This window comes from Platalea leucorodia, assembly GCF_965183815.1.
Source record: "Platalea leucorodia genome assembly, chromosome: 4".
NCBI lineage: Eukaryota > Metazoa > Chordata > Aves > Pelecaniformes > Threskiornithidae > Platalea > Platalea leucorodia.
In genome coordinates this window covers 79631701-79753596 of record NC_138826.1, presented here as the reverse complement: position 1 = coordinate 79753596, position 121896 = coordinate 79631701, and the positions used below count along the sequence as shown (strand labels likewise).

The 121896-nt window shown below is 38.6% G+C and overlaps 1 protein-coding gene across 2 annotated transcripts; it reads right to left on the bottom strand.

Annotated features, from left to right (window-relative positions):
* Nucleotides 1-21930: 21930 nt before the first annotated feature.
* Nucleotides 21931-78119, bottom strand: KITLG (KIT ligand). 2 transcript variants are annotated; one of them, XM_082311044.1, is made up of 10 exons: nt 77912-78119; nt 52492-52605; nt 44142-44204; nt 39290-39469; nt 37202-37364; nt 36214-36309; nt 29464-29573; nt 28887-28963; nt 27173-27256; nt 21931-25945 (listed from the first exon to the last, which is right to left on the bottom strand). In XM_082311044.1, the coding sequence occupies exons 1-9, from the start codon at nt 77924-77926 to the stop codon at nt 27217-27219; spliced, it is 858 nt and encodes a 285-aa protein (XP_082167170.1). In that variant the 5' UTR covers nt 77927-78119; the 3' UTR covers nt 21931-25945; nt 27173-27216. The 2 variants fall into 2 exon arrangements, with proteins under 2 accessions (XP_082167170.1, XP_082167171.1); XM_082311045.1 differs by lacking the exon at nt 36214-36309.
* Between the last annotated feature and the right edge of the window lie 43777 nt (nt 78120-121896).

The following is a 121896-nucleotide window of genomic DNA, read 5'->3' as shown; positions in this document are numbered from 1 at the left end:
TTCTTCAGCCATGTATAATGGAAGTAAAATGTATGGGGCTTTTTATTAATTCTATTTATAGTAATAAAAATATGGCGTAGTAAAGTATGCAAGTGGTAAAAGGAAATTGAAATTAAATATAATGCAAGTACCATTGATGACACTTGTATTATATTGCATTGATGGACTAACTTGCATTGATAGATTAACATTGCACTCAATAAAATTTGCCTTCATTACAATAAAGTTGAAGTGTAATTCATGAAAGATATTATCGTTCGGTAGAAATCAAATTATATTAGCACCTCACCAGAAAAGTTTCTTTTTTTCTCAGACATCTGCATTAATGTCTTTAAAATCAACTTGTTCAGCTTAAAAGGAAGCATGGTCTTACTACTCTTGGATCTTTTAATGAGATGCACTGAGGAACTGAACATTGTCAGCCTGGACCAGGACCTGCTTTTAAGCACTCTGTGTCAGTAAGCATGGAATGCTGCGAGGTCAGGCAACACACTTAAATCAGCTTTTATCTCAAACCAGGCTACATAAGAACAAACAAAAGAAGTATTTATTTACCAAATATAAATATATGACACTGTTCACAAACATTCAGAAATAAAAAGAAGTAACATATATCTACCTAGCATTTTAGCGTTCAAGGTCCATTCCACCCTGCAGAGGTCAGCTAGGAAGCTGACAGATGCTTCACAGCCTTCCTGTCTGAAGCCTGTCTTGTAAGCAACCCGACTTTGTCCAACTGCATTCATGGAAGTAGATCCTGGATTTGCAGTTACTACTTAACAAATATCATAATTCTCCTGCTGAGGTTTAACAGAATAAAAGTTCCCTCTGCAAGACTCAGGATTTTGGGCGAAGTTTCAACTTTCCTGCAACTAGAAAAGTGTCTGCTTTACCTAACCTGGAAAAGTTAATGTCTCTCGGGTATGATCCAGGGTTAACCTTATTTTTCCATACAGCGAATGAAGGATTATTTTCAAGGTGAGCTGAGTGAGTAGCTAAGTCATTCACTGTAGGGCAAAATAATTTCCTACTTCCTAAGTCAAGTAATGGTATTTCTTCACATTGACCCTGACATTTTCTAGAAGCATATAACTGGACAACCACACATTATACTGACATATACATTGTATTAATACTACAGCTTTTTTTCTGACTTTTGATTGAAAGGCAGTTTCAATGGACATGACATCAATGGATCACTTTGAATGGTTATGGATTTCAAATGTGTTTCTTTGAGCAATAGTGTAACACCAGAATAAACTACACACGGTGACAAGTTATGTTAATAAAGTGAGTTTCTGCTGAGAAATAATTTGTGCCTCATTCTTCGTTTCTGGTTATCTATACGGAACTTTTAAAAGTTATGGCTCAATTTTCCTTGCAGCCTATGGGAGACACTTTCTGTAACATTGTCAGTGAATTTTTGAAAGAGGTGCCAATAAAGTATGAGGATTACAGCCCTGGATTTCTGTAGCAAACAACATTAGCCTAATTTAGACTATGCCTCTGTGAAAAAGAAAGGACCATAACATATGAGCAGGTAATATTTGTAAACATTTTGGTTATGCAAAAAGAGGTGACATAATTTATTTAACTTAAAAGTATCAGCTTGGGTTAAAACCCTTTCTGCCTTCACAAACAATTGATCTCCACATCCATCACAGTGTGCCTGAATACTTGGCTACAACCCTGGGCTTAGCAGCTTATGCATAAATATGTTGCATAGAAATGAGAAATGGCAACCTATGCAAAACTTGCATCTACTTTTCCATCTGCTTTTCTTCTATTTTGTGTCTTTTTCCTTCCTTACAAGGTCCTAGCAGATTCTGAAGAACTTCAGGCAGAAAGTAATTTGCATACGCAAGTGCAAACAGAATGACATTGGAGAGAGAGAGCTGCAATTCGATTATCTCTCTTAGTTAAATGCTGAGAAAATCTGTGATCTGTGGGGATTACTCAGAATGTCTTAGGAGGCTGTAAAAACCTTACCCTGATAAAAGTCACTTTGAAAATATCATCTAACCTTCCTGTGTGAAAAGATGTTTTTCTGTCCCATCCCCCTGCTAAATTCTGGCAAGCTCTTTATATTATCTAAAGCCACTAGCATTTCTGCAGCTTCAGGAGACGATCTACAGAATCCCAAGGAATCTACATTAGTATCTCTAGGGCCTGGCTAGGTTTTGTGTTCCTTGCAGACTGCTCTGAGGATTGTATACACTTTGTGCCAGTGTGTTGATGGATGTTTTGTGACGCTATATAAATATTTTCTTGCTTTTTGCATTATATTAAACATTACAGGTGGGGAATAGGTATTCCATGTCTCAGCTAGGGTGATTGTGACAGACCATATCAGAAAGGCCAAGTCAAAATGACTGCTTACATTTTAAAATTCACTTCCATTTGGGAGACTAAAAAAATGCTGAGAATGCCACATCTACTTATTCTTTGTTTATACACTTTGAGGCTGCGCCGCTTTCCCTAAATATTCCATTATGAAAGCGTATGGATGTATTCAGAGAAATTAGTATCACACTACAGGACACAGCTTTGTTCTAGCTCATTTGCAGTAGGGTTCCTGGTGTAATAATTTTCAAGTTAAAAAAGGCACTATGTTCTATTTCTGTAGGGCCACAAGAACGGGATTTTATAGAGAGCTATTCCCAAGGGCAGGCCTGTGGGAAAAGTTGTAATAAACTGGCTCCCACCATTGTATTGTCCAGCAGACCAAAAAAAGCAAACAAATAAGTCCCTTCCTTTCTTTTTAAAGAAACATGTATCATTGTAGTTCTGTTGTTTAATCTCTATGTATTACTAGTAATGTACATGAATAAAAAAAATCCAAATCTTATCACAGGCTGTTGCAGCATGGCCAAAAATGAGATTGCTTTCTCCAAAGAGAAATGATACAACACTGTCCCAATTCATTGTGAAGAGACCAAAAACCGTTAAAAATCTTTCTGAGTGGCATTCTAGTATTTCTTTTAGTATCAGCGTTCTTTAATAAAGCAGTTCTATCTCAAGGTGCCCACTTAATAACACATTGTTCAAAGCTAATGATATTTTGTATTACAGTAGAATTTTTCACGTCAGGATTTTGAATAAGCTTACAAGTACTTGCTAAAGCAGACTAAGAGATTGCGTATTAAATAGGTGTGGATGGAAGAAAAAGGAACATTGAAAGAGATCCTCCACCTCATGTCTTTCCCTAACTTCTGGTTGTGATTTTCAGGGCTGGTGAGAAGAAATTTTTTTTCTAAAGGTTTTAGATTATTTCAGGATACATACACAAGGTCTTTCAAAATGCAAATTGTCTCATTTACTAGAAAATTATGCAGAAGAAGAAAGACAAAGAAAAAAATATTGCATTTTCTTCACAGATCACATTCTTTATATCTTTTTCTTTATTCACCCTCAAAAATAAATGCATAAAACTATCAATACCAGAGCCCATACGGCTATCAGACCAAGAAAGACTTAAAGCTGCTTCTTGAGAAGGATTTCCTGCACTAGGAGAAATGCCCACTTATTAAAAAGGCATCAAACCCACAGTCTATGCTGGGGAAAACAATGACAGAAAACATGGCTCAAAGAGAGGCAAGGCTGATCCTCTAAGCACAAATGTCAGTTCATTCCTGTGGAGCAGGCACAGACCTCGGCAGAGGTGGGGTGTGAGTCAGAGGGACATGATTTACCCAGCCAAGAGCTCTGGAGACTGAGCAGGAGCTGGTGTTGTATGCCTTTTACCGCATAGTCTAAGGCCTTGTGCAAATAGGAAAGATTCTGCCTAGCCTCAAATGTTGACAATCTAAGCATTTACAAGAAGGACTAAGATGAGAATCAAAGAGGATTTCAAGGGCCTGGGTGCAGCACCACCCCTGCTTTATGCAAGAACTGAGATAAGAAGTCTAGGTCCAGGAATATGAGTTAGGGACACAAGCTATAAACAACGCCAGTGCTCTCCTGAAAGCCAGTTGGCTTGGGAGCCCTTGGATCACCCACAGAAGCCTTCTGAAGGTATGGAGCCAGGCTGTGGTACGGATGATGGTGGCTTTTTTCATTCCCTTTTTGCCCAGATGCTCTTGGATAGTTTTTACTCCCTTGCTAGGGAGTAAAAACCATAGCTAAATAAGACTAAACTGAGTTGAAAAAAACACCTTTTTCATTATCCAAGCCTGCCCAATAAATATTCATTAAAAACAGTTTTCCTATTTAAAGGGAAAAATGTTTTTTGTATTGTCTTTGGGCAATCTCAGAAGACTACTCTTTGTTGAAAGTTCCCTCAAGCAAAGCAAAACAGTAGACAACAGAAGCCGTTCTGCAAAATTTGCTTATTATCTATTAATATAATGTTGAAAGTGAAAACATAAACAGGAATTGTGACAGATGATGCAGACTGGCTTACACAATGACAGTTTTTGGCAAGGTGAGAGACAGGTTCACAAATCCTCTTTGGAATTTAGACACGTTGCCTCCAGCTCAGAATAAGCAGACGGACATCAGGGAAGTCAAGCTCACAGTAATTTCACACTCTGGTTTCTTCTCAGGTCCCATCTTCTTTAGCACATAATAAATATGTTTGTTCTCTCCTAAGCTCTTGTTTGGAACAAATACATCAGTTCTCCCTCTGTGATGTAGCTCAGGAAGTGTTTTGCTTCAGTAATGATTTCTTAAAGTCACTCTGGACAGGATCTGATTCTCCCTGCTCTGCACTGCCTTCAACACTGCCGCAGCATGTTTGGAGTCCTCAGCTAAGTCTCCTCCCCTTTACTCCATACCTTAATGTATGCAATATCTACCATCAACATCCTACTGTAGAAACACCACCCTGCTGGGGTCTGCAGCATTCTCTGAGTTATTTTAGGTACTTTCAACTGAAAAATCATACAAAATGATCTTTCGTGGTTCAAACAGGTACCACATGAGATTCAGAGGACATTCAGAGGAGGGCTTTGGGCCAAGTGTTATTCGATGTGCACACAGCTTGTGTGCTTCAAAGAGCATCTCCATCTGCAGTGAGAACGTGACCCATGCTGCGCAACTTGGCCTGGACTTCAGGGAATGCTCCCAGGGGACAATGTCACTGGCTGTGCAGATGTAGTTACAATCTAGTAGAGTAATACATGCTCTCAGTGAAAACTATTCCTTAAAAAGTTGGATGCTGTTTCATGTGCAGTTTCAGAGTTTGGGTTGATATGGGTTGGGGCTACAGGCACACTGTAGCACAGCTCAAAATGTCAAAGTCACAGGTTACAGAAGCCAGTTGCTGCAATGGAGAACAACCCCTATGCCTCAAACACAAACACAGATCTTTGAAGACTGAGCCTAGGATAGCTAATTTTTATGATCACCTAACCCTGTATTAAGTGTGGCTGGATTAATTGAGGCAAACCAGAAAATCCTCCAAAAAAGCCCATGCTTTTCTACAAATTTGATTAATCTCTTGCTCCCACACAAAGAAGAGAGAGACAGAGAGACAGAGGAAATGTTAAATCTGATTGAACTAAATAAAGGCATCAGAGAGAAAATTTTGTTCTGTGAAACACATCCCATAGGCTAAGGTGAAAAATTATATTTAATACTCCCTTCCCCAGGCATTTATGAAATTAATTTGGGCCAGCCTATTCTTTTTCTCTTTCTCTCTCATTTTTTGTACCACTGATATGAAATTTAATCTTATAAAACTTCTAAGGATGTCTATTTCTTAGATTTAACTCAATGTGCATGTGAATACCTGATGGGAGTTCTGAATTTTCCTAAGATTATGAGGGAATTATTTCCATCTGGCATCCTCAAAATAATAGCCAGCATACTTTAACAGGAAGCACATTTCACATTTCAAATGCAGAATTACTTAAGCAATGACTGAAATGCTGCTAACTTCATATGCTGAGTTGATATCAAATGGTACTTGTGTATGTTTCAATGCTAAGTTTCATTTAGTGAAAGAGGGTGTCATCTTTGATTAGTATGATGTGGAGAATTTTTTTTAATCAGATAAGACACTTTGAAAATTAAGAGCTTCAACACAACTCTTGTAATCCTTCTGATGAAAATGATCTGATCTAGCTTGTTAGCAAGTAATGCTTGAATAAAAAAAGTTACTTCTATTTGAGAACTATCTAGTTATTTTTAGTCTGCCTGCACTCTAGTCTAAGTTTATACAGCTTCATTCACTCAAGAAAAATTCTTAAAGTTTTTTCTGAGGGGGATGGGAATGGGAGGGTGGGAACAGTGTAGTAGTAATTCCTTAGTCATTTGCAGGCTTCCTTTCTTACTGAGTAAGATATTTATACACTCTATCTGAAGTTGTCAGTTTAACACATTATGGATTCATAGAACAATTTTGTTCATTTAAAAAAGGATCTGATTATGAAAACTGGCAAAAATGCAGTTTTATAAATAAAAATACTTTTATTGTGTTGACGTACCTAATCCTTGACTTGAGCAAGGGAAAAAAGAGTTAACAAGCTAAATATGTCTGAAGTGGCTACTGTTGGCTGTTCCTCACAGTATTACAGAAATGTTCCATATGGAAGGAAGCAGATTTGATATGTTTTTTCAAGAGGGAACCAAAAAATAAGAGGATGAAAATAGACAGAGAATCTTCTGTCATAATTAGAAGCATTTGGTTCTTCAGGTCTGGGAACTAAGTTTTGCCAAGAGAAAAAGAGTAAGTTTCCTACAGAGGGACAGTAGGGAGGAAATACAGATGACAGTAATACTATCAGTCTCAGATATGAGAAAAGATTGTCAGTCAGAATAATAAAAAATGTGAAATCAGTCTTTGACACTAAGTTTTGTGAAGAATAAATAGGATTTTTTTTTATTTGCCTTCATCATGTTTTTGGGTTTTTTTTAATTTATTTTGTAGTATTTCTCCACTGGGAGCATAGAGATTTAGCATTTATATACAGAGTTTATAAATAACTGAGTAATTCCATACATGAATAGTGTCCTACAAATAATTGTCATCATTTGCATTAATACCATATCTTAATCCAATTTCAATTCCATCGCAAAAAATTTTGGTTTAGATTTTGAACAGAAGGTTGTGTGTCATGGTTTCGGTTAATGGACCTGGGTATTCCTCTTCCACCTAGCCTATCATGGCTCTTTTTTTCTATTTTTTTCCCTGCTGACCTGTTGATGTCACACACCTCTTGCAGTCTATAGGAAGTCTTGTAAAAGCCTACACTCAGACCTTATACCTGCATCCCCCTAGGCTGAAGCTGTATGTCTGCAAGCAGCTGAGTGGATCTGGCAGCCTCCCAGGGCAGATGGAGGTTGGCTCCTACCTCACCCAGCCTCCTCCTTCCCAGCTCCTCACACCCAGTCCTGCCTGGGAAGGGCCCTTGTGCTGGTGCCTCTGGGGCTTGCTGGGTCCTCCTGGTACTCTTCTGCTTACTGACCTGGCTGCTCCTCCACTGTGGAGAGGAGAAGCTTTCTGGGGGCTAGAAAGAGGTAAGTGGAAGGACATAATGGAGGTATTGAATGTTGAACAGCTTGGTGTGGATGAGCAAAGCAGAGGAGGGCAAGGGAACGAGTGGAGACATGCAGGACTGTGTGGTTAGGGGCAGTAGGAGATAGGGTTGAGGGCTGGGCATACCATCATCGAGGATGGGGCAGAGGATAGTCACTGAAAGCCTGCCAGAAACTTTCTGAGACTCTTCAGTATTGCTTGTGGAAGGAGTAATGATGGGAGCCTGGGGCACACAGTGACGTTGCCAGGTGTCCCCACCAGCTGAGAGCTGTGCCAGCTCTCTTCTATCCACTCCTATGACCTGGTTGCTATGGAAAGGTTTCGTTTTCTCCCAGCTTTCACTGAGATCCATGAGAGCCTGAGCATCAACTGAGTGGATGTTTCTCTCTTTCTGTTTGAAGTCTGCTGTTAGCTGCCCTGAAATGTACTTTTGATCCTGTAAGCTTAGTAAAGGCAGGAGATAGGCCAGGATTACAGAAAGGCCTTGATTTTCTCTTGATACTCGGGTGTTACCTCACTAAGTATATTGCCAATTTTCAGATTCCCTGGTCTACAACCTGTCTCACCTATAAATGTACTGCCATTTCAGAGTTTGCCCTACTTCAGTGCTTGTTGTGGCTTCTAGCATTAGGCAATCTGTACATATTTTTTATTTCAATCAACATACACTTCTTGCCTGAACAGTTTCAAACTTTAAGTGACAGATGACTTATACGCTTACAAATACATTGAAATGTGAATAGAAGGAGTTAAGGTACACAACTCAAAATCTTAACCTATGCTTTGTTTCAGGGTCTGCTTTTCAGAAGTGATGGAGAAGAACATTATCTATGGTGGTCAATGGGTGTTTTTGATGGTCAGTAGCTAAGTAAGGTTTTAAGTATCTAAAGGATGGGTCCTGCGATGAAGTTGGGCAGTTATGATGTGGCAAGTTTATCACCTTTTAACCCAGATATTGTAATTTTCTATGTCTGTATCTATAGATAAACTCTATCTACAAATGTGCTTCTAGTTCCCTTCAGTACAAAATAAAACAGGTTAATTAAATCTTTTGTCAAGTAACGTTGTACCTGAAATTTTGCCGAAATTCTTATACTAATAACAAGTTAATGTTTTTTAAAATATGTTTACATTATTAAAGCCCAGCAAAATAGGGCCCTGCTATTTTGTTTCAATTAGGATGAAAATTTTATTACATGAAACAACTATGTTTTTAGTAAAATCTTTATTCACAATATAAACACAGTGTCTTGCTCGCCTAATCAGAGAAATAAAAAAGCAAGCAAGTATTTTTCTTGCTCAGAAATACTCAGGTATGCCACCTGAGTAAGCTTCTTGCTGAAAAATCTTTGGCTTCTTTCCTTCTTCCTAGAGTCATGCTTCAACTCCATCTGCCACTTTGCCCTCTCAGAAACCCACAGCTGGTGCTGATATCATCACCCCTACACTGGCTCCTAGATTAGATTTGGAGAAAGCTCATGATTAGTTGCTTGAACAGTAGCCCTTTTTATCTGTGGCTTATTTTATTCTGGGCTTGTTGTGCAGTCATGATAGAACACCAGTCTAAATGGAGACTTACGAAAATCCTTATCTGAATGTTGGTGTCTAACATCTCAGCACTCTGGCATTTCCTTCCAAATTAGTTGTTGTTTTAATACCCAAAAGAGCTTAGTTGGTCTTTTGTTGAGCCTGATGATGTGTGGCTGGGAAGCTCACGGTCTGTATGAGGTCTTCCTTTTGGTTCAAGATTCGTATCATACTGCAGCTGTTTGCTCCCTTCTGCAGAACAAGACGTTGTAAGTAAACATATACTTAGAAATACTACTCTGAATCTTGTGTAACATAGGAAAATTGATCAGAATATAAACTTTGGTACAAGCTCTTCCATGGTAGCTGTCCTAAAGTGGCTTTCTATAGAGATAGATACTCTCTTCAAACTCTGATAGTTTCCACTGAGGAGGCAGGATATTCACTTTTATGTAGAATATATAGAATTGCTGGTAGAGAAAAGATAAGTTTTCAGTGATTATTCTAGGAAAATTCCACATCACATAAGCTATACATTTTCTCATTTTTTTCTTCATTAGGGATCACTCAGCCCAGGCAATTTTAGTCTTTCTTGCTACTTGGAAACCAGTAAATGATTTCATTTAGCTCCTCCTTTTCCTTCCACATCACCTATCATAGTATTTGTTTTCAATTTTCATGTGGTTTTGTGTTAGGTTTTTTTCATTGTCCAGTAACTAATAAAGAATGGAAAACAAGTTCTACAGAGATTAAACTGAAACATTGAAAGCATAGTATATGAGTAGTTTTGGAGTAAGGCAGAACATATATTTTTGTTGTAAAGATACAGAGTTAAACTTTTCTATTCTTTCTACACTATGATGGGTCAGAAAGGAATGTTTGTTCCTTGGGACATTTAAGACAACGTCTGGAAAAAAAAGCAGGCTCTCCAGGCTCCGGTTTCTGATTCATTGCATGTCCACTCACTGGTCATACACACAGCATAACGCTTTGTCACAATGCCACATTAACTCACTCTCTTAAAAGACTGAGAGCCATTCCTTTTCTCAGTCTCTTTAGTAAATTACAGAAAATTATTTTATGTCTCGGTGCCTATGCAAAAGCAAAAACCCAAACCCAACAGAAAACTGACTTCAGGGTAAAACAGATTGTGCATTGGCTCTGAGCCTCCCAGACATTCTTCTGAAGGGTGACGCGAAGGTATTTATTTAGTGCATCATATTCCAACAAATTTCCTATTAAGCTGGAGGAATGTAATTACTGAGTGTATTTCATTACCCCATATTTAATGAAGGGCACAGGGTCACACAGTATGAGGCAGAGAGCAACAGGTCCTAAAGAAAAGTCATAGTGTGGGTATGGTACCCTTAAGAAAGTGTGACTATTGTTCTGTATTTTTTCCTATATCTCATTCTATTTCCAACTTCCTTTTTCCACTGTGTTTTTCATTTGTTCTTCTTCACATCGTTTAGGTGTGCCTTCTCCTGGTAGTTATCCTGTCTGTATGACTCAGATGCTACACTTAAAACTCCCACTTCCCACACCAAAAAGTACTCTTACCTTCTCTGAAAGGCTAGAATACCTTCTACCACTTTGGTGACAGAGCTGCTAAATGTTGGTGGGGGTTGGACCAGGCAATCTCCAGGTATCCCTTCCAACCTACATTCTTATCCTATGGTTTTGATTTTGTTCTGTGTTTTAAGCATGGACAAGGGAGCATATACCTGCCAATTCTCCCACTCTGGGGACTGAACTGCACCTTTTATGGGTCAGCTACTGGCTCTGGGTTTATTTCTGGTAACACATGGCTGAGAAAATAGATGTTCACTTGCTTCCCTGATAAGCTTTCAGCTTTCCTAATATGCTATAGGAAAAAAATCAAAAGCAAAATAATCCACCTCCCCCAAGCATTCTACAGTGTCTCTTCCAACAATGGAGAGCTTGTTCTTTCATCCTCCCCTAAAACCCTTTACATGAGACACTTAGCTCTGCTTTTTCTTGCCTTCAGTTGAGACCAGTCCGTTGTGCCCAGCCATTGCAAGCTGGCATCTGCACAAGAATGTGTTATGGGGCTGTGCATGTTCAGATGAAATATGCTCCAGTGCGCTCTGCTGTGCTTGTGTGTCTGGGTGAGTGGGTGCTGGGGCAGAAGGAGAGGAGCAGGCCACACACAAAGGGAAAGCTGGCACTTACCTAACGCTATCTGAATTTTGAACGCTGGGAGGTATGCACACGTGGCTGTGGATACAGCCTTAAGCTTGAGTTTGACTTTGCATAGACTGGCAACCTACAGACTAAAGATTAATAATGGATACCGAACACCTCCCTCCTTCCTGTGTTGTCATTCAGCCCTACATTTGCTTGCTCCATATCTCCTGGAGCTAACAACAGCTTCCCAAATAATCTCTGCTGCAATACGAGAAAGTGCTATGGTTTGGGGGATTATATTGCTGGAAAAAAAGTGAAAAATAAGGAAGTCAGAAAGACGTGTTCTGAATCAGACTACAATCCTAAGAGACAGTCTCATTAATGGTGCTTGCTGCCAAATGCTGTTTCACTTGCCTTCAGAACTGTCTGCATTAATGACTACCTCCACTTGGAAGTTATTTACATAAAGTATTGTTCTCATGTCACTGCTACAGATAGCAGCTCCTCGCTAGGTGAGATGAAAAAGAAACAGATAGAGCAGGTTGCAAATGAATTCAGAAAAAACTGTGTTTAACGCGGTGGTGGAGGATGAAGTATTCCTCCCGTAATGTCCCCACCATGCACAAGGGCAAATACATGACGTATCCCACCACTGGGGATGCCCTTACACGAGACCCTCACAGGTAGGTCTTCACAGTGAAGGTGCTGATCTGTGCTAAGGTAGTCTGTGCTTCACTAGTTCCCATCATTTGATGTGTTTACTTGTTTCCCAACCTTTCCTGACAAACATGAGTCTATGGAGAAAAAAAAGAGGAGATCCAGATTCTTGAGGAGAAGTCATAGGAAAGAGGAAATTGCAGACCTGCTCAGTGTCTGGGCTGCACAGCACTTTTCCATACTCTCTGAGGGAAAAGTGTGGTGTCTAGCCCTTGCGACTGGCAGTGAAGAACTTCATACATCTAAAGAGGTCACCTGCCTGTTTGCCAAGTCTCCTGTTGCCACACCACTCCCACCCCTGTCTTGAATCAGCTTCAGATGCCTGGTGGCAGATAAGTAAATAAAAAATAGTCAGTCTGGAACATTGCATGCCCCCTTTGAACTTCAGTGGCTTCCCAGAGAAAAGTAGACCATTCAAATATGTAATGATACTTAGGTGTGATTTAAATTCTGCTCAAAAGGAGCTTCTTTTGTGCTTTTGGCCTGTGACACAGAATGGGCTAGAGAGATTTTATCTGAAAAGAAAACCTCATTGTATGCAGGTCCATTGGTAATACAAGCCATGCTTTTACAGAGAGTTGTAATATACTTTGAATAGGCTAGTGCTCCAAAGGGTGCTAGACTCTGATGCTAGCATTTGATAGCAAGTGACTCTTCATCTAAGCAAGAGAGAAACCTAGTGTAAAGCCTATGTCTAAAAACATAGGTTTCACTGCAGTTATCTGCTGCTGAAATGCCAGCGCTTACTGATCTCATCCCAATATGACTCAGAGAGTTCTTTATTGTTTTGATTTTTTTCCCTAAAATATAAAACTTGATGACTTAGAATGGTTGTAATGACTGGAGCCCAAAAGTTAATAGCATTTTTACTTAAATGAACAGATATTTAGAGACATAATAGCTATATAACTTATATAATGTGCATTTATTGAAGGTAGTGGAGTAATATATACTAATATTTTGAGAAAGTCCTGTAATAATCATATATAGTCAAAAGCTGGATGAAGAATTGGTTCTCAGATAATGTACATTTTCAAGATTTTTACAACCCATTTTTCTAACAGATTTTGACACTTTTCCACTGCTGGCATTTATACTGTACCAGAAATATGGTTGGGCTGGTGACTTGTTTATCAGCAAAATTAATTTCTGTTAAAGCAAGTTTTAAATTAAAGCAAAACCCCCTTTTCCTCTTTATCTGCATTATGCAGTTAATTTGTACATGGTATTGGACATCCTGACTGAAAATGAGACTGTTTGTACCAAATGAGCTTAATCCTTTTTCAAAATGGGTTAACTTATTTGGAAGCAGAGAGTATTAGCTCAGATTTAGAAGGCTCATTCCTGTATTTAATCAGAAGTAGCTATTCTGGAACAACTCCCATGTAGGCAAACTTTTATCTTCCTTCAGCGATGGAGCTGGAATTTCTTTCTTTGGGGAAATGCTGTACTATCTGAAAAATGCTTGTGTTTTAAAGTCACATACAATTACCATTTTTCAGAAAGTCTAAGGAAAACATCTCGTGAACATTTCTATTCCATATGTATGATGGATTCTTAACAGAAAACTTCAGTAGCACATCAACTATTCAATGTTTGGAGAAGCTGCAGTATGGCTGCTGAGGCTCACAGTGACTTCCTAGCTAAAAAACAAATCTGAAATGGCTGTGTCTAATTTCATCATAACACACTCGAAAAAGAGAGCCTCTCAATATACAGCATAATTTTGTTGATCGAAGCCACTATATGGTTAAATTCACTTGTTGACTGTTGATTTAATTTTAGTATTTTCTCATTTGGAAAGATCCCAACTTGTTTTGTTCTGGACCACTGCTAGTTGTAAGACAAAAATGTTTCAATATTTTGGATAACAGTACTTTAAATAATAAAAATAAACAGGCACACCTACTGCTGTGTTCTTCAAAATGTGATAGAGTTCACAGAAAGTACTCTGACCCAGAAAATATATAAGCAACAGGAGCTAACTCATATCTATGTTGTACCAGAGAACAGTAAGATCTTTGAGGGCTTCTGTTCTAGTGTTTCAGCATTTACTGATCAAGTCCAGAGAAGTAAGTAAATAGTTTCATCTTATTTCAAATAGCAGCCACTTCAAGAATGTACTGCTAATTTATAGACAACACCTTCTGGATATATTTTAATAAGTTGGAGAGTCCAGAGGACAGCAACAAGTGGAGCTTGCTGGAAACATGCCCTGTGAAGAAGGACTGAAGTAAGCAGGGTTGTTTAATCTGGAAAAGGCTGAAAAGACACAAGTTTATAGACTTCAAAGGTACAGAAGGCTTCTGAAGAGAGAAAGGGAATAGTCTGTTCTCCATTCTGTAGGGAAGTAGGTAACACAGTACGGCAAGGGAGCTATAAGTGAGACACTAAAGGACATTATTTTAAGAGTAAAGATTGATGTTCAGTTGAGTAGACAGAGGGAAACCATGGGCTCTTTATTAATGGTGGGTAAAAATGACTTGCTTCAGGACTGACAAAGATACCACTGATTCTGTACTGGATAGAAGGATGGGCTATTATTCTAGCCTATTTTCCTAAAATAGCAAAGTAAGAAACTGATCAATTTTAAAGCTTTACAGCCTAGTGGGAACTTCTGATAAAATGTTTCAGATCATATTTCTAGACACGTGGGAGAGGAGAACTTACAGATAGTTGTAAGCAGGGGGAAGAAAACAGGTGATCTCTCACAAGCTGAAATGCCTGTCTTTTATTACTATGAAGCTTATTCATCTTTTGTATCTTTGTTATGCTACCTACTTAATATAATGAGGTTTATCTAGACCCACCTTAACATGCTAAACCTGAGTTACATCCACATAAGATTAAATACAAGGTCTTTCAAAAACAGCCTTTTTGCTGAAAATGCTTTAGTATTTTTGTAAAGTTTCCACTTGACAAAATGTTCTAGTTTGCTATTCCTAGAGGTAGGCAGAAAAGGTCAAACAAGGGTTGAAGAGAGAAACAACCAGAAGTGGCTTAAGTTTAAGAGAAAAAGATTGCAAAAGATTGTGAAGAAAAAAGAAAAAGGAAAAGTACAGTAGTTCTCGGAATAAACAATGCAGATACTATGCTTGGCTGAACTCTAAATGGAAAATTTTTGTAGACACTAATCAATTTTGTACACAATAAAGAAAATATTCCCAATAGATGGATAAAATGTAACTGGTGTTATTTTTCTACGGCAAAAACTTGAATCTTTGTTTTCAAGCTTACAGCGGGAAGTAAATTCTGCACATCAGTATTTGCAGCACACAAACCGGCTAACTCAAAAGATTTTTGAACTCGGAGAGATAATGTTTCAGAAAAAACACTTTAAAAATTCTTTCTCTTCCGTATCTGTTTCCAGCTGTAACAGCTGGTGGATTTGGTTGTTTTTGCCCTACTGGTGTTCTGAGGTCCTTGCTGTCATCGAGAAACATTGCCTGGAATGAAAAAAGTGTGCCTCGTATTACTGGAAATTAAGCAAGAAGGGAGTGTTTCATCTTCCTTATTATTGTAAATCTAGTTTCTAGGAAATAAATTCAAAACTGGAGCTTGTGCTTTGATGTTTCTGAAGATCATATGGTACGACCAAGTATAAGTTTTCATGTTGCTATGCCTAGTCAAAATGCTTGTTCTTTGGATGGGTGATTTGCCAGCTCCTTCTGTTGACATGGGTTTTTTTTTTGTTTATTCTTAGTAGCAGACTGTAATCAGATGATTGCCACAGGCTATGATGTGATTTTTCACATATTCAGGTGTCCATCAGCAGTCCTTTGCTGGATGTTGTCTCTCCCTCCAGAGCTGGCAGAATGTATGATGAGAGGGGTCCTCAATCCTTGCAGTGCTCTATCACCTACCTCAGCTTCATTTATTAAATATCAGTGGTTTTTAAAGCGTTTCAAGTTGGCCTGGTTGACTTTGTATCAAAACAGGCGAGAAATGCTTACCTGAGCTGTTCTGCCAGCTTTGCTCTGAAAGCAGTAATCTCAGGCAGAGGAGCTGTGATAAATAGTGGAAAACTGTAACACACACAGCCTCTGTAGACTTCTCTGCAAAAGTCTATAGAAGTTTTTACTGGAGCTGTAGCTTTGGTTGATTTCCAGAAGTCCTAAGCTTTAATACATGTGTTGAGACAGAAAGAAATTTGTGATGAGACTGGAAACAATTCATGAAGAATCAGTCACGAATTAAGCTCAGTTCAGAAACGTATTTGGTGGCTTTGAAGGTAAGTTAAATACGTTACTGAGACAGTAGAGAAGTATTTAAGGACAGAAAAATGGTTGTGAACAGAAAGGATATCTTACACTCTTCAAAGAAAAAAACGTGTTTTCTTGTTTTGCTGCTTCCTCCTTGAACAGATTTTTACATTTCCAAGAAGAGTAACATCTTACCAAGTAGCTGGCATGTTTTGATATTTCAAATGCTTTATTTATGGCTGCCTCTGTCTCCTGCAGTTGAACTCTTCCCTTATTAGAGCACTGTTACCACTTTATAGAACCACACAGAAAAGTTGGAAGTGGAAATGAAATTAATTTTTTACATAATGACAGTTAATAGTTTTCTGCATTGTAAATTTGCTTTCATATCTCTTTCAGTTCAGATTAAATGGATATTTGCAATGTACGAGGTCCATTATAAATTGGCAGATTAAATTCAGGAACCTGTGTGAAATTCTGTGGTTTATATGCAACAGTTTCATATAATTAACCAGTTAGTATGAATTAATGATTTTCTACTTTCTCCTCTTCTTTTATGCTTATTCTGTCCTTCCAAAGAAGTTACAGAATTCCAGAACCTGTAAATAAGTATTTCTTAATTACATAATTCACAAGACTGCATGCATCTAAAAAATAAATGACCTGCAAACCTCCAAAACCTGATCTCTTGAGTGCAGAGATGTTGTACAACTTGACTTGTTTCTTTGATGTTCCTTTCTTAATTTTTTGGGTTGCTTGCTGTCACTATATACACAGCTAGGCAGATTTAGTAGAATTTAAAACATTACCATTTTTGTGAAGGCTATTTAACTTTTTTTGCTACTGTACAGTTTCTCAGAGTTATTACATTTTTCTAACCTTAAAAATGTAGAAAAGTGAAATTTTGCAGTTTATTTTTAAGTCACTGTCATGATATTTAGACATGGTATTTACAAAACCACCAGGAAATTTGACAACAATCTTTGGCTGCATTCAGTTGGACTGACTTCCTGCATTGTTACTTATCCTTACGTTTTCTTTAGAAACGTTGAGGGGTTTTTTGCTTCTTTTTTTTTAATATCAGGCACCCAGCTCCCCATCACTGGACACAAGGAGAGTGATGTCCTGTTACTCAGTAGCTTAATAGTTAAAGTGCTTTCCCAGGAAGGAGGAAAAATTAAAGGGCTTCTTAACCTCCTGCTTGCCAGGCTGGGAGCAAGGCTGTGCTCCTCTCTCCCTTTGAATCAGGGTTGCTGTGCAAAATATAGTGCAAGCCTTCTGAGACCAGGGCAGAGGGAAGCAAAAGAGAGGCACAGCATGGCTTCCCACAGCCTGTGGACCTGCACTGCTGGTGCAGGGTAAAGAGGCAGCGGATGCTGTTTGCCCTCTGAGGCCATATGCTTCCCTCTTGGTGTCTGACTGGTCAGAACATGCAAGCCTGGCTACTGGATGGCTACAAGAAGGTGCAGGTGGTGGTGGGCCAGGTGTGTTGTGTGTCTCAGATCAGGAAAGACACACAACTCCTCAGCCTTGGTCAACACAGCAAGGTTTGGTAATGGACACGGAGTAAGGGGTGGGAAGAGCGCAGGGGTTGAGTCTACTCATGGTTGGAGAGGCGAGGGTTGCAGGAAGTGGCGGGGATGCAGCAAAAAGAAAACCAGCAAAATGAGCTCAGGCTATAAGCAGTCTGAGCAAGACCAAGAAGAAGAGGCTGGACTTCAGTCAGTCTGTTCAGGCAGCTTTATCAACAGGAACCCTATGAGAACTGATCACACAAACAAGCAGCTGATTAACTTCACCAGCTATTTCTATCTTAAATCTGATGGGCAGATATTTTTAGGGGAAAACAGCGTTAACATACCTATGCAGCATAACCTTTTCTTTTTTTCTCTGAGGAAATTCTTGCAAGCAGTTTCACTGCTTGCAGCCTGCATGTGTACAGATGTGCAGTACACTTTGCAGTCAGACTAGCAGTACCCCAGTTATAGCTGTATCATGTCCACATCTGGTGGTAATGGTGACCTCACGCTTCATTCAAGTTGCAAATATAGCAACTTTTGAGATTAAGCCATCCGGAACAACTTCAGAAGTCCAACCTTTTGCTAAACAATTTGAAGTGTTTTCTTCCTAAATACTAATTCAAATGTTTACTGCCTGTATAAAAACTGCTAACGGTAGGGCTGCTAATCACAACTGGGATACATGAGGCTTTAATTGCAGAGTATGACTCAACAGGAGAGCACAGGGAGTCAGGGTGGGGGTTGAAGGAGGGACTGGATAGTGATAGGACACAAAGGTTTATGTGTGCAAGAGAGAAAACCTGGGGCTTTGGGGAGTTTCCATTTATGGTCCAGGTTAAAATGCAGAAGACCTGTTTGAGTCATGCAACCCGGAGCCAGATTTTGACTCAGTAAAATAACCTTGGTGGCCTATATGGAAATATAGATGGACTTGTTATAGGTGCCCCCAGGGACGTGTTAGGTGTGTGTGGTTCCGGCACATGCAGCCACGTAGCAGGAAGGGTGACAGTGCTGAGCTGCCAATAGCTGGGGAGTGCAGCGTAGGGTAGAGTGCCCAGAGAGCCTTTTGACCAGCGTGTGGGACTTGGCAATCCTGAGGCTCACTCTTGCCAAAGGTTGGATGTGTGAAGAGATTCTGTAACGTGCAACCATTCTTTCAGGGTGTATGATTGAAGTTCACTGTAGTTACCTGTAAACTTTGCTAAATCGAAACACGACCTCCTCCTCCACACCCCCTCCTTCCCTCCCAGCACCCTCCATCCCCCACACGTGCACACACTACACTACAGGTACATTAGTATGCCTGCTTAAAACTTTGCTGTATATCAGTGATTCTATTTGAAACATAGTGAGTACTCAATCATAGCATGTAACAGCATTGTTCATTTGCACAACTCTTTGTTTGATACAAAGGTTAAAGCATTTAAAACAAAATCAAGAGAACAGAATGCTTACTGACTGAGGCAATTGGATTCCTCTGGAACAGTATGAAACAAGACTTAACAACAAACTGCCAAGTGGTACCACCATGTTGATGGGATACTTTCTTCTCAACTTCTGGCAAAGGAGTAATTGCCTCGAAGAACTCATTGCATTATTCTTGGGGATGCGATTCAAAAGATTTAGATGCTATGTCTCTGCCTTCACTGATGCTATTAATTGGTTTTGAGACACATCCCCATTTTGTCATTTCTAAAGGTGAAGGCTGTTCTGTGTTTTGTTAATGATGACAGCATTGCCGAGAAAAAGGAAGGTCTAAAATATTTAACTTTAAGAACATGACAGATTAAATAACCTGTGGGGTCCTAATAATCATCAATCACAATGTAGGAGATGACAAGGTGAAATTTCTAAGATGACATTTTGTCACTTGGGGTAGTCACTTAAACTGACAAAAGCTATATATTCTGCTCTGCAGCTTCTTTACTCTAATTGGGCCAATTTTACTATCATGCTATTATCCTGCACAGCAGAACTGGTGACAAACAAAGAGGCTTTTGTGATCTCAGTCGAATATTTTTCCATGAGCTCAAGAAAATATCTTCTTTGCCAAAAAAGAATGAAAATTGTCCCTGTATATTGTGACGGGCCAGAAGCCCAAGGCTCATGTCGGGAAAAAGTCTAATCTGTATTTTTAGTTCCTGCTTGCTTATCATGGGATCTTGCAGAAAGGGCCACAATTCAGGGGAACTGTAATCATGCTTGGGATTTTTCCTGTTACATGTTGAAATAACTTTCCTCAGGATACGGTGGAGGAAAAAGAGGGCTAAACTTCCATTCCCTCAGTCTTCACATTTTTGGCAGTCTGCTTTAATTTAGCCTTATTTTCTACTATGCACCAGCACATAATAATTCCCTTTAAGCATATAACAACATGAAACTTGATTGCCTTAGCACATACTTCAGTGTAGTTATTCTTAATCCCTTTTAGAAAAGTTTGCACTTTGGAAGAAAATTTATCATCAACGGCTACATGAAGAGTAGTAAGGAAATGGTTCTATAATTTGTTAATGTAGTGTGAAATCCTGAAACAACCCATCTCATTAAAACAACAACAACAACAAAACTTTACATATTACCATTCAGAAACTTTGGGCAAAAATACGTTTAGTAACACATATTTGTTAACATGGAATAAAGATTACACTAGAGTGTAATGTGGTGTGTATGTGGAGTGGGCACATATCCAGCTGATCTAAAATACTGTCATTTCACGGAAGTGTTAGGCTGTTCAAATGTATTGCTATCAAGAAAGAGTAAGTTATTACATGCCTTGGACAAAGACTGCTTTTGGTTTTGTCCACTGAACAAGATGTTCATATTCATTATTTTGGAGACACTGCTATTGGAAAACTGAAGGTAAATATTACTCTTAATCCTTTAGCACATTTAAATCTCCAGAGTTCAGATTAAGTGCTGGTGGTGGTGGGGAGTAGTTAGTCAGCATTGTGCAAGGCACCAAAAATTCTAAGTCAGACTACCAAAAACATTATGTTGGTGTCTCTTTGGCTGCAGAGTTACATCTGTTTTTCCACACTTTCACTCTTACTTACTCTTTAGTCCATCTATGTATGTTAAAATTACCAGCTCCTGACTTCAGCGAGAGCCGTTTTGTTAGCCGAGAGCTCTCACATCTCATTCTGAGGTACTCTGCTGTTAATTCTGCCTTTCTGAACTTCCAGGTCAAGTCTGCCTCCTTTTTGTTACATTAATGCTGGTTTCCACATGAAATATGTTCATCTCCAGCCTCTGCAGCTATGTGGTGCTCACCTAGCCCTAGCAGGCCATCGTACCTCAGACCCACCCGAGCCACCAGTGTTGCTCCTCAGGCCATGACTTCTGTTACACCATCAGTGCAGAGCCCTGCTGCTCCATGGCCTTCTTCAAGCCCATCAGCTCTGCACGTCTTGCTATATCCAGACCAATTGCCACAGCTCTCATTCTTGTCCATGTCCTAAATTCTGCTATCCCCAAATCCTGTTCCCCTGTCTCCCAGCCCATTAACCCTGCTCTCTGCTCCTTCTCATCAGTTCTGTCTGTACCTCACTCCCATTTGTAAACCCCCTATATCTGCCTACTGCAGCTTCACTTCTTGTCCAGGGCTCCTTACCTGTCTCTGAGGTAGGTTGAAAGCCTCAGCACATTTATCTCTTCCTCTTATGCTGGAGTCCTTTCACTGGCTCTCAGGAGGGGAGAGGTGCCAGAGCTCCCTGAGCAGCTCAGTTTTTCCTCCTGATCTCTTCCCAGTCCTGGGCTTCTTACTGAAAAGCCACAATAAACTGCTGAAATCTGAAAGGCAGGATGCCATCCTTACAGGATAAGCTCTGGTCTCAGCTGAAAAACTGTTATTTGTAATAAATTTTTGAATTGGTAAATGCCACTTAGTGCAAAAGAAGTGCATCAACAACATTCAGACTTTTTAGTGGTAAATTAAATTAAAATCACAATTTGTGGCTAATAGCAAGAATGGGATGTGAAAAACTGCCTAAAGCAGGGCACAAAAAAAAATCAAGCTCATTAAGGAGCCACAAGGAATTTTTAATTCTGAATTTGGAATAATTTTCATAATCACAGACACACTATGGATCAGCACCAGAGGCTGATAATGAGGACATATCAAAATGCATGATTAAGAAATGAACTATATTATGAAGGAGTATGCATCTAGTAGCATACATGCTGGCAGAAAATTCTTCCAGGAGTTGACAGGACTTAAAAAAAGGTCTTAAACGGGACTGACACAAAGCAATATATTAATTGTTTGGCAGTGCATAGTATCTTTATTTAGAACAATAAAGTATATGTATATAATGTAAATTCCAAATTTTAACTGGTATAAAAAAGGATCAGGGAAAAAACTATCTTTAAGAGGACACATATATACATACACATCACATTTTATAAACTTTGTTGATTACCTTCAGTCAGAATGTAACTATGCAAGACTGTGCTGACATTTACGTTGAAATAAATGAATTTGCCCATGATACAACCAGCAAACATCTGTGTCTCTATCACTAAAGAGTCTGAAGTTTCCGCGTTCCATCAATTTGATAACATAATAGCAACATGCCACCATTACTGTAGATCTGCATTTAACAGACAGTTGAATCAAATTCCTGAATTGAAGAATGTTGGATAACTCTTAAATGTAAATCTAACTCAAAATATCTGTGTTTTATATATACAGTTAGCTTTCCAATTTAATAGTTGTATTGTGGGTACTGAACAGTTTCAGTGTATTACAAAGAGAGAGCAGCAGAGGAAACAGCTGGTGAAGATCAGAATCTAAAAAATGTGCAGGTTGTACACATACTTCATAGTACAGCACATTTTATAAGCTTACTTATAAAATGACCCTCTGATGAAATAAGTACCATTAATTTATTCAAGTAAACACACATCTAAAGTAACACATTGAGTTACTCAGTATATCACTATCTGCTTTTTATTCTCACAAGGCCACTATTAATTGCATGCAAATTCGACTACTCCAAAGGAAACCTAAAAATGTTACTTTCTCACAAAACCACAGATATCTGAAAACCAAATTTGTTGACTTTTGTATAAAAAATACAACACTTGCTTTTCCCCAATTTCGTTTTAAGAGAAAGGGCGTTCATTTTCCAACTGCATTAATGCATGGGCTGTGTCTACTCCAAAAGAAGACTGGAAAACTGATCACTCCTCAGAAGTTAAATAGCTTACAACTGGATAAAGAAGCAATTAAAGGACTAGTTCTGCCATCACTACTCCCACTGAACAGTAAGTTATTCTGTTTCCATAGATTTCAAAGCTGTCTCACAAGCCAATAGTCTTTCAAAATTTCACTGCATCTGAAGTAAGGGCCTCCTCAATGGGTAGACAAACTGGGCACAGAAATTTTCAAATAATTTCACGATCGCATTTCTAAGTGCCATGCCATCCACTGTATCCATGAATGTCTAGAAGTGTCCTTCTGCTTTGAAAACTGATTGAGAATACCCAATGTTTTGTTCAGATTTCTCAAAAGGGGGCAGGAAGAACAGGAAAACCATGAGCTCCAACAACAGTTCTGCTACTCCATGCATCATACTACTTTAATGCATATTCAAAGAACACTGTGTGTGATGTGAACTTGGAAGGTTTATACATGTATTTTGTTTCTGTTCTCATGTAGCCTTAAATTTGCCTTGCTCCCCGGAAGAGACTAAAGTATCTGACATTACTTGAAAGTGACTTAGCTACTATTTTAAGATGTTACTCTTGGAAGGTGAACATTTTGCAGCAGTCTATCTGGGTTTAATGTATGTTTCAATTTACAACTGATATTTTCTTTAGTATTGAACAGTAGACTAAGGACCCTAAAACATTGTGCATTTTGAATATCAAAGTATAATTTGGGGCACACCAATGTGCAACACTATTGATTTTCTGGAAAAAACTCATTTAGGAAAACTAACATTCTTATGAACAAAGAACATTAATAAATACAAGATTTTTGTTTAACTGAATCTAAGAAAAATACTGTAAAACTTCAAATGCATAAGCTTGCTTTGAGAATGTATTGTATAGCAACATGAAGTATCTAAGGTTTTTGTAAAATGTGTAAGGATAATTGCTTCCATTTACTGTGGATACTTTTCTGCTCTGTCAAAATCAATATCCAGTTATTCTCTGCATTACCAATAAGATGCAAATTTCCCATCAATTAGGTCATGCTGACATTTTTTTCAGGGTAACTCTTAAATAAGTTTGAAACACAAAGTGTGAGGGCCTTGTGAGTAAAGAGCTACACAACAATGTCAAATGAGACTGAGCTGCGGATGGGGAATTCTGTTGTTTGATTTTTCCAGAGCTAAAATTTGCAATGCACTTGCTTTTTAGAAGTGATGAGCAACCTTGATTACTTATAAGTAGTGGTGAGTACTCCAGCATCTTCTGAATAAAAATAAAGGCCTAATTCTCACATTAAGCTTCTTTTGATCTAGTCGAAGAGAAGTTCCTCAGATGATGCAAACTCCAAAGCTCTGTTAATGTTAATGGACCTATGCTAATTTATACCAGCTGAGAAGGACCTGAGGACCCTTTTCTGACCCCCAGGAAGTGCAAAAAGGCCTCAGTACAAATAAAAAATAGTTCCCCATGATAAAATCCTTGTATCAGTAAATTCACAAGAAGCTTTTACATTGATTTCAGTAGGGTCAAAACTCCATGCAATGTAGCTACATGCACACATAAACTCTGTCATCAAACATAGTAAGGTTTTGAGGTTTTTTTTTCTTTTGGGAAGTATGAAAGATGAATCAGTTTTACCAATAATAAACACACACACACGTGCACGTATATCTTATATGTATGTCATAATCCTTTTATGCATGGTTCTCAGAGAATTCAGCAGATGATTAAAATTTCCATAAGAATTCTTAAAAAATTAAGTAACGATATACTTTAAAGGGAACTTCAACTTTATGCGAAACATAAAAAGGGTGCTGTTTTTTTTTTTTTTTTTTAAGTTTTCAAGTTACTTGAACTAAAACTCTTGCTGACCTGGTCAGTTTGATGACAGATGACAGCTTGTCATCTGAAGTGAGCCACCTTTACCTTCTTGAAGTACAAACCCCTAATACAGATAAATAATTCATACCCATTATCTGGAAAGAGCCAGGATGAAAAGATGCACAACTACACTTGTAACTTTTACCACGGTATTTTTAGGATTTACTTGAAAATGCATGTCTGTACATCAGTCCTGTACAGATTCCATGGATGCTGTAACAGCAATAGATGCAGAAGACAAGTGGGAAATAAAGCCTTTCTTTCTCTTTTGTTTTGAAAGAATTAACTTTAAGGGTGGAGAATGACAGGATATTAAAGCTTATTAATCATTTAAAACACAATGCAAACATTAATTACAGCTGATGTAAGTAAAAGCTAAATACACTCTCAGGATCTTTCATATTTTCTATGCTATACATTTAAAGACAAGGTATCAACGGCATGCATCTTCAGCATTTAAAATGCATTTCATGGGTTTGTCTTTATTTTGATGTTTGAACGCAATTCAGACTCTTTACTTGTCCTTCCCTTGGCATGGCTGGAAATTTCACCAGTGTTCACATACCCAGCATACTCTTAATGCTTTGAAACTCCATGAGGTACGTTCACCTCCTGTTTACTTTGTCTTCATCCAGTATTTGCTTCTCTTGAACAGAGACCACCAATGCTGATGAATTCTTGAGGCTTTCTGGGATGGGCAACCAGCCACCTGGCACCCGACTGAGACCACATGTTGCTGTACACACAACCTTTCCCAGGCATAAACACAGCTCCTTATAAGTAAAAGGCTAGAACACGGATCTGTAGCATGACTTTGCTTTCAAGCTTTATATACAATATTGAAGAGTATGTTATCTGTATCCATTTCTGCATTTTCTGTCAGTTCAGAGAACTCCATCTGAAGACACCAAGGTAAGGTAGAGGACACAGAACTTAAATTAAGGATGCAAAGGTATTTATGACTTTGAATGATTACACATAGTTGGAGGCATTTGAAAGATGCTTTTTGTTCAGGACATGTACTTTGTTTGCCAGAGTCAGCTGCAAGTATTAATGCAATTAAAAATCCCCAAATGCCAAACAAGGTAGATGTTCACATGAGATACAGTCCTGCTAAGTGCACACTCTTCTTGTCGTTGTTCAATTCAGTGTTGGTTTCACAGTAACAAACACAAATTGTCCTCATTTCTGTATCATGTCTATGGAGTCATGGGCAGCAACAACAGATGCAGACTCAGTCTGTCACTCCAGAAGGAATACGAATGTGCTTAAAGCTGCTTCATTTATGAAGCGAACATGGAACTGTTACCTGCCTGAAGAGAAAAATAGAAATTTTAGTTTTGCTGTTTAGTTTTCCTCTCTGTATTACTAAACATTAGAGCTTTTCACAGACATATAACATAGACATTTTTTCTTATAATTTTGGAAACAAGTAAATTCAATGACACTTGCATAGACATTCCTTTATTCTGAAACAACAATTACTGTTATAAGATTTACTTTCCTGGTCCAAGAACACACTTGCCTGCAAAAGCTCATTGATGTCATCAATAGTGATGAAACAACTCTCATGGTTTTACAGAACTGTTATGTTTGTGCATTTTGGTATCTGGTAATCTCTGGCAGCAAACTTCCCTTTGAAGTCATCTGGACAAGCCAATATCAAACTGAGTTTACATCTTTTGAAAAATCAAATGACTTGTCCAATGCAGTGATGATTTTGCTTCTCAGTAAGCAGATGTTAAAACAAAGCAGTTAAGGAGACTGAAAATCTCTCAAGTTGTAGCTAACTGGATCACAATGAATACTCTGGAATACACTTGAAAGTGACTGCTACAGGATAAATTGTAAAACCTGGATTGCCTGTTATACTCTTACGCTGCTTTTTCCGCCCACGCGATAAAATGAAGCACTTAGCGCTGCCTGAGTCTTCCAGACCCTTGCCAGAGATGCTATGGGTTAAGTACACCACAAGTCCTGTGGTAAGAAGCCCCTTGCCAGAAACGTGCACTGTTCTGCACAGGACAGCTGGGACTGAGGAAGCTTACTTGCCTTTGCTGCTCACTCTTACATACTAAACCAAGAATGATGCATCTGATAAGGCTACAGAGACTGCCAACTGTGCTGAGTAAACAACAATTAATAGAAGCTCAGCTCTACTTGGCCTGTTCTCCTACACTAACCTGCTAGTTTAAGAACTGTGTTTTTTGGGTCACACTGCTTTGAAACAGATGTAGGACAACAGCTGAAGACTTCTCCATATCGGGTCTCACACTAAAAAGGAGAAGCAGTAGCTGTCCTTCATTTTGGAATTCCGGCATATTTCATTTTGTAACATTCAGGTTAAAAGTCAAATGCCTAAACTAATGATACAGGATTAATTACATTAGCAGCTAAAGATCTTAGGTACAAATGAAGCCTACTGATAACAAGTCTTGTTTTATTTTATTTTTTTCCCAAAATGGACTCTCAATCACTTTATATTTCAGCAGCCAAAAGTTATGAAGCCTATGGTAAGACTCTCAACTCTAGCAACTTACCAGTACACGAAACAGTAACAGTGTTGAGGGAGAAAAAGCAACAGCTACACTTGTAGATGTTCTTTTTCTTTTTGCTGCAACATACTGAAAAAATAAGGTAATTTATTACTACAGTGCTAGTGTTTCAAGGGAATAGAATGGAAGGTTTTATCAGTTAGTTACAATAAAAACATTTACATGTAATAAAAAGAGAACCCAAAGTATTAGAATTTATGTTTGCTAATAGGTCTTCCTAGTTGTAGAGGAATATTACAAATTTCTCAGGAAAGAGGGAGAAAAAAAACATGCGCCATGTATTTAAGAAGACGTCTGATGGAGAATGTAACCTGTTTAAATTTCCTAAGGCCATCTCTTGCATTTAATTGTTCTGTTTCCCTTTTCCTCTTTTCCTCCTATAAAACAATGTTTTATATTTCCTGTGAAGTTAAAAGGAAGATGCACGTTTCATTTCACAAGTTTTAATACGTGTGAGGATGAGGTGCAGGATGAGTTATTTGTAGCAGCTAAGATACTTGGTGAATACAGTCTTCCATTCTATGTACTGTACATGAAGAAAATTTGTTATAAGAATGTATTATTCTAGAAAGTTTAAACACTGAAAATTTCAACTCCTGTGACCAAAATTGCGAGATCAGAACCTTGCTTATTTCTGCCTTCAACAGCGGGCAGCACCAGGCATTTCACACAGTGTGAGAAGCCTACAGGAGAGGATGTGTCCTTCTGCCATCTGTGTTAGATCTTTCCCTTAATCCCTCGTAGTTAAAATTTGACCAAACACCCTGAAATATGAGGTTAAATAATACTCTCAAAATAGAATCATAGAATCATAGAATTGTTTAGGTTGGAAAAGACCTTTAAGATCATCAAGTCCAACTGTTAACCCATCACTGCTAAGTCCACCACTGAACCATGCTAAATGCTTTAGCATGAACTATTCTAACTTAAAATATACCTAAGTCCTTTTCTGAATTTCACAGATTTCTTTGCCCAAGTCATGTCCAAGCAACTTTGAATGTCTTCAACTGTTATTTCCAAGGTATATTTGATTGACTGAGTTACACAGAATTTTTTATTTTTAAAAATCAGATAAGGCAGTTTTAAAGTATGAATAGGGCCATGAATCATTTCTCAATGACCTTATGAAGTTATTATGATTTGAATGAGTTCTCATTAGCTTTCCATGAACATTAAAAAAAACCCAGAAAACATAGATCTTATATACACATACCCTGGGGAATGTAAAAAAGTGAAAGAACATAAAAAATGTTAATGTAAAAAATATTTAAACAGATTTAGAAGCACAGCCAGGAAGACACTGTTTTCTATTTATTTACATAATATCAACCTAGCTTTACACCACACAGCAAAAGACAAAATTCACTTTTTTTGTTGCTTCCCCTATAGGTCTCAGCAATCGTTTCTCATGGTGGGAGTAAGGACAGATAAAGTCAAGGTAATGTCCTGTTAATAAAATTTTATATACAGAAATCTCCTCCATATCAATTTTTATACTTAAATTAAAGGACACACCCTAAGCACACATTTTGCCTCTACAGAAAGACTCTGTGTTTGGGGTTTTTTGTGTTTGTCTTAGAGCTAGAGAGAAACCTTCAGGAAGTAGCTCTCAAAGACAAACTTACATTTGTTTGTATATATGTATATAAAGTACATACATATACATATATATATATGTATATAAAGTAAAACAATATACCTTATCTCATTTTCCTCTTGACAGTCATGACACTGTGTAGTTTCACCACTTTCTGGTCTGGATTTGGGATGTGTTTTCTAGGAAGAAAATGCATTAAATATAAATATTCTAAAGCTTTCTTTAACAACTCCCTAAACAATTGCTGTATGTTTCAGTTTGCTTCAGATTTTCAATATCAAAGTCATCTTGTAAAATGTAGGCCTAATCTTCTCCTCTAACATACATCTACTACTGGTATAATTTTACTGTCAAAGCCTTTGTATTGTAGGTAGGGGCACAAGGAGCAAAAGCAAAAGAATCCTCTTCTCAAGATATAATAGAACTGGGAATTTGAGGGAATCCCATGTTTTTAATTTCCAATTAGACTGCTATCATGCTGATAAGACAGGATTTGCACTTTGGTGGTGGAATTCAAGAATTTGACAACACAGTTTTACATTTGCATGTCACACAGTTCAGTGAAGATCAAAAGAGACGTCTCTTGCTTTCAAATGCAGAATGGTTCTGTTCTTCCTGCCTCCCCTTAGCTAAGAAATGTAGTATTACTATGTAAAAAACTAAACGTAATATTTCTTACCTTCCAGTATATGGCTCCCAAAATAAAGCCAATAAGAAGAGACAGCAATGATGTCAGTGCTATGCTGATCCCTTGCAGGCTGGAGCTGCTAATGAAGCCAAGTACCTCTTCTGTAATTACAGATGTTCTTGTTAGTGAAGACAGATTTAAAGCAGAAAACTATCTTCCAGGCAACACTATTATCAAGAGCACTTTTAGGCACAACCTACATAGCATCTTAAATAGTAGAACAGATACTTCAAAGTGCTATGTACATGAGGTGCACTTCACACAAAATCTCACAGGAAATTTTTGACCACAAGGATGCTCCTCCCATTTCTGAAACAGCTTTATTGAATGCTTCCGACACTAATTATCTTTTTGTCATTTGTAGAGAATTTTCTCTTTCCTGCACTTCAAAGTTCTGGGTTTATCAATTTTTAAAGGTCTTATTTTGTAACACAAAGTAATTCTTTAGAAGTGAATATATCTGTCACTTTGTGCATTTGCTTATGTTCCATAAGACATATCCCATTGACTGCAGACAGACGCTTTGCCTTGCCACTAATGAATGACCAACATGAGGCCTCTCAAGGGAGGTTAATTTAACAAAATAAGCCTGACTTCATTTCTAATGTCTGTCTGGAAAGGTCCCGCTGACTTCAATAAGATCAAACCCTTGTACCCTGAAGTCTAGCTGTGTGTTATTTTGTTGCTACCATTTCTTGATGGCTTTTTACATTTTATACGGAAGAGCCCCAATCCTAGTCTTTTATGTACACAAACAATTCCATTCCCCTCACAGGGAGCTGTACACATGCTGAGACTAAAATGTGGCCCTCCAGCTATTTGATCAAGAGCAGGATGTGAAAAGTCCTACAGAGTCACCCTAGGATCCACCTTCTGAAATGCAAAGCGAGCCACAGGAGACTGCTAGTTTAGACACCATCCACCCAGTTTTGGTTCATTTCAAGATTTGGTGTCTGCAGCTCAAATGGTGGGTATCTTGTCAGATTACAGGAAAAGAATCAAACTGTAAGCACTCAAAAAGTGTAGGTGATTAGATACAGAAAAGAAAATGGACTGATAGCACCAGAAATTTTTGTGACTCATGCAAACGGCAAATGTCTAAGCATGTATGGTATGATATGCCGGATCAAGCAATGTGCATTTAGTACATTATTAAACAGCCTCTAAGAAAACACTTTAGCTTAGAAAGGAGCATTCTCATCATCAACTAGCAACTCATTTTCAACTCTCTGAGATTTTCTGGTTGACATTTTGCAATTCTTACACAAATGTTCTTTTTATCTCTGAAATTCAGCTGTGTTTTCTAGAGTCATGGTAGACAGAACTAAAAAGTAAGAAAACAAAAAGTCTGTATCTTATATGGTCATATACTACATATATCTCTGTATCTCATACACTTTACAAATTCTAGGTTCTGACTACAGAGGCTTGAATTTTACTTCTGGTAGACTTGGCACACTAAAAGGAAACATTGGTCAAGCAGAACCGATGCTAGCTTACTGTGAAAGAAATCTGTCTACAGAGGAGAAGGGAAAGATAGCAGACAAAGTTCTACAGAGCTGAACATCAGCTGAAAAAGAGAGGCTATCTATTAGTCTGCCTCTGTCTGCTCAGACATTAAAACCAAGAGCAGAAATTAAATGGAGGGGCACATCTTTTCTCAAACTGTCCATCCCAGATTAGGCGTAGAGGAGGTCTGCTTGCAGAACTGACCTTCAAGAGCCTGAACATCTCATAAAAAAAAATCCTGTCATTACTTATCTGAATTGTATTCTCAGCATATTCTCAGAAGAAAATTCCTATATTGCTCTTGTGCTCTAGTCAAGAAAAATGCAACAGATTTGCCTAATACCATTAGCTATTCTTCCCAGTGAGAGACTGATGAGTTATACAACTGAATTATGTAAATCCTATGGGGCTGGTCATGTTTTCTGGATTCTGCCCTGCAAACTTCAGAAAAAGTGGAAAAGTGAAAAAAAAAATCAAAGGAAATCAGGTCATATAGAGCATAATTTATTTGATAACATGTTATGGTAGAGTGTATAACCTCAGAAATCCTCTGCCTACTCTGCAATGCTGGGCAGCACGTCCTGGCAAGCATGCTGATTATTACATGAACTTCTAGAGAAATATTCTGTATGCAGGGTGATCAGTGATAGCCTAGCACCCTCATTTCCACCACTATTTTTCACAAACTTTAGAGCCTTAGACAACAGAAGAGGTCCCTTGACAATAAGATATCTAGAAGTGGAAAAATCTGGTTTCTGAGAAGATACCTCCAGTGCAAATGCTTTCTTCAGCATCTATGGAAAACTGAAAGGAATTAATAATTAGCTGTCCATGGAGGGACCTGCAGCCCAAGGATAGAGCCTAAATACAGTAAAATTGTGACAGCCTACCTTTTAAAAATGACAACAGGTTTTTTTTCATAGCTTGATAGTGTATGAATTAATTCAAAAGTTAAGTAACCCATAACTACCTTAAAAAGCAAACAACAACAGATTATTTAATTTCACTTTCAAGTCCAGAAAAAAGTCTCTTAAAAGGTCTGGAGAGAATGAAATGAGTTATGGCAGGTTTCTTCATATGCCTTTTATTTATACTAACATCTAAAACACAACAGGTTGGAGAATTTTCAGTCTGGAGAACCTCCTGGGGACCTGTGTCCTAATGAAGAAATGGGAGATAAGGAAAGCAAGCAGGCTGCCAATAGGTTTTTATTCCTTCCATAGGGACCTTTTCCTCTGTTAGAAACTTTAGAGCTTTATACAGAAAGATTTCCACTCCCAGCAGTTGTAAAGGCAGAGTAGCAGAAGGAATAGGAGGAACCAGGTGTATCAGTAACTTTGTGAACTCCTTGGGCAACGCCAGAGGAACTACTGGCTTTGCAGTTAGTATATTATTCACTTAAAATAGACTGTATCCAGCAAGGTGCAAAAGGGGAGTGGAAGCAGGCCAGCACCTCTCAGAGCTCTCACTCTGCACCTTATGGAAGAAACCCTTAGGAAGTGAGCTCATCTGATGTAGATTTATGTATAGTCTTCATAGGCATTGGAATATTAAAATGTGAACAAAATATATTTATATTAAAAGCCACTCAGCTGCACAATGAAGCTATTGAGCTGCTCTCCACCTTGAGCCATGTGTGTAGGTTTAGCAACTGATTATGATTCAAAGCACTCGCTCAATTTTTTTGCCATATATATCTCAAAGGAATTTTCAGTTTATCTCTGCTCAGCTCCAACACAATTACCACAAGATCTTATCTATAAAAATGCAGAGCAGCTCTCACCTGTTCATTAGGGTTTTCCATGAACTATAAAGTTGGAACAAAGGAACAAAGGCACAGAAGGCAACACCAACTGCACTAAAACATGGGTGAACATTTTCAAACTGTTGGGCAATTACTGAGTTAAACTATGGTATTCTTTGCTTAATTATAAAAGTAGACCTTCTTCCTAAAAACAGTTATAGAGACCTCTGTGTTTACACATTCTTTGAGCTGTTCAGTACTGAATAATAAAGCTAAGTTATTGTGGGGAAATTATAGGCAAAAATGGAAGAAAGCAACACTGAACTTTCCATGAAAATATAAATAATACCATGGCACTAAATTGAGTGAGAAGTATTAGTAACAGCTAGTAAATTCAAGCTTATCTCAAACATGAGATTAATCTGATGGGAAACAAAAAGACTATTATTTATTGTTTGGTTCAACCACTGAAAGAAGAGACCAGGACTCAAGACTTCTTATCCTGACACTTGTTCTTTACAAAGGAACCGTCTCATCTGAATTCTCTAGACTATGCATGGTATAATGATCCAGAGAAATACCAATTAGACTTGGATTTAAACAGTTAATTGGCATTTAAATTGGACTACAGTCATGTAACACAAACAGAAGAAAACAAACCAGCCTACATAAATTGGGGGTGGTGGTGTTTTGAGAATTTTATGGGGGAAAAGATGGAATGGGAATATGCCACAGATCTACAGTCAATATTACAAGCATGAAAATAGCACTATTGCCATTCAAAAAAAATTAGAATGGGATAATTGTTCCATTTTACCCTTAGTTGGGTTAAGGCTTTTGGTGTAGATTTAGTCAAGATTCTACTCTATTATAGTAGTTTAATTTTATTGTTGTGTAATAACAATGAAGTCATGAAATACGACTCTTTCAACAAATGTAGCAACAACATTAAAAAAAACATAATTTAGCTAATTTATATTATATACAATTTCTTTGATAATTATTTCACAAATGAGTTTATTAGGTGATGCACTTCAGGTTTGTCTAAGTTGAATTTAGAATTAAGAGCAGTTCAAGTCATCTGACTACACAGGCTTTATTAATAGATTCAAAATTTATTATTAATCTGGAGGGGTTCTTTTGCAAACAGTGAATGCTTCTACATAGTGTAGAAACCACTAATTTTAAGTTGCTCAATTTAAAACTGTTTAAAATTAAAGAAGATAATTTAAAAGAAAAATATTGCAGTAGTTTGTGTTGAGATGCTTTTTTCAGGTTTCCCCTCTTCTCCAGATATTTTCCTTTTTGAAATGTGAATCTAGTGATGCTGTTCTGAGAACATGGGAAGTAATAAGGTTTATTCATTGTTGTTCCTTCCAAGAAGGTAGGGATTAAGTAAAAAAGAAAACTTACTCAGCAATAAAGCCAAGACAAAACTAAAATCAGTACTGAAGACCATTTTCAGGGAGTAAGACAGAGATGTCAATAAAGATGCCACAGGTCCCTCCCTGCAAAAAACTCCAAACAAATAACTAAAGTGTAACCAGTCAGCATCCAGTGTCCCAGTTAATGTAATTTAATCTGATTATAAGTTCAAACTGTCCCCAGCCCCAGACATGCAGTCCTCATGTCATTTCTACATAAGGCTGTTAACCGATATCCAATTTTCCAATAAATTGCTTAAGAGAATGATAATCAGTTAAAACACACCTGTACAGCATATGGCCAGCCAAGCAATTTCTTTGACTTACTGCATTATTGTAATTAGGCTTTTTTCCTACTTGATTATCAGTTCCAGTTATAAAACAAGATTAATAAACCTGCTTCTGTACTCCCCTCCACAGTACAGACACACTTGCTGCGCTGCCAGGCTTCCCTCCTGTTACTGTACTGGGCCAAACTCCTTTCATCTGAACTGCTCCTGTAATCTATCTGTCTTTCTTTTGGCTCCTTGATCCATTCCCATTGCTTCAGGCTGCAGCTGAATATTCTTCCTCTAACAGCAACTGCAAAAATTATCACACATTCAGACCTGAGAGAGACAGGTATGCGCTCTTTAGCCCTGTCCTGGTGCCTCATAATTGGCCCTGGGCTCACCAGGTTATTTGCAGCTAGCTCTGTGACCTCTTGGCAAGGAATTTATGGCAGTGAGAATTCTGTTTTCCAGAGACTCAGGCTGGCACCAGGAGTCAAAGGTGGGTTTTGTTCCAACCTTCTACTCAGAGGGTTCTGGGGAATGACAACTTAAGACCTTCTCTTCATTAGAAAGCAATCAGGAAGGGTTTCAAGTCTGACAGCAGCTGTGAGCCAATGAAGAGGTGGCATGCATGGTGATAAAACCCCAGAGAATAACTAGATTACACATTCCCAAGAGAAGGAGCATGAGAAGAACTCAATCTTAGTAGCATCTGTCCCACCATCAGGAGCTACCATTGTGCCCACCAGGCTACATCAGGCTGCTTCCTTGCCCATGTTTTCTTAAGCACAAGGAGTACCAGCCACACACTTCATCATCATACATTTAGATAACATAGATGCTTGTGAAGTAAAAGGGGGAAACTGTAAAAGATTCACATTGTTATCCTGATGTGTCCGGGAAAGAGGAACAAGGGAAAAAACAACATGGTTAAGCTTTAATCACCATTTCAGGAACCTCTAAGGAAAATTCGCTTCTTTTGTTCACATGGAAAGCTCCAGAGAATATTCACCTTGTTGTACATGATGTAACTAAAAGCCCCTGAAACTTCTCTGTTTCTCTTCACCTCAGATTCCTATACCCCTTCTGACCTCGTGATGGGTAATGTTGAGGCTCTTACAGCAACAGTTCCGGGATGTCTTATCTATCAGTGACCAGTCATGTAATCCACTGGCCAAGACAGATGACAAACACTGAGATGGCCATGCCAGAGAGAAGATTACAGCCTGCCAAAAGTGAGGTGACTTTGTCCTTGACCTCAACCAAATGCATGCTGACTGTGAAGCTGGCCCTACTGCGACTACAGCAAGCAAACATGGGGACTGTCTTCAGGTTTGGTGTCAAGCTTGGGACTGACAGTACTCTCAAAATGCAATGTACAGGCAACCTCTTTGTCCACGTGGGTACACTGGGCCCAATTTAGGACAACTATTCTGTTTGTTTGTAGCAACTCCCTTTTCTGAGAGTTAAAAATGAGGTGTCTGGGACAGCCAAGTTTGCTGAGGCCATATGACTAGTGAGACCTCACGACAGCCAAAACGAAGAGACCTGCCCTCTCCAAGTTGTAGAGAGCTGTCACATCATTGTAACTTGATATCTAATCAAAATTTAGAGATGCTAAGTTCATTGCATTTCGGTATGACAGCTGAGAAACACATGGTACACCATCAGGCACAAGTAACTTCCCATTAATTTGCACAATTAATGACATTCTTTTCCTCTGAGCTCTCGTAACAACCAGCTACCAGCACAAAATGGAGACACATATATTAATTCAATCACTTGTACTTACTGTTACTGCTAGTGTTACTGCCAATGCTGTCATTCCTAAGGGAGCTGGCAGCAACAGGAGGAAACAAAAATGTTTTTGTGACAGCGACTCTGGAATCTAAATAGAAAATGAGTGTGTCAGCATTATGTAACTTAAAATACAGTTCCCTCTATATAAGATGATGGGCTATAGGGCTACTCTGATGTGGCTATAGGGCTGTTTTAAAAATCTGGCTACAGGGCTGTTTATAAAGTGGCTTAAGCCAAAAAAGGCAGTCCTATTAAGAGGCAGATGTGTCTACACACTGAGCTGCTGCCGAATAGCTGTTCTGGAAAAGCAATTGCTTTAAACAAGTTCTCAGGTTATGGCACTGATCTGCTTCTAGTTACTACTGGTGTAACTGTGCAACTGGATACGTTGCCCTAATTAAAAAGCTAATAGCTGTCACTAGAGAGAGTAAAACAAAAGAGAATACAAAACCTCCATTTACTGGAAGGATGAGAATGAACTGCAGGAGCCTGACTTGAGCTTGTTAAAATTTTTAAATTAAGTAAACATGGCCCTTTTCAGGAGGGGTGGGATCAATATGGTGACTTGAGGCTGCTGCAATTTACAACTTGTCCTAGCTTCCTATCCTTTCAGTAGTGTAATCTTAGGCTCCTTTACTGCCTTATAAAAATTAAATAGAGCATTAATAGAAGATAAGAAGAACAATGTAAAAAGATCATCCAGGGTATATTTGGGATGAAAAGAAACAGAGCAGAGTATTGCGAGGTTATTTGGATTATATTAAGGAATGATGTAGTAGGAACGATGGCACTAGTTTTACTGCCACACAGAACTCGACCTAGAACAGAAATACAAGCTTTGGTGTTGGTAGTAATTTTAACTGCCAGTAAAAAGGAGACATGGAGGTATAGCATCAGATCCTTAGCATCTCTGAAATCAAAGGAAAATCACCCAGTTATATCTACCTAGAATCTGTTCCCCAAAATGAGAGCCATCTTACCATTCTCTGGTGTTTCTACTGTTGAAGGCAGAATGCAGTCATTCTTATCCAAGGTGTCTGCAAACTCCTTGTAGACCTCAATGGTACTATTAAAGTGCCTAAAAAAAACCTCAGGAATGAAGCGACCTTCTTCATAAAGGTGACCATTTTCTTTTACAAAATCCTAGGGTAGAATATAGAATTCAGCTTGAAAGAAGGTCAAGAGAGATGCTCATTTCAGCACCTCAACAGATGATACACATATCCAAAGATGACACAAAATAGTTTAAATTTTTAACCTGCAGAAGACCAAATTTGCTGTATACAATCTTCATAAAACATACAAGCCCTCTAATCTGAGGATTTCAAATTAGCTTTGCAAATAGAAATTATTAATACAGTGTTGTAAAATTGCCAAGGAATGAAAGGTAGTCTCCCATCCTATGCTGAAAATTAAGAGACTTTTTTTTTTTATTTCCCTCATTAAAAAAATTACCTTGACTTCATGTTACTTTGCAATGTTCCACATGATCCTTTTAATCTGAACACAGGAACACAACACAATCATAGCTATTGTCATAATAGTACAGGGAACAGAGTACAATAGCTGGGATACACTACTGCACAGAAGCAGGCTGAGATCCCTGATAATGTACCTAAAAATAAGAGCAGGACTATAAACAAGGAAGCCCAGTTACTCTGAGGTCTAACAGACAAGTATGTTATGCCAGACTAAACAACAATATTGAGGTCTTGTTAAGATCATTGATGGTTATCTTCTTTGTGCCTTTTTACCTGACTCTGGCTTTCATAACAACTGTTTCTTATGCCAGCAATGCGAATTTGTCCTGGGGTTACACTGTACTCCCAAGAAGGAGGACAGTGGTAAGAACATGGGTTAAGTATGTACTAGAGAAAACTTCCTAGTTTTGGCTCCAAAATTATTTTATGTTTAATGCTGAAAGTACTAGACCTAAGATCATTCTTCTCTGAGGAAATCAATAGCTAGTAGTTTCTCTGAATTACAGGATATTTACTTCTTCATTCTAGAAAATAAAATTCCTCTTCCCCAACCACATCCCATCTGAGTGCTTTGAATCATCAGGACAAGAATAGGAAAAAAAAAATAAACAAACAGATACATTGAAGATTGGACAGAATTCAGTTTGAAATGGAAAGGTAGGGAATGTCTAAACACTTTCAGCAATATAATGCCAATATATGACAAGGTTACAAAGTTATGCCACTCTAAATAAGATTGAGTGTTTTAGTCCACTTAATTCATTCTGGATGTTAAAAAGGTGCAATTACAACAGCTAAGGACTTACTTGACAAAAATAAATGTATATGGAAGATGAAATCCTTGCCCTAAAGAACATGACGGATTTTGCCCATTTTGTTCAGTGGGACACAACCTTCGACTACAGAACTTATTTTTAATTATGGATAGACTGGTTAGAGCTGGGTAAGCGATTAGAAAGTTAGGGGTTTTTTTCCCCATCATTTTCACACAAGAGAATCAGATGTTTCTTGAGTGGGACTCCTGGAATCCTTCCAGCTGCTGTGGGAAGCCAGAAACACATGGAAATGGGCCGATATCCTCTAGTCTGCTGTGTCTTTGTATAAAAAAGTTCATTAAACCATGGTGAAGCTTTCAGAACTTCACACACTGTGATACATAGTAAGAGTATATTAATAGCTTCAACCACGTCATCTTTAAATTTACATTAGGATCACTAACAAAATGAATAATTTAAACTGGATGCACAAGGAAGATTTCTGCCAGCTTCAAACAGACCAGAATGAATTAATTATCTTAAAGATGATGGTTACATTTTTGACTACTTAAGTAACTGTACACAGGTCATTGTATATACTGTAATTCCTTGTAAGCCATTTAACTTTGAAACAGGAGATAACGACTAGCTAACGTTAGCACAGTGTACTCAGTGCATTTCTAAACAAAGTAGGATTTCAGATGTACAGGAATAGAAATGAGAACAAATCTAATGAAGCTTTGGACATTTTTAAACTATTAGTGAGTGCTGTGCAACAGAAAGGTCAAATAAAAATACCTAGCATAAAAGTAGAAACTCTGCATAAGATTACCTTATTTTTATCAAAAGCTAGGCATGCCATAAGATCATTAATTATCCTTGTGAGATTATTGATGATTGAATAGTTGCTTAAAACATCAGACATATCTGAAATATCTGAAAATTTCTGGAGAAGATTATGTAGACTCCTTGAAAATTCAGGCACCATCAAATGCAACCAACAGTGATTAGGCTGTCAGGGGATAAAAAGAGAAACAGAGAGGTAGATTAAATATCAGACTTTTGCAAAAACTGGCTAAGTAGCTCAGAGTGCAAAAGTAGATTAGACTGTTCTTTCCAATTTAAATTATCTTGAAAGTCTAAATTAAGATTTTGTCTTCTTTAGTGTGGCCAACTTTCTCTTCAGCCCTTTTGGTAAAATTTCTGTTCTCACTGACACTGATGTATTTATGGTTGTCTGTTAAATGTCATCCCTTCATTAAATTCTTAATGAATGCTAAGCATCAGTCTGTTGAGAATTTGAGCCTTGGGACATCCTACTATGAACCCTCTTCCATGCTTTCATTAACCTATTTATTTTTTTTAAATAACTACTGCTTTAACAATTTTCTCCAGACTTTCTTTAAACCAATCTCAGTTTTCATTTTATTATTGTTACCCAACATGACTTAGTTAACCCCAAAGATTCTTGATTTAAATCTCTTCTGAGGAAGGTTTCCATAAATGTTTTGCATGAAATCCATGTTTGCTTTTATCCACCTTTGAACAAGTTAGCTTAGTTAACTCCTTCTCTTCAGCTTTTTCACTAAATGCCATTCCTGAGAACAGTTTCTAGATCTAAGTGTCTTTCTTTTCCCAAGTTTTTGCCGACAAAAGGGTTCTGCACAGCCTGTCGTTGTATTTGCCACATCTGTGCCACTGGAATAGAGCTCAAATCCTTTCACTGACACCTATGCAATTAGTTTGCAGATAAAGTTTGTACAGCTGTTCATTTGATTGAAACCTGGTCATTCATCTTGCTGCTTTAGAGGGAGTCATTAACTTCTTTTGCTTAGATTTACATAACAGTAGTCAAGTAAATAAAAAAGCCACCCAGCCCAGGAAAAACCCTAACTCAATATGGTCAGCAAAAATACAGGTAATGCATTAGCCACACTGCAACATGTACCTGGAAATCCTTTCCCAATAAATGCTGAATTTTTAATGGTAAATGTTATGGGAATTTATTCCATATGTGAAGCCATTTTTTCAATGGTTGAAAATGTCTCAGGATCATTAAAGCCTGCCAGGTATGAAGATCTTAGCGAAGCAACCCCTAAGTACTCTCAGTGTCACTAAACCAGTTTCCAATTGCTGCCCAGTGGATGGGCAGCATTCACTGAATCCATCCATTCCACCTTCTGCAACACACAGTAAGTGTTTGGCGATGTATCCACTTCTAGACTTAATCTCATTTTACTCAATTTCTTCAATAAACCTGCTTACAGATTCTTTATTCAAAAAAATGTATCCACTACTACCAGTATCATCACCCGGCAACAAATTACTTTCTCGGTGACACAAGTGTTGTTCTGCCTTGATGCATAAATGTTTTTGGTGAGGAAAAACACACTTCACGCTTTCGAAGACTAACCCGACTATTGGACTTCCAGGCTTAGAGAATGAAATGTAAACACATTGTTCAGCTCCACCTGACTTTTCACGTTTGTGTGCAACTCTCCTACACAGATAAGAAGTGGCAAGTCAGTATTACGACCTGGAATTATCTCAACAATGACTTAAAAAAGAATGAAACAAAATGTGAAATGCATGGCGTTTGGCTTGATTCTGCTTCCCTTTTTTCCTTCAAGCACAACAACAGGAGGGGAGAGACAAAAGCAAATAAATCAGAGAAACCTTGTTGAAACGTACTCTGTTCAAGCAGCATGCATTGTGCCATGTCCCAGTGCTCTCACAAGACAGACAATGCATTTGCCTCTGCTTTGGTGTAGGAATACGGACATAGAACTTCTGTGCTTCCCTGAACTGCAAACCTGGAAACCCTTTTCCTCTGAGGTTTTGTGGGTGTGCATTCTCCTCTGGCAGGGACTAGCAAAAGCTTGCCGCTTCTCCTAGTGAGCATTTGGTGATTCCAGCAGGGAATCTATTTTGTTGCTCCCATGGTTTAGCATGTGCGTGGGAGTCTCCTCTGACTGAACCGTTCTGACCTACAAAGCTGTATTTCACGAGAGCTTTAAGCTTTCTTTTCAGTAATATCAAGCTGTGCAATCACTTGCTATCTCAATACCTACCAAACACAGGGATGAAACTGCTGAAATTGAGAAATGTGACATTGTTTGCAAGGAGAAATGGAGGTTTAACTCTGCTTTTTTTGTGTAAACTCTGACCAAGATTTACATTTTAGGGCAACTGCAAACATGACTTCCCTTGTACTTCCAGGTAGTCCTCATTTAGCTTTTTCTTTCTACACCTATCTAAAAGTTTGAAGTTTATCTCCTCTTCTGAGTTCAGTCTCTGCTGCTGTCATCTTTGCCTTTTAACCTTCAGGTTAGACTACACAGTTCACTCTATGCGAGACTACTTTTAAAGCCACTCAGATGCTTTGAGCTAGTGCATAATGCAACAACCCTTCTGTTTAATGGATCAGGTCAGTCTGTTCCTGTTACATGCACTACACTGGCTTCCCATCTGCTTTGCATTCACCCTGCCTTCCTACCTTTAGTCATCTACATTTGAGACTTGCTACCTTGGGTACATTTCCCACTTCATGCACAGACTGAAGATTGAAATCTATTAAAAAAATGGCAGAGCGCCATTTCAGTTCTTTCTGAGATGAATAAAGGGCATTCACCTTATGCAAAGCTGTGGGTTTCCCAGCTTGCAGGGACCTTGCAGAACCCGGAGTAAAACCTACTTATTCAGCCAGCCTTTGCTATGGTATGCGTAACACAACTGGAAATCCCCAGAGAGGAATTTGGCAAAGTGAGATGTGAATACCGCTGAATACTTCCTCCTGTGAAGGCACGTGGCCAAGAGCTGCACCTTCCATCACCATGACTGAAAGTGGCGTATGAGCAAAGGGAATATGGAAATCCCAGCTCTGAACTTCTCTTCTTCCTATTTATTTCTTGGCCACTCATCGTAAATGTAAACTGGATCTACGTTTCTGGATATGATGCAGCAAGATGACATGGCATTTAAACTATAGAAAAGAAACTGCTTACTGGCAGCCAAAACTGAACCATGGAGCGAGGTAAGAGTTAAGCAGTGAGAACGACCAGGACTCATTGCTCAAGCAGGCCCCCTGGCCTTCTTCATCTGCAGTGCCAGCCCCCCCAGCAGCGAAGTGGAGGGAGCAGCCCCGATCCAGCCTGGCTCATCAACTGCCACGCTCATCCTGGAGGCTAGCGAGCAGCGCTCAGGCTACAGCTGTCCTCCACAGACGTGAATCTCATCACATCGGGCACCAAAATCGCTGAATTTCAAAAAGCACCACAGCCAGGGGATGGTGGCAGCCAGTCTTGCTTCCTTTTTGTCTGGACATTAGCTATTTTCAGAGATGGAAATTTTTCCATTAGTTTTAATTATACTATATAGGATCTAGTATCCGACTTCCATAGTATTTGTTCTGCAGAGTTTTTCTGTCTAAGGAATCAAGTTTAAACTGGGTTTTCTAAAGTAGTCTAAGTTTTAGTAAAAGCCTCAAGCTTCCAACAAAACCCATAAGAACACCGATAGATCTGCCATAATACCTCATAACCTCACAGCTCAGGGCCCTTCACTATCCCATAGCCTCCTTTTCCTCCAGCCATCTTCTTGTTGTTCAGGACTGAGAGAATGTGGCTTCTGGCATTGTTCTCCAATATCAACAGAGAATATTGCTACATTTGCTACAATGTTGTAGAACAGGATGCTTTTTTATATGTGTATCACACATAAACTGTTTTTTCATAATGAAAACTTTGTACAGACACAAAACCAGCTTCTTATATCTACCAGATGATTTCCAACTACTGATGTATGTGTACAATGATTCATTCTTAAGAAAAGCACAATATTGTTCAGTTTAACTGACAAACTAGTCTTTTTCTTACTTTTTTTCTTTCCTTAAAACAATATAGTACAGTATAGCATTCAGCATAATTTCTACCTTCACCTTGTTTCCTTCCCTCCTTTTTCTTGCAGTGGATGCCACAACCAAAAGAGCATTTTCAATGCATCCTTCAAAAAATATTTTTTAAATTTAAGGAAAAACATCAAAAATATTTAGTAAAATAAGCAATAAGATAATATGAAAAAGTTTTTAACACATAATGTTATAAAATTTTAAAGAAAGTAGATGATGCTTATTTGAAAATATCACTATGTATTAACTATGGGATTATATAGAAAGAATAATCCAAAGCCTGTTTGAATGGAATAATGTCCTCACTTTCTACCAGTTTGTTTAGTTACTGACATTACCATTTGCTGAACTTAGGGTTCTCCTTATTGGCTACTCAGTATTTGTTGTGCTTTAATGGCATTTCCACTGGCTGAAATGAGCAGGACATTCTCCAGTATATTCCAAAGTACAATTAGAAAGAAACTACTTCTTTGAGAAAGCAACAATTTTCAATTGACATGATGAAATAATAACGCAGTTTGACTTTTTCCAGAGTAAATGTTAAAAAATTTAATATGAAGAGACATTTTTCTAAGATTCCTGTATTTAAAAAGGTTATAAGTGACTGCAGGAATCTCTCCACTTTTCTTTTAAATGAATACTTGTGAAGCATATGGAAGTGAAATAACTATTATTTAACTGTAACTTTCTAAGCCATAGGACTAGGTACAAAATGTTAGGCCTTCACTGGTTCCAGTGGGCTATTTTATTGGGATTAACTTGAAGTGGTTGTACATACCAGACTATCCATCTTCGGGACATATTTAAGGGTTATCATATAATCATTTGGGAGATTTCCAACCTACAATAAACAGATAATAAAAATGTTATTACTGACTACACAAAGTAAGACTTAATTTCCATCACTGTATTCAACAAAATCTGTCAAATATTCAACACAAATTTTCAGTAACCTACCAGGTGCAAAAGCTTACATACTTAGTTTCCTGTGGAACTGCTACTGACTTATTTGCTTACAAGTGAAGCCTCCTTCCACACCTCTGTAACGTGGTGAGGAGAAGTGATCTGAGGTTATTCATTACTTCAGAAACTCCACCGCATTTTCATCTTTTAATGGCATGTCTTGAAGTGTTTATGTGATGATTTCTGTGTAAACCCAACCACTCCAACCAGTAGAGGACTCAGTAGTCTCTAAGCCTTTTTCTTTCAAACAATTTCCAACTTCAGCAAGCATCCAAACCTAAAGAAATTCTCACCTGCCTTGTGCTTAGTTATGTACCAGGTCAGAAAAACGCTTGAGCACAACTTGAACTTGGAAGCTGTGCCTCTTACTAACAGTGGGCAATATAATTATATCATAGCAATGTCCTGGGGCAAAGGAGACCTTCTGCACACGTAAGCTGAGCACGGCTTTGCAGATGTGGGTGAGTATAGGGTGTGCTGAAACAAGGTAAAGGAGGGGAAGAAGGGTTCTCACTGAATTATACAATGCAATCTGCCACAGCTGGGATCCAGCACTACCATGGGATGTGATTAATCATCTGGGCAATGTGCTGAGTGGGGAGATGACGAGGGAGACACTGCCATGATCCACAATCTCTTGAATTACTGTTTTCAAAAGGTTTACCAATACTATGATGCTTAGTGATACAGCAAATCTATTTTCTTTTGTATCAGTGAAAGATTCAATTGCTATTTCTCATCCTTGTTTGAAATCCATTTAGTCAAAAGACAATAAGCACATACATAATTCCTTTGGTGAGCCAGAATCTATACTTTGTTCAGCAAACCATTTCTACTTCTTCAGGTTAAAGATCATTCTGTTATGGCTGCTTTTGATTCTGCTTCTATAGCAACCAGCACAGGGATTATTTTTTTTTCTCCTGTGGAGTTTGACACAACAGAATGTTTTATTTGTTAATTAAAATTTAGTTTTAATTAAAAATTGAAACAGCAATTTCAAAATGTTATGGTTCTCGAAATGATCATAGACAATACTTATGCACAGTCAGTCACTAGTAAATTCCAAACATTTTTTTATTTACAACATGGGCTGAGCCACAATCCCTCAGTTTAATGACATCTAGCTTACTCCTATAGTTTTAAAAACCAAGTTTTATACAAATGATCCTGGTAAATTCCTTTCCATAGATCAATGTTCTTTTTTATTTTTTATTTTTATACCTACACATTCCCAAAGCAGCAGTTGCAGAAGTGCCACTAAAATTCTCTATATCAATTTCTATTTACCTGGCACTTTGGAGAGTTGATTCAAGACACTATAAATGCTGAAAAATATTGCAATACATTTGTTCTTTCTTTAGAGCATCTGATTTATTCTAAATCCTCATCCACAATTTTTTGTATATTTTCCTTCCTTTAAAACCATTTTGACATCATGACACACTAATAGGTAATCCAGTTTCTTTTCCAGCTTCTTTGTGTGCCTAGAGAGGTAGGATTACCTACAGCACTTCAAGCAGCAAAAATAGTGAAGATGCTACTGTATGTGCAAAGTTTGCCATACTCACTCTAGAGCGATTCAACACTTAGCAATGTCAGCAAAAGCACCGTTCTTTAAGAAAGGTCACTGGAAGATTACATTTGTTCCAAATCAATGAACACTACAAGAATTGATATGCATTATGTATACAATCTACTTTACTGGCATCAGAGCCTGTCAAGCACTTTTCATGCACAGTTAAAAAAATCTAACTGCCCGAGAGCTCTTACAGCTTCTCAAACAAAGCCGGAGAATACAGCTCAGCCTCAGATATTTGTCTCCTTGACATACTGTGAATCAGAAAAGATATTTTTGAATTTACTACTAAAAATGAAGATCATTGGGGGGGAGGGTGTCAAACACAAAATATATGCCCTGCTTCAAGACGAAACAACTTGTTAAAGTTTTATTGATTAAACTCCACATGCCAGATGCTCTGCTGATGGTAAATGATGGAGCTCAGTCAAAGCGAAGGAGTTATATTTGTGTCCCAGTTGGACTTCCCAGCTCACGCACAGAAAATAGGGTAGAGCCCCTGATGTAAGAGTGAAGGATATGTTTGTACTAAACCTGTGCATTTTGTACTCTCTTGCTTTCCTGAAATGAATTTTGAAATTTTGTTGAAGACTAACCACCAAGACTATGATCCAAAACCAACACTTGATTTTCAACTGCTGAAATGATCCTGAAAGGAATGAAAGGACTCTGCATATCCACTCTGTGTGGGGTGCCTGACTGCTGCGGCTCCCAACAAGGAGCAGAGGACGAGGGCTCAGAGCTGCCTGAGCAAAGAGGGATGGAAAGGGACTGTCCCTTGAACCTCCCTGAGTTCTGGAATGGCTTTTTTGGTTCCTGTATTCAACTCCTTAAGTACCAAGACAAACCTGGGGGCAACAAAACACCTGCCTGCATGACTTACCTCGGTTTAGACAAAAGTAACAGTTTTGATGATTATAGAGAACATCAACTGACAATCTTGGAAAGTAATGCATAGAACTAAAAGAACCCTGCATTGCAATTAAAATGCCACAAAAAGTTCGTCTGATTTAGTGGGTGTGTGTGGTTGTAGAAATCCTGTCAGGCTCTGAGGAGAGGTGAAGAACAGGGAACTTAGACTTATGCCTTTAAATCCATATAAACCCAACATTAAGTGCTATATTCCCAGCTGTAACAAAATCTCAAACTGAGGAATGTAAGATTGCTTTTGACATACAGAGGGCTGAATATTTAATACAGCATTTTTAACGTTGCATAACCCAAATACACTTTTAAAATATGCTCATGGTCACATAGACGGGGAGATGAAAAAGGGATGTTGTAAAAGCGATTTGGGTTCCATAAACTACTCTTTCATCGCAACAGCAGAACATGAGACATTACCTATCTCTGCAGTCAAGTGATTTGAAATGAGGGCTACTGCTCTTGGAAATTCTCTTTATTGTGACTGTTCTGAAAATTTTAAGGAGACAAGCATGGATTTCTTTTTTACTCTGAGGCATATGATGGGAAAACCATACTTTCCTTTTGGGTACCATTTCCACCTCCCACTTCTCTCTTCATCATTCCCCTTTTCCTACTCTTTAATAACTGCATCTCCCTTCTTTGCATCCTTGGCTTTTCTTTTCCTGCAGGAGCTTCCACTTTCTGTCCATCATCTCTGTAATCTACTCTATGTCATCTGCTAATGAAGCAGTTAATAAAATCCTCATCATTTGGCATAAGACAACATGCTAACGATTTCCATTCACACTTCTTACAGCCATAGTGGCAGATTATTTGCAGAATAACAACACTGGATCATTTTTTATAACCCCTTCACTCAGGAGAGTTAGATCCATTTAAAAATAAATATCAAATGTTGCAGAGAGTGTAAAGTACACATTTACAGCAAAGATGCAATGTGAAGGCAAAGTGTTTGAAACAGCATGTCTCAAGCAAGCAACCTGGTCAGTAAATGCTGACTACTGTTTGGGCTTCCAATGTTCAAAAGAAAAAAATTGCTTTAGAGAAGTAGATCATGGAAGAAGAGATGAATATCTTAGATTTTGCTAATGGATGAAACCAAAATATGTAGGTACATTCTATACATACTGCACAGCTCAGTGAAAATTCTACTTATATGTAGGTTTGATGTTCATATTTAACAAACATATATACAACAGATTCCTAATTCTTATGCAAAATCAGTGTCACAATTACAGCAATGCAGCTTCCTGCTGACTTACTGTGCTGAAAAGAACAATGGGGACAGGCTTTATTGACAGGTGCTGCAATTACAGTTTCATAATACGGAACATTTGTTCATCAAGTACTGTGTTTCCCTCCAGACATCTTCATTAAAAAAGAAGCAGGAGTTCAAGTGATTAGTAATGCAGAATGAATACTCTCTAAATACTTTCGTTCTCTATAGGTATGAAATTATGCTCTTTTAAAGTTCCCACTATTAAAAAATAAACAAAAATGATTGTTCAATTGTTCTTTGCTTCTTAAAATCATTTCACTTAGGACACATTCTTCACAGGACAAAATTATATTGTAAAGATTTGAATAAATTTAGTCTTTACAGAAAATACAAGCAATTTTTGTATGAATAGATACCAGTCCGGTTTGGTCTTAGGTTGATTAATGCTCAGAAACCTTATTGTTATTGAATCTGCTCTTTCATTCCGATTCTAGCTTCTGGTATGAGTCTAGTATGAAGCTAGTGAAAATCCAGATTAACACCACTGAAAACAAGTTACACCATACATCTGTCCTCAATTTATCACTCAACACAAATTTGATTAGGCAAATGACCCACATTTTCAGACACTGCACAGTGTGCCTTATTTATTCTCCAATAGCTTAGGCTTAGTAGACATTCACGGTCTATACTCACAGAAAGTGTTGACTGAGGCATGTTCTTCTTATACTCCTGGAATACAATACAATCGAGCAGAACACAGCCGCAGTCATGCCGAGGGATTTTCTATTAGTGATACAGGGGGTTCACAGTACTTGGAACAAGAAGCCCAGAACGAAGTAAATGAAGAGTAGGTTGTATCAAGCTAAGGCAAAAGAGTTTGGTAGGGAATTGTGGCACAGCGTCTTTCCTGGGGCCATGAACAGCATAACAGATACCATGGAAATAATGAGGAGAAGCTAGAACAAGAGGGCAAACTCAGCATATGTTAAGACATCACAGGCAGTGTTAATAGTTAGTGCCTTTGAAGACAAAACCAAGAAGCTTGCTATTGATAATGAAAAAAAGGAGGAACAGCTTGAAGGAAATAAGTAGAAGATACAGGGTCAGAGCAGCAAATTAATACACAGAAGGGCAAAATTATAGAAGTCAAAACGAGAAAAAGACTTTCCAGTAGACTGGATTTTTATCCACCAAGAATTTGGAAGAAAAGTGACTTTGTATGGACAGAGAGCTACAAAACATTTTTTCCTGTTCTGACAGGAAAAACAACGGAGGTTTTAAAAGTGAACTTACAAGGGTCTGTGAAGTGTCAAGAGCCAAAATGGACACCTTTGTTATAGACCTGAATGGCTGGAGAGAGATGGTGATGGACCTTTACAGTGAGGAGAAAAGGCTCAGGGAAGATTAACATTTTGGGGAGAGGAGGAGATCATAATCTGCATCAGTGGAGGATTCAGGCCATACTGAATCTAAGCTGATGTCTGAGCATTTGTGATGCGACAGGGGGAAGAGAGGCTAATATCCTAAGCTAAATGATGGGACTTGTGTACTACTGCTGAATGGCTAGTTTATTGCACACAGATATGGGACTATACTCATGATTGTGGAGAGTTTAAAGAACATGACAGTGTGGCCGAGAATAAAGCCTTTAGAAACAACTGTCATACCACTCTCAGCAAGTGTGATAGAGCTTGTGGATAACATCACAATAACTATGGGCAATAACTGTACACATAATATTGACTCCTGTGAAATCCTCAGCCCTACAATTTGCTCTCAGTCTGAAAGGGGAGGACATTTATTAAAGACATTATGTCCTACTGGCACAAACTCTTTGGATCAGCGCAGAAATAAGACTTTTGAAGGCCAATAGGATCAATAAAGAACCCAACCACCTATGGGTGCTATGGCTAATTTTGAAGATGTAAGTCATCAGAATATCATTCCTTAATTCAATGAGTATATTTTATTTCAAAAAAACAGAACAGCAGAAGTGGTACAAAAACACCTATAGTAATTTACAAGAGTTGTAGGATCTTCTGAACTATATTTATAAGCAATATCATGTTGGAGTCCATATTATATGGACTAAGGATATACTCCATATAGCATAAAAAATAGTACTTTTTAGCAAAGTAATGTAATCAGTCAGTATTCGCTGTGAATTTCTCCCCTCTTGTATTCACATTGTCAGCTAATGATACTTTGTTTTAAAAATACTTTAAACCTTATTACACATATATTTTTTTATATTGTCCTCAATGTCAAGTTGTCATGGTGTAGCATTTCAAAAGAGAATGACCAACTTGCAATATAGTCAGTTTAATTGAAACCAAGAGTTCTTATACTAAATTTAAGATACTAAGCTTATTTCCATGTTATCCTTTCAATTCTCAAGTGGCTTTATAGAAATTTCCACAAGAAAAATCTATGCAAATAATAACGCAGACAGACAAAACGGGGATACAGACTTTCCTCAAAACATTCTCAGACACACAACTCAAAACAGAGAGAATCCAGGTGCCTGGGCTTTGTATTTTCTGCATCTCTCTGTTATTTCTCCAACCCAAAATACCTTTGAACTTGTTAGTTAACTTCACCCAAATTTTGCATTTCGTAGAGAGATCTGAAAGGTATGGGTGTAAGTCAGGACAAGGACCATACAGCATCCTCACTGAGGAGTGGCTGGAAGAGCTCAGCCCTACCCCACTCTGCTCAGGCTTGGCAGCAGCAGAAGCACAGTGCACCCTGGACAGTTGGCAGAGGTTTTCTTCCATGACAAGCAGCACATACACCAGAACAACACAAAGTCCTTCCTGCCCAGGCAGCAGCCCAAGCAAAAGGGGATATAAATCGGGCAAGCGCTCAAAACATTGCTCAGGTAGGCATCACGCCTAGGGGGCATGGGAGGGACCGAGCAACCACGCTGCATGTGGAGAAATAAGAGGGGATGTGGAGGAGGGTGGGGATATGGAAACATAGTGCTGCAGGGCTATGTGCAAGAACTGCAGTTGCTGGACTAGTCTGGAGCAAGATGTAGGAACATGACACAGAAAGTCACAGTCAAATTAAAGACTAACCTAATTTTTATGAAATTAGGTTTCTTTATCTCAAAAGCAAAGTGTGATTACTCAAGCTGCATGCAAATTTTTGTAACCTGTATTTATACATTCTTGAAGTTTAAATTGTACTAAAGGGAAAGTTAAAGCATTTATTCTGAGGATACATAATTGACAAAAAGTTATTGCTAACCCTGTACTAAACAATTTCACCAGCCCTCACAGGAGTTCTGTTATTCTGTGGTGCTTTCAACAGATTTAAATCAAAGCTTAATACTCTTTCAAGAGATTAAATATTATCTTGAATAAACATGCCAATACTTCAGAATTCTGCCTAAATGGCATAATGTGAAGAACTCAGCATTTGAGTAGGACTATAGAGCACCCCCCAGAGATCTACACTACGTATGTGCCAATATATATAACAGTGCCCAAAGAAAACAAGTTAAGAACACTGCACTGGCAGCAAATGCAAGGGATTTCAAATTAAGTATTTGATAATATTAATGCTGGTATTGCAACCATTTTTCCATAATGAAGCCATAATTTAGTTATATGTGTTGTTAATATGTAGATGAAGGTATGCTTGTTAAGTGTTCAGTATATATTGTTTCTTAAAAATTGTGGTGTTAGATCCTGCACTACTACAAGTTAGCATAATCACTGACTTCAGTGGAGTTAAATACCAACTGACTTCACACAAGGAGATGCAGTTTTTCAGGTTAATGCAGTGTTCAATTAAGTAACAGTTAAAATGTACTTAAATGAATTCAGGTCTTATACAAAGCCATGAGTCCTTCAGACTTAAACTTCTAGGTACAGCAAGTAGAGAGAGAAACATGTAATGAGCGTAGCCCACTCACACCTAAAGACTGTAAGAGCTGTTCGATCATTATTGCCTTGATTGCTACAACGATGCCTAATACCATACTATTTTTATATATGGCACAAGTTTCCTATACACCTAGGTAAAGACTTCTGGTTCATTTCAGTTGTGTTTGCTGCCAGTCTGCTCCACACAAATCAGTAACACAAAGACAATAATCTTTCATCTGCATGGGAAGCAATCTGATCCTAGACAATGTTTGAGGAAATCAAGACTTTTGACAATTTTTATGGAAGTTTGGAGGGAGGAAAACATATATGTACATATACTCCAGCTTGGTCAAGAAGGTCATCTCTTCAATGAACTCTGAAACTATTCTCCAGTCTCTGCCATAAAGGTTTTGGTTTTGATCAAGTGACAGAGGTTGATGGATTTTTTTTTTTCAGTATTCCTCTGGTTCTAATATAGATTTGCTAACTTTGCTTAAAATGTAAGTGCCATTAGCCACTGATTATTGTTTAACATAAAGAATAATTTAAAATGAAAGCTACTTACCAATTTTGCAATGTCATTCACATCATCTGTCACTGGATTCCCGCAGGAACTCTGGGCTTTGACAAGAGGATTAAGTAGGAGTAGTTGAAGACAAAAGCAAGTGATAATCCAAGTCTATTTAGTAAAAAAAAAAGGAAACAAGAAACCCTAAGTAAGCAATCTCCAAACATGAAGTAACAAGAGATTGTATTAATATTTTTCATGCACAAAGTCTAGATGCAACAATACTCTTCATCTTTCATGAGGACATACTCATACCAATACTTGTGCCAATCTTCATGGCAGGGATCCACAGAAATGCACTTAATTGATCTTTTCTGGAAGCAAGTACCTTTAGAGTAATAATGGAAAACCTGGTATTGAGCCATCAGATTACTTGCACAGGACCCTGCTTAGGTGAGTTTCTGCAAAGTTTACAGATACCAAAGAAGAGAAAGAGACAAACTTCACAATATTCTTCATCATCAACATAAAGCTAACTAAATACTTGTCATTCACTCGATAAGGTATTTGATAAACCCGTGCCTCTAAAGTGATAATGGTTAACAAGGAACAAAATGATACCAGACCACAGCAAGATAAATGGAGAAAGTTCATAATCACAGCCATTACATTTGGGTAGTTAAACTGCAAGCAAAACCACAACTGGACTCTGCCTAAATACTGAGATCTCAAGCAGCAATACAATACATTTTCTCTAAGTGACGTGCTCTGGCCTCTCAGGAGTGGCAGCCTGGCTTTGGCACTAGATTCCCCTCCTAAATCCTATTAGGAACAGCAATGCAATGTACTCACACAGGCTTGTGAGACTCGGCCAGAAAAGCACCAGATAACTAGCAGCAATGCACCTGGGTGTCTCCTTGGCCACACTGCCTGAACTTGCTCACCTTTTGGTGTTCCTTGTGCTTTGCTGGTTTCTCACAGAGCCCCATGCCAAGTTTAAGCTGCAGATCTACTTCCAAAATGTTAAAGCATTTAAGCTATGGATAATCAAAAGTTGCCTTGGGTTATGAAGCTTCTTGTGCCAGCTGACTGAAGCTGTCAGCAAGAGTCCATGATGATGTATGTTTACTGCAAGTATGGACTTTGCCTGTCCAGGCTCCTGAGCCTCCACGAGGGCAGGACTGAGAAAAAAAATTTGCTTTTGCACGAACTAAGATGCGTCTCAGGCCTGTCTGTTCCCTGGGACAGGTAGATAGCTCCCATCTCCAGCCTTGCCTTCAAATGCTATCCAACCTTTCAATTTAAGACCAAAACAAATCAAATAACAGATGAAGCTCTCCAGGAAGTGTCATTACAGTAAACCTAGAGGGGCTAAGAAAGCATGATAATAAAGATTGCTTGGGAGTTACATAAACATGACAGAACAGTGCCAGGCACTTTCCCTAGAGCTGTTAAATGACAAGTAAAACTCTCTCTTGTATCTTATATCTCTTAAATCTTCTATGTATCTTACATCTCAAGTAAAACTGGTCATTTGCTTGCTTAGAATACGGCTTCCTGACTCATTTAGGCAAAACCAGTGTGGGCTGCTGCTGGAAAAGACAATCTAGCCTCCTCCCCCTGCCTCTTGCACTGGTACTGATGAGATGGTTTAGCCAGCTGTACCAGGCAGACAACTTCCATTTTTGTTTTCCTGTGCTATTTTTCAGGCAGGCCAGCTTTCTGATCCAGGTAACTGAGACAGCAGAAATGCTCCGTTAGAGATGGGAGAAGCCAGGACTGCCCGTTTTGCTGGAGCCTGCCCTTGGCTTTCCCTAAACTGTACCTTCAGACACTACAGGATCATGATGGTGGGTAGACTTACAGAAAAAGAAATCAAAAATATTCTAAGCAAAGCACACATTCAATATGCAGCATGTCTTTTGAGAATGCCTCTTGCTTCAGTGTAACTAGCATTTAGAAATAGTTTTAATTTAATATTTGTACAAATAATTATTGAGAATAATTACCTATGTGAAGAATTGAGAATGTCTTAAGAGTCTTACAAAACCTCTGTATCTTATGCTATACAAAGCCTTGCAGTTACACATTTATGAACCAGCCAAGCTCTCCAGAGATGCAATGAAGCTGTCATTGTGTCAGAGCCACACTTGAGACACAAGAGACAACAACCCTGTGTCTATTCTCTACTTTCCAGTGAAAGGGTAGTGAGACCTGGAACGTGGGAACCTGGTTCTTCTGACATTCCTCCTCTTGACTAATTTGGCCAACGTCGGTGTGTTTGTACCTCTGCTTCTGTTTGCATATTGCAGTGACAGCGATGCCGCTAGTCTCTGAAAGGACCGTTGAGAGCTCCTTGCAGTGTATAAGAACTCAAAGTTGTTTAAGAGCTAGCTTTAAATGGTCAGAGAAACATCTCCCTCTCCTCACATAAGCTCCAGAATCACAGAGGAAACCAAAGGGGACCTCAATTTAACAGACTACTACCCCACTATGATTTTTGAAACAAAATTGTTATAAAAAAGGCAAGAAATAAATGACAACCAGCCCCAAAATGGACTAACTATACTGCTTTCAAGAATTAAAAAAAAGTAGTTCTACCTTCAGAGTTAAACAGTACACTAGCAGTTACACTCACTGGGGTTCAGGGACGTTTCCCTGATGTTTTCTTTGGAGATGGAGTCCGCGCCAGAAATCACCAATTTCTTTACTGGGTTCCTCAATACTGAGTAGTATGTAAAGGAAGATGAGATCTGTTCACTGACTTGTGTCACTGTCATAGGGCAATGTTTAACCTAACAGTCTAATAATCAAAACAGTAACAAAACTCTTTAACTGGAAATACTTTTTTGCCAGATCAGCTGAGTAATGTTAATAAAAGCAGCAGCACACTCCAAATAAAAGCAGAACTCTGATGCATCTTGTCAATTTTCATACTTCTGGATCTAACGACAACCCATACATGAACCCTAAAATCACTACACATTTTATAATTATGCAAATCAATAAGAACACACTTCTTTTTCCCTATGTAAATAATGGGATTTAAAAGCATAGTAATTTTTATAACTGCTATTAAAAACAAATGCTTTGTAAATTTTGAGATGATTTGAGGTTTTTCTTGCTTATTTGTTCCCTGTGTCATCCAACAGGAAATTAAAATCTGCAAAATACTGCTAGTTTCAACATGCCTATTATCCAAAATCTTTTAATTGTTTGCACTTACAAAATATTTATATTACACATGCCTACAGGCACATTGTGTGTAAGGACTGTATAGATCAAAGAGCTAAGCTATTTTTGTGTTACTTACTAATGACCAAACCTGCTGTTTGAGCAAAACTTGAATAGACTAAATTAAATCAAGGACAGAACAAAAGAGAAGCTTAAACAACAGCTTTATAAATAGAGATTCCAGTTTTACACTTTACTAAGCATAAATGAAAGTTACCCACACAGTACTCGTAACAGATTTCCATATATAATTACTTCTAAGCTAAAATGGGATTTTCAAAGCTGGCCACAGGATTTAATCACACATCATCTACCAGCATTAAATTGAAGATATATGGCGGACAGGAGGCAGACCTGTATACCAAAGGGCCTCTTCTTATTTTTGGCTCAAAAATTATTCAATTGTTTTTATATTCTGAAATCCCTTAAATATTGAATATTTAAGTTGCTTTTGTGAAAGGGAAAAATGCTGATTAGACTGGAGAGGATACTTCAACTTAAAGATTTCAAGTATACAGTTTTGATCATTCTGCAAATGGTTTTCATTATTGCTTATAAACCACAATCTATAATTTCAGTTAACAGCATTTTAGAGGCTCAGCTAATGATCCATATGTGTTGAAGGCTATCCTTTCAGTTGTAACTCAACAACTTTTTCATTTATTATGTTCTTCATTTATGATCTGGAGTGTTGACAAAGGCTGCTGAATGAGTGCTTTAGCATCTTTTTCACAGTATGCCATCAAAGATACTCAATCCACACTGGTTAACGTTCAGCTAATACCTTAAGTGGAAAGCAGCAAGGGGAATACCACATTGCTAAATAAGCCAAACATTGGAAAGTCTGGACATTTCCAAATATCTAGTTTGGACTGATAACAATTCTAATCATAAGCAAGGAGAAATCATTAAAAAAACAAAAAAGGCAAATAATAAAATACAAAAAACCATTAAGCACAGGGAGAGACAGTAACTACACAGACAAATGGGTTCTTCATTATAAAATTTCTTGCATTCAAATCATGTTAGCCATGGAATTTTTCAGCCCAGTTTCTTGAGCAAATCATCCAATTAACCACAACTAAGCCATGGCTGCAGTAGGGTTAGCTGACAATGTGGAACAATATTCACCCTGGGCCAGGCTTCCCAAATTTATTTTTCACTTCTGCTAATGCTGGGGTAGGAACACCTCTCCATATCAGCTCCTCAGGCAGTGTTTGCATGCTGCTTTGCAGGGGCACAGCTTGTGAACTTGTTGCCATAGACAACATTGGTTGGTCAGTCACAGATAGCTAACTTAGTGTTCATACTTATGCCTTAAAAAGCCTTTTGAAAGAAGATTCAGAGAAAATGAAAATAGCAAGAAAAGATCTTTCTTGCCTTTATTTTTTTTTTAACCACAAAGCATCCAGGAGCACAATAATTATTTCGTATGTCTACTAATCTATTTAGTTATTTAGCTGTGATAGAGATAATTAAAGTCATGGAATAATTGTCTTTAACCAATTAAGAAATTTACTGTTAGTGTAGAAAAATCTTAAAGTGAAAGAAGAGCATTTATATGGAATATAATCCATTTTCATGTTATTCAGCAATACCTTCACCCATGCAAATGACAGCGCTAACTTTAGTACTCTAAATAGCTGTGCCTAAATACTGCTTAAATGTTAAATATTGCTCAAGCCCCAAAAGAGTGAGTCAGGTGTGGAAAAAAAAGTCACCCACCCATGAACACCTTGTTCCGGAAGCAGTGAAGTATTTTGGGAAGCACATTTGGAACTGGAAAGGTCCCTACATGCTCTCAGGTACCCTGGAGATTAGTTTAGTGTAGCTGGAGAAAACACTGCATGATCCCTGAATAACACATAGTTGAAGCATTAAGTCTAGCATACACCCATCACTGTCCTTCAAAAGACTGGCACTAGTCTAACCGAATATCATAGCCTATCAACTAGGGTGCTCACTAACGAGTGACGGACCTGGGTTAAACTTCCTTTAACCAAGGTAATTCCAACTCACAGATATCTATATTCCTCTGATATCTACCTCGCAATTACCACTGGAGACACTTTCCTACCTATGACGGCTTCCTAGCCAGAAGGGGCAAAATGGGGGTACATTGGTATTCCTGACCCTTATTTTTCAGAACATTTATGCATTTTACACTGGCAAGCCATTATGTGGAAAAAAAAAAGACATGTTCGCTGCACAGGCATCAGAACGTTTATGTGCATCCTCGTCTTGCACATGCTCCTCCATCTGGGCACCCTAACTTCTGGGAAGCTCCCCAGTCAACATGCAAATTTTCTTGAACAACCCTTTGGCAGTCCATTGAACAAAATGGAGGCTAACTCCAGCTCAGTGAGTCACCCTGCTGGGGTGAGACACCTAAAACTCTCTGGATCACACCCTACATACTTTGTTATGAATACAAAAAGCAGATGCATACTTTTCTAGTGACCAATACTAACTATTCTTCATTTTTTTAACAATGATGTGTAGTAGGGAGAATGATGATAAAAGTAAACAAAATTCACCAGGGAGTATCAGAGTGATTTATTTGGATTCTGATTTAAACACGGACTACAGAAATGCTGGTCACTCTTTTTCAAAGTAAGTTTTGGAGTGATTTAGACATGAAATATTTGAACACATATTCAGTTATTTACAGAATGCAGACTACTCTTCTACCCGGTTCTGCATATAATATCTAAAATATGTAATACAAGGGTACTTCATGGGGTAAAGGGAAAGGAAATTAATGAGTTAGTTACTGTTACAAACATAAGCAGGGAAAGGTGCCACTGCCCCCTACATTCAAATGAGTTAAGTGGGCAACCTGATTTCACAGCTGTTTAATCTTTTTGTGACATTCTGTATTTGCCTTTCCATGATGTTCCCAACCATAAAACTTCTTCCCCCTAACCTCTGCACACTCACTTGCTTTCCTGTGAGGGACTTCTGGAATGCCTAATGGCAACTGACAAGAGCAGGATTTTTCAGCTAAATGTCCATTTGGTGGCAGAATGCTAAAGTGGCACTTGCTGGACTCCATCAGCCACATGTGCAAAGGAAAAGGCAACTGCTGTATCCAGATGCTTACAGACCTTGTTCACTTCTAAGGTATACTGTTAACGAATCAAAAATAGCTCTGTTCAGGTCAATGAATAAAAATAGTTCCAAACCTGTTAAATGCTAATGCAGAACTACTTTTTCTTCACTACTTTTTCTTCAGCTGGAAGGAGAAACCATTCTCTAGTTCTGCCAAGTTATGCACATCTTTTTCCTGAGACAGACAAATTTAAGATACATGGTCTTACTGTGCTGAGACAATGATGAATCACACTATTCTTTCCCACTATCCAGATCCTGGGAAAACTAGGAAGCTGCTTAGACTATATGCCAACTTAATTTCATCCAGCCTCAGGCCAATTGCTATCATCCTCTGCCCTTCCCAGCTCTCCCTGACAGATGCAGAAGCAGCAGGCTGGTCCAGCCAATGTGCTACTGTTGCACTTAGTAAGGTGCAACCAAACTCCTGCTGTGTTTGGTTTGTGTGTTTCACCTGGAACCAACAAGAACATGATAAGCAAGAGGAAGTGTAAATTGATATAGAGTTTGCCTTGCAAATCCGTGTTATCCAGCTATCTTGTAATTACAACTACAAAACAGTGTTTTCAATGTGTAAATTAATGTATTTATTTTCCACCCCATAAGGATACCAATGTAAAATATCTGGCTGTCCTAAAAATGTTCGCTTTGGTCTTTAAAAATATTATTTGGTCCATAATAAATTTTGTCCACTTTTTGATCTCACTTGACAATCAGGGATTCAGGCAGCTTTCATGCATCCTAAATCTGTCCTGGATGACAGACAGTTTGTTTAGTTTCCAAACACCGGGAAGTGAAGTTACCAAGAGACAGGTAATTATATATGGATGTTCCCTCTGGAGCTTGTGTTAATGGTGTCCAAATAAATATTTACTGATAATCATCCATCAGGTGGCATTCTAGTTCTGCAAAAAAACCAGGAGTTTTATGGATAAAAACACTGCAATTGGAAGAAAGGTTAAAAATAAAAAAACCTCACATATTTTGAAAGAAGTCTTCCTGTTAAGTCATAATCAGAGATTATGAGGACCTTCAGAGGTCCTTCAGTTAGTACAGTCTTTTTAGCACATATGTACTGGCAAAAGATTTTTTTTTTTTTCCATTCCTTGTAAAGTTCCATTACAATCATCCAGGACTGGTACTGAAATTTTACATTTTTCTATCCCACTTTAGACTGATAGAGACCAATATTTACTTGTTCTGTTAATGGAGACACTGAGATCAAAAATACCTACACATTGACTCAACAAAACCTCCCACAAACTCCAAGGAGGAAGTTGTCTTTTTTTTTTTTCCCTCCTGGGAACTTACAAAAGAGTTTTCTAGCATAAATCCAAAGGCATTTTTAAGTAATGAAAGGGGAAAGCAAAGTAAGGTACAAGATTATCTTGACAGCAAGGACAAGGTTCTCACAATATATATGGAGGTGGATGATCTGACTTCCTCAGGGAATGAAAAGACATTCTCTTAAGTAAAATACTTAACTAAAGATTGTTTTAAAGATTTATTTCAGATGTCCTGCTTGTTTGCCAAGTTTGTGCAAAAAAATCCACTATCTTGAATATTCTTTTGAATTATAATGAAAATGTATACAGAGCCACGCTTTTTAATCTTAGACCTTTGAGTATCAGTAAATGAAATGGGATAAGAGTTGTTACAGAAATTCTGTACTGGATCTTTAATTCTTACCATCTGCTACAAAGTACATGGAATTTGGGTTAGGAGAACTATTACACTACAAAATTAAAAAAAAAAAAAAATCAAGAACAGTGAAAACATCAGCTATTTTGATACTTGGCATATGATGAAACTCATGTACATGATGAAAATATCTCTGTTCTCCCTAGTATTTCATTTGTAGTATAAAGTAAAACAGGTTAAGCGTATTCTTACTCTTTCACGTACATAAACTTTGCTAGAAACTAAACTGTATTATAAATCTGAGGAGTTTTCAGTTCATGCTTGAGCCTGTGGAAAGAGAACATCAGGAAAAAAATATTCTTACACAAAATTAAAAGGTTTTTAGGCATTTTTTCTTTTTCTTTTTTCCTGGTTTTCTTTTCAATCCTTTTATACTTCCTTGTATAAGCAGAGGATGATTTCTGAAATGTAAATCACAGACTGGTCAACATGGTCTTAAACCAAAGACATGTCCTCAAAAAGACATTGTTCTGTTTCTCAACTCTGAATTTCTTTGATAACATCCCTGATATGCCCTGTATCTTTATAAGGATATAAATTCAGAACTGATTTCTCTGACCTGCTCGATATGAGAGACCTCATTACAAAAGGAGAATTGCTGAATACAGACTAAAACTAGATGCCAGTACAGTTGAGATTAAGTGTGTTTCACCCACCTACCTTAATTGTATTACATCCTTACAATTACAAGCTTAGACGTGACTGAAGAACACTGGATCTCTCTCATATGCCAACACCAGTATAAGTTTTGACAGTGCTGAAGGATGACATTTTTTCACATCAGTATTGTATCATGAGACTATTCATATTCTGACTTTTTACAGCTGCTGTCTACATTGGTGGTCTACAAGAGCACTCAGGATAAGGTGAGAAACAGAGGTTACATAAATTACATGGTTTGCATCATGATAAAGATCATGGGGTTGAACTCCAGAAGCTTTCCTCAGTCCCTCTGCCATTGTGAAAATCTCATGACCAACATCAGGCAAATGTGGTACTCTGCAGTCCATCCAGAAAAGCTCTGGCATCATCTGCTACTAAGGCAAATGACATTAGTAACCTGAATTCCAACATACAGGGATAGGTCTAGGCAGTCCTCCTCAACAGGCAATCAAAAACCTGGTATTCCTGGAGCATAAATCTCTTGACTGACTTTATTTGCCCCATTCAACAGCAGGTATCAGTTTTCAAAGTCACTGTGGCCTTCAGGTAACTCCTGGGATAGGTCGGCTCCAGATAACAGTTCTGTTATATCCCACTCCTTTGATGCCAGCGACAGCTTACATTTGTAATAGGACTGGATAAAACCAAATAGAAAGAGTGGAGAAGGAAAGTGGGAGTGGAGGCAATAATCATAGAATCATAGAATTACTTAGGTTGGAAAAGACCCTTAAGATCATCGAGTCCAACTGTAAACCTAGCACTGCCAAGTCCACCACTAAACCATGTCCCTAAGCACCACATCTACCTGTCTTTTAATTACCTCCAGGGATGGGGACTCAACCACTTCCCTGGGCAGCCTGTTCCAATCCTGACAACCCTTTCAGTGAAGACATTTTTCCTAATATCCAATCTAAACCTCCTCTGGCACAACTTGAGGCTATTTCATCTTGTCCTATTGCTTGTTGCTTGGGAGAAGAAACCGACCCCCACCTGGCTACAACCTCCTTTCAGGTAGTTGTAGAGAGCAATAAGGTCTCCCCTCAGCCTCCTTTTCTCAGTGTTTTTTAATTTTTTCTCATGACAACACTGCTCCTTTGCTTGTGTAGTTATACTCCCATCTTTCCGGTTTGTTCTCTTGATGTATTTATGGAGATCAACCCTACTATCCAAGTCTTTGTTATGTCTAATTAAGAAGCCCATCTGACTTCCAGTGTGACATAAAAAACCCAAAACCTCATGAAAAATAAACAAAGCATTCCCTTTCTCTTACCTCCTCTCAGATTACAAATTGTATTTATTTACTCTATAATACCTTAGGTTCACAGGCTCTCCTCTCAGCAAATGTAAATAGAGGATTACCCTACCTCTTACTGAACATTGTTGCGGCTGATACAATGGATGCAGTATCCAGCCAGGTGGTTGCTTCTGAAGTGAAGAGGAGCGAACAACTTAAAGTCAACACTTTAAGTCATGCAACTTTTGAAAGGGATAGCTCCTCATTAGTCAGAGCAGTTTTTCCCATTGATAAATAACAGCTGAAATAAAAGGTATTCCCAATTTATGCACACAAAAGCTGACTTCTCTGGATATATTCCAGACAGTAGCACCTGCATCAACTGAAAAAGGCTTGGAACAGGAAATCTCTATGCCCCAAAACGGAGAAGTTTTCACTTTGATCCCCCAAAACCTCAAGTTGATAACTTTTCTAGTTATTATGTAACATGTATTTTTCTCTTGTAAACTGTTGGTGAGGAAAATGATTTTGTATTTTGAAGAGATTAAAAACAACCAGGTATTTAGCCAAACCTCTTGCCAAAGTTTTCAACACCAACTATAACATTGATGAAAGAAGGTCATTCTGCTTTTCAGCTACTTTAAATCTTGGATCTTTTGGGAAATACTTAATGGATATTTGAGGTTTCCTTCCATCATCAATAGTGACACCTAAAATTTTGAGCATAAGTAATAAAAGCTGTTACTCATTCTTTCAGAATTCAAAAGATATACTTTTATAAGCACTATTCTAAACCTACATGATTACCTTGGAGCATGTAACAGGGATGAAAATTATTCTTCAAACACTGCTCTACTGTAGGATGAAAGAGTGCCATTACACAACTCATTGTTGAACTTATTTGTCACAATAAAAATCCTATTGCTCTTTGCTCATTTACATAGTGTTTCTTGATACAATAGTTAGCTAACTAGAAGGTCTGTCAAGATATTACCCCGGGAAATGCATAAATTTAAACCCTACCATTCAAAAACTTGGAGCATATGACTACACATTTGTCAATAATCAAATGAAGTTTCAATGAGCCCCTCAGAAGCAACATTGTTAGGCTTATGTTCTTCCTAGACCTATTTAAAACTATTCACTTTCAAGATTTCAGTAGATCTTGATTTGTACCTGACAAGCTGAGCTGTACGTATTAGTAGTGCACCAAGAAATGTTTGTGAGAATCATGCAAATTTATCTCAGCTGTCTCCAAATAACACAGAGTAAAACAAAGCCACATTTAAATTGTTTTCTTACTGGAAAAAAACCTCAACTTTTTCAAGATCCTGATTTCAACTCAGTTCTCTCATATTTTATTTACGAAATCTACCCAGTAAATAATTTGACTTCCAAAAAATGCTCTAAGCTCTTAGACGGCATTTTATTTCCTATGTAATTTGAATTGGATGCTTTCCCATACATACTCAAAACCCAAATGAACAATTTAGGTTTAAGGTAATGACCTGGGAAAGAACAACACAACCTTACATTGACACTGTTATTAGAATATAAGGACATTAAGAATGAATCTATATTATTTTGTGAAAAGAATATTTATCCAAAGCGATAGACTGATGGGTTAGATTAATCTCAAATGCCTTGAAATTACAGCTTGCGGCACTGCAGACAAATCAGGTAACTGACACATCAAATTAGAAACTAATCTTCAAAACATTTAAGTATGCTTGCAAGACAACGTAAGCACTGGGCAGGCAATAAGCCATTTACCTCAGCAAGCTGGAATTACAAATACATTATGCCTTGTCTTAAAGCAATTAAGTTGGTATATTAGTAAGAACAAATCAACTATTTCTTTTAAGTTTTTGATCTACATTAAAAACATTTCCATACGTCAAAAATACCTAAGTGATTATTATTCCAACTGCACATCTCTCCACCACAGAAAATGAACATCAATTGCTTTTTCACAATTTACTAAAATGCATCGTGCCATTGTTAATTTTAAAAGTTCTTTCTGAAATTATTTTCAAGAGACTTATGCATTTATTTTTTTTAAAGACAGCAAATTGCCAAAACGGCCATTTTAGGAATTCGAAGCAATGTATAAGGTTGTTCTAGGACAATGTAAGCTGAAGATGGCAAAAATGGGATGGCATGGGAATGATCAAATTGCTTCCTATAACATAAAAAGCCAGTGACTGCATTACTGCATCAGAAACTCGAGTATATTTTGAATTCCTATGCACCCCTGAAAGAGAGGACATACTTTTAAGTGCATTCTCCTGTTGATACTGAAGTATTGGACAAGGGTATCTTTCAGGGATGGTCCATGGAAACTCCAATGTCTTTCAATGGCTAGAGCTATGCAACATGTCAGCATTGCATACAATTTTGAGTTCTAAGCATACTCGCGTGCTAAAAGAAAGATCTTTCAGTATAAGTGTCTCAGCTGTCCTTACTTTCACATGTAATTGGAGCTCAGCTACAATATATTTCAAAGGGTTTTCCTTTTCTCAAAACTAAAGGCTGAATCGTTACAGATGGTAATTTTGGCAGATGGTTGTATATGAAACTGAGTTTATAATTAGGCCAAATCTGACTTGTGCAATTAAGGCAGTGAAGATTTGGAAAATAAGAAGTGTCAGATCAATATATGATCAGTCTGGTAGCCACAGAAAACTGAAGAAATCTGATCATTCACATTTACAGAATATACTGCCTATTTTAAAATTTCTTCTTAATTGCATGAATTAGAAGATAAGCAACCTTTCATGATGAGTGTAAACTAAAGTAACCATGGCTTTTTACTTACTTAAGGGTATAATCCTTCTTGAATCAGTCGAGGTTAATGAGATGGTCTGAAGCAATCTAACAACTCGCTGCTGCTGAGAGAGGACTCTCACAGTCCCCTTCTCTGTGGCTTCCGTCCCTCTGACATTCACCCGACCCCTCTGAAAGTCAGTAAATTCACAGACAGTGACTAGCCAATTCAACTTGTAGACAGAAAACAAATCCCTGAGGAATGAGTGGAGGAGGAGAAGAGATAAGCAAGGATGAGAAGACTAGGACTACCCCTTTCAGTAAGAAATGACCTCTTGGGCTCAGTCTGACATTTATCAAGCTGCATTTCAAGCCATATTATATCTAGTGTCAAGCAGCTTTCCAGACTGCTAATTCTGTGAAGAGGTAGCATTGTTTGTTTTAGCATCTTCTGACTTTCAGCTGTGTTAAATATTTCTTTGCTCCTGTACCAAGAAAAGATCAGTAATGTCAGTAGTTTCTTGCCCTCAGGTTTCAGTCCCCCTTCATATGCACACTGTTTCCATATAATGCTTTTGCCTATTTTAGGACCACTATTTCGGTAATATTCTTTTTTCTAATGGGGCACCCAGAACTTTTTTCAAGATGGCTGACTATCACCATTATAAAAGCATTACAGCTTTTATGTTTCTCTTTCTGCTTCTGCTGCATCCCAATATGTTAGTTGATTTGTTCTACCACAGGTACAATACAGGGATTTTTCATCCATTTTTCCTGACCAAGTATTGCTACAAGAACATTAAAAAAGAGCTTGTAAGTAGTTTTTATAACTAATGAAACCTGCTATTATTAACATAGTTACAATTAGTTCAAAACATTCCTTCCAAAATGCATCCCCCTTGCTCTTCGACACCATGAACTCCACTTGCCATCATGCCATCTGTTCTCCTATCTTCTCTAAACCTTTATAAAGTTCCTCAGAATCTCTTTTAATTTCAATTAACCTGAGTAATTTATGTAGCTTGCACATGTTGTCATCAATCTGTGAACCCTCTTACCAGATTGAACTATATGAGGTTGCTGACAATTAGAGAACATTACCTCTTAAGTTTTTGTCATGTTACAAATTAATGACTTATTTCTACACTTTGCTTTCTGTCCCTAAATCGTTTTTTCCTCAAACTGTTATGACAAGGGAGATAAAATATGGAGCTACTTAGTTTTCTTCTTAGACTTTTTTTTTTTTAATCTAAATAAGTCATTTCAATGTTTTCTCTTTATTCACCCATTTTGAGACACAAAGAATTTTAGTACATTGAAAGCATTTCTTTTACAGGAGCTGGGCTTTTCTATTCCTTTCAGTGAACTCTATTAATATAGAGTTCCCACCTTCCTTCTACTGACTGATTTAAATACAGTAAGATCTGCTGACAACACAACAATAGAGGCAAGCTGTTAAGAAAAATACTTTTTTAAACTCTGGACATATTCATTAACTCTAAAGACAAGAATTAAGAGTTAATGTGCTAAGAGTTACTCTATATTTAAGAAAATGAAGGGAACACCATGATCACCTATTTTTACCAAGTTATGAACACCTTGACTTTACTGTAAAATAAACCCGAGTTATAATTTATATCCTGCCCTGAACTTTAGACATGTCCACACAAACTGTAATTCTAATATCCTGGTGGTTTGTGAGTGAGTTTACGTTTTTTGTTTTGATTTTTTGTTTGGTTTTGGTTTTGATTGGGATTTGTATAGGCTAACGACTACAAACCCCATCAAAGTGTTTCTACTACTTCAGTGTTTCCCCACAATTCCCCTACATTTCCAGAAAGAAGAGGCACATTCCCATGATACATACCAATTTGCAAGTGCTCTCAGCTTAGAGCAAAGAGACACAGCTAATTTCATTGTCACAGAATTGTGACCGCAGAATTAATATGAATGTCATTCAAATGCTGCCTCAATGTTTTTGCTTGAGTTATGCTAACTAGAGAGAACTGGAAATATCTAAACTTAAACCTGAAGCTCCACTTGCGGCTTTCTTTAAAAATTGCAGAAACTGCGCGGTAAACACACTGAAAGAAGAAGTCAAGTCAGTCAGTTTGCAGCTTGGTATAACTATGGAGATGCAGACACAACTGGAAGAAAAATAATCTGAGAAAAAAGCTCCCCAAGTCCATACAATTTTGGAGAAATATAAGTGCCTATTAAATACAGATGCTTATAAAATAGAATTCTAAAGACGCCAGTAATATAGTACTTTGAATTCAGTAAATAACTGATAAGAAATGCTAGGTATCCTCACAACATTTGCAATGATGCCACAGAATGCAACCCTTTGGAAAAACAACTATTTTACCTTAATTTTACTGATGATTTTCACAGGGGTTACTTATAAAAAATGTAGTTGTAAATTGCGTGCAGTGCGTTTACTTCCTATACAGCTTTAAATTTGGTCAAAAGTATTCATGTGAATTAGAAAGAACCACAGTTGTCAGTAGCGAAACTATTCTGATATATGTTCAACAGCATCCTTGTTACAGATGTGCTGATAGAGAAACTAATGCAAATATTGACACAATATAATATGATTTCTTAGATGATTTATATACCTGGTTCTCACAAATTTCCTAGGATTGCTCCTCCTAAAGAGGCCACATTAAGCTGCCTGGCCTATCATGAAATTTCTTTGGCTTCCATAATTAATCTCACAGAAAATATATCCCATCATTGAGAAGATTAGTGCAAATCTCCTCAGATTATATACTTTTTAATGTCTACACTCTAAAATTCCAGTAAGACGTTAGGTATTGTCGTTAGTGATGCAGTTTCTTAGCAAGTTTACTTAAGTGATACTTGTCAACTTGTACAGGAAAAAATTCTTCCCAGTTTTGTAGGAATTGTGCCATTTGCTCTAAAATAAGTAATGGAGTGTGTATGCTAAGAGGAATCTATCATAGTGAATAAAGCCAAAAAGCACATCATAATTTGACAATTAGCACTTTAAACAGGTACAAATTCAACAGTAACTGAAATAATGTTCTTGGATGCAAAGCAAGAGTGACTTGTTTCAATAGAAATAAACCAGTGGGCTAAAAATCACATTAACTTCACATATGTCTCAGACCATTTTTAAATGTCAACAACATTCTGTTACAATGGGGAATGACCAATGACACTGTAGACTATCTATTACTGGCAAATGTCTAGTTGATTCCTAAAACCTGTGTGTGAGAAGAGATTTTTTAAAATGTGCTCAGGAGGAAGAGAAGAAAGACAGGAAATTCACTCCAGTTGATTTAAAGAACATTATAGGCCAGAATTTTTAAAGGCCAGATGAAAACACCAAATTAAATATTTCTAACATGGTTAGGTAACAAAGCTGAGAGATAAAGGAGAAAGCAATAACAATTACTTCTAAAAGGATTTCCTTTGGTCTCAATAAGTACCTGACTCTTCAAAAAAAAGCAAGGATTTGAAGTTATGGAGGAAGAGGTATTGTCACTTCTAGAAATGGCAGACCACTATTTCAGAGGGCTCTTCATAACGGTATGAATAGCTTATGAACGTCATCATATAAATAAACCACATATTCCACAGAACAGTGGATTCATTCTAATCCTGAGATGCTTACTTTTTGCAAACAAGATGAAATACAGTAAAACAAGGTTATTCAGAAAATTAATATTTGAAGTGGGCCTCAAAAAGATTGTGGGAAATAAAAATGACCACTGGACAGACTACTACAAAAATTGTAGAAAACATTCAACAGAGATGAAGCTTAGATCACGTGGAAGGAAACAGGATCGTGACAGAGACACCTTCAGTATTTTGGATGCCAGAAGTGCTGAAGTTTTCTTGTCAGAGGTGAGGATGCAGACTTAAACACAGCAGAGGCCAGGAAAGGTGCACAAAAAAATTAGGGTTAGTTAGTTTTCTGTCTGAATAGGGAGACAGAGAAACTTGAAGGACAAAAAATCATTTTTAGATGTGGGCTTGAGATGTGGTGATAGCAAAAAAAATCCAGAAATTTTGTTCACAGACATGGCAGGGGGGAACAAAATCTTCTTGCACCTGTGGCAGAAGAAAATTGATGGGGGATTATGAACACCACCCTGCTTGGGAATGGAGTCTAATTTTAAAAAATAGCAAGATTTTCACTGGATTTAGTAGCCTGAAAAGAGGGCTTTCACTGCCCAGCTTTACACTATTAAAGGAATAAATACTGAAGAAATTTATCAAAACAGTTTGGAACAGACTATGATTATGGCCAGAAGGACATGGATTTAGAGAATGCATGGTAAATCTAGGGCACATTCTTTGCCAGGAATTATAATACAGAAGATCAAAGCAGCTTCATTGACAGTATTTAAACTTATGATTGATAAATAAGATTTGTATTTCCTTGAAAATAAAAAAAGCAATACCCACCAGAACCATTTAAACTGGTGTCAAATACAGCGTTGATAGTTTTTGCTATCAGAACAGAAATGCAATCCACATGTTGCAGAACCACAGTAATTTGAAAAAGACAGCAATTACAAATATTGGAGATTTTTTTTTCCTCCTTTTTAAAATAACCACCAAAAAGCTCTGTTTATTCGGGAACATATTTTTTAATCCAAACGAAAGAGGATGCCAAGCAGTGTTATACAAGCTTCCTAAATTCATTTGGCTGACTAATGTTCCTATTCCTGCATGCTTCAAAGTAGTAAAAGAGAAACAAATCTCAAGAAGAACTGGCATTCAGATCTGTAGCAGTTTAAAGACATAATGCATAATATTGTCTGCTTGCCATTTAATGCAAAAGACAAATTTTGCTGAGTTCACTTAATAACGAGCAAATGGAGGCTGGAAATTAGAGGGAACTTAGGACTTCTTTACAATAAACCATTAGCATGTTTAAATTTCAACCTCCCTAAATTTCTAAGCACTTCTTTTCATTTAGTGAATTATTCGGCATATATGCAGCATATTACAAATTTAAATGTATCATGCCTGACTCCTTACCGCCTTGCTTCAGGCCATTACTTCAGTTAGACCACAAAAGTCAGCACCTTGATATCCTACTCCCATTTTATACAATTATGAAATCTCCATAAACAGAGAGGAAATTTTTGGATCAACATGAAATGGAGGAACAAACTTCCCTACACACATTAAAATCTCCACATTTACAGGCACTGTTCAAAAAATAATTAACCTTGTACATCAGTGTATTAGTCCGAGTTTTCAGTATGTGTTGTAGACATTGCTAAGTTCATTCTTTTGTCCAGGAGCAGCTCTTACAAAAAGAGTTGCTGTATGATTTGCAGAGCTCATTTTCTGTTCTAAATGGAGACAAATTGTCAGGACATGCACAACTTAAGTTCTACAGTCTGGCTTATATTGCCAGAATAACTTTTTTCAAAAGGTAATTAGAGGTCATGTGCTACTAAACAGACCGAAGAATCCATCCAGTGATGATGTATCATACTGCAAACATAATAGGAAGACATATATTGGTCTGCTGCTACCAAGCAAGCACAAGGTAGCAAGGAAAATTTTATTTTTTCCTTATACTTACAAATTAAAATAAAATATATATACCTATCACCTGTCATCATAAAACTCCTTTCAAAAAAAATAATTGAGCATTATTAAGTTCTTCCTCAAAAAATGAGGAATTAACTTTACCTGTCATGGAATTCTGAGTTTCACAATAAAGAACAAAAACACACAAAGAAAAAGCTATAGATCCAGACGACAAGAAGGATTTAAGATTATCCTGTACAGGACTCAGATAAACCTTTATTCCGAGGAGGTTCTATTGTACTATCCTCTGCCTTACTTCTTTCATGATGAAGCATGCTGTGAATTGACACACAGATTATGTCTCTACTGTAAGGGAAATACAGACCTTTGGCAGGTACTTCTGCACACGTGTTATTCTAGGTTGAAAGTTGACATTCCAAGGGCTCCGCTGTGGCCACATGACATACAGATTTTCAAATCTCTTGGGCAGAAGGCTTGCACGCCATGCTTAGGACTTCACTGTATGCAAGTTTCTGCACAAACAGAGGCTGGCATCCAAATAAAGAATACTGGATATGAACAGCTGGTTTTGCATGGTGTGTGTTCCTCTGTATCTATGTGGACACTGGTTCAGTGGGGTGAGATATTTGGATTTCTTTCCAACTTTCATTACTTGCAGGGAAAAAAAAAAAGTGTTGTTCATTGAGGAGGAAAGACACTGGAAGGCTATCAGTACAAGTGATCCTGCCTACATCAAGTTGAGAGATTCCAGCCAAAGCAAATGCAGAATGTAGGTGCTATCATACTGCATAGACTGCACATACATAATGTATTCCTAAAGCTATATTTAGGGTGTTTCTAAAAACTTCTTAAGGTACTTCTAAAGAAGAGATGGTAGAGCAAACTGGACTACACTTATCCTTGGCCTTAACTGTCAGTGAACTGATGTCCTAGAGCTGATGGCAGCAGAACAAATGAAAAGCAGAAGACCAGCTGAATAAGACACTGGATGAGAGTTTATTGTCAGTGAGACAGTTAATGTGATTGTGTTGAAGCCACGTTCAGTCATGTAGGATGGCCATGCTTGGAAATACCAAGCTACACAAACAGATAAGACTGGCAGACTGATGTTTTCAGACTCTCATTTGCAGATGCCTGAATCTTTCTGAATGGAGGTTCAGAGGCTGGCATGATTCGCAATCTGTGAATCTGGACTTGTGGCCTGAAACACAGTCCCCCCTACATTCCTAGTTCGCGTGTCAGCCACCCTCAAGATTGAACAAATAAACCTAGCAGCTCAGTTAATTTGATCTTAAAGTATGACTTAAGTCAGGGGCGTTAAAATCTTAATCTGCATAGGACCAATTCACATTTGGAGCAACACTGAAGTTACACTTCAGATTCAGAGTCTGGACTTGATTTTTTCTTTTCCTCCCTCTGGCACAATGCCTAATTACCTATACAAAGTAGAACAACTTCAACAAGACAGACTGGATGGTTAGAGCCTTCTTGGAGACCTAAGTTCTGACCCAAGAAAAGATGTGAACCTGCGTCTCTCTCACTCCAATGAGTATGCTCAAGTAAATTCTTTTAGATTAGCCTTTCTCTGTCTGGATTGAATCAAGGTTGTTTGCAAACCCAGAGGTAATCTCTGTAGACCATACACTCATCGTCTTGTGACAGCCCAGTCTAAACCTGCAGGCTTTGCAGAACATCAGTCTGAGCTGAACCCACCTCTGCCCCAGCCCAAAGGCTGCCAGCAGACACCCCTCTCTGACTTCCCAGCTCTGCTGCCCAAAATCAGAGAGAAGCCAGTGAAGGTGGAGAAGTACCAAGATACCCAGACTGACTCCTAGAAACTCTTCACTGGAACATTAAGAAATACCATGCAAATGGCTGTTATAAACAGGCCCCAAATCACAGATGGGAGAAGAGGTAGCTCTTGAGGCTTGGGCTAAATATGACCTTGAGGGTCATTCCTGAATCTGATCTTCTCCATCCAGTAGGTTTTGCAGCAAAAATGAAGAAAAAGAAAAATAACCAAATGCTGCAGTCCCTTCATACTTACAAGTGCAGCAGTGAAGGTTTGGGGCTAGCAGGTATCTGAAAGGTGGGTCTACAGCAGACCTGCTTGAGAGAGCCTTCCAGGAGCCCTGACCACTGCCAATGAACACTGTTCGCCCTTCAGGTGGAAGCCTGCACTCACCTCCTGCAGCCTGCACCACCTGGTCTCACTTCTAGCATTGGTTCAAGTGGTGATGGAATAGCTGGAGGCTCAGGACTTACCCACTTTGCAAAACAGTGTGCTCCAAAGCATGGCTGCAAAGCAGTGAGTAGCACAAGGGCCTCCTTCAGGCAATACCTGTAGCGACATCTTAGACCTGATGCTATTTTCGCCTTGCACCTAAACTTAAGTCTGCTCCACGCAGCAACAATAACGCAATAATATGTATAAAGCAGAAAATTCCTAATCAGGTTTAAAATGGTTATCACATCCATCTACCTTGTATAATTTAAACATTGTTTAAACAGAAACAACAACCAATCATTCACCCAGTGGTTATTAGATAACAATGGGAAATTAGAGGATGATTTATTTCCTATGTTACTGTGATCCAAAGTGTTCATTAACTGAACTCCTAAACTGGCTTTTATTTAGACGTACAGTAGAAATAACGTCTTCATTAGTGTATCTACTTTCATTGACTTCAGATATTATGCATGCTACTAGCTTTAATCAAATAAAATACTTAACACTATTTTTATTTTCTCTGTTTGTAACTGTAACGTATTTCCAGTTTTCATTCTCATACTAATAAATGTCTGATACTATTTACATTTGTCAATAACTAAAACCATCCAGCAAAGAAATCTACATTTTCTGTGCTCCCCGCAGTCAGTTATTTCAGCATCAGTAATATTTACGAACATCGGGTTTGCAGGTTTACATATGACTCAGTACGCAATGCAAACATGGGCCAATCGATAAAAATAAAGAGGAGCCCTACCCCCCTTCACTCACCTTACATTTGTCCATCTCCTTTTTCCACAAGTGCACAGGGGAAAAAAAAAAAACCAAACCAAAAAACAAGCAGATTTGCAGTATGTTTAAAAGGCTGACTAACCTCAGGTTTGGCATACCAAAGACCAGGGTGAGAACAAACGCTTTCTTTTTCATCTGTCAGCTGCCACACCACTCAAATGGAATTGCGTAGGGAGATTTTTCCTGCCTTGCTTCAAACAAATGGGTGTTGTGTTTACATACTGCATACTGAGCATTGCCCACCCGAAGCCAAGGGCTGCATCTTGCCAACTCTTAACTTTCGTACAATATGGCGATTACATGAGCCAGCATACCATTAAGTCACATAACAAAACTTGGAGAATGGCACTGTCGGCTTGCAGAACTGTACCTGAACAACTGACACGCAGTGCACAAAAGGAGAAACTAGATTTCAGTGCGACAGCAGAACTGGGTCAGAAGCAGACTGCGTTAGCGGCCTCAGTTTAAACTATAAAGCCAAGTGCCACATAGTTCATGGAGATAAAAACTTACAGGCACATGATACAAGAAGGTGAAGGAAAGAAAAATAATAAAAAGATCACTAAACACGCCTTACAAAATGCTACCCCACCCTAGAGTCTTCCAGGTTATCTGCTGTTTATTCTTCATACGACACTTTATTCCAGGACGTTCTTTCCAGCTGCAGTACTTGCAAACTGGCCACCCCTAAGCAGAGTCAAAACCAGGGTAAAAGAGAAAGAGACCTTAGTCCATTACTCACTGTGAATAGCACATCCTTCTGGCTCCAACAAGTTCTCTTTTTCTATCTGATGAGCAGCAGATCCATACCTACCGTGAGCTCCGAATGTCTTCCAGTGCCTAGTGTTCATTTTTTTGTAGAATGAGCAAGAAAGATTGGAGATCAGAGCTCACTGTTTCCCCTAAAATAATGACTCTGAAAGCTCACACCAAGGTATCAGATATCTGCTTCGCGTTTCTGATTTAGCCTGCCGATATGAGACTGGAGCGGGCAATTTGTGTACTAATTTTTTTCCAGGTACTGTTCCATAATAATTTCTACAGAGGCTCCCACTTGAGTGACACAAATGTACTACAGATAGGACAATTGAAGAAGGTCATTTAACTACCAGCAATAATGTACACATTCAGAGGTAAAAAGCCAAGCTCAGATCCAAGACCTTTCTAATACTGAGGTTTCTAAGTGGTTGTGCATTTAACCCACTGCTGAAGATCAAGCGCTTGAACCAAGTATCTGTGGTACCTTAACATCAGCAGCCTTCTGAGCTAGCCCCATGGGTGACCCCTCCTTGCAGCATATTTCTTAGTAACTTAATCCTATTTAGATTGTCTTCAAACCAAACAAAGAACAAGCAAATCAAAAATCTGCTACATGTTTTTGCAAGATTGTATCACACTAGCACCACTCATCCTGTTTTGTTCAAAATGTAAAAGGCTATCCATACATCAGTGATATTTTATTTGTTGTAATATTAGCACGCAAAATGACATAAACACACTTCTGATAATGGTTTTAATTACTAAGTATATAAATCCTCTCATACAAGTAATCCTTCAGTAAGATCAATCCATGGAAATAGTCCCATTGAAAAAGGATTTGTATGACTGGACTCTAAATGTTTAATCACATTTTTAAAGGCATTATTACTTAAAAAAAAAAATATCCAGGAGGTGTTCGTACATTATACATTTATCATACTGTATAGTTTCAGAAACAATCCTTCTAGGACTTACATGTTTGGGGAACATGCTTCTGCAGTTCCTGTGGTTTCTCAGGTTAAGATTGATTTAAATAAACTGACCAACCTCCTCACTTCTAGTCTAGCATTCAGCACGACTCTTCTCTTTCAGCACTTTTTGTTGCACTGATGTATGACTCAGCTACTCCTTCAGCTACACTAGTTATATATTATCCCTGTGTAACATTACCTCAAACATCAAAATCCCTGATTTATTTTAACCACTATCCAGGTATTACAAAGTGTTTTCAAGGCTCAGTGATGTAGTGGTTCTCACTTTCTGTACTATGTCTATTGCAGAATAATTATCATAAGAAATGTTAACTTCTTTCCTGGTCCTGGCTTCCCAATCCTGTTTTTTCACTACGCCAGTTACCAGTCTAGACAATGGCAAAATTAGCCACAGGAGAGCATAAAGATTAAAATTTACTTTAATGTGCCGACTGCCCCAATGTGCTTAAGTCCTCCTCGTATCCACTTCACTTGCTCTCTCTTTGCACAAGGGTCTTCACAGTTTTAGTGGAAAGTCTTTCTCAAAGTATCTCCTGCTCTGATCCCCTCAGAATAATAAATGGTTTGGTATCACATTTGTTCGCTAATCCTTAAAATGAAGAAAACAATCCTTTGGAGAGCTAGGAGCCTGTCACTGTCTCCAAAAAGCAGGAAGCATAACTGCTTGAAGGCTGACAGATGCTTCACCACCACAACAAGAAGCTGTTCCACAGGCTACAGCTCACGAGCCCCTGAGTCAAGCCATATGGTCCTGAATGCCAAGACTGCCTGTCTTTCCCAGTTTATTGGGAGAGAAGGATTATTCCTGCTTTGCTCTGAATTTGCAAAAGTACTGTGCTGGTTTTAGAAGTTTACAGTTCATATGAAATAAAATGCTTGACCGCTTGCACTCATAAATCCTCATTTGTTTGCTGAACATTTTTTTCTTCTCTGAAGAAACAGCCCTAGATGTATGTTTCTGTGGGCTAGGATAACATCTTGTGACTTCACTGCTATTCACTCCAATATTAAATGAATGCATATAATGAAGCACACATAAATATGGCTCTTACACTTTAAGAGACCCTTCCCAACTAATAATCTATTCAGCATATTTGACCAAGTTAGTGTGTAAGGTCTGAAACAACAGCTTTGAGGTGCAAGGCATCTTTAGTCATCCAAAGGGAGTAACAGCAATGGATATACGCTGTTAGAAATCAGAATTGATAATTTAAGATAATACCTCACTGTACTTCAGCATCACAAAAATTAAGCCTCCAAGTTATAACTCGTTAAGCATGGGTACATTCTCCAGCGCTTGGGCCAGATGAGATTTAAATATTTCAGAAAGCCAGTACTTCTAATTCCCATCGTCTCTTAAAAAACTATGCCCAAAAGACTTCAGTAAGGTCCTTCCTTTTTTTAAAAAATATATGTCTTTTCCAATGACTGTATGCTGAAGTGTCTTCAGGCTACTGGTGTGTGGGCGACCCAGCAATCGCCAAGAAATAGGGGAAGGCAAAAAAGTATCTTGCTTCTACGCAAGAAGTGGAGGGGAAGGCAAAGCCCCCAGCGCAGGAGCAGCGGTGTGCTTGTCTATGCATTGTTCTCCCTCGGAGCTCAGTCTCGGTACTGAGTAGCCCTGGCTCTCACTGAGGTCAGCCAGGATGGAGGGTACCGGCACCTTGCAAAGTCAAGCCTTAAACTTTTACTCTCTAGAGTTTCCCTGAGCTGCTGCTTGTTATGAGACGATTTTTCCACTCGTGTCTGTTCCCATCCTTCCTTTTAAAAAACGCACAGCACAGCGATTGCAATCGCTACCAAACTCGGAGAAATAAAGGCAGGGACCCCCACAACGGTACGGAGCGGCTCTTCACGGCGGGGCGAGGGAGGGCGAGGGGCGCAATGCCGGGGGCTCCCCGCAACCCCGACCCGGCGCCGCACGCTGGAGCGGCTTGAATGGAGCCACTGAGCACAGCAGCCACGGCACTGCTGCCTCCGATTACTTCGTGTTTTCGCACTCAGCTCGTCAGTGTAACACAGGCAACTTGATTTATTACGGCAATTTTCCCGAGTGCATTCTGAGCTCTCCCACGGCTCAGGTGCCGATCCGGCCACTTGCTCCAACTTTTCCACGGGCTGCGGGCGTCGAGGGCAAGACCGGGCGGTAATTTTTTTCTCTCCCGACCCCGCTCCCCCAAATCGCTCGTCAACGGCAGCAGTTCCCATCCCCGGCGCCCCTCACCTCTCGGGGCGCCGGGGAGCCGCCGCCCCCCGCCGTCCCCCCCCCCGGACGCGGGTGCGCGCTCCCCGCCCGGCGGCTGCCCTGACCCGCGCACCCCTCTCCCCTCCAGCAGCCCCCCGGGCCGCAGCGGACCTTCTCCGCCGGGGAGCCGCGGTCCAGCCCGTGCCCGGCAGGTAGGTCCGGCCGCCCCCGGCCGCCCCTCGCCCCCGCCGCCCGGCCTCACTCACTTGTGCCTTCTTCATAAGGAACGGCAGCGCTGCAGTCCAGCCCAGCCGGCCGTGTGCAAACTCCCTTCAGCGGAACTGTAGCTCCAGCATAATGCAGCAGCGGATAGTCCACGCATTGGGGTTGCCCACGGCGAGCCCCGCGCTGCCTCTGCTTGCCCCGCTTCCCCCGCCGCCGCCGCCGCTCTGCGCGCCCCGCTGCGCCCCTCTCCCGCGGCGTGAGCGCCCGCACCGACTGGAGGCACAGCCGGCCCCCGGCCAGGTCTTTTATATCTCCGATCTGCCTCCAGCAGCGGCGGCGGCAGCGGCGGCAGCGGCAGCCCAGGCAAGACACGCCTTTCCCCTCCCTCCCGCCCTTCCTCCCTCCTGGAGGACCGGGAGCCCGGGCAGACCCCGCGGGGAGGGGGAAACCCGAGTAAACTTAGGGGAAGTTGGAGGCAGGAACAAGCCGGGCCTGCCCCTTCGCAGCGCAGGAGGGAAGCGCGCCCGCCGCGGGGCCGGCGGGGCCGTGGGCTGGCCCCCGCGGGAGAGCGGCGGGCGGGGATGGGACGAGATGCGGGGGGGATGATGCGGGGGGATGATGCGAGGGATGCGGGTCAGGGGGCGCTCGGTACCGGCCCCCGGGGTGGGGAGGCTGGCAGAGGGCTTCTCCGGCCCGATGCCTGCGGGCTCGGCGGTGACCGAGCGAGGCGACCCCAGCCGCCCGGGGCGGGGCGGGGCGGGGCGGGGGTCTCTGGCAGCTTGCAGGGAAGCCTCCTGCCGCCGCGGCACTCGAGGTCAATTAGGCTGCCGGCGTCGAGCCAAGCCCTTGGGTTGGGTCCCCCCAGCCACGCCAGTGAGAACGGGGGGGGTCCCTCCGGCCCGGGGCCCGCCGCCGGGGCGCCGCCTCGGCCTGCGGCGGGGAAGGCAGCGGGCTGGGAGGGCTGGCAGAGCTCCCAGCAAGTGCCCGGTATTTTCAGAGCAGCACCTAGCTGCGGCAGCGGCGTGCACACCCGGGAGGCAGCTCCGGATTTGCGATTCCCATTTCAGTGTTGCCTTTCCATAATCGGCGAATACAAGTTAGGCACTGGAACAAGCATTTCAACTATAACTTGAAAACTCCTTTCACCTGCTCCAGCCACAGAAAAGTTGTTGAGCAGTGCCTCCTAATGCTTGTGTAAAGGTGATCCTGCAGGTCTTTTAACATACATTCAATTTTACATACATTTAATTTAACATACATTCAATTTGCATACCATGTAAATAGTGTATTAGGGTTGGGTGTGGAAAAACGACACTTGATTTTTACTGCGTGGAGTCCTGCTGGCAAATCCATCCCAGCAGTAGCGACAGAATTTGAGTCCTCTTCAGAGAAGACAGCTGTCAGGTTAGCACAGACTAAATCTTGAGCATGCATTGAATGGAAAGAAGAAATGGTTTACTGAACTAGCATTTCCTGAGACAGCAGTCTTTGGTGATGATTAAAAAGCATGTTAACACGGAATGAATAAAGGATAGTCTGCCCAAGTCAATGGTCATTTCCTAAGCAAGATTAGGTATGCTCAGAGTACACAGTAAGATATTTCATTAGAAAAGTTTGTCTAGTTTTAACCTCAAATTAATGATAAGTTTTCAAAAGACTGGGTTTCTGCCAAAGTAAAGATGAGCTCTTCAGGTACAAGAAAGATTTTGAACCCATCCCCAACTCTGCTATTATTTGGGTTTCAGTGTAGGGCAGTTAAACACCTAATCTCTTTGTGCTTCTGCATCCAGTCCAGAAAAATGGGCCTATAATTTTCTTTTACAGCATGACACTGCTGACAAATTCATTACAGGTTTGGGTTTTTTTTAATTCTTGATTATTACCGTGCTGAATTACCTTGGCATTCTTGTGTTACCCTCTGAGCTTTGTCAGACTGTTTTATATGCATATTGTAATAGTCTCTTCCTCTAAAAGGTTATGATTCAAGCAATAGACAAGCAGTGAAAGGGAGGAAGCATGTAACAACAAAAAAATCAAGGACCACACTCACTGAAAGGATATTTTGTATATCACCTAGCGGTGATCAACCAATACTGCTTCCACAGTCTACACATTTAGCAAATAGGGCCAGGAAATTAAAATGTTATGGCATATTTCCTCCTTAGAACAGATGACAAGTTTAGTCTCCTGGGGAGAAGCCCTGGGAAGTGTGAAAGAGCAGTCTGTCATAGCAGTTACCTACCTTATGGAAAACACTTCTGTCCTTTCTCTGCCTTGAGCTCCGTCACAGTCCACCGTTAGTCATGACAGGAAAGCTTTAGTGGATGCCCTGCGTCCAGTTACCTTACTGATAGTCATGTAGAGAGGATAAGACTCTTGGGCCTGATTAAGTTTCTTTACCACCCTAGCATTGTGCACCTTTTCTCTCCATCCCTGATCTGAGTTCTTGAACCTGCCCCTGTGTTTAACAAAGCCCAGCTATAGTGGAATAATGCCCTTTTCATCTCTTCCTTTACACTGGCAATTTGCAAGTGTATTGCTGCTGACATTGACCTCAGTACAGTTTGGGAATTCTTTTCTATGAAATTCAGAGTTTAATAGTTTAAAATCTTTGATAACTTATGTCCATAACTCATAAAAAAGCATGTTTTTATTAGTCTTGCCCATTTCCAACATAGTACCAACTTTTGATTTACCAAGTGAGAACTGGTTAGCCATGGACCGTTAGTGCATTGAGTGGTAGGTTTCCAAAGCACAACTGCAAACCGCAGTCTTTTATGGCCTACCTCATCTGCATTTCTAAATGCTTGAGGGTGAACACAGGCGCCTGTCATAGTTCTGTGAAAACCTGTTTCTTCACAGGGAAGCTGTGGAAAATAGTGTTGGTCATCCCAGCTCTTCGCAGTATTTGGTTCCACCCACTCAGCAGGATTGACCTTCACCAGGAATACTGTTCTGTGTATATAGAAATAGCAACAATTGAAGCAGAAATGATGCCTTTCCAGTCTAGTGTGAATGGAAGAGTCTCACCATCTTCTGCAGGTGAGAAATGGCTGTTAAGTGCTGTTTATTTTGGAATTTTATGGAATATCTGCTGTACTTTCTATAGCTCCAGCCATGAGAAGGATGGCCCTACTCAGCATGTCGATAGCTTGGCTGCCAGCTGGAACAGCCAGAATTCAGGAATATGCAGAATCAGATCCAGCCTCAGCCATTGAGGTTGCTGGGTTAAAAAGTGCTCTGCACAAGCTTGGAAAATAGAAAAATTTCTCCTATGAAACCATCTAAGCTGTGAAGGTGAACACCAGTGTGTATGTATTAGAAACAAAACACACTAATCCCATCTAATCTGTTACAGACTCTGAGCGTGTGGAGGCCTTTGCTGGCACAGAGGCCCAGACTGTAGTGTTAGCTCAGTTAACTCCTCTCCCCCTGTTCTTTTTTAAGGACATAGAGTAATAGGTACAAGCTTTCTTAACCTACTTCAGGCACATAGAAATAAAAAATAAGAGTTAAAATTGAGGTATATAAAGCCAAGAAACTCAAAAGGTGCCCTCAAGCTTCTTCAGGTTTTATTTACAGAAGTACTTAATTGTAGGGGAATCACTTCTCTACAGAAAAGAAAAACCTTGCAAACTTGCAAGATCTACAGAAAATTATATGAATTACTTTGATATTGAGGAAGTACATTGAGATAACTATCTCCCTAAGAGACCTTCCCTATCTTGGTACCACAAAATGTACTAGGTGTTATTCTGTGATTGAGAACTCATATATTCTAATCTCAGAGCACAACTACAACTGAGTATTAATACTTTAATATTGGATCAAAGTACATATTTTGAATTTCTAATTGAGCCACCTTATGCTTAACAGTTACCAAAGTGACTGTTGGTTTCTTTTAAGCGCCATAGATCCTTTGTGCTTTATACAAATGACAGGGAGAACTTTTGTCGTTATTCAATATTACTAATCAGCAAGTAAGTGAACAACTCAATGAAGACTTAGGTCCAAGGGGACACCTACACCACTATGGAGCCACTTTTATTTCATTGAGCACCATGAGAGCACAGGATTCAGGTGCATTTTTTTCATTCATATGATCTGGCTCTAAAGATTAATTTGCAAAAAGCAGTTTCCGTGCAACTGTTTGATTCTCCATAATACATTAATACAGACTGGGATTTTAGGGATAACGATGTTATATGGTAAAATCACTAACTGGCCGGTTCATTTGGCAGACTGATTGGCAGACCAGCTGAGGGTAAATGTAATATTCTGGATGAATAGAGATGTCTCCAAATTAGAAAGAAAAATATTTATGAATTGAAATTCAATTACTTATTGAAATGACATCATGAGTAGCTCAGTACCTCATTATGATGATTCTTTAAAAAAAAGTGCACTCTGAAAGCCATCTAGATAGAGGAAAAAGAAGCAGCAAGCAGTGCAGCATAGGAGTGGAGCATAGCTGCTTCAGACTATTGGAAATCTGTTCAAGAAGTACAAGTGAAGGAGGATGGAGTTATATGGTTGTGTGTGAGATTTGTTTGCCCAGAAGGAGCTATGGAGACAAGCGGTAGACAAAGCTAAAATGTAGTCTTTGTTTTCACTGGAAGGAAAGTGGGCTTTGTTCACCTGACTACCATCCTCGTCTGAACTACTGATGGAGGTAAGGAATGACGGATTTTTACTGAAAGCCTAAAACTGCTTCTGTCTGCTAGTGTCTTCGCTGCTTTACTTTGCAGTAAAATGACAGGCTTGTTTCCATTAGGATTTTACAGAAGGATAATTAGCATGCAAAAGATACTCTGTTTTACTAAGAAAAGTTTTTGGCAAGGAAGACAAGCCCAAAATAGGAAGTTGCACTGATGCTGTTAAAACTCAATCAGAGCCTGTAAAAATATAGTTATAGCTGCTAAAAAGTAAATGTCCATTTCTTGACTTACATGAAAGCTTCTTTCTACTATTCTTTCAATATACTACAGTTTTAAAGCAGTCTAAAATGAGCATCTGAAGATCTTGCCGTCATGAGGGAATTCTCAGCTAGAAAAAAACTGGTACATAGAGAACATAACTTGGGAAAAACTGTTGCTGCTGGAGTTTTGTGATCCTTGGCAATCCCCCTTTGGCTTCTGATGACCCTCTGGATGTTAATAGACATTAATAGAAATGTGAGGCTCCTTGAAACTAAAAGTTTTACAGCCACTAAGGTTCCAAGAAGATCAGAGGACAGCAGCAGTTCAAAGATTTTCTTTGGTCTTAACTCATGGGTTTTTTTCACATGCGTGCTAAGAGGGGTCTGATTCATCTGGGATTGCACTCAAAAACACTACATCTGCTTTTGAGGAATTACTTACATGTGTGATCTTGAAAGTTATTCAGTTGTCCAGATCAGGGGACCTGCTGGAGTGCACTGTGATTACTTTGATGGAGTAATCTGTTTCCTTCTATGGTGAGGGAGGTTGCAGGGATGAATGGTGCCCATCCAACTCTGGTCTTGGCATTCAGTCAGAAAGAGACCAGAGTATATATTGGGACAGACAAATCGGCTGTTTTCCAAGCCTCGAGTTTGCATGTAACCATAGTATACTGTGTTGTGGTAGTTGCTAGTGATTATGTTCAGCAGTGTTCAGCATGGCTCAATTTACCAGAGTCCAAACAACACCTTTGTCCTGTTTTTGAAATGATGGAATACCCAGCCCACGAGGACAACTTACTCTTATTTGCAGAGGTTTCTGTACTGGCTTTGGTTGGAGGGTTGGAGAGCAGTGCTCAACTCTCTGTTCAGCAGATGCAGTTAGTAGTCCTCACTGAAGAATACTCTCTTCCTGAAGTCCACCAGCCATCTACTGTGGAGTGCCCCCTGACATGCTGGACGAAAAAGAGCACTTGCTTATCCTACAGATACCCATTTCTTCAAGATGCTATAGTTGATATCTATCCCCACATTCATACTAGGGGATATTTCAGTATCCACAGGCTTCCAGTCACGAAGGAACAGGGAGATTCATCATAGCTTCTTAAACAGGAATACCAGAGGCACTGGCATGACTATTCAAAAGTACTGGAGCTCATGCTTCCAAGAAGCGTGTTCACAGACAGTGTAAAACACACTGCCTACAGCATTACAGGGAATTATAGTTACTGTATTAAATAATCATTATTTCCCCAATGTTCATATGATTTTTAACTGTTCTCACATTTTGCCCTGTTTTCCACTTTGGGAGAAAAAGACGACAATTACACACTACAGTCACCAAGCTAGGCAGTGTTGGGAGTAGGCAGACTCAAGCTGATACATCATCTTGGACATCTACAGTGCAACTAGATGTTTATTACAGGACAAGACAACCACTGCTTATTATGTCTCAAATTCAGTTGTTTGCCTGTCATGAGATCAGTTTGTGTAGCCTAATGCATTAATTATAGTTATACAAGCTCAAAAAAACTCCATGTTATTTTGCTTGTACTATTCTATTTACAAAGAAAATAACATAGTTTATCATTTTTACTATACTTAAGTAGCTCCTTGTTATATTCATATTTTGATTCCAGTAATTTAGAGGTGATAAACATATGAGAAATAAATATCTCTGTTCCCAGATTTGTTTCCTACAACTCTTGATTTGCATTAGTCTATGTCATCCTATTCACAGTAATTACAACCCTAGGGAGTTTCATGATAAAATGGGTTCATCTGAAAACAAAACACTGTGTAAATGGGATTGGATATAAATATTCACTGTTTACAGGGAAAACTGAGACTATTCCTGTTCAATGAAAAATTGTGAATTTTTTTTTTTTTTTTGGTATAGTGTATTTAATTTGAAGAAAGGGAGAGATACACTGTCAGGTGCAGTGACTTCAGACCCATATTATGTCATCACTTTTCTCTTTGTTTGATGACATCTGATTGCATTAGGAGTCTAGGAAGGACTAAAACATAGGTAGGAGTGAAAGGACTTCCCAGGCTGAGCCCCCTGCCATCAAGAGAAATTGTATCATTCAGTCCTTTTGAAGGTTTATCCATTTCTAGGATAAAATGAGTTAAGTTTCTTGCCCCTGCTCTTCTATGGGAATGTTGTTTTAGAATTTGACTCACCTCATGGTTGGAAACCTTCTTTTAATTTGAAGCCTAATATATTAATTGTTAATTTATACATGTTTGTTCTTGGGCCAAAGTTATCCTTTACCATAAATAGCTCTTTCCTTTCCTGACTGCTTTTTGATCCTCCTGCCCAACCTACTGGCAATATGTACACTAATAAACAAAACAGAGACAAAGCATGGGCTCAAGTACTGGCATGCAATGGTCTCTGGAGTTTAATTTTTAGCACTCGGTTTGGCACAGTTTTGGTCCAGCCGGCTGGCGTTCTCCAGATCTGAGCTCAGCCAGAGGAAGCGTACAAGCCAGGATCCGTTTCCAGTAGGCAGTTACCCCCTGTTCTGGGGAAGGAAGAGAGTTGAGCTGCTTGGATGCAAGCCATCCTCTGCCACTTACCTTGGGGCCAGAGAATGGGTCGAGGCCTAAAGCTGTGGTTTGGATTGCCTCTTTTAATGCATGCACTAAAAATAGTATTTGCAAGTTATATTGGTGAAAAAAAAAGTTTGTTAAAACAGGTGTTCAGGAAATGCCCAACCGCAGCACCTGTGCAGTAAAAGTCAACCTTAATTCTGGAATATCCTCCCTTTTGACATCTGGAAATGCAATCAAAGCATTCTATTAACATGGAAAAAAGTGAGAATGCAGAAATGACCTTATGCAAAAGTATTCTCCCCTTGACTAGAAGGTCATCTGCTGTTGGAGCTCATCGAGGGAGTGAGATCTCACTGTGCCAACAAGAGGTTATGGTGCACTGAGAAACTGTCTGCTCTTGTTGTCCCTATGTATTAGTGCAGGGAAACACTCAGCTAAAGCTTTTAAACTGCTGAAGAACGGAGGATGGGAAGACCAGGCAGTGAGTCCAGACCTTTTGCAGGAGACCATGAATTTGCTATAGATATCCCTTTAAAGATAAACAGAGAGGAAAGATAGAAAGTTAATGATTTTTCCCCATTTAAAAGGACTCGGTGTGACTAGGGTGGTTTTGTTCCAGCTGTAGAGAGAGGCCCTGTTCAGAACTGGAGTCCCAGTTAGAATGCTGAGAAATGTTTGAAATTAGTTTTGTGCAATAGTTTAGAACCCCCAAACTGAAAGTTCAGTTTACTTTACTATGCATTTACTTGCATAAGAAAATAGAGAATTAAACTATTTTGCTTTGATTTTCAGTTTCATTAAGATGGCAGTACTAATCCACACACAAATCCTGAGCTCTGATAGGATAGACAATCAAGAAATGTGAAGATGAGATTTTCCCCTGCCTCCCAGTTTTGGAAATAATCCAAAATTGAGAGCTGTGACACATACATAAGCCTGAGTCATTCCTCAGACCAGTTTCATGTGGAATTAACCACTATATTGCTCTTCTATTGGACGTGAAAAAAGTGCCACCTGTATGGTGAAAGGATGATGTATTTTTCTCTTCTTTTTTCTTAAGATTTTGTAAACAGTAGCAATGTTAATTTAATATATTCAATCTATTAAGTCATTCACTAATTTTAAAGAGTGGTTATAAAAAGAAAATGTAGTTCAGTCTGCTTTCATTTATGAAGTAATATGAATTTATAGTATTGTTTTTAGAAGGACAGATTCATGTGACAGCTCTTTCCCCAGAGTTTCCAGCTCTGGAGGACTGTGCTTAATGACTTTCATTCTCTTTCTTTTTCTCTGCATCATGCAATACTGTGTAACAGTCATCATGCTCAGCTGTTTCAGAAGGATGATTTGCCATATTTTCTTCCTTAGTCCTAGATTTAGTGAATGGTTATTTCAGAAAGCATTAGGAGAGCGAGTGAGAGAAAGAGAAAGAAACGCAGATATTTTTGTTTAATTTTACTCTTTTTTAATTTTTCTGAAGTTATTCCTCAGTTATTGTATTGCTATCAATTTTGCAAGCTAACTATGCATCTTGTAAAATATAAGTACTTCTTTATTTTAAACAAACTGCCTTTCAATATCATTTAGTTACCTTGTGTTCTTTAACTGTTGTAGAATTTACAAAGGAGCACTTAATATATATTTGGTGCTTCATTATTTGTTACATATCTAACGCATATCTTCTTATCTTTTCTCTAGACTAATAATTAAACCTTACTAGTGCCTTTTTTATAGGAAAATCATACCATGACTTAGATAAATTCCATTCTCTATCTTTTATCATAGCTTACCCTGTTAAAAAGAGGCTGAAAGAAGGCATGTTTGTTCTGACAGACAGGAGCCAAGCTTATGTAGTGATGCAGACAGCACACTTCAGGCTAGTACTGGAAATGATGTGGTTAAATCTGACTGGAGCCAGCTGCTAAAAATTGCCATCAACAAATTTTGCTGCCCCTAATGGCAGCCTTTTCCAGGAGCTCTGGCTCTCTGTGCTCGAATGGCCCTTCCTCCTCCTCTCTTAAACTGAGCCCTAGCCATCCCCCCTTCCCTGTACGTCCATTTGTCTGTATAGGAGAAGGAGGAGTGTATCCTTGCCAACTTCTTGCCTCCTGGCCCTGGCCCTGAAATTGGTTGCTGTTCCCTTGGCAGCGCATGATCCTGGAGCTCTACAGCTGTACTCTGCAGCTAGTGACAAATAGACAGCTTCGAGCTGCCTGCTTCATCTTCTCTAACACATTTACTTTCTCAACACATTCATTTTCTTTGTAAAATGAAATATTAAATCCAGTTCTAAAAGGCAGGAATCACAAATGTGGAAAACAGTGGTTTTCTTTAGTGATTGAAATAACACTTTTTCAGTGAAAAGAGGCTTTGTAAATGAAATAAAGCAAGATCAGCTGTGCTTTTTAATATTTCAGAGACACTTGTAGCTGTGGAAAAGGTAGATATGATAGCTGGTCCACCATACACCCTGCAGCAACAGAGAAGTGTCGAGGCATGAGGCCCTCCTAGGTTCTCAGTTTTAATAATGGATGAAGAGTTCTGTTAACCCTGGATTAAGAAAAGGTTATTCGTTTTGAACACCAGTGAAGAAGCCTTGTTTTGGAGAATGGAGAGTCTGTTTTGTGGAAAAGGATAAAATCTTGGTTTGCTTGGTCTGGTAGGCCAAAAACTAAAAGACATGCTTTTCTGTGGAGGTCAAGGAAATAAAGAGGTAAAACAGGAACAATAAGGTAGTAATATTCACACAAGAATGTGTAGATACAAACTGGCCAATAGCCAGCTTAACCTGGAAACCAGCAAACCACACAGGACTGATATTCTGGATCGGCCTTCTGAAAGGAACAGGGGGAAGAAATCATACCCACATGGAGTTCAGTCAGTGTATGAAGGGGATGATACGTTGTGCTTGTAGGAGAGAATAGCAGGTGACAAGAGCTGCAGACCAAGGCCGTCTCCTGCTGTCCTGTCAGAAGGGGGATAGTAATCCTAACTGTCTGGTGAATGTTAGTGCATGAAATTCTTTAATCTCTGGTTTTCCCAACAAATGAATATCCAACTATGGCCCCTATAGAGAGGTATGTGGTGCCTCTCTGCTGTGATGAGAAACATTTCCCTCTCAAGCATTGTCACCGATGTCCTGTATAATCTCCTGTTTGTTCTTTCAGCAATAGAACCGCCTGACGTGATTTTTATGTGGGATGTAGTGGGTGATACAAAGGAGATAAGGACAAAGAGAGTTTTCCCTAGCCTGCAAAAGGCAGTAGCACATCTCTTCATTACTGTAAGGACCAGTAGATGTTGTAAGTTCTTCATATGTCATATGTTACCATGCTGTGAATCAGGAAAAAGTCCTCAGTACATAGTAAAGGTAAGCTACAAATGGAATATATTATGTTGGAAGGAATATCTTAAACTTGTCTTATTACAAGCCAATAATGCCAACAAGAAGTGATCTTTCAAAACATGTATGAATGTGTCCATGCATTCTTAATAAGAGAGACTGATCCTATGCTGGTGCTGTGATGTAAGCTAGATCTTCAGCAGTCTAAACCCCTTCTCTCTGTGCTTTCTTTTTGTCTAGGGGAGATATGACACGTGTCAGGTTTTGGATGTTTCAGACATGTTCAGATATCCTCAAGCAGGCCTGCCTATTTCAATGCCCTGAAAAGGTGGAAGGATACTAGAAACAGAGGAACTAAGAATCGTCTTGGAAACTAATCCTATCTCTGACCCAGAGGGGAAATATTATGGGACAGATGTAGTGACGGGTCCCACCTCTGTTCATTTTACAAAACCTGAACTAACTGTTGGCCAAAGCATGGGATTAAAAAGAACTGCATTCAGTTTTAAGAAACCTGTTTTCACAATTTCCAGCTTTCCTGGGGTAAGTGAAGTAGTGAAAAAAGGCTGCAAAACACAGTGGCTTAAAGCAAAATATATTTATCCTATTGAAAAATTCCTTTAGCCAACTGAAGTTCTTATTTCAAGCAGTTTAGGCTCCATATTGGATTTTCTTGTATGGTAAACTAATGGAAAATCCCTTTGCATTCTTGATCTCTTCCCATTTGCTTTTTAAGAGAAATCTAAATGTACAGAGATATAATATTATATATTCTATTCACTGTATGTGTGTCTATGTATTTATTTCTAATTGCTATTTCTGTGGGTGCCACAATAATAAATTAGGTCTTTGGCCAGCTATTCCAACAATTTCATTTTACTCAGTGGAAATATTCTTGATTTATATACATAGTCACATGATCAGAATTTGACCTCCTCTTTAGTTTTTTGTTATGCTGTATGTACAATAACAATATAATGAACTTGTGCCATTTCAATGGCTGTGCTGACATTAACAAATGATCCTGGAACACAGCTAAGATTCCTCAGCAAGATAAGATATTATAAATTTAGCTACTAGCACTGCAAGTGACGATGCTGAGGTTTGATTTTTAAACAGAATAGCTGTGTTAATCCAATCTCCATTGAATGCACAAAGGAAGAATTCATGGTAATTAGGAAGAGACAAATGACAGCATTCACTTCGGGAATTCTGGGCCTACATAAGCGTCCAGTAACCACTTTAGGTCTTTAGGTTTCTTACTTGGCAGAAAAGGAATTATATACAAGGGGAACTTGCATACTGGAAGGAGGCTCCGCTCTGTCTCCAGACATACAGACCATCTACAAGATGAATGGAAACAGGTTTATAATAATTATACAGGGAGCTGGAAAGAGCCTGGTTGCCTAATATGTTCCATTTTTATTTTACATTTTTCTTGTATCTGTGTTAAATGTTCTGATACCTCCTCTAAGACTGCTACAAATCAACAATTTAGCCTAGAAAAAAAGTGCTTGCCTTTGTCTCATGAAACTCTCTTTCAATTTGTCTAAATTAGAAACTGCAAAAATGCAGTTTCTTTTCTGGGACTTGTATTCCCCAGGAAAACTTTAGCAATCTGCTAAAATACTAGCTGAACATGAACAACCTGAGAGCTAATCTGTTCTGCTCTGTAGGGGTACATGCAGAACTGCAAATGCCCTGCAAGGTGAAGGGGAAAGATGGGTATATTGTCTCTGCTTTCCAGACTCAGCAAAGCACAAGCTTCTAATGATGGGAAAGAAAAAGAAACAGGATAGACTTGGCTTTCTGGAATGGTGGTGGCAGTGGCGGCTCATTTTCTGTTGTGGAATAGAAGCCGGCCTTAGCTGCTAGCTATTCAAATGAGACTGGCAGCTTAAGCTCAGGTCTGCTTGTATGCTGAAGAATTGAGTTTAGGGGTTTTCCCTGGACATGTCACTTGATTTACAAATCAGAAAATTCCCCACCCCCTACCCCTTTTTAAAAAAGATAGGAAATTCTCTACAGAAAGTGTGACCATTAGACCATATTGTATGGATGTTCCAGAATTTAATGTGGTACATATACCGTGTGTGTTGAAACCACACTTACATGTCTTTGATGAATTAATTGTATTGAACGTCTAATTATATGTCCATCTACTGTTTGTCCTTTCATTTAACGTGTGGGACAGATGTATAAAGAGATAAAATGTCCTGACTAACCAATGCACAACTGAACATTAATTTGGCATTTCTTCAGATTCTTAGTCCTTGCTTTTGCGTCCTAAAAATATTTTAATAAAAGCAGGATAGCATTGGTTTTAGTATTTCATAGGCTGGAAAATGCATGCCAGAACAGCTGTAATGTCTGCATATGGTTTAAAAAGATAACTCAAGCTTTGTAATTCTGGAGGTTCCTTATATAGTGACACTTTGTATTAGTGTTTCTTGAGGGAGCAGAGATAATAAAGATGCTTCACCCAGAACATAGTTTCCCTCCCTGTGTGGGTATTTATAATATTTAATCCAGTCTCTAAGTAAGTATCACTCACTACAAACAAAAAAGTTAAAGTATGTTAATTATGACACAGATTTATTAGTGTTTTTGAACAGAGTAAAAACAGAGGAGAAGAGGAAAATAGTCACCTTAGAATAGGAATCCCCAGGAAGCAAAGCTAAACCCCATCATTTTATAAGTTTTGAAACCAGCAGCGTTTTTACCACATTGGGTGTCAAAGAGCAGAATATGATAACATAAATGCACCAAAAGGAATGAATTGCCTTGTGTGTCAAACACAGTTTGAAATGCCTCCTGAGCACAAAGAGAGTGCTCTTTTGCAAAAGATCATTAAGCCAATGCATATTAAGTCTTGCTTGTATGTTGATATTCATGTCTTTTTGTTTTTGAATCCTATCCTTTGATCCTGGTATAGAAATTATTTGAATTTTTTAAATGCAAAATAATAAAAACTGACATGTTAAAGAATTCTATTGAGGGCTTATATTGAGGTGGCCTAAATTTCAGTACCCAGCCTCATGCATATCTCAGAGTGCTTATCTACTAGGAAAGACTCATTATATGTGAGGTATAGACCAGCTTAATGTTTGGCCCTGCTTGCTGTGAAATTTGAAATTAGAAACCTCTCAGACAGCCAGGAATGGAGTATGGGTATTTGTCCCTATACTTTTCAACTTTTATTCATTGGGAGTAATCCTTATGTAACTAACTACTCTGTTACTATTCAGCTTCTGTTAAGAGTAATCACATAAGCGTTTATTGTGTTAGATCCTTGAATTGTGATTACAAGTCAGTTCTAGTATAGAAGTAAGTTAAAAACTTACTACAACCTGGCTGTTATGTACATGCACTGAAACAGGAAAGAAAACATGTTTCTTTTCACTTAAGCTTATAATACCAGACCTTCTGAGAAGGATCATGTCTTTTCAGAAATTCACTCAGAAAAATAATCACCCAAACATACCAGGTGTCCATATTTAGAATATAAAGTGTTCTCACATGAATATGCTCTTTAAACTCTGCAGTGATTACAGCACAGGAGCAGAAAAGAAAAGGCAGATTCAGAAATCCTCCTCCCAGAGCTGCAAATGTGTTCTTGTGAAGCACTGGGAAAATTATTAAAAGTCTGATTTTAATAAGAAAATTTTACAACAAGGAGCTACTAATTTTGTTCATACTGTCTTTCAAGATGCTTTATTCATGAGGAATTTTAAACTAAATAGTACCTACTGAAATGACTTAAAAAGATACTCAGTCAAGGACTAAAAAGAAGCCTAGGTATTTGATGCTGTTCCCACTGAAAATGTACTTCCTTGACTTCCATGGAAGCAGGATTAGGGTAATAATATTGATTTTGTTTGCTCTAGTGATCAGATATGTCATTGATTTGATTGGCCTTTGGTTCAGGTCTTAAGCAGCTTTCAGATCTGCACTAGCTCTGAAAGGAGAGCTCTGGAATACCACTCTGCTCTTTTTCATCATCATGTCAAGAATCAGCAAAAACACACTTCAGAGGTAAATTATAACTTTTTTTAAAAACTGACAAACCTCCTCTCTGATATCCCAGAAGAAACACTTTGTACATGTTATGATGAAAACAGTGTAATTAGTGTCATATTCTGAAGTCAGCTTTAGGAAATTCCTAATTTAGTTCTTGGGAACTCCATGCTACTGACTTGCTGCTTCTGTCCAAGGGACACCAACAGGGCTTCTAAAATCTTTTGAAAAAACTATTGTGTCAGAACCATGTGTTATTCTTTTCTAATGACTGTTAAGTTAGGACGCTTATTGGAATTAATGGAATGGAATCCTCAAACTATGGTGCTCTTTGTGCCTCAGTAGAAGGCTCCTGCATGCACAGCCTGGCTTTATATTGCAAACCTAAAGAAACAGCATACCTGTCATCACAAGAACTGGACTTTAATTGCCTGTTTTCATTGTCTTGATTTATGGTACTTATGAGTTCATTCCCTCTGGCAGAGACTCAAACAGGGAAATCTGCATCTCCTCATTCAGGATATATTTCTTTAAAAACACTGTAATCTTTTTCTCCTGGAATTTTACAAAACAGCAGCCAGAACTTCAGCCAGTGTAAATTGGCCTCCTGTACTGATTATGATAGAGCTCTGCTAATTTACATCTGCTGGTTATCTGGCCTATGTTTTTTAACTTTCAAAAATGCAGAGGGCTTTTTCAGGGACCAAAAAAGCTGTGCTTGACCTTTAAAATTACTCACACACAAGGCAGACGAGAAATGCCTGTGTTTGTTCTTAGTCCCTTACTGCTTTAAAATTTAAACAAGTGCTTTAAAAATAGTTTAAGCCAATGTGAAGCACTTTGATGGGACTAACAACATTCTCACTTTTTTTCTTTTTTTCTGAGACCTTCTCCAATTTCATTTTAGCCAAGGTGAGACCTATAAGTGCTAAGCTAACTCTGCACTGGGGAATAGAGGAAGTCATATACTGAGAAAGACATTTTGGTGTTTGTCTTATCACTGTCTAAATAAGGCTGTGAGTGGAAAAAAACAGTAGTGCAGTTGACCTGGAAAAAGATTCACAGATAAATTGTAAGTTTATCTAATCATTGTACTCAACCTGAGAAACAAAACTGCTCTACAGCCATGCTGTCTTTCCCTCCCCTAGCATTCATTCCATCAAGTCTTCCAGTTACAATCATTTTATCACAGAGCTGGCCTTTAGCACCTGCCTGTCTTCCTTGACAGCAGCAGTGATATGTGTCCAAGAATTTTTATTGCCCATTAACACAAATTGAGTTGCCTGACTTGGAGATTTAGGGTTTTCACTTCATTACCTTGTACAACATTTAAATTGTCCTCCTGATTTCCAAGTCAACTCAGCTTGGCCAGTTGTACCTCAGATTAATTCTGCCTGTGCCTTGTTTCCACAGCACAGGCAGCTCTCTGCAGGGTGACTTCTGCAGTCTAAGAAGCACAGAATTATATCACACAGTAAGTTAAGGGGAACAGGCAACACCCTTCCAGTTGTTTTAGAGCTAGGGGCCTGCAGCTAACAGGAGTCAAAGTATCATGGCTTGCTACAGTGGAGTGATTCTCCAGACATTGTCCTCCTTAGACAGGACCAAGTGACTTTTCTTGTTCCAGTAACAGGCAGCCATAGCCCTGCTGCTTGCAGGGATGATCCTGCACTTGTCTGATCACTCACTTCTACCCTGTCCCCTCTGTGCTGGAGGGGAGGCCGTGCAAATAGTGGGGACCTCCAGCAGTGGGAGGAGGAACATGAGGCATGGAAGGCCAGGTGATTCCTGGCCATAAGCCCTCTCCCCTTCTTCTCCCCTGCAGATGACTGCATTGCAGCCACACCAGCCTTTTCAGCAGGGTTTTGCTTCCACCCTCCAGAAGGGCAGTGTCAATGGAGCCTGTCCGTTTCTCACATGAAGGTGAATTTTGCTGCTCTGGAGATGAAGGTAGAATTTGGTTTCACTTGCACAGCTAAAGTTTTGAGTTGTTTTTTTACCAACAGAAATTTTGCTTTATGTACAGTCATATGAAAAGACCATTGACACTCCTGTATCGGATGTAGGCTTCATGTGCCTGAATGTGTTGTTTCAGTGCAGTAGTGTAGTTTTGAAAGTAACTCTCAGTCATCCCCACTTAATGCACATTGACTTGGTTTCTAGAGCAGCTTTTGTGCATATGTACTAGTTTCCAACTGTGTGAAATTAAACTAGAAGCTTTTCTTCAGGAACTTACAGATGTACTCTAACCCTTAGTGGGGGTCCAAACCACTGACCAGTCCTTGGAGCAGCTATGAATCATGTGAATGATGGGGATGTTCAGTTCAAGGCATCAGACTAGATCTAGTCTGAAGGACAAGCCCTGAAACGTACATTATGGCTTCAGTCTGCCAATTTGCTCTTGTTTGCTGAATTACGTGTTAATGTAGATGTAGCCTTAGCTGCCTGAAAAGAGATTTATGGGCTCTTAAGACTTTTCATGGAACTAGCCCAGAGCTAGAAGGAGGAAAGGCTAAATAGTCTGTGGTAGATGATGTCTATGGGAACACCTAGAGGCTTATATTTTACAGAGTTGTTTGGTGGGAATGTAAGCTTCATGCTATCAGTTCCTGGGAAGCAAAAAGCACTCCACAAAACATGCATTTTTAGACACTCTTCCTTCATTGCTCAATTGGAGCTCTAACTTTGATCAGTTCTTGAACTTGCCAGTGGGCATAAAAAGCACAGAGGCATAGACTTTATGTATGTTTTGAATCTTGTTTATTGGTTGAGCTCAAAGTGATGAAAGTGAGTCACAGAGTATAAAAGACAGTAAGTTCTAAAACAGCATTTTTATTGACTGGATAATTAAGCTCTGCTGCTTGGTTCCGGATTAGCTCTGTTGCTTCACTCCTGAAGTTACATGAATAATGCCATTTTTCTATTCTTATCTAGAAAGTAATGATATTTAATGTTATACAAATGTATTAACCATATGCAGAACAAACAAATGGAATTTTCACTTACATTATTTAAATAAATGTTATTACATAACATTTTATAAAATTCTGATTGCATAGCCCATATAAGACCCCCCCCCAAAAAAATAGAGGAAACCCAGATGGAGAAAGAATAAACTTATTCTTAACTTTTTAACTTTCTTTTTTTTTCTTGTTTGTTTTGATTTTCTGTTGTATCCAGTGAATGAATTCCAGATGTTTTCACATCTTCCCACTTATTTCTCATACTATGCTATGTATTTAATTAGGCAATGCTTGCTGTGTTTGGAAGTTTTTCTCCTTTCGGATCTCTTTTATATACTTCATATGTCTATATAAATACACATCACATTACATATTAAATATTACATATTGTATGTTATTGGTTGTATATGTTATACATTATACATTATATATTTTGTATGTGTTTTATATGTATAATATTTTATGTAATTTTCATCATTACTGTCTACACACAGATGAGAAGAGAATCACATACTGTAAAGTCATGTATCACATATGGCATAAAATTTCAACCGGTGACATGAGTATAGGCCACCAAAATTGTGTTTCCTCCAAATTGTGTTTCCTCCAAATGGATCTTTTCGATAACAACTTCATCGTGATTTGAAAATCAGAGAATCACAAGCCTTCTGTAATCTATTTCAATTGAAAAATCACACCATGTCCCTAGAGCAGTCAATCATCTGGGGGAAAGAGATATTGCTCTTGTATGTTCTTCATAGTGTTTGACTTAGCATCCTGCATTTTTTTTAAATGAACAAGAGAATGTGAATGCTATCTATGAACACCTAACTCACTGGAAGCAAGAGAGATGTATTGCAATGCATTATTGCTGTCTCTCTTTGAAACTTAACTGCAAGGATTTGTCTGAAGTAATGTAATTTTTTTGTTCATGAAGAAGAAGCTGATGAATTTGCTGGTAACATTCTTCATCACTTGACCACTCAGTGCAAGTATGAAGCTCAATATAAACTCCTTATGGATAAGGCTTTGTTTTTAGGTCATGGTGAATACTTTCCCTTCCTTTTGAAGGGAAGCACTCTTTGATGTTGGTGACATGCATACATTAGTAAGAGTGGTACCAGTATCTCCCAGAACTGGATACACAGTCATGAGGGCCACATTAAGAAGGCGGATGAAACTGCTGGAGTCCTCTTGTTGCACATTTTCATTCTCAATAGAGTTCTAGCTAAGACAACTCTTTAAATTTTTAAATTATCACTGGACTAACAGAAAGATTGCAGAGAAATTACATTATAGAAAAAGAACTACATAGATTTACATCTAAATTCTAAATAGAATAGCTTAATATTTTCATGCTCTTTTATATGGAATTGTTTTTTACACAAACTCAGATTTGATAGATTTTGTAAAGGCTTCATGTTTTTAAAAAAGCATTTAAGGAAGATAAGTGCTCATAATTAGCATAGAGAAAAAGGAGAAATAGCTACAAAGTTCGGACATAAACGTTGACCTAAGTTTTTGACAAGGCAATGATTCCTGCATTTTTAAATGTCATTAAAGAGCTCAGAAAGGGCAAGGAGTAAGAGTGCTGTGTTTACCTGATGCTGACAAGACCAGAAGCCTTTCTTTTCCTAAACAAGTGTATACAGTACTGCTGTTTACAGTACTGAATATTTTATATTTAAGTGAGACCTGTAAGGCAGAATAAAGACTTGGCAGAATATGTTAAGATTTTGCACTTTGAAACATTTTAATAGCTAGTTTCATACATATCAAGGAGGTATTAAAGATTTCAGAAAATACTCAGCTTCCGTAAAACAAGTCTGAACGAAAGACTTGTGTGTGCCCATGAAGTAAGCCACATACCAGTGAATCATATTCATGAACATGACTATCAGTCTACAAAAAAAGTCCCATAATTAATAGTACTGCATGTACAAACAAAATAAAGACTGTTAGATTTTGATTGAGTCATTCCTGTATTGGGCTGGAGTAGCTCTGAATGCAATACTGCTGTGTAACTCTGTTGTGTGGCCTTCCCATAGAAGCCATATATGTGTACAGAAATGTTTACTTTCTGCTGTGATGTGACAATGCGTATGTTCTTCAAGGTGTGAGTGCAAATCACATCATCGCCCCTACCACAGAGTACCCAGGCTATGCTGCTGTCATTCCTAGGGGCTCCAGCCTTCAGCCAGGAAAGGCCCAAAAGGCTCATCATTCAGTGCAATAATTTCTGTGACAAACATAGCCTTCTAGGCACTCACCAGCCTAGGCTACTTTGAGCAGGCAACTATTCAAGAGAACCCAAGCCAGATTATTTCATTTACTGTGCCTTATAGGCGTCAAGTCTGACTGGATTCTCTTTCTGCACAAAATGGCAGAAATCCTGAAATGGCAGAAAAATGACATATCCTTAATATGGCCCAAGTCTGCAGTTTCTGCACAGCTCCTGACTGTTTGCCCATCCCAGCTCTTATTCTGCACAGCCAATTTTATGTAGGATTGGGAGTTATGGGATTCGAACTTGGGCGGTCCTCTTCTGGCCTTCCTTTAACACCACGCTGCTTTGTCTTTTAGCACTCCTGCTAACTCCTTTCCGCTCTCATCCATCTCTCTTCACCTGCTGCTTCTCAATGTCTTAACAACAGCATTTGATTTACCCTGTGCACTTCTGCTCTTCCTTTATACCGATTCTTTCTGATGTGCCTTTTGTCGTGTTCCACCTCTTGTATGATTCGTTTCTGCTTCAGTTGCGCCTAATGAAGCAAAAGCCATTCCTCCTCTCTTTTTTGTGTCTCAGTCTGATTGCGTATTTGATAAGGTTTCTTTCAGTAAGTACTTGCTTTCCTACTTTACTTTCCCCTTCCTGTACCTTCCCAGGAGATCAAAACCACACATTCCTGAGTTAGATTTTATAACATCTGTTTTATCCTCATTATTTTGTTGCTTTCACTCCTTCCCTTCCTTTCTTTTTTTAGAGTGGTACTGCAGTATTTTCTGATTGGTTGCATAAAAATGATTGTCCGTTTTCATATTCTCAACTGCTTCGTCTATCCGTTAGGCTCCTCTAAAGCAGTAGCCCCCTAATAATTCCCTCTACCTCCAAGATAAAAAAGTGAGCCTGAATGCATTGCAATATCTTATTGGAGAATCTGGAGAAAAAAAACTTATTTCAGATGAAAGTAGCTACAGTAGTCTCATGTCCTGGCAATACACGTATTCTTTTTTCTCTTTTACTTTCATTTGTGGACATTCTTCTATTCAGCATGTCAGGTCTTCCTGTATATCAGATAATATATTTTATACACCTAACATTTTGTATATGTATATAACATATAGCAGTCTTAATTTACAGTACAGTGCCTTCTCCCATTTTTCCTTGCTTGTTCTTCTTGAACATGTCACATTTTTGGCAGCAATATGTCAGTCCTGTGACTGGCTCTTAAGTTGTCAATTAAACTGCTGTCTTCATATTTGCCAAAAAAAGATAAACATTCAGTTTATGAATGAGTTTCTCTCTGATCCTGATTTTCTCTTAAAGGACTCAAATATGATATTTGAATCTATATTATTTGTGAGGACTTCAGTATTTTTTCTTTTGGAAAGCATGAAGGTAAAACCCAGAAAGCCAGTTTTATTTCTTGAAGCTGCAAATATAAGTGACACTTGGCATCATTCAGCTTGCAGAGATGACGAGTTGCTACTGAGCTTGAGATTGACCTTGAGTTTCTAACAGTGTGTTCTAATGCATATGTGTGTATAAGATGAGAGCTGGTATACTGGATTGGACCAAAGCCCAGCTAGCCTAGTAGCCTGTCTCCATCAGTGCTGAAACATAATGAATCATAGAATTACAAAATCATTCAGGTTCGAAGAGACATCAGAAGGTCTCTAGTCCAACCTCCATCTTCTCAGTAGCTTCTTCTTAGGTATTGGAAGACTGCTATTATGTCTGTGCTAAGTCGTCTCTTCTCAGGACAACAAATACAGAAGTAGAGAGACCCTGCAGTATTACTTCCCCAGAATACTTTCCTGACTTGCAAGAATTTGTGGCTCAGTGCCTAAGTTTCTGTGTCAGGGATAATAATTTTTTTAATAGCCCTTTATCATTTTGTCTTTCATTAACTCTTTGAAAATTTTGTGGCAAAAAGCTTCATAGTTCAGCTGTATTACCTTGTTTGTTTTGACCCAGCCAATCACTAGTTTTATTTGATGACTCCTACTTCTTCCATTGGAAGAAAGACGGTACAGTCTATCCAGTGGCATAATGATGCTCTGTTTTCTTCTTAATACTTCTAAACATTGTTTGTTTTTCTGATAGTTACTAAGTACTGAGCATAGAAACATCTACTATAATCCTTGAACTCATTCCTGTGGGGTACTGGTCCATTAACATTTTCGTTTTCTCTTGTGCAGCACTTTACATTTGTCTTCACTGAATCTTATCTACCATTTTAACATCCAGTCACTGTGTCTCATGCTTTCCTTCTACACTTCATAGCTGATGCTTATATTTACTATCCTTGAATAATGTAATAGTCCCAGGAAACACTGTCACCTTGCTGTTTTCTAAAATTTTGGGCAGCACAGTCCCAGCATGCATACATGTAGACCTTCTTCCAGGGATCAAATTAATCCTACCCAGTGTATCATATCTTTATCCTGTCTTTAATTCAGGAGTAAATGTTCTCTCTTACTCTAAGTCCCCACAAGAGCTTTTGATGGAGCATCTTGTTGGATGCTTTTTGGAAATCTAGGTAGACTGCAGCAGTTCTGTTATGGTTTAACCCCAGGCAGCAACTAAGCACCACAAAACTACTTGGTCACTCCCACTCCCAGCAGGATGAGGGGGAAGAGAATTGGAAGAGTAAAAGTGAAAAAAACCATGGGTTGAGATAAGAACAGTTTAATGATTGAAATACGATCATCATCATAATAATAATAAATAATAAGTTGTACTGAAAAAGAAAATAACAAAGAGAGAGAAATAAAACCCAAGAAATACAAGTGATGCAAATGAAAATAACTGCTCACCACCAACCGACCCATGCCCAGCCAGTCCCCGAGTAGCGGCCTCCCGGCCAACCTTCCCTCCAGTTTTATTGCTGAGCATGATGCCATACGGTATGGAATATCTCTTTGGTCAGTTGGAGTCAGCTGTCCCGGCTATGTGTCCTCCCAACTTTTTGTGCAACCTCAGCCAACTCGCTGGCAGGGCGGTATGAGGAGCAGAAAAGGCCTTGACGCTGTGTGAGCACTGCTCAGTAGTAACTAAAACAGCCCTGTGTTATCAACACGGTTTCCAGCGCTAATCCGAAACATAGCCCCATACTAGCTACTATGAAGAAAATTAACTCTACCCCAGCCAAAACCAGCACAAGCTGTATGTCCCCAATGAACAAGCTTGTTGCCTCCTTCAAAGAATGCCAGGAGGCTTGTAAGGCAAAGCCTCCCTTCCCAATAATGCCTTGACCTCTTTTGTAGTATATTGTATTTGTTCATGTGTCTGCTGATTCTGTTCGTTGCTGTAATTACCACTAATCTGTCCAGTGCAGATGATAAGTCTACTAGTCCCTAGCTCATTGGGTCTGTCCTGGAACCCATTTTAAAAACTGGCATTACATCTCCCTTCCAGTCCACAGGCGCTCAGGCACTTCTAATTCAAAGGTTGCACATCACACTTGCTAGCTGAGCTATTTTATCCTTGAGTTTCTTGGTGAAAGACATCTGGTCCTGGCTGTTATCATTCATTTTATCTATTTCTTCCATAACTTCTTCTACCAACACTTAAATTTGAGTCAGGTCCTGTAATGAGTTCCAGGTCAAGAAGGTTTCTGACCTGAGAGCCTTTTGATATGCATCCACACAGTGAACACAAAAATAGAGGATTAATTTTGTTTCTTTTTTATGGCCCTGTCTTCCCTGAGTGCTCCTTTTATCCTCTGAATATCTGCTGGCTCTTTGGACTCCCTGACAGACTTCCTGTTCCTGATATCTTTGAAAAAATATTTATTGTTTTTTGCAAACTTTCTTCAAGTGGTCTTCTGGTTTGCCTTGCTGTGTTTTTATATTTAACCTGCCAAAGTTTCATCCTCTCTAGTTTCCATCTTTGGATACCACTTCAATGTTTTCAAACTTGTTTTCTTGCATTTACTCATCTTTCTTGCACTGTTGTTTAGCCATGCTGTCTTCCTTTTGCTTTTCTCAAATCTTTCATGACAGGAAGTATGCATATCCTTTTTACCTTCAGTATAGTCTCTAAATTGTGCTCATGCTGCTGGCAGAGATTTAACTGTTTTAGTCAGCTTTTTATCATCTTTTAGCTACACTTTTTAGCATATTTTTAACAGGCTTCATTATTCATAGGTAATTCTTCTTTTTGGAGTTGACCACAATCATAATTACTTTTTCACATTTTTTTTGTTGCTGCTGCCAATGTTTTAAAGCATATTGTGGTCACTTTCACAGAGTTGTTCTTTGTCAGCAAGTCACGATGAAGACAGCTGAGTTGAATTGAAATAAAACATCTCCGAACAGTAAAAATGCACAAAACTTTTGTCCAATTTCTTAAGTACCATTATTTCCCCTAAAAGCTTTCCTAGAATTGTTCGTTTTGTAATCGAGCTTCCCTCTAAGCTCCAGGCTGGAGATATGCTAAATTATTATGTGTAGTGCACTCTACTGCATCAATGTCTATCTGTTTAAGAGTGTGAGTGAAGCATACAGGCAATTATTTTAAAAATGCTTTAGTATATCTGGTTAGACTCTGTTGCAGAAGCATCCTGCCTATGTCTTGGCACAGTCATATGCTAATAAATGTCAGAAGAGCAGAATAAAACAGGCTGCTTGGACCCTAGGGATTCACCTAACCTGGAGGAATCTTCATGAGACTTTAAAACACAATTATAGCCCTTTTTTCTCACTGCATTCAATCTGACTAATTTTATTTTAATATAATTAGTAACATATGTTCAAAATACATAAAATAGAGTGTACATTTTTCAAATGGATTGATTATACTTACCTCTACCCTCTCTTTATAAATCTTCTCGTATCTCCCATAATTAACTTGGTGAAATAACCTGCTAAATTTACTCTAGGAAGCACTGTGATATCCACCAAAACAGCAATTTTCACCGTTGTCTCTAATTAACCAGAGAACAGTGTGTTAGTAGTGCTGGCCACCTCTGACTATTTTTGTTAATATGGCATGTGATTCACTGGTGACTTAACATACGGTACAGAGTACATCGGCTTACTTTGCTTAATGTTTCTTACAGAATTAATAACCTCTGTTATTTTTCTTTAAAAGGTAAACTGCACAGCTTCATCTTTTTCCCAAATACGTTCCAAGTGCATAACACAGCAAAATAAATCCACGTAGGTATGTTAATGCTCTCCTAGTCCTATTGCTCTAAAAAATATCTTCTTCAGCTAATCAAAATATGACTGCACATTTTTAACAAGTCTTCTTCAGCCCAGCTGGAGCCCTTGCTCAGATAACACTGTATAGGCCCAGAAAGGCAAAAAGATAGAGTGTTTAGTCTAAGTTAAACAGGTTTAGGCATTTCATTCAGATGACTTCAAACAGGAGCATAAGGCTGCAACATAACTTTTAAGCTAATCTGTACTGGCATTGCCAGGATCCTACTATTAATCCTGTCCAGCTCTATACTCCACACTCCTCATGCCAGCATTTGCAGATATCTGACTCTGCAAAAAAAGTCAGACATTTAACTTTTTTTTTTAAAAAAAAAAAAAAAAAAAAAGGAATTAATTTTCTGCTGGCCTGGCTCTCAGATCACCATGGAGCTAGGAAAGAATGGGAACTGGTGGTAAGGTCAGAGGAGGAAACAGCAAAAGCAGAAGTTTCTGAAGATATATCCGACATATATAGACTTTGACTTCACTGCTAGCTAGATCTTTGTGACAATCGATATTAGTAAAACCTTTGAAATTACTTACTGCCATCTTCCAAGGCACCATCTATCCATCCTTAATGGCAGTCCCTACAAAGGAAGAGAACCTGAAACAACAAAAACTAGCTGAGATGAACATGAAAAATATTTGTTGTAGGACTGTGGTAGAAAATTGTGTTTGGAAGGGTGGAGAAAGAGCTTTTTTTGCAAAAAGAGGAGAGGAGTAAGAGTTTTCAAAAGTACATTGCCTTCAGTTACAGTTTTTCCTACGTGCTTAATAAAACTGGAATTTTCCACAATTTCAACAATCTATCTCTCACAACCTTGCTAGAACTAATATATTCATTGAGACACCACAGTTATTTTCCCCGTATCTGCAGTTGGCAGAAGGCATTTTTAAATAAATCTGGGTGAAGGGATTGGCACTACAGTGGTTTACACTGCATAGTGTATTTTTAGGAAAGAAAAAATAAAAACATTTTCTTTCAATGAAAGGGCAAGCTATGAGAAAACCACTAGAAGTTGTGCAATTCAGATGATTATGAAATCTTCACTTTTTTGCCCAGGATGTGATGTATCTAGCTGCCAAGTCTGGAACTCATGTCTTTTTGTGTCACAGTAGGCTAACTCCCTATTTACCACAAAGATTATCTCACGACTTCAGAAAATGGAGCCAAAGCAGGATTGTATGGTCTACAAATGCTGTTAGCTAAGATGGGAAGCTCAGCGAGTAAATATCAAATCTCTCTTATTTCCCGTCATGTACTATCTTCGTAATTGCGTATGACAGTACTCCGAGTTTTCCTTCAACTTATTGCCTATTAAATCTGTCTATTCTCTTTTTAGAAAAAAAAAAAACAACAAACTGGTTAATTTTTTTACGTTCCCAGTTTCAGTGGCTGGACCACATTGGATCAGAGTCTACTGCAGCTGCTGCTACTTACCAACAACAGCACAGTGTTTGAGAGAAGAGTTTAGAGAGTTTTAAGCACAGAGTTTTGAGAGAAGAGATTAGCTTGATTGCTTACCCCAAATATATTGTAATGTTCTACAACTTTAGTTTGCTGCGTGGTGCCAGAAATGAAAGGTTTTTAGTTTTCAGCTAAGCTACCTTCCTGGTACTTCTTTAATGACTGCAATGGGAGGAGTCTGAAGGTGTTAAATGAAGGAAGATAATGGGGAGATGCATTAAAAAACTTCAAATCTCTTAACATGATTAGATGTAGTTTCATTTTGGAAGTGGGGCAAAACTGACAGAAGGAGGAACAATATTTTACAAAACACACAAAGGAGTTCTAAATTCTATCAAACATTAAGTTTTATTACATTTCAATCAGTTAAAAAAGTACTATTTTTTTTTTTCTCACATGAGGTACTAGGTAGTGATCACATTTCTCTTATGTTGTTGTGTTAATACCGGTAACCTCACAATCAATTTCTTTGTCTAATTGCTCTGAGAAGAAAGAATTGTTTCAGCATCCTGCAATTCCCTGGCCTGGCCAGGCATCCTGCAGGAGGGAGCAGGCTGTCCCACAGCAACCCCACCTGTCAGCAGATGGTGGAGGTGGCTGTTGTCCTCAGTGGTCTCCTAAGCCCTTGTCTTCTGCTGCTGGGACCTGCACACTTGGTTTCAGAGGTTTCATTGGACAGATCTCTGCTGGAGGTGAGGACAAGTAGAGACCTTCCCAGGCAAGGGCATGGTGAGTGGGATTAATGTGGCATGTAGGAGAAATCTGGGAAGCGGCATGGTGATTTTGAGGAAACAGCTTCAAAGGGAGCTGCAGTGCTAATGCATAGAGCTTGGGGCAGACCTGAGGGGTAGGAGCCTGGTAGTTTAGAATTGTGACTCCTGACATTGTGGGGAGTGAAAAAGGGGTGAAAGAGGAGAGCTTGGTTCTTGCGAGAAGAAATTTCATAGCCAGCTAATTGTATGACCAGTCTTGCTAGTGAGATGGGCTTGGTTTTGAGTTTGATGATGTCATAGCTAGAGATCCATGTCTATCTGTGATGTCTATTATCATAGACAGGGAGGAATAGAGAGCACTGAAAATTTAATTAACAATGAATGGTGCTGTGAACATAACTAATGAGATGTGGCATTATAAACTGATCATTGTGGGTTTTTTTTCTGGTTAAGCTTAAAAGCTTGTTCTTAAATTTCACTTCTGGATTTCCTAATGTTACTGTAGAATTACACTGACATTACTTATGCTGTTTTACATAACTATATTTAATATATTTTTAATCATATATTTTATTATTTTGTATAACTCACAGAAATACAGAGTTCTGGAGACTGGTGTTGGAGAGATTTGTAATTAAAATTAGACTAAAAACAGCACACTTACTCCACGCATCTGACCTCTACATATTAGGTAACTAATGTTTATTTTAATGTCAATGCCAGTTTTATACATGTTTTTACAACTGTTGCTGTGCAAATTAAGTATCCGGTTTGTAAATTCAGTGATGGAAATTTGAAGATAAAATTATATAATAGATTAATATTTTGTCATTTCCTCTGCCCTTCATATGTTGTTTTCCTATGATTGTAAGCAGTTCTACACAGGGGCTATGGATTGGATTGCACCCCAGGCTGCAGTGGTGTGTGAGGACAGCCAAGACAGCTCTAAAGAATACCAGCAGCAATCTGGCATGGCACTCAGCGTGCTTACATCTCTTGACACACAAAGTACAGCGGTTTGCGCTGGATCTTGTGACTGTGGCTAGGTATGTTCTGATTCTTGTTTACAGCTAGCTCATGTATCACATCAAGACACTGCCATCTGTGTTGTATGTCAGACTATATTTCTGTGTTTATTCCGGACACTTGGACAGCTCGTTGAGATCTAATTGGGTCCTAAGGGGATACACACAAACACACACATATATTAAACATTTATGTTGTGCATCATGTAAAAAAAAAAAAAAGAAAATCATGTTCCACTGTGAAATTCTGGGATTATTTAAACCTATATACTCCACTGAAAACACTGGGATTTAGATGTAAATTTTATCATTGGAATCTCTAGGTCTAGTCTTAAGCCTGTTCAATATTTTTCAGCAGATATATTTCTACTAACTTCAAGTTGTGTTTGCGCCAGTTCTTTGACATACACATGAGAAAGCCCACAGTGTGACATTTCAGAATGAGTATGCAAGGCTGGCACAATTACAAGAACATTTATTATTTGTAAACTGAACAGATACAACACAAAAAATTAGAAGCATAATGCCAGTTCCACAATTTATTTTTTAAGAACAGAATCATACTTTTAAGACCAAAGATCCACTTTTATAAATAGATTTTGATAGGAATAAAATAGGTCTTTCCTTTCAGATATGTGCAGATGTCCGAGATGAATTTTAAAGTCTTCTGTCCTTAACTTTCTTTTGGGGAGAGTAGACTAAGATTCCTGATGTTGTCAGTGTAGGGAATTGCTTCAGTTCCTTCCTCCTAAGACAGGAATGACAAAAATATTATATATAGCCTCCAGATATTGGAGAAGGAGGAAGTTACACCTATTAGTAGTGTGAAGAATAATATAATCGTCCTTTCCTCCCTGGAAATGACTTCAGGGACAGAAAACTGTAAAAGTACTTATGACTCTGTGGATCTCTGCTTTGGCCATCAGAGAGATTAAAGTAGTGTTTAGTTCTACCTCTGTTACCATGCTGCTCACATAGAGCCATGCATTTTGTAGCAAAACTAAAGGAAACCTTTAAGATGCATACTAGCATTTATTGTATAGCCACCAGAGATATGTTGCTAGAACCGAACCACTTCATTATGGGATTTTATTTAATTCTGGCCAAGAGTAGAGCAAAGCAGATTGTGCAACATTCTGTTTTTATGGTTTCTGTATAAACATATTAAATAGATTTTTAACAAGAACTTCATGATACAGTCATTTATTAATAACAAACAGAGAGTTTATACATCTGTTTTGTTAGTAACTTTTAGAAATTCTGATTATGGGAAACTTGTAAGATTAAACCTAAACATTCTAATTCTAAACATTACCAGGATTAAGTTGAGTAAGACTCAGGCTGCGCCAGCTCCACTGCAGGCTTTCAGAAAAATGTCTCTTGTGAATACATGTGTTTCTGCCCATTCATTCACCACATGGTCTCTTTTCTTTTTTGTATGTTCTCTAACTTGAAGCCAGGACCATTCCTGTCTCTTTCCCACCCTTGATTTCTCTTCCCAGTCCCATTTTTCTGGCACAGACAACTCTATTTCCTTCTTTCTGGCTTTCTTCTCATCTACATATCTCTTCCTTTCAATTGCCTTCCACTTACAGTCTTTCTCTCTGGACTCCGCATTCCTCCTCATCAGCCCTTCTTCAATTCCTCAGATGACCTTCCTAGTCACCACCATATCTTGCCTTGTCCCCACTGCTTTGAGAGAGCCGTCTCTCTCTTATTTCCAGGCTCGCAAACATTCTTATCTCTCTGTGCCGCACTCCCCCAATTGCAGCTGTAGATCTCAATCTGTCCCAGTGCCAGACTTCCAATAGTCCATAGGTCCCGCTTCCAGTTTTCCTTTTTTTACTCACATAGAGGTTCACAAAAGTGTGAGTACTTGTCCAAGTACTCTTGCAGTAGGCACATAACCAACATCACCTGCTGATTAAAAATTTGGATATTTATAAACTATATGTGCTTACATTTCCCTTTGTCTCTGGAATGAGGTTCCTGGGTACCAGTCCTTTAGAACTGCCACAGTCTTGGCAGGACTGAGTAGCTGGTTGCTGTGCTCACCTGAGATCATCTGTCAAAGTGTCCCTCTGCACTTCTTCCCTGCAGAGTCAAGCCCATTGTGGGTTCCCATACTGGACCTCTTGAATTTAGTCCTGCACACAATGGCACCTCCCCCATCTTTTTGCTCAAGGGCAGAGTAGTCCAAATTCTCTTTCAGGATGTGGGACACCCAGATTTGATTCCCACCTCTTCCTATGGCCCAGTCTCTGTAGAACACCCTGGAGTAAGGTTCTCGTTACTGCTGAGCCAGTTGGCTAATGCTAGCCTTGAGCCCATGGTCTGATTCAATGCATAAACAGTGTGCACAATGGGAGAATTTGAACTCAAACGTGAGCTGGAAGTCTGTTCTAACATGGCAGCATAAGAGGTACCCTCTCAGTCTCTCCTGTTGCGTCTGTTCCATTTTGTAGGGACCAGTTATATTTTACAAGGGCAGAGAGGGAAGAAAGTGAGTGAGTGAAAGAGAGAATATCTTCCAAACTTGTGACTCTGCCAGCTGGAATGGCAGCATATCAAAAAGAACATAATACATATGCAATACAGTATAAATGACTAAATGACATGACTGTCACAAGGGAAGAGTGCCCTCCTTTTAGTACGTGCCAGAATTCAGATTGTTGCAAACGACAGTGCTGCTGCAGAACACATCTTACAGCTATCAGACAATGCTGTCTAGTGAGGTTTTAAAATATTTTCATTGTGGTTTTCTAAAGCATGATCATCTGTTATTGTTTGTATAAATGTCAGAATAATAATTCCAGAGACCACAAATCTGTGGTGTCTATTGCCATCTAAAAATGTGTATAAAAGTAAGAACACATCACAGCATTAAAATCTTCTAATTCAGTCTTTTTGTTTGATCCCACAGATTTGAAATAGGAAAAGAAAAAGCTACAGTCACGTTGATGATGGTCTTCATCTGTGCTATTAAGAATTACAATTTATAACACTTTTCACTTCCTTAGTCATAGTAGTCTCCATTGTTCCAGTTCTTTTGGGAGTCTGCTCTAAAATGTAATGGTTCTTTACAGGTTTTTTTTTTTCATTATACTCTACTAAAATTCTCTTACTACATCCTCATACCACCTTAAATTTTGCTTCTGTTCTTAGTGCCTTATCTTCCACTAATATAAATCAGCATAGCTACTCTGTTCTCAAATAAACTGCACAGATATATACTAGCTGAGGTTTTGTTTCCAAGCATTTGGACATAAGTAATAGCTGTGAATAATATTCATTTTCTCTAACCATACCTTATTAAATAAATAAAAAAAAAAGCTTCATTAATTTCTTCTTGTAAGTCCTCCTCCTTTAAACACTTTAAAAAATTGTGGTTCTCTGAACACTTTCCTGTTTGTCCATGTTTCTATTTTTCTGACATACATTTTATTCCACATGTAGTGTCACCACAGTAAAGGAGAAAGTAACTTTTACTTCCCTGTAGTGTAACTTGATTCTTCTCTGTGTGAAACCTAAACTGTGCTAGCATTTTCGCTGCCAAATGTCTCATATTTAATTTGTTGAAAATGGTGTCTTTCAGACATACAGCACATCTCGACAAGTATCTTGTCTCTGTATTTTCTTCTCCAAACTTTATTGTAGTTATTTTCATTTGGATTGGATTCTGATAGTTCTAATAAAGCTGGAACAAATGGCATTTTATTTCAGCAAGCTTGATAGTAATATAAGAAGATATTCAATGTCAGAAAGTCTAACAGTCTGTTTCTTGATATACTCTGTCCATGTTTCTACCCTTACTCAGGTCTTTATAGTAATCTATTATTCTCAAATGTGTTGGAATTCCTGAGTATAACTCACTTATATATTGATGATATATATTGATGATATTCCAGTAAATGGTATTTGCAGAAAGCTCAAAAGACTGAGAAGAATGTAATACACAAAAGCTAGAGAATACAGATAAATTAATAAATGTATGATTATATATTTTTATATGTTGTCTTTACATGTACATGACAATATAATGATATGACTGCCCTTTAACCACTTCTGAGTTGTCTGCTTTCTTAAAGATATCATAAGAAGTCTTAAGGAAAATGTTGATGGATTCTTTAAAGAATATTGGGTGTTGTAATGAGTTAAATTAATTCAAAAGAGTTCAATTTTTTTTAAGGGGAACTGTAGAAAACAGAAAGACATCTATAATAAAATGTTGCATTTCTGGAAGAGCAGGAAGTGTCTTAAAGTATGGCTGAATAACTTTCAGGACACTAGGTTAGTAGAGAGGAGTAAAACGTTTGATGCTAAGAAGCAGCAGCTTGAATTCAATGGAGCATTCAGAGTAGGCATAGGAAGGTCAGAATGGTAGAAAAAATATGTGTCTTTTTAGAGGAGATTGAGCAAGGTAGTTGTCAGAAAATTCAAAAGGAAAGGATGCTAGTTTGAGTAAACAAGTTCAGATGTGAATATTTGAACAAATCTCTTTGCGTTCAAGAAGAAATAAAAACTGTCTTCTCTAAGGTAATTGAAGCCACTGTGCAGTAAATGAGCAAGACTTCTTTAATAGACATCAGTGGTTTCAGCTGGACTAACAAATTTTAAAAATTTTGTTTTAAGAATAGCTAAGGTGACAAAGTCAGTGCTCAAAAGTTTTGAAATTATAGATGCAAGCATTTTTGTGAAATTTAATTCACCCTTCTCTCCCCTTATGACTGCACGTTATGACATAATATTCATTTATAGAACAGTATGCCTTTTTTTTCCATCTGCTGCTTGTCAGGTAGAGGTAAGGATTTCTGGAATTTTGGCAAAGCAGAAAACAATCCTTTACTGAGGGAATGAAAAACGAAAGTAGTATTAGCATTCCTAAAATTTCCTGGAATAGTGTAAGAAATTGTAATTTGTGCTGCAAAAGTAGTTGAGGACAAAATGATATTGAAGAGTGTGGGTGATTGGCAGTGTCAGGCCTGCTGCTTGAGTGGGTGTCACAGGGAGACTGAGAATGAAAAGGTGTAACTGGCTGTCTTGTCATCACTGGTTTTGGTTACTGGTGATACCTAACAAAAGGACAGGGCTTGATGTAAGCAAAAAAGAGTTTAAAAATTAACAGATTAGCAGAGAGAGATAAAGTATAAGCAACAAGGGAGCTTTGGAAATAGTGTAAAGAAAAGCCTGCAGAGATGAAAAACAACCAAACCACATGTTTAGCATCCCAGCCAATGATGACAAGGATTTTCTTAGCATGAATATTGCATCCACACAAAGACCCTGACTGCTTCCTGCTCTTTTCTCCCGACTCATTCCCAGTCATGGTCTTCTGTCTGCTTTTGGACACTACAACCAGAGGTTTCTATCAATGAAAGCTGAGAATAGAAAACTGTCTAGCATGCCTCCTACTCAAATCTCTCAGGAAGCAGGGGTAAAAATACCAATAGCGTAAGTTAGATTGGAAAGCATTCAAAAGTCTGTGACATAGTCTTGAATGCAACAACAAAGTGTAAATTATGGCAAAGCAGTAATGAGGATAAATGGCTAGAATGACCATTTCTGCACAACCTCAGAAGGTGAACCGGCTTCTTGACAGGGAGGGACTAGTTACTAGTCACCATTTACTAGTCACTGTCCCTGGTGACAGATGAAAAAGGCCCAGGAGCAGACAAGCACAACCTAAAGTGTGAATGTATGACTTCTTAGATTATGGTACTGGGAAAGGTTTTGGTTTCCTCAATCAAGAGTGAAATTCTAGGAAAAAGCAGAGACAGAGGTCATGCCATGAAGAAGAACACCTTTGAACACAGATTAGCTAAACTTGTGAAGATGGCTTTAAACTAAGATTAGTGGTTTCCAATAACACCACATCCATCAATATTAACCATCAAATGTGTAAACAGGACTAAGAAGTAGGGGAGCTGTGGGTACTCATAATAAGGTCATAGAAGACACAAATTGGAAAACAGTATGAGAATCTGAAATATCCTCGGTGTTCAAGCAGCATAGGCAGTAAACAAGAGGATTTGGAGATCTTGATACATTAGTCTTTTTATTATTTAATTGACCAAGAAAAAACATACTTGGAATGTCTCACATGACTACAATAACATAAATATGAGTACAGCTTGTTTAAGGACAAGACAAGGTTATAAGGAAACCTTGTTATATCCTTGTTATAAGGAAAGATATGTCGCTTCTGAACCATTTTCTCTGAGGTGTAGAATCTAGAATCACAGAATCATAGAATCGTAGAATCACAGAATCATAGAATATTTTGGGTTGGGAGGAACCTGTAAAGGTTATCTTGTCTAACACCACTGCAATGAGCTGGGACATCTTCAACTAGATCAGGTTGCTCAGAGCCCCGTCCAACCTGACCTTGAATATTTCCAGGGATGGGGCATCTACCACCTCTCTGGGCAACCTGTTCCAGTGTTTCACCACCCTCATAATGAAAAATTTTTTCCTTATATCTAGCCTGAACCTACTCTCTTTTAGTTTAAAACCATTACCCCTTGTCCTATTGCTACTGGCCCTGCTAAAAAGTCTGTGCCCATCTTTCTTATAAGCCCCATTTAAGTATTGAAAGGACTCAGTAATGTCTCACCGGAGCCTTCTCTTCTCCAGGCTGAACAACCCTAGCTCTTTCAGCCTTTCCTCATAGGAGAGGTGTTCCATCCCTCTGATCATCTTTGTGGCCCTCTTCTGGACCTGCTCCAACAGGTCCATGTCTTTCCTGTACTGACTACTCCAGAGCTGGATGCAATATTCCAGGTCAGGTCTCACCAGAGCGGAGTAGAGGGGGAGAATCATCTCCCTCGACCTGCTGGCCACGCTTCTTTTGATGCAGCCTGGGATACAGTTGGCTTTCTGGGCTGCAAGCACACATTGCTGCTCACGTCCAGCTTTTCATCCACCAGTATTCCTAAGTCCTTCTCGGCAGGGCTGCTCTCAATCCCTTCATCCCCCAGCCTGTGTTGATACTGGGGGTTGCCCCAACCCAGGTGCAGGACTTTGCACTTGGCCTTTTTGAACCTCATGAGGTTCATACAGGCCCACTTCTCGAGCTTGTATATACTGAGAAATAGATCACTGAAAATCTCTGGATATTGATAAAGGGAGAGAAAAACAAGCATACTCATGCTCAGAACTTCTACTACACATCCCCAAATTAAGAAGGTCTTTATTTGTACGTCTGTGCATAGCAAACATAACACTTGGTGTTAATGTATAACTTGAAGACGTTTGCTGTGGAAGGGGCACTTCCTGGAAAATCAGTCTATGCCAGTATTAGTAAACGAAACAGGCCCAGGAGCATTCTGGGACACAGGGACGCAGCCACCTCCTCTGCGAAATTAGAAAGGTCCTTGGCATGGTTTTGGTCCAGAGCATGGCTGGAAGTGCTGTTGATACCCATTGGAGTGGCAGCCATTTGGTGACACAAGTCACTCCTATCCTGAATCCTGTACCAGACTGCCGTGGAGTTGGAAAACCCCCAGAGTGTGGCCAGGACTATGGGCAAATATTTCCTCATGAGGGAAGGGAGGTAAAGGAGGAGGTCACATGCTTCAGTCAGCCACTTGCTTTTGTGAGAAGAGGGGGAGACAGACATGCACGAGGACCATGCTAGGGAAGAACTTTGGTTACAATCATCAGGGTGTAGCATCATCATAGTAAATAGCAATTCTGTCAAGACTGCTGTTTTGGAGAACACACAGTAAGGTTACATCCAGTGCCATCGGAAACCGCCACTGGGTGTGGGTGGCCACTGACAGGATGAATCGTCGACACCTGCCCAAGCACACTTTGACAGCAGCCCTCATGTCTGGGTGGTGTGGCCCGTGATTGACCAGCAGTGGCTGGGGATGTGGCATGTTTAGTTACCAGGAGGAAGAGCCAGGTGGTCCCTGTGCATCAGCCCCTCTCGAGCCAGGCCTTGATTTTCCCTTTGGAGGCAGCGGTGAGAAGGGAGTGATGGGGAGAGGTGGAGGGGAGTGAGGTGTACCTGAAGCTTTCTCCCTCTGCAAGGATGTTGCTGCTTTTCATGTTCTGGCTGCCAGACCTGTTCAATGACTCATTAGTGGGTGTCCCTGAAGCAAAGCCTTCATGCCATCAGCTTTTTCATCTTCTAATATCTCTTTGCCACAGCACAAGAGTAGTTACTGCAATGCACTCACCAAAACTCGTTTTGCAAGAGTCCCATGTATCTGCACCATCCTACTTAACCTGAAGATATTCTTGAGAAGAACGGAGTAAGGGAAGGGCCCCGACTGAGCCTCCAGTCATCCCAGTCTGCAGGTGGTGAGGAAGGCCCATCCTGGTGTCCTCAGTTCTTTCTCATGCCATGTCCACTGGTCTTACTGTGAGTGAATGGAGAGAGGACAAATTAGGATTTTAGAAAATTGTCAGTAAAAGGGGCAGGTGTGTTGTTGTAGGCTGCCCCAGTGCAAGTGGTGTTGCACATGCAGCTGTTCGAGGTTTACATCTTTTGTTTTCTAAAAAAGCAGTGATGTTCCCTACTTCATCTGTACTTCCACTACAAACAGGTCATAGTCCTTACTCGATCCCAGAGACCAGCTGGTAGTGCACAAGAATTAAAAAGCAGCAAGTCAGGAAGCAGGAAGATTTGTTAATTGTTAGAAATACCTAAACAATGGGATTGTTTACCAGCAAGGGTAAAATCTATGTCATTGACAATTCCCCAAAATAGGTTAGAAGAATATACATCAAGAATGTTTTTAAGCATGGTTGGTTTGGCCTTGGGACAGTGGACTGAATTAGATGATACTTCAGGGCTCCTTGCTCTTGTTTCTTTGGTATCTGTTGTCATATTCTAAGTACAATGTATGCAAGAAAAAACATAGTTTTGGTCTTTATTTTAACATTATTTTATTTACACAGCACCAAAAAGTACTAGCAGGGAGCAGCTAAGAACATTGATTCCTTCCAGAAAGACCAAGTCCTTGTGTGACAGCAACATGAAAAGAGGCAAAAAGTAACAGAATCATTTAGTATCGAAATGCGTAGCAAAATAAAGAGTAGAAAAATTATTTGAGAAGCAGTTACTATTTGCTATCAATAATAACCAAAGGAAAATATTATGAAACAAAGCTCTGAGGTTTTTTTGCATAACCAAAGCTGGCTGCCATGTTCAGGGTTATTAAATGAGAAAAATCATTAAAGTATATAATACCTACTTAATAACTAAAGAAGTAGAAGACTTGTAATATAAGTTTCATGGAACTATGATATGAATAGGCACAGCTAAAGCTTCATCTCCATTGTTTAATACAACAGTCTCTATCCTGATCCACAGCAACACTGCTTTCATTTTTAACTAATTCTAGCTTATTTGAAGAGAAAAAGACCATCATTAAAATCAGGAATATAGTTTTGTGAATTGGACAAAGATGATGTAAAGCAAGATCAGGGCCTCATTCATGGTACTGAGTAAAGGCAGAGCTAGCTTTCAGCTGGGAAGTTCAGTCATGAACAATTTGAGCCTCAGGTCTACAGCCTGCAAGGCTCTACCTTAAATAATTTTTTTTAAATATGTCTGTGTGGGACATGAGGGCATTTCTCAGTCTATAGCAAGGAGCTAGCATATGGTAAGCCATATTTAATTTTCTTCATAACGATGAGAAATATATTAAAAGAAGAAATGTCAGAGGTGAAAAAGGTCTTGTATGTAGCTTATGAACGTTGTAGAAAAAGAAATGTTTATATTCTAAGAAAGAACTGAATTTAAATTAAAAATATTTTCTGGATGCAAGTCTGAACAGCATTCACAAAGATGTACTTTAAATAAGACCCTCAAATATAAATATTAATTCACTAAACTAATGTGTTGTCTACTACTCTGCCAAGGAATATTATCACAATGGAAAGTAGATGGAACAGACTAAATCAGAACCTCCAAATATGAACACTAAGAGAGACATGGAGACAGAATGACCTTGAAACTCTGATACACGCAGCTGCTTTCTTGTGTCACATAGGGCACTGTAGAGCAATGATGTTGGCCTAGGGTGCCATTCTCTTAATCTTCTACAATATGTCTGGACTACAGTAATCTCCCCAAAGTGGGGACTGCAATACCTGACCCTTTTTTGCCTGGATTAAGTTAGGGATCTTTAAGCTAAGGTTTCCTGTGCTGGTTTTGGCTGGGGTAGAGTTAATTTTCTTCATAGTAGCTAGCATGGGCCTATGTTTCGGATTTGTGCTGAAAACAGTGTTGATAACATAGGGATGTTTTAGTTACTGCTGAGCAGTGCTTCCACAGATTCAAGGCCTTTTCTGCTTCTCACACCACCCCACCAGCGAGTAGGCTGGGGGTGCACAAGAAGCTAGGAGGGGACAAAGCTGGGACAGATGACCCCAACTGACCAGAGGGATGTTCCACACTGTACGATGTCATGCTCAGCAATAAAAACCTGGGAGAAGAAGGAGGAAGAGGGGACATCCAGAGTAGTAACCATTACACATTATGGAGCCCTGCTTTCCTGGAGATGGCTGAACACCTGCCTGCCAATGGGAAGCAGTGAATGAATTCCTTATTTTGCTTTGCTTGCATGTGCAGCTGTTGCTTTACCTATTAAACTGTCTTTATCTCAAGGCACGAGTTTTCTCACTTTTACCCTTCCAATTCTCTCCCTCATCCCACCAGGGGGGAGTGAGCGAGAGGCTGTGTGGTGCTTAGTTGCTGGCTGGGCTTAAACCATGACACTTCCACACAAATTCTTTTGGTTTGTTGGACAGATAGCCCAGGGAAATTAGCCTCTGAAATGAGGTATCAGGGTTAGGTATTTAAAGGTCAGCAATGTAAATATCTCCATTATAAGCTGCTGTAAAAAGAAAGCACAAACAGGCCTATAATATTAGGGTTTTTTCATACTTGAAGTATACATGAAGTATAATTTCTGTATATTTGATTTAAAATGTGTTGAATTGGTTTCTAGTTAAAATAACTACTGAGTACAGAGCACTGGCATTGTCCTTAAGCAAGGAATTTCTGAAGTGCAAAGTCCTGGCCTATGCTTTAAAGCTAAATCCAACCCAAATTTGGTACAAGGCTGAGCCCAGCAAATAATCTGCTCTCCCATTGAAGGTGACAAACAGAGGAGAATAAGGCAACAAGTGCTGCCCATCTTGAAATATATTTTTCCTGAAAAGCCATTCCTGCTGGTCAGCACCTGTTCCCCCTGCTTTGCCTCATATGGAATCACTGTATTTAAACAATTTGATCTAAGAGAAGAACAGCAGATGTTCAGTGAATTACATTTTCTGTCTATTGATAATTTGATTTTAAAAAGGAAACAGGAAATATATTTTTTTAAAACAAAAACTCTGGTTCAGCCCCCCCTCCCCATCTTTTTATTTTTTTAATGCCACAGATTAGAACTCTTCCCCCGCAGAAAAAAACCTAAAAATATCTGATGCATGTTTTCATTGATTTTTTTTTTTGGTCTCTCCTATTATACTAGGACAGTTTAAAGACTTAAAAAAAAATGAAAAAAAAGAAAATGCTAAGATTAATAGTTAAATAATTTATTAAAGGTTTTTTCTTAGAATGAAATGAAAGGAATTGCAGTAGGAATCTGGAAAGCATCTCCTTATTGTTTTTATGAAATAATATTTCCCATTCATTTTAATGGTTTCCTCTCACTAATGCTTAGGCCTGTATTCCAATGCTTTTAGATAGAGAGAACAAATGACCTTGTCAATTTTGAAACACATTAGTGACTGCCAGACTCTTATCCCTGTAGAAAATGATATTTCTGTATAGTTATAATGGAAATCTAAGTACATTGTCAAGTTTATATCTGAGATCATCTCATACCTACAGAGGCTCTAGAATAGCCTGAATTCATGAAGAGAACATAATTAAATGTAGGCTTAAAAAGTAAATAGGTTACAGAAATCACTGCACAAGTAAATGTAGAACAGTGTTAAGCAATGACTTTTAGAAGATTGTCAACGTGATCTTTTAAAAAAATCTACCTGTGCTAATAACTAACACATTATAAAAAGGTAATTAATTTGTTTTATAGCAAGTATAATACTGACAAATCTACTATGGTGGAAATATGTTAAATTAAAGCTAGAGGCTTTGCTGTAGACTTACCTACATAAAGTCTGCAGTATGTCTCAACTTGCTGTGTTTAGTGTGATTTTAATGCAGCATATCAAAAGTATTTTCACAGAAAAATAAAATGAAAATATCTTTGGTATTTGAAGAGTATAATTTGCATAGTTGTCTTACCTATTTCAACTTAATCAAAAGTGTAAGTCTTTGAGTACATAACAATCTAAGCAATAAAGGGTCTGCCATCAGTCTTCCTTGTAAAAATAATGAGTTCAACACACAAATCCACCTTCTGGGCAATAACATGCTCTCTGTGAGGTGGGAGGCCAAATGGGAAGGTGTTAACTACTTTGCAGGATGTGTAATTTTATTTTTATTATTCAGGATAAAACTTCTTTTTCATCTTTGACTGGATATTAAGTGTGTTAGAAAGCTTAATAATCTCATAGATGAAAGTCATAATAACTTTGGAGAGAAGATAACATGTATGATGATACAAGTAGCTTGAACTTGTTATTAATGTTCCACAACTTTGTCTAATCCTTCATCCTTATCAGAGAGTCATAGTGCCTTCTCCACATCTACACAGCTGACCTTTTCCTGTGAAACTGTGAAAGTGTTGCCTAAGGAAGGTTGAGGTTCTGACATTTTTCAGCTGTGGAATGGGAAACTGGACAAAGGCCAACAACTCAATTTCACACAGCCCATTGATGCTACTTTTGTATTTCCCCCCAAATGTCTTTCTGTCCTCCCATCTTCTCCCAGCTTAGTCTTTGTGGAATCCCTTTTTTTGCTCCAAGCACATGTAAAGAATATTTTCCTAGCCACTTTGATCATATTTATATTTCCTCTCTGTACATTTTATAGCTTTCTTCTCCTACGTCATATTCATAGATGGTTATCAATATGATGTAGAATAAAGCCTAAATGCTAGCCAAAGCTCTGCATGGGCTACCCTCACATTGTCAGTCATGTCTCATTTAGTCCTGAAAAGCTGGTTCTTCATTCTGATCAGTTTATGCTGCAAGCCTCCATTGCACAGTTGCTCAATTTTTTAAGTAGTTCTATATTTCTTGTCCAGTCACACACACATGGATTGCTTCTCCAAACTTTCTGAATATCCAACTAATTCTCCTCCAAATTCTCTTCTGCTGTATGCAAAAAAGGCTAGACAGACATTATGGAATGAGTTGCCAGCATGAATGTTAGGGGAAAAAATCTATATCTAGCTGCAGAGACTATATAAATAAAGCAGTAATGACTTGAAGAGGAAATTATGTTTACAGCATAGTTGTGCCCTATAATGGAGTATCATATTTGGTCTTGTTATACATTTAAAAAATAATTTTAAAATACTGTAAAAATTAGAGAAAAGTATAGCAGCAAAGCACAACAATTATTCAAATATCAGAAAACTGCCCTATACCAAGAAGCTCAGTCTGTTCACATTATTAAAAATGAGATCTAGCAATGACTTGATAAGACTTCCCTCACATGGAAGAGACTAGTTCATGCTATGCCTATGACTGAAACTTGAAGTGGTATATTTTCTAAGTAAGAATAAGGCTCATGTTTTTAAAAGATAGTGTAATGAACTACTTAAAATCCTTCCAGCTTTCAGAGTTTTTATTGCCAAAAGTGAATGCTTTATCAATTATACTCTGGAAAAATGCCAGTTATGACACCTGTAATGGAGTGACTAGTTCTGCAGTCTGTAGGAGTCATTGATTGTATCTTTTAGTTATTTTTCATAACTGAAGTAAATATTTCCGTAGGAAATGTATCATGATCTCAAGTATTTATTGCTGATCATTGCAGTTTTCTTTGTGTCCCAATCATTTTCATATGACACAATGGTCATCGTTCTCTTAGAGTACAAACATGAATTCATCTGCAATTTTGTTTTTCTACATTATCTTTCTTCTCTGCTGTGAAAAGTGTATTTGATACTTTAATTCTAAGAATATGGGTGGGCTTTTTTTTTTTTTTTTTCAAGTGAAGCTATGTACTAATTCACAACAGGGCCTTTCCACAGAAACCGTCTGCATATTCTCACTCTGTGGAAACATGAGAGAGCATATCCTTTGGAGAGAGAGGAATAACCTCCCTAGCATTTACCAGCATGTGCCTCGGGGTAAGAACATTGCATATGGGTAGTTCCTGAAGAGAAATGGATGTGGCAAAGATTCAAACATTGGTGGACCTTGGAATAACTTGTTTGTCTGCTCATGTCTTTAATTTTCTAATTTCAGGAATGTTTTCAAATGCATTTGCTCACAAGCAATATGATGGCTACTACACTTATGTGAATTTGAAGAGGATATATAGTATCAAAAATATTTTTGATAAAATGAGAGAACAATTAGTACATTTTCATGCATCTTGTATCAACTAACCCAACTTAAGACTGCAACTTTTTCGTAAAACAGAAAAGAAAAAGAAAGCAATTTTCCCCTTATTCCCCTGAAACCTCATAAAATCAATGCAAAAGCAGGTGTGAGAGCAAGATTTGCTCTTCAACCTCCTGTTGCTTCTACGGTGCTTCTGGTAAACAGAAGCATCTTCATTTCTATTTATGCATTTAAAATATGTGCTGATATCTTGCAGTGTTTCATTGTGGTGGAACTAATAATCAGCTATTCACCTTGAAATCAGAGTTGTGTAAATTTCATTGATTTTTTTTTGTTTTGTTTTTGAAAAATACATCCTGTTTGGGCACCTGGAGTACTCAATTAATATAGTTCATCTGTCAGCCTGATGAACTCCTTTTGATTTGTGATTTTTCAAGCTAGAGTGTCTTACATCCTTCTGTTATTGCTAAGCAATTTCCTTCAGGCTTTTTTTCCTTTTAATGGACTTAAGTATTGCAGATTGAGGATGTTAAGTGAATCTTTATTTTAAAAGGGTGGTTGGTATTTGCTCACGATTGTGCTTTTAGGTAGCATTAAGGTCTTCACTGAAGTTTCTTATGTCATTCATTTTAATGTTTTTATTTACTAGTGTCCAGCGGATGTCCTTTCCAGTCTTGTCTACTGTAGAATTTTTATCTCTAAAATTATGACTTCTAATGTAGATTCACTTGCACAGAAGACTTATAGCTTAGGGGGTTTAGGCATTTAATTAGATAATTTAGAAAACATAATTTTCTAAACCTGATTTTAGAATACCACACTGATTGCACAGTTTTCAGCATAATACAATAATACTGTTGGAACCTCAATAGTGTTAAGAAGTACAGCAAAGGTCTAAGTTGGAAAAGCATATTTCTGTGACCTTGCTTCAGATTATTTTTTGGTGTAATAATGGCCTTTCAAACATAAGAAAGTTCCTGGGGAAATTCTACAAATGTTGCAAGAGTTGAGAGCTCATGGGTTTCTTTGGTTTAATGGACCTAGTTTTAAAGAGGTAGGGGAAAAAGTTTACTAGTTTGGTGGTTCAAGGGAAGCAGTACTATAAGGAATATCTCTCACAGGCCACAGGTTTTGTCAAGGCTCCACT

Bases quoted from the DNA above. Each gene is read 5' to 3' on its own strand.
- KITLG (XM_082311044.1), bottom strand. The intron at 39,470-44,141 runs GTATGTACAACC...ATCCCCTGACAG, and splicing joins TCCCGAAGATGGATAGTCTG to CCTAATCACTGTTGGTTGCA. The intron at 27,257-28,886 runs GTATATTGTTTT...TTATTTTTTCAG, and splicing joins CAAGAGGAAAATGAGATAAG to TATGTTGCAGCAAAAAGAAA.